Source organism: Scyliorhinus canicula, chromosome 15 (assembly GCF_902713615.1).
Source record: "Scyliorhinus canicula chromosome 15, sScyCan1.1, whole genome shotgun sequence".
Classification (NCBI taxonomy): domain Eukaryota; kingdom Metazoa; phylum Chordata; class Chondrichthyes; order Carcharhiniformes; family Scyliorhinidae; genus Scyliorhinus; species Scyliorhinus canicula.
This window is the reverse complement of record NC_052160.1, coordinates 65,340,481-65,484,659: the sequence shown is the minus strand read 5'-3', so window position 1 is coordinate 65,484,659 and position 144,179 is coordinate 65,340,481. Positions and strand designations below refer to the sequence as shown.

Below are 144,179 nucleotides of genomic sequence, written 5' to 3'. Positions count from 1 at the left end.
CAGTTTTCCTTGCTCACGAGCCTCTTTTTATATGATTTTTATCTCAGTTAAAACAATTGTTTTGGCAATAGAATATCCGACTCCTTCTAACCATATTCATAAATATCCTGAAAACAAAAATAGGAGGTTATTGGCATCTCCAGAAAATGTATTAGCTTTGTTTGCACATTGATCCAAAAAGAAAATCTACTCTTCACGGGAGTACGTTTGTGGCAACGCAACAAGCCTTTTGTCCATTTGCCGGCCGAGTATTTTCACCATTTATCTCCATGTTTTATTATCACTTTGGGGCCGGTTTAGCTCAGTGGGCTAGCCAGCTGGTTTGTGATGCAGAACAAGACCAGCAGTGCAGGTTTATAGTCTTGTACCAGCTGAGGTTATTCATGAAGACCTCACCTCCTCAACCTTACCCCTCACCTGAAGTGTGGTGACCCTCAGGTTAAACCACCACTAATCAACTATCCCCCTCAAAGGGGAAAGCAGCCTATGGTCATCTGGAACTAACGTAACCTTTGTATATTCTATTCTCTTCATTTGTCCACAATTCATTTGCAGCCACACAGATTGATTTCAGATTAATCACAAAATAGATTTGGAGGAACGCTCTTCCTCCTATTGCACCTCATCCTTCCAGAAGTCAAAACCTGTCTCCCATTGCAGCACTTAGTTGATTTTTAAATGAGTCCACATGGGCGCGATTCACCATTAAAATGTCTTGTCATTTTGGGCGACTTTGCTGGGGTGATTCGCGCCGGCATTTTTTTGTGAGATCCAGACAAGTATTCATCCACACTTCGACATTTGTTTTGAGCTTGGGGAGTTTCACACGCTGGTAAATCCCACACGTGGAGGGCAGGATTCTCCATCCAGTGACGCTGGAATTGCGAATCTCGATCAGGCAGGGAATTGCGCGTCAGCCGAAAATCAAGGTTTCCGGCACCTTGATAGCGGCGTAAATGTGTTCAATGCCGGATGCTGGCATGGGCATGCAAATTGTACTATAGCAGCCAATAGCATATCATTAACCGGCCAGACCCAGTATTCTCCGGCCTCTCGCAATGCCCTGCCTCTGTCAGGCAGATGTGACGATAGCGTGGTTTACTTGTGGTGTTTAAAATCAGGAAACAGGTGCCATAGCCAATGAGAGAGTGAGATGAGACAAGTTTCCAAAGGTGCAGCTGTGAGCTGCCATTTGTCCCATTAGCTGGATGGGGGGGGGGGGGGGGGGGGGGGGGGAGACTGCCAGGGCCATGTGGAATAGCAGGGGACAACCAGGAGATGGTCCATGAGGCTGTGGTTTCCTGGCATGGACTGCCATTGCCACGGCCTGCAAGGTAGCCACCTGGTTGCGTACTCCACAGACTGCCCAGTGCAGAGTGCCACTGGCCGTATGGATACCCCCCCAGGCCACCCCCTGGGAACGACAGACCCCAGCTGGTCCAACAATGGGATGGGCATGACCCAGCGCAGCGCCTGGCCCACCAGGTGTTGGCACACCCCAATGAACCCATCCGAGGCATTGCCCCACTCCAGGGGCAGCAAGGGAGTTATGGAGCGCGCCTCGCCTGGCGGACGTATGTGGGCGATGGCACCCTCCCATCGGCTAACTGACCCTTGTAAGGCAGACATCCTGCCAGTGACACCCTCAGTTACCCCACCCCACAGGACCACCGGCTGTCACCAAGCCCTGTCTGCCTACTGCGCCCCTGCTCCCATCCACCCTGCCCCCAGACAAGTAGACACAACCTGTGCACCGCACAAAGGACCCACAGCACATGGATGGCAGTTACAGTCGCAACAGGTGTCCACACCCCTGCCTGCATCCATGGCACTGCGCATGGTGGCAATCGGTGGCACACTGCGCCCACCCCCCCACAACCTGGAGCCACCCAGCTGGCGGGGCATCACACGGCCTACCCAAGGAGGACATCACAGTGGACCCCACAGGAGGGTGCAGGACAGGGACTGCAGGGTGTACTGCCAGCCACCTGTACCCCTGCAGCAGGGACTGGTGGTGGGGTTAGACACACCCCGGTGCCAGGCACCGGAGGGGTCAGTGTTGCAGAGTGGAGGGCAAAGTGTCAGGGGGAACGGCCAGGGGTGGGAGTGGCAATGGAGGGGGGGGGGGCATGCGGAGGCAGGGCTGCAGTGCAAGTCAGGACCACCGTGCAGCCCATTGGACCTCTTTGGGCACAGGAATACTCACCATGCTAACATGCCTGCCCTTTACCCTCTGAAGAAGATGGATTTCAATATCGAACCCGCCCACATACTTCCTCCTCTGCCAGAAGCCCCACATCTAACCTCCACAGCGGCCTTCCTCAACAGCACTCGATGGGCACCCTCCAGCTCCAAGGGTCCCTGCACAGTTCAGGTGGATGTATTGTGCCGTCTGAGCATACAGGGCCTCCGTAACGGCGTGAATGCACCTGTGCACAAGGCCTGGGAGATCTCAGACCAGGTTCCCACTCGGTGCCTGGAAGGACCCGTTGGAAAGAAGCTCAGGACGACTGTCACCTTGACAGCCACCGGGAGTGGGTCTCCTCCTTCATACCCCCATGGTTCCATATGAGCCATGATGATGGTATCGGCGGATGGGGAGGCGGAAATAGTAGCATTGATGGATGCGGAATTCCTTGCCCAGTGAAGCAGTTGAGGCTCCTTCATTACATGTTTTTAAGGTAAAGATAGATAGCTTTTGACAGGATGGAGTGGAGCTACCTGTAGGAAGTGCTGAGGAGGTTCGGGTTTGGTGAGGGATTCATTAGCTGGGTGAGGCTGCTGTGTAGTTCCCCGGTAGCGAGTGTGGTGACGAATGGGAGGAGGTCGGGGGACTTTCGGCTGTCCTGGGGGATGAGGCAGGGGTGCCCCTTGTCACCCCTGCTCTTCGCGTTAGCGATTGAGCCCTTGGCCATGGCGCTGAGGGATTCGAAGAACTGGAGGGGGATTGTGCGGGGGGAGAGGGGGGGGGGGTGAGGAGCACTGGTTGTCGCTGTTGTACGCTGCTGATTTACTGTTGTACATCGAGGATCCGGCGGTGGGGGGGGGGGAGGGGGGGGGGGGGGGGGGGGGGGGGGATGCCAAAGGTGTTGAGGATACTTGGGGATTTTTTCGGGCTATAAGCTCAACGTGGGGAAGAGTGAACTGTTTGTGCTGCACCTGGGGGACCAAGAGAGGGAGATAGGAGAGCTCCCGTTGAAGAGGGCGGAGAGGAGCTTTAGATATCTTGAGGTCCAGATAGCTAGGAGCTGGGGGGCCCTGCATAGGCTAAACTTTTTGAGGCTGGTGGAACAGATGGAGGAGGAGTTTAGGAGGTGGGATGCACTGCCACTCTCTTTGGCAGGCAGGGTCTAGTCGGTTAAGATGACGGTGCTCCCGAGGCTTTTGTTTCTCTTCCAGTGCCTCCCCATATTGATTCCGAAGGCTTTTTTTAGGAGGGTTAATAAGAGTATTCTGGGGTTCGTGTGGGCACGGAAGACCCCGAGAGTGAGGAGGGTATTCCTGGAGCGAGGCAGGCGGTTTGGCGTTGCCCAACCTATGTGGGTATTACTGGGCTGCGAATGTGGCAATGATTCATAGGTGGGTGATGGAGGGGAAGGTACCGCATGGAAGAGGTTGGAGGTGGCGTCCTGTGTGGGTACGGGTTTGGAGGCATTGGTGACGGCCCGCTCCCACTCCCCCTGGCAAGGTACTCTACGAATCCAGTAGTGGTGGCTTCCCTCAAAGTTTGGGGGCAGTGGAGGTGGCATAGGGGGGATGTGAAGGCCTCAGTGTGGGCCCCGATACGGGGCAATCACCGGTTTGCACCAGGGAGAATAGATGGTGGGTTTTGAGTTGGCATAGGGCAGGCATCAGGCGGATGGGGGACCTTTTCCTCGATGGGAAGTTTGCGACTTTAGAGGAGTTGGAGGGGAAGTGGGGTCTCCCCCCTGGGAATACTTTCAGGTATATGCAGATTAGGGCATTTGTTAAGCGGCAGGTGGCGGAGTTCCCGCTACTGCCGCCTAGGGGTGTGCAGGATAGGGTGCTCTCGGCGACGTGGGTCGGTGAGGGTAGGATCTCGGCAATTTATCAGGTGATGCAGGAGGAGGAGGAGGCCTCGGTGGAAGAGCTGAAGCGAGGTGGGAGGAGGAGCTAGGGGAGGAGATCGACGAGGGGATGTGGGCGGACGCCCTGTGGAGGGCGAACCCGTCCTCTTCTTACCCACGGCTCAGCTTAATTCAGCTGAAGGTGCTGCATAGGGCGCAAATGACTGGGGCCAGGATGAGCCGGTTCTTTGGGGGAGAGGACAGGTGTGGGAGGTGTTCGGGAGGCCCGGCGAACCACACGCACATGTTCTGGGCGTGTCCGGCTTTGGAAGTGGGTGGCGGGGACCTTGTCCAAGGTGGTCGGTTCCAGGGTGGAGCCGGGCTGGGGGCTCACGATAGTTGGGGTAGCATCGGAGCTGGGAGTGCAGGAGGTGAGAGAGGCCGGTAACCTGGCATTTGCGTCTCTAGTAGCCCGGCGTAGGATTCTTTTGCAGTGGAGGGACGCGAACCCCCTGAGCCTGGAGGCCTGGATCAATGACATGGCCGGGTTCATCAGGCTGGAGAAGGTCAAGTTTGCCCTGAGGGGTTCGGTAAAAGGATTCTTCCGGCGGTGGCAGCCTTTTCTCGATTTTCTGGCTAGAGGGTTAGAGGGTGGTCAATCTCAGCAGCAACCTGGTGGGGGGGTGGGTTAGGGGTCTGTTAAGGGGGTTTGTTTTTGCGACTGTTTGTTTGCTACTTTCTTCTTTTTTGACTTGTTATTAATTTATTTCTTTGTATTGGGGGGGTCATTCTTTCTGTTTATTTCTATACCTTGTTTATTTTATTGTTGGGAGAAAATTTGTTGTTGAAAAATTTGAATAAAAATTATTTAAAAAAAAAATTCAACTTAGAGATCCTGATCAATCGTATGTACTCAACAAGATCAAACAGCTACGCAACAAACAAAGGAAATATTATGATCAGCATGTGATTCAACTAAAACCACTAATGAAGAATGATCCCTGGAAAGAAGAACTTGTCATATGAGGAACGTTTGAGGAATCTAGGTCTGTACTCGTTGGAGTTTAGAAGGATGAGGGGGAATCTTATTGAAGCTTACAGGATAATGCGAGGCCTGGATAGAGTGGACGTGGAGAGGATGTTTCCACTTGTAGGAAAAACTAGAACCAGAGGACATCATCTCAGACTAAAGGGACGATCCTTTAAAACAGAGATGAGGAGGAATTTCTTCAGCCAGAGGGTGGTGAATCTGTGGAACTCTTTGCCGCAGAAGGGTGTGGAGGCCAATTCACGGAGTGTCTTTAAGACAGAGATAGATAGGTTCTTGATTAATAAGGAGATCAGGAGTTATGGGGATGAGAAAACATCAGCCATGATTGAATGGCGGAGCAGACTCGATGGACCAAGTGGCCTAATTCTGCTCCTATGTCTTATGGTCTTATGACCTCTGACTGTTCACCCTCCACCTTCAGAATGCCCTGAAGCCTTTCTGTGACATCTTTGAGCCTCATATTCATTTTTAAGAAACCTGCTTTAGCTCATAATTCCTTTCATGTAGAAAAAGGACCTCTTGAATTTGCCCTTACCGTCTTCCCCAGCTGGGGTATGGAAAAGGATTATTTTGCTTTTATTATTTCTATCATGCTAAGTAACTTCTTACTTCCAAGGATTCCACAAGATGTTTATTTTCTAGGTTGGACCCCAAATTTATCAAGTTAGTTCACAATTAATCCAAGTTATTGCAAGTATTCCACATTGGTTAAGATAATCAATAATAATCTTTAGTGTCACAAGTAGGCTTACATTAACACTGCAATGAAGTTACTGTGAAAACCCCCTAGTCACCACATTCCGGCGCCTGTTCGGGTACACGGAGGGAGAATTCAGAATGTCCAATTCATCTAACAGTATGTCTTTCGGGACTTGTGGGTGGAAAGTGGAGCACCCGGAGGAAACCCACGCAGACACAGGGAGAAAGTTCAGACTCCGCACAGACAGTGACCCAAGCCGGGAATCGAACCTGGGACCCTCGAGCTGTGAATGCTAAAGCAATGCAATTAGTGCTGAAAAAAAAAAACCCAATCAACTGCTGTACCAGTAATCTGCCACAAGGAGGCAATGGTGTACTTTCTAAAATTATTGAAGAGGCACTCATTACTTGTATTATCAAGTCAGAATTGTTTGCTCCAATGCTGTAATGTGACGGAAAATACTTTTGCAGTTAAATTTGGACACAAGAACGGGTGAGGGACTGCAACGTACGATTAACCTGTGCTGCTCGGGGCGGCAGGTTGGCACAGTGGTTAGCACTGCAGCCTCACACCGCTGAGGACCCGGGTTCAATCCCAGCCCCGGGTCACTGACGGTGTGGAATTTGCACATTCCCCCAGTGTCTGAGTTGGTCTCAACCCCACAACCCAAAGATGTACAGGGTAGACGGATTGGCCACACTAAATTGTCCCTTAATTGGAAAAAAAAGAACTGGATACTCTAAATTTCTAAAACAAAACCTGGGCTGCTCCCTCCGATGCAGGCACCACATCAAATTTGTGTTGCCTGCTGTATGGAGCTCGCTGTCGCCTGTGCCTGGCTGGATATAAACTCAGCTGCACCTCGTAAATGAGATGTCCATTGTGGCTGCTGGAGGTGGTGAGAATATTTTCGAAGGATGTATTTATTTGTGCCAGCACTAGGGGGAGCACCTGCACCAATGCAGGTACAATTATGCAGGAGTTCCAGTGTTGCATTTGCTGCATGCTCCACCCTACAGGTATGCCGGAAAGTGAAGACCAGGATAACAAAACATGACAGAGGTAGAGGGCAAAATACCAGTAGGAAAGTAGTGGCAGTGCCAGCGTCAATAAATGGTTCCATAGGTGCTATCTACAGATGCCATCCAACAAATATTTGAACTGCTGCAACATCTCATAATGACACTGTGCCCAAACTACCTTGTCCAAAAGATTCTTGCTCAGTGGACCATGGGGGTGGCACCCATGCAGACACGGGGAGAATGTGCAAACTCCACGCAGATAATGACCTGGGGCTCGAACCTGGGTCCCCAGCACCGTAAGCAGCAGTGCTAACCACTGCGCCACCGCGCCACCCCAAAGCCTTTCCACATTAAGTGAAAGCTCCACGGGTCACGGCCTAAAACTTTTGAAAGTCCAGCAGCTCTATTGAGGTGGGGTTACTGGGGTACGGGGATAAGTTGGGAATGTGGGCTTAAATGGGGTACTCTTTCCAAGGGCTGGTGCAGACTTGATGGGCCGAATGGGCTCCTTGTGCACTGTAAATTCTATGATTCTATGAACAGCAGCACCACCAGGGAGGCAGTGGCTGCTGCTGCTACATCACCCACCTGAGGCCAAGTATTGTCAAAGGATCCCTGGCCACAGGTGAGTGAAGGCGGGGAGGGGGTGTCAATGGAATGGGGGAAGCAGGAGAGTCAGCAGCAAGCTCAGAGTGTGTGTCTCTCAGCAGGTTCGCCCCACACCTTGGATTTCAGGTCCCTCAATCAGGCACTGAATGCCTCTGACTGAGGTCCCACCTCCCCCGGGAGCCTGCACGTGTTTGCTTATCGCGCTCCCCGCATGACGAGCCCCCTGCTCACCACTAGGTTCACATCAGCAGTGCATGGGAAAAGGCACTGGCCTCAACAATCATGAGACATAGGAGCAGAAGAAGGCCATTTGGCCCATCGATTCTGCCCCGCCATTGAATGAGATCATGACTGATCTGATGTGATAATCTTCAACTCCGCTTTCCTACCTTTTCCCCATAACCCTAGATTCCATTACTGATTAAAAATGTCTATTGCAGCCTTGAACATGCTTAATGGCCCAGGCTCTATAGCCCTTTGTGGTAAAGACATCCACAGATTCATTACTTTAATAAGGGCATGTAGAGTCCACACTGAGGAGGGAGGGGCGAGTGCTGGGGAGAGGGGCGGGGTGAGTGCTGGAGAGGGGGCGCGGGTGCTGGGGAGAGGGGGGGAGTGCTGGGGTGGAGGGGGCGAGTGCTGGGGAGAGGGCGAGTGCTGGGGAGAGGGGGGGAGTGCTGGGGTGGAGGGGGCGAGTGCTGGGGAGACGGGGAGTGCTGGGGTGGAGGGGGCGAGTGCTGGGGAGACGGGGAGTGCTGGGGTGGAGAGGGCGGGTGCTGGGGTGGAGGGGGGGAGTGCTGGGGAGAGGGGCGGGGTGAGTGCTGGGGAGGGGGGTGAGTGCTGGGGAGGAGAGGGTGGGTGCTGGGGAGGAGAGGGCGGGTGCTGGGGAGGGGGGTGCTGGGGTGGAGAGGGCGGGTGCTGGGGAGGCGGGGAGTGCTGGGGTGGAGATGGCGGGTGCTTGATGGGGGGGCGAGTGCTGGGGAGGGGGACGGGTGCTGGGGAGGATAGGGTGGGTGCTGGGGAGGGGGGTGCTGGGGTGGAGAGGGCGGGTGCTGGGGAGAGGGGGCGAGTGCTGGGGAGAGGGGGGAGTGCTGGGGTGGAGGGGGCGAGTGCTGGGGAGACGGGGCGAGTGCTGGGGAGGGGGGGCGAGTGCTGGGGAGGGGGCGGGTGCTGGGGAGAGGGGGGGAGTGCTGGGGGGGAGGGGGCGAGTGCTGGGGAGGGGGGTGAGTGCTGGGGAGGCGGGGAGTGCTGGGGAGGGGGGGGCGCATGCTGGGGAGGGGGGTGCTGGGGTGGAGAGGGCGGGTGCTGGGGAGAGGGGGCGAGTGCTGGGGAGAGGGGGGAGTGCTGGGGTGGAGGGGGCGAGTGCTGGGGAGACGGGGCGAGTGCTGGGGAGGGGGCGGGTGCTGGGGTGGAGGGGGCGAGTGCTGGGGAGACGGGGCGAGTGCTGGGAGGGGGTCGAGTGCTGGGGAGGGGGGGCGAGTGTTGGGGAGGGGGCGGGTGCTGGGGAGAGGGGGGGAGTGCTGGGGGGGAGGGGGCGAATGCTGGGGGGGGGGCGAGTGCTGGGGAGGCGGGGAGTGCTGGGGTGGAGAGGGCGGGTGCTGGGGACGGGGGTTCGAGTGCTGGGGAGGGGGGGGCGAATGCTGGGGAGGAGAGGGCGCGTGCTGGGGAGAGGGGCGGGGTGAGTGCTGGGGAGGGGGGCGGGGTGAGTGCTGGGGAGGGGGGCGGTGTGAGTGCTGGGGAGGGGGGCGGTGTGAGTGCTGGGGAGGGGGGGTGAGTGCTGGGGAGGAGAGGGTGGGTGCTGGGGAGGGGGGCAAGTGCTGGGGAGGGGTGCGAGTGCTGGGGAGGGGGCGGGTGCTGGGGAGAGGGGGCGAGTGCTGGAGAGAGAGGGGGCGATTGCAGGAGAGGGGGGCGCGAGTGCTGGGGAGGAGAGGGCGGGTGCTTGGGGGGGGCGAGTGCTGGGGAGGGGGACGGGTGCTGGGGAGGAGAGGGCGGGTGCTGGGGAGGTGCTGGGGTGGAGAGGGCGGGTGCTGGGGAGGGGGGAGTACTGGGGAGGGGGACGGGTGCTGGGGAGGAGAGGGCGGGTGCTGGGAGGGTGCTGGGGTGGAGAGGGCGGGTGCTGGGGAGGGGGGGTGCTGGGGTGGAGACGGCGGGTGCTTGGGAGGGGGGGGCGAGTGCTGGGGAGGGGGACGGGTGCTGGGGAGGATAGGGCGGGTGCTGGGGGAGGGGGGTGCTGGGGTGGAGAGGACGGGTTCTGAGGAGGCGGAGAGTGCTGGGGTGGAGATGGCGGGTGCTTGGGAGGGGAGGGCGAGTGCTGGGGAGGGGGGGGCAAGTGCTGGGGAGGGGGAGTGCTGGGGAGGGGGGCGAGTGCTAGGGAGGGGGGCGAGTGCTGGGGACGGGGGGTCGAGTGCTGGGGACGTGGGGTCGAGTGCTGGGGAGGAGAGGGCGCGTGTTGGGGGGGGGGCGGGTGAGTGCTGGGGAAGGGGTGTCGAGTGCTGGGGAGGAGAGGGCGCATGCTGGGGAGAGGGGCGGGGTGAGTGTTGGGGAGGGGGGGGTGAGTGGTGGGGAGGAGAGGGCGGGTGCTGGGGAGGGGGTGGAGTGCTGGGGAGGAGAGGGCGCGTGTTGGGGGGGGGCGGGTGAGTGCTGGGGAAGGGGTGTCGAGTGCTGGGGAGGCTAGGGCGTCTGCTGGGGAGGGGGGGAGTGCTGGGGTGGAGAGGGCGGGTGCTGGGGAGGGGGGAGTGCTGGGGTGGAGGGGGCGAGTGCTGGGGAGGGGGGGCGAGTGCTGGGGAGGGGGGCGAGTGCTGGGTAGGAGAGGGCGAGTGCTGGGGAGGAGAGGGCGCGTGCTGGGGAGGAGAGTGCGGGTGCCGGGGAGGAGAGGGCGGGTGCTGGGGAGGGGGTGGAGTGCTGGGGAGGAGAGGGCGCGTGTTGGGGAGGGGGGGGCCGGGTGAGTGCTGGGGAAGGGGTGTCGAGTGCTGGGGAGGCTAGGGCGTGTGCTGGGGAGGGGGGAGTGCTGGGGTGGAGGGCGGGTGCTGGGGAGGCGGGGAGTGCTGGGGTGGAGGGGGCGAGTGCTGGGGAGGGGGGAGTGCTGGGGTGGAGGGGGCGAGTGCTGGGGAGGGGGGGCGAGTGCTGGGGAGGGGGGCGAGTGCTGGGTAGGAGAGGGCGAGTGCTGGGGAGGAGAGGGCGTGTGCTGGGGAGGAGAGTGCGGGTGCCGGGGAGGAGAGGGCGGGTGCTGGGGAGGGGTGGGGGGGTGGGGGGGGGGGAGTGCTGGGGAGGAGAGGGCGGGTGCCGGGGAGGAGAGGGCGCGTGCTGGGTGGGGAGGGCGGGGTGAGTGCTAGGGAGGGGGGACGAGTGCTGGGGAGGAGAGGGCGGGTGCTGGGGAGGCGGGGAGTGCTGGGGTGGAGGGGGCGAGTGCTGGGGAGGGGGGAGTGCTGGGGTGGAGGGGGCGCGTGCTGGGGAGGGGGGAGTGCTGGGGTGGAGGGGGCGAGTGCTGGGGAGGGGGGACGAGTGCTGGGGAGGAGAGGGCACGTGCTGGGGAGGGGGTTGGGAGTTTGGGGAGGGTGTCCGCCTGGCCAGATGACAGCTTCCAACAGTCGCGACCATGCAGCCCATGGCACCTGGCTGAGGGTGGGGGGGGGGGTATTGGGCAATGATGAGATGTCGTCTTTCCCCCCCACCCCCTGCAGGCCGTTATTTCTGGTCCTCACCCAGCGATGTTGGCTGCCGTGGTGGGCGCCGCAATTCTACATATTGCCCTGGTGGAGCTGGAGCAGGAGCGTACCAGGGAGGCGGCGGAGGCTGCTGCAGAGGAGCGTGCTGCAGGGAGGCAGGTGGCAGCCGCCCAGCCTGGAGAGCCGCCCGCACGACAAGACGAGGAGGAGGAGGAGCATGGGGAGGAGGGGGAGGAGGTGGTGGTGGTGCCATGGCGATGGAGACGCCCGATGAGGCCCCGTGTGTACCGGCCCCGCTCGTCGTACCAGGACCTCATGGACCGGGCATGTAGGAGGAGATTCGGATGAGCCAGGAAACTGTCACCCATATCTGCCACCTGATGGCACCGCATGACACTGGGGAAGGACACCCTCTCCCCGTGACCGTCAAGGTTACGGTGGCCCTGATGCCACGGGGTCACTCCAGGCGCTGAGTGGGTACCTGTCCGGCATCTCGCAGGCATCGGTGCACTGGTGCATCCGTGCAGTGACAGATGCCCTATATCCCATTGTAGACCGCTACATCCTGTTCCCTGTGGACCGGGCCAGCCAGGGTTCCCGGGCAGTGGGCTTCGCTGTGGCAGCCAGGATGCCCATGGTCCAGCGGCCAATCGATGGGATGCACGTCACCGTGCGGCCACCTGCTGATAACAGGGCCGTGTTCACCAATAGGAAGGGGACCTATTCCATGAACATTCAGGTGGTCTGCGACCACCGCATGATGATCCTGTACGTCTGGGCCCGGTACCCGGGCAGTGTACATGACTCCTTCGTATTGGCTCAATCTTTCATCCCCACCATGTTCGAGAGGACGTCCCCCCGGCTGAGGGGCTGGTTGCTGGGCGACAGGGGTTACCTGTTGTGGTCATGGCTGATGACGCCTATACGGAGGCCACAGACTGACGCCATGAACCGCTACAACGATGCCCATGAAACGGCCAGGGGTGTGATATAGAGGCGCTTTGGGCTGCTGAAGATGCGCTTCAGGTACCTGGACCACTCTGGTGGGGCCCTCCAGTACCCGTCAGATAGGGTCGGCCACATCATTGTGGTCTGCTGCGTCCTGCACAACATAGCCCAGCAGAGGGACGATGTGCTGCAGGCAGAGGAGGGGGACGGGGAGGAACAGCAGGACGAGGCGCAGACCTCCCCAGATGAGGAGGCTGAAGGCAATGGTCAGGACAGACAGGCTGGACATGGACAGGAGGCTGCCCACCATTACCGGCTGGGCCAGCGGGCACAGGACAGGCTGATAGCCACCCGGTTCACTAACGAGGGGGGTGTGGGAATCACCGAATATGGGCACAGATTGCACACTATGGCACCAGCTTACCACCCATACCCCAACTTCTGCAACTCTTGGTGATGGCGCACCTTTGCGCTGATGTCTGGCAGAAGCAAACTAAGTCGGGCACGAAGCCAACGACCCACGATCATCTCAGCTTGGGCCCCTCAGTTTCTGCGTGCATCATGCAGGACAACAAAAACGTGCCAGCCTTGTGATATTATACAAATGTAAAGCATGTGAAGAGTTAATGTTATGCTCAACCTAGCCACTCGAGGGAGCTAAGGAACAGTACTATAAATTGCACTGGCTCTTAAACTAAGGGAAGGAGATTAGACTGGAGCTGAAGAAGATAAGATTCATAGTGTATTCAGAGTTAGTTAAGATATAATAGTTATAGTTAGTAGATAGAGATAGTGTTAGTGAGTGTAGTTTCATTCTTACTTGTTTTCTATTCAGAATAAATGTCAAACTCAAATTTAGTAGTGTTAATAAAATTAGTTTAGTTCTTCAAAAGAGCTTTGTGTATCTTTGTGATCACTACGCCTTCCATCCTGGAAACCCCTCACAAAGATCGCCACAAGCCTGGTGTCCAGTGAGCCCGAAGTCTGTTTCTTTAGACCCCGCTTTACCGTCTGCATGACCCTATCTGCCAAGCTATTTGCTGCCGGATAGTATGGGGCAGTGAGGACATGCTGAATCCCATTGGCCTTCATGAAAGCGGCAAATCTTGCACTCATGAAAGAGGCCACTTTATCTGGGTGTCATGGGTAAAGAAAAACTGCTCAGTCACTTGACGGTCACCCGGGAGGAGATCATCGGCATCTTCTGGACCTCCAGTCACTTGAATTGGACATCCACCAGGATGAAAAAAATCAAACCCAGGAATGGACCGGTGAAATCGGCGTGTACGCGAGTACAAAGGCACCTCAGCCACTCCCAAGGGTGCAGGGGTGCCACCGTGGTGCTCTTGACAGATGGAGCATTGCCGAGCCAACGTCTCTGAATCCGTGTCCAAACCCGGCAAACCAGACATAACTTCCCTCAGCACGTTTTCCTGGCCCTTCGCCGGAAAAACATTCCTCGTGCCCCTCAGGAGGATATCACCGTCTTCTACGGTCAGCTCCATGAGTTATGAGGAGAAATTCTACAACCCGCCTCGTAGCCATTGATGCTGACCACTGTATAGCACCAGATACCGTACCTTGGCAAGGATGGGTTGATCTGCATCCAGTCATGATGCAAGGAGTCCATATAATTCAGGACAGCGACCACCATATCCACCGTAGGGGAGTTTGGGGACGCGGTCTGCAGAGGAAGGTGGTTCAACGCATCGGCGTATGCAATCTGGCTCTCTGGGAAGTGCTCAAAAGAGTACTCGTAAGCAGCTAATATCGAGGCCCAGCGGTGAATTCTTGCAGAAGCAATTGGTGGGATCACCTTGTCTTCACGGAAGAGGCCCAGCAATCTGCTTGTGATCCATGATGATCAAGAAATGGCGGCCATAGACATATTGGTGAAATCTTCTCCCCCTCCCCCCCATCCCTCCAAATATGACTACCGGACGTTCCTTTTCTATTTGAGCATATTTATGCTCAGCCGCAGCCAGCGCCCGGGAGGGACAGACGATTAGACGTTAACGGCCATCGCTCATCCGATGAGACAGGACTGTCCCAATCCCATATGGCAATGGGGTGAATAATGGCTTTGAAGGATTGAAATGCGTCAACACCCCCGGAGAGGATGCCTCTTCCAGACCCAAGGCTGGTACTTCTTGAGGAGGAAATAAAGGGAGACCAGGACGGTCACCAATTGCGGAATGAATCTGCCATAATAATTGACCAATCCAAGAAAAAGGGGAAGCTCTGTAGCATCTCGTAGGACAGGGGCCAGTTGGATGGCTTGCACTTACTCGCCGATCAGGTTCAGGCTGTCCTGGTCTACCCGATACCCCAATTAGACAACTTATGTATAATAAGGGACAAAGAAAGGGCTGAGCAATTGAATACACACTTTGGTTCTGCCTTCACAAAAGAGGACACAAATCAGATCCCAGAAATGGTGGGGAATGAAAGGTTTAGTGAGAGGGATGAACTGAGGGAGATCAATATTGTGGTGATATGCATCACTGTATATACACAAGGGATTAATGTAAATACGTTACGACTAAGTAACCACTAGAGGGAGCACCAGAGATGTCATGACATGCAGACATACAGCCCATGGGTCATTACAACAGGACACAACCAATGGGTAATCAGGACACCCAGCGGTGGCATTACCACAAGGTGGCACTTCACAACCCATATAAAAGCACAGGGCACACAGGCTCTGCCTCTTTCCACAGACAGACATCTAGAGAGTACATCAGGGTTGATCAGCAGCATCACACCCAGCACGTGGCTTAGAGCAGACTGGTAAAGATAGACTGAGTTACTACAGTTAGACTACGAGAAGAGTCGAACTCATTAAAGAACTGTGTTAATAGTTCAATAAACACGTTGAACTCATTTCATAGTCTGGAGCTTCCTTTGTCAAAGCATTCATCAAGGAAGCAGCTTATGCTACACGAAGCAGCATAACATAACAAATATTAGTAGAGAAATGGTAATGGAAAAATTGATGGGATTGAAGGTGGATAAAACTCCAGGGCCTGAGAATCTGCATCCCAGAGTGCTTAAGGAAGTGGCTCGGGAAATAATGGATGCATTGGTGGTCATCTTCTGGGATTCTATAGATCTGGAACAGTCCCTGCAGATTGGAGGGTAGCTAATGCCACTCCAATATTCAAAAAGGGAGGTAGAGAGAAAACAGGGAATTATAGACCAGTAAGCCTAACATCGGTAGTGGGGAAAATTCTTGAATCCATTATCAAGGCCTTTTAAGCGGAACATTTAGAAAGCAGTGGCAGGATCAGTCAGAGTCATGCTTGACAAATCTGTTGGAATTCTTTGAAGATGTAACTAGTACAATTGACAACGGGGAGCCAGTCGATGTAGTATATTTGGACTTTCAGAAGGCATTTGACAAAGTCCCGCATAAGAGATTATTGTGCAAGATTAAAACGCATGGGATTGGGGGAAATGTATTGAGGTGGATAGAAAACTGATTGACAGAGAGGAAACAAAGAGTAGGAATTAATGGGTCCTTTTCAAATTGGCAGTCAATAACCAGTGGGGTACCACAGGGATCGGTGCTGAGACCCCAGCTATTCACGATATATATTAATGATTTGGATGAGGGAACAAAATGTTACATCTCAAAGTTTGCAGATGATACCAAGTTGGGTGGGAGGGTAAACTGTGACAAGGATGCAGGGATCCTACAGCATGATCTGGACAGGTTGGGCGAGTGGGCAAACCAATGGCAGATGCAGGTTAATTTGGATAAGTGTGGAATCAAAAACAGGAAGGCAGATTACTACCTGAACAGTTGTAAATAGGAAGAGGGGAGTGTTCAGCGGGACCTGGGAGTCCTTGTGTGCCAGTCGCTGAAGGTAAGCATGCAGGTGCAGCAGGCGATAAAGAAGGCTAATGGTATGTTGGCCTTCATTGCAAGAGATTTAGAGTACAGGAGCAGGGATGTGTTGTTGCAATTGTACAGGACCTTGGTAAGGCCACACCTAGGATATTGTGTGGAGTGTTGGTCTCCTTTTCTGAGGAAGGATGTTCTTGCTCTCGAGGAAGTGCAGCAAAGGTTTACCAGACTGATTCCAGGGATGGCGGGACTGTCATATGAGAAGAGATTGACTAGGTTAGGATTGTTCTCACTGGAGTTCAGAAGAATGAGGGGAGATCTCATAGAGACTTATAAAATTCTAACAGGATTAGACAGGGTAGATGCAGGGAAGATGTTCCTGATGGTGGGTGGGTCAAGAACCAGGGGTCACAGTCTTAGGATTCAGGGTAAACCATTTCAGACAGGAGAGATGAGGAGAAATTTCTTCACCCAAAGAGTGGTGAGCCTGTGGAATTCATTTTTTTTTTTTTTTTTTATAAATTTAGATTAGCCAATTATTTTTTCTAATTAAGGGGCAATTTAGCGTGGCCAATCCACCTACTCTGCACATTTTTGGGTTGTGGGGGCGAAACCCACGCAGACACGGGGAGAATGTGCAAACTCCACACGGACAGTGACCCAGAGCCGGGATCGAACCTGGGACCTCAGCGCCGTGAGGCGGTTGTGCTAACCACTAGGCCACCGTGCTGCCCAGCCTGTGGAATTCATTACCATAGGAAGTAGTTTAAAAAAAATAAATTTAAAGTACCCAATCATTTTTTCTCATTAAGGGGCGATTTAGTGTGGCCAATCCACCTACCATGCACATCTTTGAATTGTGGGGATGAAACCCACGCAGATACAGGGAAAATGTACAAACTCCACACGGACAGTGGCCCAGGGCCGAGATCGAACCTGGGACCTCAGCAATGCCGTGAGGCAGCAGTGCTAACAATTGCACCACCGTGGTACCCCTACCATAGGAAGTAGTTGATGCTAAAACATTGAATATATTCAAGAGGTGGCCAGATATAGCTCTTGGGCGAATGGGATCAAAGGTTATGGGGAGAAAGCAGGATTAGGCTATTGAGTTGGATGATCAACTATGATCGTGACAAATGGCGGAGCAGGTTCGAAGGGCCAAAATGCCTCCTCCTGCTCCGATCTTCTATGTATCTATGTAACTCCTTTTGCTTGAACCACACACTTCGAGCGTCGCAGGAGGACCCCGGACTCAGAAAAACGCTATAACACCATTTTGAGGTTCCATAAATGCTCCTGGTCCATGATCCCCGTGAACAGCGCATCGTCGAAGTAGACAGCAATGCGCGGCAATCCGCGCAGGACTTTCTCCATTGTGCGCTGAAAGACTGTGCACGCCGCGGATACTCCAAATAGTAGTCGAGTATACTCATAGGAACCCTTGTGTGTATTGATCATAACTTGCTTCCACAAGGACTCATTGAGCTCTAGCTGTAGATAAGCTTTGCTCATGTCTAATTTCGTAAATGTGCAGCCACCGATCAATGTTTCGTACAGATCCTTGATGCCGGATACAGGATAACAATTTAACCTCAAAGTCATGTTCACCGTCAATTTATATGGCCCGTAGAGGCAGACCATATTATCCAGCTTCATTACGGGGTCCAACAGCACCACCCAATTGGCGAAGCGCACAGGTCTGATGATGCCCAAACTCTCCAAGCGACGAAGTTCGGTCTCGAATTTCTCCACTGTGGCGTAGGGAACGAGGCCGACACAAAATACCGGGGCTGGGATTCTGGGTCCACCTGAATCTTGGCTACGGTCCCTTTCATTATACCGAAGCCTGGCTGGAAAACCTTGGGGAAGTTGCTCAGAACCTCACACAGACCGCCAGATCCCACTTGGAGGATATTCTGTAAAACCAACTGCAGCCGGTATAACCAATGATGGCCCAACAGGCTGGGGCCACATCCTTCCAGGACAATGAGGGGGAAGCAGACCCATTGCCGCCCATAAATTACTGGGGTAAGCAGTGTCCCCGCAATATTCCGTACTCTCCAGTCTAAGTGGGCAAATGAGCCGCTGTGTCAGTCAAAGTTAAAATGTGTTCTGCGCCACCACAGAAATGGCAGCTCCTGTATCCAATTCCATTTGGAGCATATAGCCATTTACTTGTAGCGGAACCCAAATAGGGGCTACAGAAGGTGCTCCCAAACAGTCTAACTGCTTCTCAGCCTCATCTTCTGTCTTCTCTGGATCATCCAGGTGTAAGGCCCAGCCCTGGGGTTTGTTATACAATAATAAATTTGACTAGTCTAGAACTAGATGTTCTTTGGTGCCCTGATTCAATCATTGTCCATGCACTGGAACATAACAGCCAAGTCTCCAGGGTGTGCGACGCCCCCCCTGCACACACTGATGCCGCCTTCTCCAGCGTTTAGCCACCTGGGCTTGCACCAGCACCACGAGGGCAGCCTCCTCGGGACAGACATAATCAGCCATATTTATACATCTGTCAGGAATTGGAGGAGAGGGACTGGCAATCAATTCGGGCTCCCACCCGGGGACCCTCACACCCCCCCCCCCCAAGCTTCCCCCACCTTTATGTGCCCAGCCTTCTCTCAGAGTGCCATCAAGCGAGCTAGTTGTGCTGGAGAACCTTGCTCTGCACACTCACCCCCAGCCACATCAAGAGCCCCGAGACCCCAGACCACTGCTGGGACATTAGGGAGACTTTGCTGTGGTACCCTCCCCTGATCCACACACTCTCCCTTTGGTTGCGAGAATATCCCCAGTGCTGAAGCCCAGCTATTGAGTGTTTGATTGCTGGCTGCTGGCTGCTTCCTCAATGGTGCTGATGCTTCTAAAGTTCAGCCAAACTGTTCAGGCTTCAAGGTTTGATTGAAATGCAATTCAATAAACATCATCGAAGACATGGCATCTACGACACCCATGAGAAGCCACTTGAGAATATTTTGTTTATTAAATGGTCAACGGTGACAAAGATTTGAAAATCAACTATGTAACATTCCACATATCAGAATGTAGCCCTCTAAAATGGACACCAGTCTACAAAATGGAGAACTGCTAAGACTGCAGGGAAAAACAGCCATAGTAAGGACAAACAGCTTGCAGAAGCTTTCAACAGTGAGACACTCGTAAAAACCGGTTTCAAGGCAGGTGCAGAGACTCAGCCAAAGGTGCAAATAGGAAAGCGATCTGCATACTAATGAGATGATACCGGCCCAGTCCCAGATACAATAGAAACATTTTAAGTATCGATTGATACTTTCTATAGCTACCCAGCCAGAATGGCGCCAGAGAACCCAATCAATGACCCCTAGGAACCGCCCCCCGCCATCGAGGAACGACTCCAGGATAGGGGAATTCGAATGATATTGATTGGGAAAGACCCAATCGATACCTAGCAGGTGAAAGAGCCCGCCCCAAGGGGCACGGACCTCTAGGACCTATAAAAAGAAGGTCAAGCACATGATTCGGTCTGTTGTTTCCAGACTCCGGCCTAGGCTGTTGCATCCTGACTCCGACCCCAGCCTCCAGATCCTGTCTTTCATCACCGGCCGTTGAGCATCAGCCATCTTTCAGTAAGTGCCAAACAACGATCGCTACGTGACCCAGGCATTGCTTATACTCTTACCGACTATTAATGAACAGAAGGTGCAGTCCAGAAAGGAACAAAGGCCTTGTCCCCGGACCTTGCTGGTTCCTACTTAGATAAGTATTTAGTCGTTTAATAGTAGAAATAAGTATTAGTCTTTTAGCGTGTGCATGAGTATTTATTATATCTGTTATAATAAACACTAATTGTTTAGACTTACTGATCGGTGTTAAGACTTATTGCTTTGAACTTGACCTTGATAACTTGTGACGGTGTCTCTTACGGCACCTGGCGACTCCTGAGCATAGATACAGATACAGAGCCAAACCAGTGTTAAGCACATGTCCTTTAAATGGAGGCATGTTAATCACACTAACAGTAGAACGAGCAACAAGAATAACCATTGAACAACAAGGAAATGTCACCGTTCCATATTGTTACCAAGACAAAGCTGTATCAGCTCATTTTCACACTAAAAACAAACACAGGGGATCATCCCACGCAGGTTCCTCAACAGAAACGGAGGATAAGCCTGAGAATGTGTTAGCAAGTACAGAACTTTGTCAGAGAAATGATCTGTCCATCAGTGCCATTCTCTGCCCAGGAACTGCAACTTTGCAGGCCCTCCCACACAGCCCAATCTCACCGGAACCAAATCCTGCCAACTACATATCCCATTGGCGCTCAAGGTGCAGTTGAACTTCCTTGACTTCCAGTGTGTTTAACCCACAGTGATGTGCCAGTTACATGCAGCACTCACCACACTAGCAACAAAAGCATCAGCAATCTGCAAAATAATTTCTTCAATGGCATTATCAGGTGGCCCATTTTGATCAATGTTGCGCACCAGGTCCCACAGCATCTCCTTGCTTCAAACCACATTTCCTTCTAGATATATACCCCTCTGAGCATGGTGTTCCAGGACCCAAGTATTTTAGAACAAATTGCCCTTCTTTCCGGCGACAGAAAAGAAAGGAAACAGCAACAGCAGCCTCCAGGCATTTGCAGCCACCAGCAGGAGCAAGTACGATTTGCAGCTGTGAAATGCTCTCACAAGTAACAAGGCCAATTCCTTATTAGCATTAGCCTTCAGTTGTAGAGATAGAGGCTGCTCACAGTCAAAGGGAGTCAAAGTGACCTTCAGCATAGAACCAGGAGCAGGTCTCTGTCCTGGACATTTTTGATAGAACAGACAGGCAGCAGCTGCAGTTGCCCCTGATATGGGTCTGCACAATATTTAAAGATGGCTTTAAGGCTTCACGGATGAAAGCCCCCTCATACCCCCCCCCGCCAGTCCAGGGGTGACCCCTGATCGAGAATGGTTCAGCTCCCCCTGATCAAGTCCAACCCCCTGAGGGAACCCCCTTCCCCAAACACTGGGGCATCAGTTCCAGTGTCCTTGAACTGCATGCTAGAAAATTGAAATGGCTACTCACCTCTTCAGTTCTCTTCAGCAACCAGTATGGGGCTTCACCTTTTAAAAAAGGAGTACTAAATGACACTCATGTGATTTCTCACTGGGGAGCCGGTTAATTCCCTGGATGCCATTACATTCCACTTCATTCTCACTAATGAAATGGAAATTAATTCAAATTAGGGTTAATGATATGTTCGCCATATTTGGGCGAGATCCAGAACTTGCCATTAGGAGCGGACCAGTTAGATAGCAAACGAATTCACGCCTGGTGTGAACATCAATTTTGACCTTTGCCGCTATTTAACTGGCACGCTCAGGTCCATGCTGGGTGCAATGCAGTGGTTAAATCGCCCCCTGAATTTCACTTAACATTTGAGGAAGGTATGTTAACAGACAGACAGATATTTAATTTCCAAAGTTTCCAGTGGGTGGTGGCGTGGAGGAGCAAGGAATGCTGGCGACCACAAATTCTGGATCTCAGTTTCTCACTTCACACAGCAGGGCTCCTCTTTTACTCTTGGAGGGGGCATTATGAACTCTGCATATTGCTGAATCTTGGAGTGATTCAGAACTGATCTATAAAAGATTAATGTTGTCAAACCACTTCACAGATCATGGTCAAATATGGGAAAATGACCAGAGGCAAAAATTAATGGAATTGAATTTTTTTTTAAAAAAGTACAACCTTCTCAGCTATCTCACAGGTTCAAATTTGATGTTGTAAAATGCTATTTTAAATACTGATCCTGTTCTTTCTGAAAGCTTTATTAATCCAGTGACTGAACATTACAAGACCTGGCCTGCTATGATATTTATTTTTATTTTTTCATCCAGTCACTGCTATTTCTCAGAATTTGTAGTATTTATGAAATACATGTGATCAGTATGTGTTTGAAATCATATCTCATAGTGATACCAAGGTGTCAAATGCCAATCAAATTTGTTCAGCGACCAGTCATGGCATTGTAATCATGACAATTCTTCAGCAATGGCAAGCGAATCAATTGTCCTGTGACTTGTATCTGATGAGCGCATCTTCCCAAAGCACAACCCATCGGAATATAGGGTGGAGATCTGTTACAACAGGCTTCCATCTTCTTTATATTGCAGTCTGACTTCAGAACTTCCCCATTGTGGTGGGCTTGTGACTGTGACTGGAACAGGTGCCAAATAGAAACAGGCTTGTAAATGAGGTGAGGGGACATCCCTGACAATCAGTTGAATAGCAGCAATTTACAAGGAGCACATCAAGCAGCATTGGTTAGATCCTGCACCCAAGCCCCCTGTGATTGAATGATCTAAGGGCATGGGAAGGTAAGGCATGGTTGGCCTAACATAACTTACCGCCTGTCCAGCTACCTTTGGGTCATCAGTAATAGCAAGGTCCTGATTCTGGCAGCCAGTCCTTGGAGTTGCTCTTGTGTTTTTATCTCCATTCCCAGCCACGATATTCTGCCCAGAACAAGGGGTTCTAGAGAAATTCAATTGGACCCGGCCAATGGTTCAGATCCACTAAGTTCAAGTATACTGAGGCCGAGACACACACGATGCTGTGTGGGTATGCATAGAATTTCTCTAGTGCAGAAGGAGGTCATTCAGCCCATCAAATCTGCAGCAGTCCTTTGAAAGAGCACCCACCGAGGCCCACTTCCTCGCCTTATCCTGGTAACCCCAACTAACCTTCACACCTTTGGACACTAAGGGGTAATTATAACGTGGCCTCTCCACCTAACCTCTATATCTTTGGACATATGGACATAGAAGCGACATAGAATGCCTACAGTGCAGAAGTCGTATATGTGTAGACTAGGTGGATTGGCCATTCTAAACTGTCCCTAAATGTCCAAAGGTTGGGTGAGCTTACAGGGATAAGGTGGGGGTTTGGGTCTAAGTAGGGTGGTCTTTTGAAAGAGTTGGTGCAGATCCGATGGGCTGAATGGCCTCCTTCTGCACTGTAGAGATTCTATGATAAGGAGACCATTCAGCCCAGAACCTGTCAAGCTCCATTTTAGGGGGAACAGAGGAAAATCACCCCCATGTGATTTACCCCATTTGTATAAATTGATGCCTCAGATTATTAAGCCGATGTCTGCCAGATATGATTAACTGAACAAAACTGGGGAAGAGCAGGGGGGATGGGGCTAATTGGTCAGCACAACCAAACAACTAGTACAGGCAAGATGGACTGAATGGCTCTTTCTGTCCTGTACAATTCTATGATGCATTATCAGTGTTGTACCAATTCAAAGAGCTGATATAGGAAAAGCCTCCCAAAACAATTTAATAACACAAATTTCTAATTGCTTTAATGAAGTAGCTGAAATTATTTCAACCATTAAAGATATGAATACATAGAAAGTAATCCTCCTCTCCAGCTATTCTCTGGGAATGTTTCTTTTCATTTTCCAGGCATTTCAAATCTCACCCGGACCATTTGAGAACTGGAATACAGTTTAAAATGAATCTGAATTAAAAGCTGTTATCAGTAGAAGTGACCACAAAGCTGTTCAATTGTGATAAAAGCCTGACTGGTTCAACAATATCCTCTTGGGCAGGAACCCCGCCATCCTCATCTGGTCTGTATGTGACTCCAGGCTCACATTAATGTGGTTGACTGTTAGCTGCTCTCTGAAGTGGCTGAGCAAGCCACTTAGTTGGGCATCAAATTGGTTCAAACATAGCCACCAAGGGCCTTCTCAGGACAGCTGAGGATAGGTAAAGCATGCAAGCCAATCTTGTCAAGCGGCACCTACATCCTGATACTGAACAAAAATATTAATAAAGCAATTTGTCACCTTTATCTATTACATATCTCTTCAATGATTCTTAATATTTTTACTCTATCATGTGATGCACTGTCTAATTTTGGCTGCTCTTAGTTGTGTTTTTCAAGAAATAATAGAAAAAAAGCAGAAACATTATGATCCCATTCGTGCTGACTGGAAAAACAGCCCCCCCCCCCCTTTACTTTTCCCCTCCAACAGGTTTGGGGTGGGGTGGGGCAGGGAACTGGTGGAGGGGTGGGATGGGGCAGGGAACTGGTGGAGGGGTGGGGTGGGGCAGGGAACTGGTGGAGGGGAGGGAGGGCTGTTGGCATTTCGCTTGCAGGGAGACACCGCGCAGTGGCGCGCTTTTGAACCCGCGTGCACAGGCGCCAGGAGCGTGGTCGCGGTCCTCGCTGCGCGTCCCCGAGACTTGGTGGCGAGCCGGACGCCGAGACAGGCAGAGAGAGAGAGAGAGGGAGGAAGGCTCAAGATGGAAGGAGGTGCGTACGGAGCTGGCAAGGCTGGATCTGCTCTGGATCCCATCTCTTTCCTCAAACAACCCCAGACCATCCTTCGCATCCTCAGCTGGGTAAGGCAAATGCAAATAGTATTTATTTTTTTTTAAAATAGACAAGGAGAAACTGTAAATGCAATGTGTGATCTTTTCTGTTATAAATCGTGGAATGGGAAATCAGAGGCATCAGCTACCTGGTGGAGATGGGAACCCAGGTATTTGTGAGATATCTATTCATCAGTAAAACGTATTTCCTCTTCTGTGTATCTCTGTCGTTCTGGCAGCAAATAATGTGAAATGTCGAGGTGATCTAATTATTATTAAAACATGCAGGGGTTGAAAGCCAGGTATTGCTGTAATATTCATTCATTGTTCAATGTGGAGGTAGATACAATGTACAAAGACGTCGATTTTTTTTCTTGCAATTGCTATTTGCCTGTGACCGGGTTTTCTGTACCGTTCATTGTCCAAACACATTTACAAATATCAAGAGAACAGTTTTTAGTTACTGGAAATTCAGACGACCACCGCGCTTGCTGGTTGCCCTTTTTTTGGGAAAATAAATATGTTTGCTACATTGTGCAGATGTATTCTCACTCCACCTGTACGAAGGTGGGTGAAATCCAGTTTCACTTCCGTAGGTTTCTGTGGTCGGGAACAAAACTAGAAGACACTTCATTTTTATTTAGGATTTAAAAAAAAATGCCAGCTGCTTTGGCCACGGGTGCTGTCGCTTTGCGTTTCGACAAATGTGTGATACAATTAAAATCTTGTCTAAAGTCAGAACTGCATATGTTGCCATTCCATGTCCTTTTGGAGCAATGTGTGTGTATTTTGTGTGCGTTTCCCTACCCCTTTTGGTATTCCCCCAAATTATCATTGCTAACCTCTGCAAATGCCAGGGAAACATGATGGGAAATTCCTTTTTATTAGTTAGTACATGAAGTTATCAACCCCCTGTTTCAAACAGATGGCCTTCCAGCAGACTAGTTACAAGGTTGCTTTCTCGCCGTTCACACAGCACCTTAAACCATGTAACTGATCAGAGATTAAGCAGCAGTCTTCGTTCTCCCTCCTGATGTCTGTTCTTTCATAATATATCGTTTGACTGCTTGTACAGATTATATTAATTCAAAGGAACTTTTGAGCTATAAATCTGACATGACATTTGATGACGTTTCCAGCCCCAATGATGTCAACAGAGAGGCTATGATTGAGATTGATTGAAAGATGCCAGGATTTGGCATAGATGGTGTGAATTGCCACAGATTTATTTCCAATATTTTGTCATGCTTTACATATTTTAATTACATCCAGTGTTCTAATTTCTGTCCCCAGTAGCTGTTTTTTTTTCATAAATGGACACTTTCTAGAAAGAGAGAGGCTAAGGTACTTGTGATATTTTATTTGTTACAAATTCTGATATTGTATCAGCTTTTCAGGCGTGGGTGTATCATTCAGTACATTCTTGAATAAGTTTTCATGCATCATTTACTAAACGTGTATTACTGGATGACACAAAATTATAATTTCTGACTAAAATACTAATTGGATGCCAGTTGGGCTAAAGTGTGTGTGTACGCTGTACCTTGAGCAGAATTGTTTGTTGCCCAGACAATGATACACTTACACCCTGTGGCTTACACAATCAGTAAGTTTACACTCAGCACAGTAATTTCGACAGAGGTGTATTAGGATCCTGGATGAGAACAGGACTATTTTCAATTTGTAAAACTGTCATGAAATGTTACTGCACCACAGGAATGATAACACTGACCAGTAGGCACCTTTTATGTTAAAACACACTGTAATTTAATCACAGAATTAACCACAATAGTAATAAAGAAATAGCTTTACAGTTAGCAGTTCCAACAGTTCCTATGTAAAAGAAGAAACTTTGGGCTGGATTCCCGGTCGCCAATGCTGAAATCGTGTTCGATGACTGGCTGGAGAATTCAAGTTTCCAACGAAATTGGGGGCGGCGCCCCTTTCACGTTGCTCCACCCCCTTCAAAGGACGTTGCTCCGCCCCGACCGGCCGAGTTCCCAACAGCGTCGGTCGTGTGTGGTCTTATTCATCGGGAACTCAGTATGGCGGCTGCAGAATCAGTCCAGCACCGCTACTGTCGGGGGAGGGCCGATCCGTGGGCAGGGGGGACTTTATTAGGGGCTGGGGGCTCTGTGGGGGGGGGGGGGGGGGTCCGGGGCACGCAAGCCGGCCGAAGGGGGGGACTATTTTGCAGTCCCGGTCCGCAAGCGGCCATCGCTGGGCGCATGCATGGCCATGGACCCGGCAACTCTCCGGGCCATATCGGCAGCTAGAGCCGGGTGCTTTACGCTGCCGTCCTGCTAGCCCCCAGCAAAACAGGAAATTGGCCGTTTTGCGCCAGTTTTTCTGGCGTAAAACACAACCGTTTCCACACCTGTGTGGGGTCATAGCCCCAGAATCGGAGAATCCAACCCCTGAAATTACTTCCTAAGCCTGCCACTATATTCCCATTAAGCAAACCAATATATTTCAAATACCACTCATGAATGAATTTAACAACCAGGGATTTACTTGTTTTTCTCTGTGCGGTATCTTTGGGGCGAGAACCTTTCAGGATCAAACAGAAACATCTCTGTTCAATGTTCTAGGGCCAAATTACTTTTCAGACAGACCTGGCTCCTCCCATTGACTACATAACCTGTATCCAAAACTTAAAGCATTATTTTGTCTCTTCTTACAGGATGACCCTTGACTTGTTTAGTCAGGATCAAACACAATACCCCCCATAAATGATCAACACCCCAGGAATCCTTCAAACCGTCACAATATTCCATTAGCTAGCTATCTGTAAACAAGTAAATTGTTCTAATGATCTAATAGCAGAACACTTGTGCAAATTAATGATTACCTCACTTTTACAGCATCTTAATCATCACTCTAACAGTCATACTGTCTGTATGCATCTTAACCCAGGTTTCAATAGCATTACTGCAAAGAAATTATAAAATATAAAATGTGACAATTTCTTACATTCATCACAGGTGTGATACCCTTAGCTTTATATTGCAATCAATTAAAAAACAAGGGGCAGTGCGGTGGCGCAGTGGTTAGCACCGCTGTTTACGGTGCTGAGAACCCAGGTTTGATCCCGGCCCCAAGTCACTGTCTGTGTGGAGTTTGCACATTCTCCCTGTGTCTGTGTGGGTCTCACCCCCACAACCCAAAAATGTGTAGGTAGGTGGATTGGCCATGCTAAATTGCCCCTTAATTGGAAAAATAAAGAATTGGGTACTCTAAATTTATTTTTTAAAAAGAAAAAAAAATATTTAAAAAACAAAACTAAAACCTAATTTTCATTAATTGGTTGAAGCTAAGCAAGAGGTTGTACTTGATCTAACCAGTAAGTATAGGTTTTCAATATGTGAAGTGAATAGAGTGTAAGGGAATGGGATGAGGTGTGGGTTAAAAAAAAACATTCTATTAAGATTACTGCTTCCAAACTCTGCACCCCTAATCAATTAATTATATCCAACTGAGCAAACAGAAGATTGGACTGATCGAGATTTTGTTCATGTCACCTTAATGTGTACCTGCTGCGATTAGTCATGGATTTTTCCAATTGCGTGGAGAACACCCAGCACAAGGTGTCATACTGTTGGCAACATTCTCTGCACTACATCCACAGCAATAGGCAAAAACAACGTGTCACGAGAATTACTCAGAATTATTACCAACAGTCTCTGTGCATTAATTAAAATTCTACACATAAGGATTGATTCTGTTGTGAATACAGCACTATGGAGAGGCACAATTTGTAACAATTGATGGACTTGGCTGACGCTGTCAATAAACCCCATCTTAAAGCCTGTTTAAGAGGAAAAATAGAGAACAGTGTACTCAATCTGGAATTCCATTTGGACTCGCATCTTTTTAATAGTGCCACCTGAATAATGATCTTTGCTTTTGAACAGCATCCAGGATTAGGAGGGAGGCTGCTCTCTATTCTGCTCTGAGTTAATTTTGCTGCCAGGATTTGTGGGGTGATGTCAGCTGAGTGCATTTGCTGACTTGGATCCTCTAGCAGCCTTTCACTATAACGTTCATTACCCAGGTAACGGAGATCTGTGGGAAATACAAGAGCTTAAATATTTTACATTGAAAATATTCTCCTGCCCTCACTCCATTGTACATTGGTTTACCTCACATTCATGGACATAAAATTATAGTTGCAGATTGTAAGGGGGCGTCATGTGTTAGTAAAATAAAATCCCAAAAAATCTGAATCAAAATACAAATTGCTGACTCGTGTTACGCATGAAGCAACAGGAACATTTAATAAATAATGTTTTTATTTTGCCAAAAGCTCACTGTCACAAACGCTGGGCCTATTCACCTGGAGAATTAATTAAAGTTCAAAACATGGCCTGAAAGAATCCCAATAGAGCATCACTGTTAGTCTGAGCATAGGAACTTAGGAGTGGGAGTCGGCCATTCGGTTTTAGTTTCCTGTCTTCCCCCATTATAATATCCCGCACGGGACCAATGGGGTGGGAATGCTTAGCTTCCCCATTCTCCTTGCTGAGCACGAGCTCCCCTGCTCTGGGTGGGGTATCTCATGAATCACTGTATAAAAGGTCAGCCAATAAGGCACTGACCAGAGCTGAACCCGGGAGGGATCTACCGGGTAGTGTATATATCGTTCTTGTAAATAAACCTTGTTTCTTATTTTCCTCTGTGGACTACCTGTGTCCTTATTAAACCCATAACTCTTGGCTCCCTTGTCTATCATAAATCAGTTTAACTCTGTCTTGACTAAATTCAAAGATCCAACCTCCACTGTTTCTGGGGAAGTGAGTTCCACAGACAAACAACCCTCTGAGAGAAGAGAATTCTCCTAATCTCCGTCTTAAAAGGGAGACCTCTTAATTTTAATTGGCGTCCCCTAATTATAGACTACCCCCCACAAGTGGAAACAGCCCCCTGGTATCCAATCTATCAAGACCTCTCAGAATCTTAAAAGGCCAAAGAACAATATAGCACAGGATAAGGCCCTTCGGCCCTCCAAGCCTGTACCGGTCATGATACCAACTTTTTCCAAAAACCCTCAGCACTTCCTTGTGCCTTATTCCTCTATACCCATCCTATCCATGTGTTTGTCAAGATGCGTTTTGAAATGCTGTTAATGTATCTGCTTCCACAACCTCCCCTGGCAACGCATTCCAGGCACTCACCAGACTTTGTGTAAAAACCTGCCCCACACATCTCCTCTAAACTTTTCCCCATGGATCTTAAACCTATGCCCCCTGGTGACTGACACCTCCACCCTGGGAAAGCGTCCCTGCACAACCATTCTATCCATGCTTAATCTTGTAGACCTCTATCAGGTCACCTCTCAACCTTCGTCTTTCTAATGAAAACAGTCTGAGTCTATTCAGCCTCTCCATATAGCTAACAACCTCCAGACCAGGCAACATCCTGGTAAACTTCCTCTGCACCCTCTCCAAAGCCTCCACATCCTTCTGGTAGTGTGGCGACCTCAACTCCAATTGGTATAGGCCCAACCTATTCAACCTTCCTTCATAAGATAAATCCTTTAAGAATGACTCAAAATGAATCTTCTCTGAACTGCTTCTAGTGCAATTATATCCTTTTTCAAATAAGGAGACCAGAACTGTACACTGCATTCCAAATGCCCTCGATAGCTGTGGTAAAACTTCCGTTGCAACTTATATGGTTTATTTCCCCAGTAATAAACACCAACATTTAATTTGCCCTCCTCATCACTTGCTGCATTTGCATATAAATGTTTTGAGATTCATGTACCAAAATACTCAGATACCTCTGTACATTGAGTTCTGCAATCTCTCTCTTGGACCAAAGCAATAGGAGTAGGCCATTCAGCCTCTCGAGCCTGTTCTGCTATTCAAAGAGATCATGGATGATATGTGGCCCAGCACTATATACCTGCTTTAGCCCACATACCTCAATACATTTGCTTAACAAAAATGTATCTATCTCAGAATAAAAATTAACAGCTGATCTAGCATCAATTGCCATTTGTGGAAGAAAGTTCCAACCCTCTACCACCCTTTGTGTATAGAAATACTTCCGAACATCAAAGTAAATGAGCCTAGGTAGATGGCTGGTGCAGATTCGATGGGCCAAATGGCCCCATTCTGCTCTGTATGGATTCTATGGAACATAATTCTATCTCTCCCGAATGGTCTTGCTCTATTATTTAGACTATGCTGCCTAGTTCTAGAATCTCCAAGCAATGAAAACAGTTTAGCTTTATTTACCCTGACTTTCCCTGTCAATATCTTGAATACCTCGACCAGACCTCCCTTAAACTTCTACATTTGAGAGAAAACAGGCCTAATTTGTATAATCTCGCCTCGTAATTTAACCCCTGAAGCCCAGGTATCATTCTTGTAAACCTACAAGGAGGCAAAAGAGAATGATTAGAAAACACTCCCTCCAAGGCCAAAATCTACGTAAAGTGTGATGCCCAGATCTGCTCACAGTACTCCAAGTGGGGTCTAACCAGGGATTTGTAAAGCTGCAGCATAACATCTGCATCCTAATATTTAAATAGTAGACTGATGTTCTATTCCCGCCAAAGTGGACAAGTTCTCATTTTCCCATATTATACTTCATCTGACAAATCTTTGTCCACTCACTTAGCCTTTCTATCCGTTTGCAGACTCTTGCCCCTTGACAACTTACTTTCCTACTTCTTCTAGTATCATCGGCAAATTTAGCAACCACACATTGAGTCCCTTCTCCCGAGTCATTGTCAGAGATTATACATAGTTGAAGTCTCAGCCCCTGTAGCGCTCCACTAATAACAGCTTGCCAACCCGAACGATATCTATACTGTCTTCTTCCTGTTAGACACCAATCCTTCATCCATGTTAATATGTTACTCCCTACACCATTAGCTCTTATGTAAGAACCTTTAATGTGGCAATTTATCAAAAGTCTTTTTGAAATCCAAGTACACCACATATACCTGGTTCCCTTTAACCACCTTGCTTGTTTATTCCTGAAAGAACTCTAATACATTAGTTAAACATAATTACCCTTCTCCAAAACCATGTTAACTCTCTCTAATCCCAGGATGATTTTCTAATTATCCTCTAAAGCCTCCTTAATATTGTATTCTAGCAATATTTCTATGACATACGTTAGGCTAACTGGCCTATAGTTTCCCTCCTTTCTTGAATAAAGGTGTTATACTTGCTATGTTTACTTGGACCCTTCCAAAGTCTTAAGGAATTTTAGAAGATTATAACCAATTCCTCTACTACATTTTTTAAGACCCCAGGATTCAGGCCATTGTTTCCTTGGGACTTGTCAATCTTTAGGTCTAATAGTTTTCCTTTTCCCTTTTCCTGCTGGTGATGATTGTTTTAAGTTCCTGCCTCTCTTTTACCTTTCAGTTTTCAAGTATGTTTTGAAAGTTTTCTACAGTGAAGATAGACACAAAATACCTGTTCCACTATTTCCTTGTTTTCCATTATTAATTCCCCAGACTCTCTGTCTCTCTCTCTCTCTTTCTCTCTCTCTCTCTCTCTCGAGGACAAACACTCACTTTAGTTACTTATAGAAACTCTTATATGTTTATATTTCTAGCCAGCTTTTTTTCATACTCTTAATTTTTTTCCTCTTAATGTTTTTAGTCATTCTTTGCTTGTTTATAATATCTCATCTGCCACTAATCTTTGCAGAATTGTAGATTTTCTTTCAATTCAATACGATTCTTAACTTCCCTATTTAGCCATTGGTGATGCATGCTTCTCAAGAAGTCTTTCTTTCTCTCTGGGATAAATCTTTTGCAAAGAGTTATTAAATGACTCCTTAAAATTATGCCACTGCATCTCTACTGTCTTACCCTTTACACTTTAATCACTTTAGTCATTCATACCCATGTAATTACCTTTATTTAAGTTCAAAACACTAGTTTTAGACCCACACTTCTCACCCTCAAACTGAATGTGAAATTCTATCATGTTATGATTGCCGTTGCCAAGAGAATCCCTTGATTACTCCTGATGGTCCAATATCTTGCGCTTGACATGTCTCATTTGTTTCCATTCCATCCTTTCCTACTATTTCTCTTTCAGTGTTTTTTCCAGCAATTTAGAAAAATGTTTTTCAATGATGAACATTCTTTAAACATTTTATAATCTAGCTAAGTTATATTAGTTTTATTATATTAGACTATATTATAGTCGGGGCTGTTGAGCACAGGGCTAAATCGCTGGCTTTGAAAGCAGACCAAGCAGGCCAGCAGCACGGTTTGATTCCCGTAACAGCCTCCCCGAATAGGCGCCGGAATGTGGCGACTAGGGGCTTTTCACAGTAACTTCATTTGAAGCCTACTCGTGACAATAAGCGATTTTCATTTCATTTCATTATTAGTTTAATTTCTTAGCATGCTGTAATTTTGATTCCTGGAACAGCTTAAACTTTTTAACTACTTTATTTAATTTTGCTAATAACTTGAGCAAACGATAATTGATAGTTTATGGTTTTACTCCTGTTTGTTTTATTTTTGCTCTCTCATTATTTGGCCCTGAGCCACGACTGAGCATTCACCGACTGAGATCAAACAAAGCAGCCTGTTCTCAGCTTCTGTTAACCAAATTATAAAAAGAGGAACTAGAAAGTCATGGATAATATGAATTCTGAACTTCCCCTGTTCTGTCTGATGAGCTATGTGGGAAATGAACAGAAGTTAGCATTCTGGTGCCCTTGGCACATCTTATTTTCACAGAGATATTTTAAAATTATTTATTAATTCTTTCATGGGATGTGGGCTTGTGTTGCCCTTGAGCTAAGTGGCTTGCTAGACCATTTCAGAGGGCAGTTTAAAGTCAATCACATCGCTGTCAATTATTGACACAGTTCTCAAATGCGTTCGACTCTCTGCTAATCTAACTGTAGTAACTCAGTCTACCTGACCAGCTTGCTCTAAGCCACGTGTTGGGGTGTGATGCTGCTCATCAACCCTGTCTAACTCTCTAGATGCCTGTCTGTGGAAAGAGGCAGGGTGTGAGTGCCTCATCCCTTTTATAGTGTTTATGTCATGCCCCCTTGTGGTGATGCCACCTCTGAGTGTCCTGATTGCCCATTGGTTGTGTCCTATTCTGAGTGTTCATTGGTTGCATGTTTGCATATCATGACATCTCCCTCTTTTTTTTATTTTTGAGATGTATATACATGTGAATGTGCCTGCCTAACGTGACTGACTGAGGAATACAGGACAGAACAAACAAAACAAATGCTCATAAGTCCAGTCTCCGAGGCTTGTGTCTGATCCTCGTGGACCGCCGGAGAGGTGGTGGAGGGGATGACGGTGTCTTGACAGGCGAGTGGGAGGCATGACTGGTGGCCTCTTGGTTCGAGGTGTCTGGAGGTGTCAATTCGACATGTGGAAATGGAGGGGAATGTGGTTGTGGGCAAGCAACTTTTCGCAGTGCCCTTAGATTCCTTTGCACAATGGAGCCATCAGCCATATGTATGACATAGGATCTGGGCGGGGCCTGTTGAACAATAACATGTTCAGTGGACAAAGGAGTCGCCCGGTAAGCAAGTAGTGCAAGGTGTATGTCGGAAGCGGAGTCCGAGGCCTTGCAGATGAGTTGCTTAACGATGTGCACCCCTTTTTCGACTTTGCCATTGGACTGCGGATAGTGCGGTCTGGAGGTGACATGCCTGAAAGTGTAGCTCTTGGCTGAAACGTGGACCATTCTCGACTGTGGAAGCACGGGCCATTGTCGCTCATGATGGTGTTCGGGATGCCATGATGTGAGAATGTTTCTTTACGCGCTTTGATGACGGTCCGAGGTGAGGTCTGGCAGCTTCAGCACCTCAGGATAGTTTGAAAAGTAATAAGTGATTAAGATATAGTCACGACCATTCGCATAGAATAGGTCTTGGACCACGGAGAGATCTCTAGGTCATGTGGTTGGAGCGTCTCCTTGCTCTGCGCTGGTTGGAACCTCTGACAGGTTTGGCAGTTCAGGACCATGTCCGTGATGTCCTGGTTGATGCCGGGCCAGTAGACAGCTTGCTGGGCCCTGCGTCTGCACGTTTCTACGCCCAGGTGTCCCTCATGAATCTGCCGCAGCACCATGCTCTGGAGACGTAGCGGGATGTCTATCCTGTCCAGCTTGAGCAGGATGCCGTCGATCAGCGTCAAATCATCCTTGACATCGTAGAATTGAGGGCATTGCCCTTTCTGCCAGCCATTGCAGAGGTTGTGGATGACTCGCTGCAACAGGGGGTCTTTGGCTGTCTCTTCTCGGTTGAGAACGATCTTCTCATCTGTTGCCGGGAGAGTGCTTGCACACAGTTGTACCTGCAATTCAGTGTGTTGGATGATCTCCAGTGGCTCACTGGGTGAGTTGACGGAGCGGGACAATGCATCGGCGATGATGAGCTCCTTGCCAGGCGTGTACACCAGATTGAAATCATACCTCCGGAGTTTGAGCAGAATTCTCTGCAGACGAGGCGTCATGTCGTTCAGGTCCTTTTGGATGATGCGGACCAGAGGCCTATGATCCGTCTTAACAGTAAATGTTGGCAAGCCATAGACATAATCATGAAATTTGAGGATGCCGGTGAGAAGATCTGAACACTCCTTCTCAATCTGCTGATATCTGGTCTCAGTGGGTGTCATTGCCCGTGACGCGTATGCTACTGGTACCCAGGATGCTGTGTCATCTCTTTGAAGCAATACCGCCTCAATGCCATCCTGACTTGTATCTGTGGATATCTTGGTCTCTCGGTCTGGGTCAAAGAATGCAAGGAAGGATTTAGTGTTGAGCTTGGCTTTCAGCTCCAGCCACTCTGTTCGGTGCTCTGTCTTCCACTCAAAGGCGGTTAATTTTTTCACCAGGTTACGTAGGGCCGTGGTGTGTGTGGCCAAATTTGGGATGAACTTGCCAAGGAAATTGACCATTCCCAGGAAGCGCAGTACTGCCTTCTTGCCCTTGGGGACTTTCATTGCCTCGATGGCTTTAATTTTGTTTGTGTCCGGGCGCACACCGTGTGGCGAAATCTGATCGCCCAGGAACTTCAGCGTGGATGTCCCAAAGTAGCACTAGGACCTGTTTAGCTTGAGGCGATGTTCATGTATGTGTCGGAATACTTTCTTGAGTCGTGAAACATGTTCCTCTGGAGTTGTGGACCAGATTATGATATCGTCAACGTAGACACGAACCCCTTCTATTCCCTCCATCATCTGTTCCATGATGCGATGGAAAATCTCTGATGCCGAGAAGCTGTCAAATGGCATTCGGTTGTAGCAGAACCTGCCAAAAGGCGTGTTGAAGATGCAGAGCCTTCTGCTGGATTCTTCAAGTTGGATTTGCCAAAATCTTTGGGATGTGTCCAAATTTTGTGAAGAAGCCCGTGTGTGCCATCTCACTCATGATTTCTTCCCTCTTCGGGATGGGGTAATGTTCCCGCATAATGTTTTTGTTCAGATCCTTGAGGTCAATGCAGATGCGTCGGTCCCCCGAAGGCTTCTTTACGCACATCATCGAGCTGACCTAGTCAGTTGGTTCAGTGACCTTGGAGATTATGCCTTTTTGTTGTAGACTCGTGAGCTCTGCCTTCAGGCGCTCTCTCAGTGGAGCAGGGACACATCGTGGTGCGTGGACCACTGGCTTGGCATCAGGCCGCAGTGGAATCTTGTACTCGTACGACAGCATGCCCATCCCGCTAAATACATCTGGGTACTGGGTTAGGCTGTCATCGATGCTGGCCTGAAGATCCGAATGGGACACGACGTGGTGTAGACCCTTTGAATGAGGTTCAGTTGCTTGCAGGCCTGCGCACCTAGCAAGGACTCCCTGTCTGGTTTAACAATCTTAAAGCTTGTTTGTGTGTTGGCTGGACACCTGCAGATAGCAGGACCCCAGTGCCTTGATTGCATTTCCATTGTAGTCCAGGAGTTTGCAGCCAGCTGGAAGGATTGTGGGGGGGCTTCTTGATACTCTTGAAGTCCACCTGTGAAATCAGGTTTTCGGAGGCACCTGTGTCCAGTTTGAACTGGATGGGGCAGCGGTTGACCTTCATCACTGCATGCCATTCATCCTCGGAATCGACTGCCAGGATTGATCGGACTTGCGATGTGTCCGGTCTGGCGTATTCGCACTTCGTAATAATGCCCACTCGGTAAGTGTTGTCCAGGAATTTATCATCTGGATCCGTCGCACTGCCTGGATCAGAGTCATGCATTCGGTGTTGCACACTTCTGATGCGCATCTGCAGTTTGTAACCCAATAACAGATGATGATGAACTCACAAGTGAACATGATAGGGAGGCAGCACGGTGGCCCAGTAGTTAGCACTGCTGTCTCACAACGCCGAGGACCCGGGCTCGATCCCGACCCAGGTCACTGCCCGTGTGGAGATTGCACATTCTCCCCATGTCTGCGTGGTCTCATGCCCACAACCCAAAGATGGCAACCTAAAGGGCAGCACGGTTGCATAGTGGTTAGCACAATTGCTTCACAGCTCCAGGGTCCCAGGTTGGATCCAGCTTGGGTCACTGTCTGTGCAGAGTCTGCACGTTCTCCCTGTGTGTGTGTGGGTTTCCTCCGGATGTTCCTCCCACAGTCCAAAGACGTGCAGGTTAGGTGGATTGGACATGATAAATTGCCCTTAGTGTCCAAAATTGCCCTTAGTGTTGGGTGGAGTTACTGGGTTAAGGGGATAGGGTGGAAGTGTGGGATTGGGTAGGGTGCTCTTTCCAAGAGCCGGTACGGACTCGATGGGCCGAATGGCCTCCTTCTGCACTGTAAAAATCTATGAAAACCTATGTGCAGGTTAGGTGAATTGGCCACTTTAATTTACGCCTAAAGTGGAAAAAAAAAGAATCGGGTCCTCTAAATGTTTTCTTTTAAAGTGGACATGATAGATTCTATGACACTATTCGAAGAAGAACAATGACGTTTTTCAAGCGCATCAAATTCAGAAAATTCTGGAGAATCTCAGCAGGTCTGACAGCACCTGTGGAGAGAGAATAGAGCTGATCGGCACAATTTAAGGTGTGGTTAGCTGAGAATGACTTACTAAACAAGGTTTCTGGGCCTCCGTGAGAAATGCCCCGTGGAAGTTGCACTCAGTCCCATTTCCTGCACTAACAAGCTCCGCTCGCAATGCAGGAAAAGAGATTGGGGTGCCATCTTTAAATGGCACCCCTATCTCTAGACCCTCCACCGCGGTCTCCGGACCCCCCAGAGCCCCAACGCGCCATTAGGGGGTCACCGAGCCTCCCTGCACCCCACCTCATAAGGGCAGTCACACCTGGGCCCTATCCTTGTCATTGGCAAGATGCCACCTGGGCTCCTTGGCACTTCCAGGAGGGCAGTGCCATCTGGGCACCCTGGCATTGCCAGGTTGGAACTCAGGTGGCACTGCGAGGGTTCCCAGGTGGCAGGACCAGTGAAAGAGGCTGGCGATGCTACAGTGCTACGGCGACATTGGGGGTACCAGGTAACACCCTGTCCCGAGCCCAACCACCTAGATCGCCTGGCAGCCCCCCAAGTGCCTGTCCGCCTGGTCCATATTTGTGGAAACCAGTGTTAAACGGCGCCCGGCCAGGGTCCCAAGGTGAGGCCGTCCGATCCCAGACACTGGGTAAATCCAGCGTTGACATATTCAAGTGAGACTAACTGCTCACTTGAATGTGCAGCCCGGATCCCGACCTTAATGCGTGAGATCCAGATCGCGACACCTCACAAGATCTCGTTAGATCTCACGAGTCGTGATGGGGCCGGTAGATCTCGCGAGAGGCCTCTCGTAGGATTTACCAGCCTCGTTGCATCCCAAGTCGGGCGCGACAGGGCCGATAGATCGCACCCAGCATTTTGAGTCTGGATGACTCTTTGCTAGAGCTTCCTCCTAGCTCTGATGAAGAGTCATCCTGACTCTAAACGTTACTCCACAGATGATGTCAAGCCTGCTGAGATTTTCCGTCAGTTTCTGATTTTGATTCAGATTCCAGCATCCACAGTAATTCGTTTTTTTTCTTAAAGTTCCTCCAGCGCCCTGGCTAATGTTTATCCTTCCACAAAATCACTAAAATTGTAATTTCAGTGTACAGTATTAAAATTGTCTGCCACCTACATTGCAACAGTCATTATATTTCAAAATTATATAATTGACTGTAATGTGTTTTGGACTGTTCTGAGGTTGTGAAAGATGATCTAAAAATGAAAGTTCTTTCTTGACTAAATTTCTCTTTGCTATTAACATGTCCATAGTAATTTTAAACATTAAGAATTATCCTAAAACCTGCTTGCCCAACAGACATGAAATTTGTTTTTCCCAATTCTCACTTCTCAATTGTTTCTGAAAAATAAATAGTAACGTTCTAAATTTGGGATTTGAAATGAAATGAAAATGATAATCGCTTATTGTCACGAGTAGGCTTCAATGAAGTTACTGTGAAAAGCCCCTAGTCGCCATATTCCGGCACCTGTCCGGGGAGGCTGGTATGGGAATTGAACCGTGCTGCTGGCCTGCTTGGTCTGCTTTCAAAGCCAGCGATTTAGCCGAGTGAGCTAAACCAGTGTAGTCATGATTGTAGCAAAGGTTTTTCCTGTCACAGCAACTTAAATATCTGAATGAAGTAGCTTTGGTATGAGAAGGGCCGTAATTTTTAGGGTTTGGAGTTTGGGATCGGGGTTTTGACCTGTGAAATGTGAAACTGGAGCACAGGGCCTGAAGCCAAGGAGAAGAATCTGCAGCCAGCGAGTAGCATGAAGTGACACTTGGAGCCAGCTAACACCAGGGACTGGGGCCTAGCACTTGGGATGGAATGATGTTTGAAAGCCATGAAGTCTGGGACCATGAAAAGGAAAGCAGAAGAGTGCTTGAGAAATAAACCTCGAGCCATTTAAAAGGCAGCATTGGGAGGGGTATGAATTTGGGGCATAATTATGCGACTGGGGAAACAGCAATTGGAGTGAGCTGGGAATCACCAAACTGAAGGTATGTCTAAGAGTAGAGAATGTTCAGGCATGGCAGGAGGCACTTGTCCGATCGCACATAAGATTCTGCTTTCACTCCAGTTATCTTACCTGTTGTCTGTTTGCACTTGCTACTGTCTGGGTAGGATTATGTCTGCTTTTGGAATCTAATTGGTCCCTGCTAGCCGCATGTTTTAAGATACAGTGGCAGTGTGTTCCAGATCACTGAGGGAGTCCAAGTTGGCAACATGCACTTTTATATGTATGGTGTAGTCTGGAGCTGGCTAGTGAGATGGTAGAGGCTCCAATTCCTTTCCAGTACATGGCTGACCAGGAATCTCGCCCATTGTTGCTCCTTCCCATTGGTATATGGCGGAAGCATTTATAAGTTGATACTCAACCTGTTATGAACGCACCTTCCTCAACCATCAAATCCGGGAATGGGGTCTGAACCTGCAGCCTCTGGCTCAGAGATGCTACCCTCGTCACCACAAAACCTCCTTATATGCTATAAAGTATAAACCACTAATTCGATTACATGATAAAATCTTTCTTGTGCTGTCAGATCTATATAGGCTCTGACATGGCTGGTGCGCGTCAATCAGCAAAGTTAGAAAAATCCTCCTGTATTACTCAACTTTTTTTTTTGTAAGTGGATAGATTATTTCCTTTTGTTAAGCTTATTCCTAACACTTTTCTCTCATCAGCTGCAGGTCAAAAGGAAGTCTCTTCAAATGCCACTCGAAGGTACTCAAATATTGAGTGAAAGAGTCTTTTAATTGAAACCTTTGAGCAGAATTCTCAGAGTTTGGTTGTTCATTCAATATTAGTTCAATTACCTTAAGAACCACTTGCAATACCATCTTGAAGTTATTGAGGGAAAAGTGGAATGGAGAGCCAGAAGACCTTTGCAAATATTAGGCAAAGGCACATCTGTTCCTGGTATTGCTTCTCTTCGTCATTGAATTATCTAATGTCTTTGCATGCTTCCAGCAACTTTGCTTAATGTTAAAGGGGAGGGGGAATGGAGATGAGGGAGATAGTTGACATTCAATAAACTTTGGAGCTATGGGGGGGGGGGGGGGGGGGGGGGGGGGGGGCGGGTCATGTGATGTGAGCACAAGAGCGGCTCTTGGTTTATATGGTTTTTACTACGTTCCGATATTTGGTTTGTCGGTGTTTTGGCACCATTGAGTCGAGACAAAATGCTTAAATCCTCGTTGATCCATGGTGGTTGGAAGGAGTTGGGGTGGGGCCTTGTCTTCAGTGGTCTGCTACTTTTGGGAGGTCTCCTGCCTTGACGGTGCAGTGTATACTGACGGATGATAGCCGTTTATGATGATATTAATTTCTCGGCTCTGCGGTGCGCCTCATCAGAGTCCAATGTCGATGGAGCACATTTAAGCCTGTCTTCGAGGCTGGGAGTGGGTTAGGCCTCCTGACCCCTGGTCCTGTGTTGTCCTGTTCCTAATGTCAGCTGAGAGGGTTGGGGATGGCCGAGGCAGCCGGATCACACCCCTGCAGGAGCTGAGGTTGTTGGCTGATTGTATTCGGGTGAGACGGCATGTAGGGTTCATGCCATGTAGATTTCTTGTCATGTTGGTTTCGTGCCATGTAGGGTTCGTGCCATGTAGGTTTTGTGCCATGTATTTTTCGTGCCATATAGATTTCGTGCTTCAGTTGTAGAAATCCTTTGGCGAGATTGCTTACAGTTTTTGATTCTGCTTTACCCTTTATTCTACTTTCTTCGTGCACTGGTTGAGAAGTCTTTGTCCTGACAATGGCCTCGCATCTGAGTTCTTATCCTGTACTTTGATCCCTGATAATTATGTATTGTCTGTTGATGTTGTCAGTATATTTGCTTGCAGGGAAGTGAATAATTTGGGTGCGATCTCTTGCACTGTTGGTTAACCTGATTTAATATGTTTATGCTGAATGTGCACAGTCTCTTTATCCTCATGTATCCTTGGTGGGAGGATGAGCAGAGCGGGATGAGGGTTAAAAGGAGGGGTTGGTAGGATTAGTTCTGTCTTTGCTATGTTTGAGGAAGGTCCCCCTCCCAGTGTGTGTTAGTCTCTATTTTTGTTTAGCGCCTTCCCTTTTTCAGGTCCAAGTGGACGGTGTGTTATCCTGTTGAGGACTGGGGCTATTGTGGCTCCCCTTTTAGGGGTGAGTCAGTCATTTATCCTGATGTTTGAATGCTGGGTGTGATGCTAGTCCTTGGAGCTTACTGAGTTTTTATTTAGTGACTGTGTCGGGTTAGGCCAGGCTCGGATCCGGAATCAGTGACCAAGATCCTACTGCTCCTTGGATGGGTGTATCTTTTATTTAACTATGAGTCCTTGGATTGAGATTTGAGGCTTGGCGGTGCCCGGTTCTCCCCTCATCATCCTTTAGTTGCCTGTTCTGGCCCAGGCCTGGGGAAGAGTGTAATTTGTGCTGTGAACGTTAGTCGATTTCCACTTTAGCTCTGGGTTTCTCAGGATATTGTTTTCTTCTTTCTGTCATTTTATTTTGCAGCTTTGGGGACGATGTAGGTCGGTGATGTCGCCTGTATCCTGTTATGGTGCAGATAGGTCTTATATTGTGAAGGAAATGTGTTCGGGATTTCGTCCCTGTTTATCCGGTCTTATTTGTTCCCATTCTTGTATTGACTATTGTGCGCTGTACCTGTTGTATATTGTTATCCATGGCTATCCTTTTTGTTTTGTTTTGTTTGATGCAATTTCTGCAAAAATAGAAACCTCCAATAAAAAGACTTTAAAAAAAAATGTTTTACAGTTCTTCAGTTTTGTTGATCCGGGCAAGACCCTTCAATTTGTGGCTGGGGTGACCCCAAATTGTTACACCCAGGATGAGGTGTTAATGACTGGCTCCCTGTCTTTATTCAACCCCTCCCCCCGCCCCGACCCCTGTTAAAAAGGATTCCTTTCCTGTGGATAGCTTTTCCAGACCCAATATGTTTAAAAAGCTGACAATTTAACCAGACTTTCTTGAGTTAAAGAAAGAGTGAGTTTATCAGCTACCAACATGGTAAGGAGAAAAATGTTAACAAGCATGTACATTCAGAGAGATTAGAAGTGAGAATTGAGTCCAATAGTAAGTAATGAAAAATTAAAGGGTATCCCTTTACTTGTGAGGAGTAGATGATGAAACGTGCTGTCATTAAGATTTGATTGCAGTAGATTTCACTATGGTAGATGAATAGTTGGTTCTTCCATTCCAGTGTTTCGTGGTTTGGCAGAGAAATTTCCCAGTTCTCTTTTTAGCTGTGATCCTTTTACTGGCGGAGCTGACTTCCACAGTCAGAGAAAGAGATTTGAAATATACCTGCAAGAAGGGCTATTTTTCAGGGGCACTACTGACTGCTTCTGTTACTGTGTCTCACACCTTCAGTGTGTCAACCTTTAAGCTACTTATTCTCACAGAGCACACATAGACAGACATTGGAGTAACTTTCTTTGCTGGCTTTAAACCCATTCTTTGAATATTCCAACTAGAAGGTGAATCCACAGTTCTGTCTGGACATTACTCACAGGACCTCTTGAGATGTGATGGCCATTATGTCTCTTTGTCTTTACCGGAGAGGGTAATCAGTCTCTGGATGCTTTTCAAATTGTCTGGAAACAAGGAGAATATTCCATTCTTTCTGAGAGCATCATCCTGCAGCCATTCTTGTCAGTGGCTGACTGTACATTTACAGCCATCTTTGGGGTTTGTGTCCATTTAAAGAAAACAACTCATGCCTCACTGCATTATAGTCCAACATTTCCGTGTGTAATTCTGTTTGTTCTTTTCCCCATCATTGTGACATTAATCATGGGGCCGGGAAGTCTAGAAACCATTGTCTTTTAAATCTCTTCCATTGAAATGGTGAAGGGGAATCGATTTGCATCTCGGAAACCCATTTACATTATCAAGTAACTTCCCAGACATATTGGGCAGGATTCTCCGTCGGCCGACGCCAAAACCGGTAAAGGTGATTGGGCGGAGAATCGATCACGAGGCCAGAATCGTGGCCGGCACCCACCAGAATGCCACGCTCCGGTGCTTTGACAGCGGCATCAATGCATTCTACTACTATCAGGACTGGTGGTGTAGTGGGGGGAGGCCAGGAGGTGGGTTGTGGGGTCAGGGTGAACATGCATGGACCACCATTGCTGCAGCCTGCAAGGCAGTCATACGCTTGCGCATGCCGCTGACTGCCCACTGTGAAGTTAGTACCACGCGTCGTATGGGTGTCTCCTATGCCATCTTCCTAGGTGTCCTCTGGCCCCAGCTGACCCATCAACATGGCGGATGTGCTCCAGCACAACCAATGCTATCTTGTTGGATGGGATGAGTGGATGATCACGGTAGCATGGTGGTTAGCATAAATGCTTCACAGCTCCAGGGTCCCAGGTTCGATTCCTGGCTGGGTCACTATCTGTGTGGAGTCTGCACGTCCTCCCCGTGTGTGCGTGGGTTTCCTCCCACAGTCCAAAGATGTGCGGGTTAGGTGGATTAGCCATGCTAAATTGCCCGTAGTGTCCTAAAAAGTAAGGTTAAGGGGGGTTGTTGGGTTAGGGGTATAGGGTGGATACGTGGGTTTGAGTAGGGTGATCGTTACTCGGCACAACATCGAGGGCCGAAGGGCCTGTTCTGTGCTGTACTGTTCTATCTATAGAGTGTGTGTGGGGAATGGAGTGCTAATATGCGGCTGCAGCTTGTCAGCCTCTCAAGTGCAACTCCCGACTCCAGCGTATCCGACACCGTTTCTCATTGGAATCACTCGTGCTCCACATGGCGCCGATGCTAGCCCAGTGACGGTTGTTGAATTTCTCCGGGAGCGGCGCCAATTTTGCTGACGTAGAAGTCCCCCAATTCTGTGCCAGTTTCAGCACTTGGTCTCTGTAACGGAGAATCCCGCCCATTATCTCTGTCCAGAAATCATCGAAGGAATCTTCTAACTTTGTGGAATCCATTTTGAAGGTACAGTGTCCAGTTTGTCATGTGGCTTTCTATTTAAAAGTACAATGTTCATTTCAAAAATAAATTTCCAATTAAGGGGCAATTTAGTGTGGCCAATCCACCTATCCTGCACAGCTTTGGGTTCTGGGGGTGAGCAGACACTGGGAGAATGTGCAAACTCACACGGACAGTGATCCGGAGCTGGGATCGAACCCAGGTCCTCAGTGCGATGAGGCAACAGGGCTAACCACTGTGCCACCGTGCAGCCCTACAATGTTCATGTCCCAAGTAGATTTGCAGACATGACACGACCGTCAAAATATTCACTCCTTTAATTAGTTTTTTTTACAAGTTATGTAACAACCTTTGTGTCAGAACGTCGCAATTTCAAGCTGTGCTGCAAAACTTTGGCACCTGATCAATTCAGTGCATAATTGAGGGAACACAGCACTATCAGAGGTGACTTCTTTTCGATAGGATTTTAAAGAAAGAACGCATCTGTCCCCTCAGCTGTGTGTTAAAGAAAATCCCATGGCATTATTGAAAGAAGAGTAGAGGAATTCTCCTGCAGTCCAACATTTATCTCTCAACCAAATATTTCTAAGACGGATAAATTGGCCATATAGGTCATAGCTGTTTAAAGCACCTCACTGCTCAAATTGGCTGTTGTGTGAACTTACATTGCCAGCAATGTAAAAATACCTCATTGGTCTTGTCCTGAGACTGTGAAAGGTGTTATATAAAGAAATGTTTTTCTTTTTGTGTAAGTTGCTAAATCATTAGTATCGCAATATCAGATTTGTTAATATGAAATTCACAGAGCTCAACCAACAAAGCAAGTCCAGCAGGTACTATTGGTTAATACTCCATTATAGCACCAAAACAGAAAAGTACGTTCTCCCCAGTTGGGTTCACAGATCGTATGCAATTTCCCCAATTATGTCTTGTTTCAATACATTTAGGATCTTGATGGATGATTGTGCTGACGTTTCTTCCTGTCCGATCCAATAGTTGTTTACTGGGCGGCACGACGGCACAGTGTCATGATCCTCCATCCGGACCCGCTGTCACTGCCAACCCAGGGCCCCCAGCTTGTAGCGCCGCAGGTATGTACAACGGAGAGTTGTGCAAACGGGCAGTTTGGTGGTGAGGGGGTGTGGGTCTGGGATGTGGTGTCTGCCCCTGGGCAGTGCCACCTCCCTCCTTGCCACTCCCTCCCTCCTAGTCGATGAACCTGGAGGTGATCAGAGCCTCCCGCGCGCTTTAGCCCTGATGATGATGTCGCGCAGCCTCCATTGCTTCCCCGGGCCCCATGTCCTGCTCATCGGCACCTCCCCCGCATCCTCTGTTCTATGGTATTGTGTTTTACATTGAAAAAAATGAGTTTGCTGCTTCCTATCCTCTGTACCCTAAGAAAGTGACTGTCCAATGTGATATTCACAAAGCTGTATGTTGGATTGTTTGTCAATGTTATCGTTCAGAAGCTAATTGTGGTAGAACATCAAAATTTCCCTTCACATTGTTTAGTGCTTCAATCACACAGACCACACGGAATGAATGGATCGGCTCGAATTAGCACTCTGATTGAAACTACTTCTCAGAGGTTTGCTCTGCTTTTACAGCACTTCAGAAGAGTTTACTCAAATTTGGTTCATAAAAGTGAAAATAAAGTACAGTATTTATTAATGGTGAACCACAATTGGCTTTTATCTTGGATTAAGTATGCTTGACAATGGTGTCATGGTAATGTCACTGGTCAAGTGGCAGAGATCTAGGCGAATGCTCTGGGAACATGAGTTCGAATTTCAGTTTGGCAGCTTCTGGAATTTGGAATTCAATTAGTTAATCTGGAATATAATTATGGTGTGCATGACAACGATTGCTGCAATAACTCATCTCGTTCACTCATGCCATTTAGGGACATCTGCCATCCTTACCTGGTCTGACCTACATGTGATTCATGACTCTTACCTGCCTAGTTAAGTTGAGATGATTGCACAAGGCAGGAGCAATAAGGGACGGTCAACAGAGGCTGTCCTTGTCAGCCGTGTCCAGATCTCATGAAAGAATTTTAAACAATACAGACTAAATTGTGGAATAAACTCATGCACTTAGGCTCTGAATTTACATGGGCCTTCTGGTGAACTCCTTTTGTAGGTTGCTGGAGGGTATGGCAGAGGCCCAGGGATTAGGTCAGCCTGAATATGCTCGTTCCCAGCCTCCACCAGTTTCTATAAGACGTGGCATTGCTCATTTCTTGGATTGAGAAAGAAAATTTTAGCCACTCTTAGTGGCCTTTTATTACAACTACGCAACACAAAATGAGGTATAGTCAGTGCAAATTGTTATACAACTTATTATAAGGGGCTTATTGGAAATGGGAAAACAAGGAACCAGATTTTTCAGTCTCCAGATCATCCGTGACCAAATGTATGGTCCACAATGTTCAGAAGTTGTCAAGCTTTGCCCGGGTAGTTTAGACTTCTGTTGTGCAATTTCCCCGCTCCTCTGAACCTTTTGTGAACATCTCTGACCCTGAGCCAGAGTTGGAGACTGTGGATTATTCTGTGGGACTTACCTGGATAGTTACCCAGGAAATATTAGACTGATTAAAACCTAGTCTAACTCTTGGGTAACAACAGAGTTAATCTCCTAATCACTCACACTGAATTCCCCTTCCCCCGCCGACCACTCCTTCCCAACCTAACCTACCCCAACTATCCCCCCCCCCCCCTTACCCTTCCATGATTACCACTGAACCAGACTATCCCCCTGACCTCGCTACCTCTCCTCCCGGCCACCACCACCCTGCACCACCTGACTACATCGCCTGATTGAGCTACCCATCATCCCACTTGCCTACCCACCAACTTACCTACCCACCCATCTGTCCACTCACCCACCTGCTGATTCACCACCCTACCCACTCACCCACCTGCTCACTCAACCACCTGTCCACTTACCCACTTACTTACCTCACCTGCCTACCAACTGGGCCAACTGCCAGCCAACCCACCTGCCACCTCACCCAACTGCCCTTCTACTTACCTACCTCACCCACCTATCCACACTACTGCCTGCCCCATTCTCTCATTGATCCACTCACTCATTCACCACATCCACATTGGATTTTTAAACTTACCCTATGGCTGCAAGTGCATATCGTGTCTCCTCTCTTGCTCTAATGCGCTGCAATAGAGATCTCCGATGGATGCTACATTCCACATTACTAGAGAAGCTGGGCCCAGAAGACACGGCTACAAATGACTACTTGTTATGTAAAGCAGCATTGAGGCGGGGCAACATTTGAGTGAAGCAGCAATCTGGCTATTATATTGTTAGGAAATGGAGATAGTTTAAGTCATTCAGATTTGTTTTTGTGGGGATTAGAAATAAGGTATAGTTTTAAGTTTTAGCTTAATTTGTGTTTCTGCATTTGTGTGCTAAGAGAGGGTTAATAACTTCGGTTTGGTTCAGTTTTACTTTCACTTTAAACATTTCCTGCATTATAGTAAGGTTTTAGGACTGTTTTTTTTTTAATAAACAATTTTATTGAGGTAGTTTTTGGCTTTATAAACAGTTACAGACATCATCAGAAAGGAAGCAAAAAAGGCAAAAATGTGCAAGCATCCACGTACTTTCAATACTTCCATCATACCGTATTGCACAAGCCCGCTCCCCTCCCACCCGTACTACCCGCCATATTTTCCCTCCTACTCTCCTCTACCCCCCCCCCCTCCCCCCACCCCCCTGCTGACGCTCACTCTCCCGCAAAGAAGTCAATAAATGGTTGCCACCTCCGGGTGAACCCCTGCACAGATCCCCTCAGGGCGAACTTAATTTTTTCCATCCCCAGGAAACTTGACATGTCCGCAAGCCACCACTCAGTCTTCGGGGGCTTTGAGTCCCTCCACGCCAATAATATTCGTCGCCGGGCTATCAGGGAAGCAAAGGCCAGCACATCGGCCGCTTTCTCCCCCTGGACGCCCGGGTCTTCCGAAACCCCAAAAATTGCCACCCCTGGACTCATCACCACCCTTGTTTTTAGCACCTGGGACATGACCCCCGCAAATCCCTCCCAGTACCCCCTCAGCTCAGGGCATGCCCAAAACATGTGCACATGGTTCGCTGGTCCTCCCGCGCACCTAGCGCATTTGTCCTCTATCCCGAAAAATTTGCTCATCCGAGCCACCGTCATATGGGCCCGGTGAACGACCTTAAATTGGATCAGCCCGAGCCTTGCACATGTCGCGGTCGAGTTTACCCTACTCAGGGCCTCTGCCCACAGCCCATCCTCCATTTCCCCGCCTAGCTCCTCCTCCCATTTAAGTTTCAGTTCCTCTGTCTGGGACCCTTCCTCCCTCATGAGCACCTTATAAATACCTGAGACTCTACCCTCCCCTTCGTCCCTCCCAGAGACTATTCTGTCTAGGATCCCCATTGGCGGGAGGCGCGGGAAAGATGGGACCTGTCTACGAACAAAGTCCCGCAGCTGTAGGTATCTAAAATCATTTCCCCCTACCAACCCAAATTTCTCCTCCAAGCTCCTCAAACTCGCGAAGCTCCCTTCCAGGAACATATCACCCACCCTTCCCGCCCCTGCTCGCCGCCATACTCGGAACCCCCCATCCATACTGCCGGGGGCAAACCGATGGTTGTCGCAGATTGGCGCCCAGACAGACGCCCCCATCTCCCCCACATGCCTCCTCCACTGGCCCCATATCCGCAGGGTCGCCACCACTACCGGGCTGGTGGTGTACTTGGCCGGCGGCAGCGGTAGAGGAGCCGTGACCAGGGCTTCCAAACTGGAGCCCCTGCACGAAGCCGCCTCCACTCGCTCCCAAATAGACCCCGTACCCACCATCCACTTCCTTATCATAGCGATGTTGGCCGCCCAGTAATAATTGACCAGACTCGGCAACGCCAGCCCTCCCTCGCTGCGGTTCCTCTCCAACATCGCCTTCTTCACCCGCGGAGACTTTCCCGCCCAGACAAAGCTCATGATCAGCCCGTTAACTCTTTTGAAGAAGGACTGTGGGATAAAGATCGGGAGGCACTGAAAAATAAACAAAAATCGAGGGAGGATTGTCATCTTTACAGTCTGCACCCTCCCTGCCAGCGACAGCGGGAGTGCATCCCATCTCCGAAACTCTCCCTTCATTTGCTCCACCACCCTGGCCAAATTTAACTTGTGCAGCCTGCCCCAGTCTCGCGCCACCTGGATTCCCAAATACCGGAAATTTTCCTCAACTAACCTAAACGGTAGCCCTCTCAATCTGTTCTCCTGGCCCCTTGCCTGTACCACAAACATTTCACTCTTGACCGTATTTAATTTGTATCCTGAGAACTGGCCGAACTCCCTCAGCATTCCCAGTATAGTTCCCATCCCGGCCACTGGGTCCGACACGTACAGGAGCAGGTCGTCTGCATAAAGAGAAACCCTATGTTCCACCCCGCCCCTCACCATCCCCTTCCAACCCTCTGCGGCTCTCAGCGCAATCGCCAGCGGCTCTATGGCCAGCGCAAACAGCAGCGGGGAGAGCGGGCAGCCCTGCCTGGTCCCTCGGTACAACCTAAAGTACTCCGACACTTCTCTGTTGGTCCTGACGCTGGCCCTCGGGGCCTGATATAATAATTTGATCCAATCCACCAATCCCTCCCCGAACCCAAACCGTCCGAGCACCTCCCATAGATATTCCCACTCCACCCGGTCAAAGGCCTTCTCGGCGTCCATAGCCACCACTACCTCCACCTCTCTACCCGCCGGGGGCATCATTATCACATTGAGCAATCTCCTCAGATTGGCCGCCAGCTGCCTACCTTTCACGAACCCCGTTTGATCCTCCCCAATCACCTCCGGTACACAGTCCTCCATTCTACCCGCCAGTACCTTTGCCAGGAGCTTGGCATCTACATTAATCAGGGAGATTGGCCTGTAGGACCCGCACACCTCCGGGTCTTTACCCCGCTTTAATATCAGAGATATGGTGGCTTGTGACATCGTCGGCGGCAGGGTCCCTCTGTCCCTTGCCTCATTGAAAACCCTCGCCAAGACCGGGCCCACCAGCTCAGAGAACTTCCTATAAAACTCTACTGGGTATCCATCCGGCCCCGGGGACTTCCCCGACTGCATGGCCTTTAGGCCCCCCAATACCTCCTCTACTCTAATCGGGGCCCCCAGCTCTTCCACTCGCCCCCCCCCAACTGTTGGGAATGTTAACCCATCCAGAAACCTTTTCATCCCCTCCGGTTCTTTTGGCGGCTCCGAAGTATACAGCTTACGATAGAAGTCCCGGAATACCCTATTCAATTCTGCCGGATCCTCCACTTTGTGCCCCCCCTCGTCCCTCACTCTACCTATTTCCCTGGCCGCCTCCCTCCTCCTAAGTTGCTGTGCTAACAGTCTGCTAGCCTTTTCCCCATACTCGTACACCACTCCCCTCGCCTTCCTAAGCTGTTCCACGGCCCTGCTCGTGGATAGTGCCCCCAGTTCCGCCTGTAGCCTCTGCCTTTCCCTGAGTAAAACCTCCCCCGGGGACTCCGCGTGCTCTTCATCTATCCGGCCCATTTCCCTGACCAATCTATCCATCTCTGCCCGGTCTGCCTTGGCTCTATGGGCCCCAATTGAAATCAGCTCCCCCCGCACTACTGCCTTTAGCGCCTCCCACACGGTCGCCGCTGAGACCTCCCCAGTGTGATTCACCTGCAGGTAATTTTTTATACATTTCCGAAGCCTCTCGCAGATCCCCTCCTCCGACAGCAGTCCCACATCTAGCCTCCATTGCGGCGTTGATAGCTCGCTCCCCCGAACTGCAGGTCCACCCAATGCGGGGCATGGTCTGAAATGGTAATTGCTGAGTATTCCGTGTTCTTTACCTCCCCCCTACAGTCCCTGCTTAACACAAAGAAATCTATCCTGGAATATACTTTGTGGACGTGCGAGTAGAACGAGTAGCCCCTTCCTGTTGGCTGTCCCTCCCTCCAGGGGTCCACTGCCCCCATTTGCTCCATAAACCCTTTCAGCTCCCTTGCCATTGCTGAGAGCCTACCCGTTCTGGGACACGACCGATCCAAAGTCGGGTCAAGGACCATGTTAAAGTCCCCTCCCATTATTAGCCTGCGAGAATCCAAGTCCGGGATCTTCCCCAGCACTCTTTTAATGAAGTCCACGTCATCCCAGTTCGGGGCATATATATTCACCAGCACCACTCTTCTCCCCTCCAGCCTGCCCCGTACCATCAGGTATCTGCCCCCCCTGTCTGCGGATATGCCCTCTGCCTCAAATTGCACACGCTTGTTGATCATGATTGCCACCCCTCTGGACTTCGAGTCCAAGTCCGAGTGGAAGACCTGGCTAATCCAGCCCTTCCTTAGCCTGGTCTGGTCTGACACTTTCAGATGTGTCTCCTGCAACATAATTACGTCCGCCCTCAGGGCCCGCAAGTGCGCGAACACCCGCGCCCTCTTAACCGGCCCATTCAGTCCCTTGACGTTCCAGGTGATCAGCCTGGTCGGGGGGCACACCCCACCCCCCCCACCCCGCCGGTCAGCCATAGCCTTTCTCGGGCCGGCCCCTGACCCGTGCGTCGCGCCCTTCCTGGCCCGCCCTATAGCTGCCTCCACCCTCGACCTCCTTTCCAGTGCCTATTTCAAGTCCCTCTCCCGTCAGCAGAACAACCCCCCCCTCCCCTAACCCCATCCCCCGATACCCCCACCCCTGCCATCTACTGGCTATAGCTTTCCCCCCCATCTGACTTCCTTGACTAGCCAATCTGCTAGCCCGGTGACTCAACACTCCGGCGCCTTCCTGTCCCATTCCCCTTGTTTCCCCGCCCTCCTCCCCACCCACTGGGGCAAGCCGGCTCCAGTGTCTTCCGCGAGCTGCACAAAAAGCCCAAACAGGAAAAAAAAAGGGAAAAAAACATAGAAAAAAGAGAAAAAGCACATAAATGTCCATGAACAAAGGAAAGAGTCTCAAATGTTCCGTTTGGCCCCATTGGCCCAGCAAACCGTTGAGCAGCAGTCCAGGCACATTCGGCGTTCCTCCCCACAGAAATCCTCGGGCCCTAACTCGTGTCCTTAGGGCCTCCTTTCGGGGCCATCCCCAGGTCCCTCACAAAATCCATCGCTTCTTCGGGCTCGGAAAAGTAGTGGTGTTGACCCTGGTGCGTGACCCATAGCCGAGCTGGGAATAGCAGACCAAACTTCACGTGCTTCTTGAACAGCACCTCCTTGACATTCTTAAAGGCTGCTCGCCGCCGAGCCACCTCCTGGCTTAGGTCCTGATAGATGCGGAGCACACTGTTATTCCACGTGCTGCTCCTGGCGCTCTTTGCCCACTGCAGCACCCGCTCCTTGTCCACGAACCTGTGGAACCTAATCACCATCGGGCGGGGGGGTCCGCCCAGCCGCCCCTGCCTTGCCTGCACCCTGTGTGCCCCCTCCAGCTCCAGCGGTCGCGGAAAGGCTTCGGCCCCCATCAGCTGCTTCAGCAGGTCTGCTACAAACGCTGCAGCATCAGCTCCCTCCGCCCCCTCCGGGAGGCCGACCATCCTCAGATTGTTCCTGCGGACTCTATTCTCCAGCTCCTCTACTCTGTCCAGCAGTCTTCTCTGCCGCTCTTTCAGGCCGTCCACTTCTAGCGCTGCAACCGTTTGCGCATCCGCCTGCTCCTCCACCGCCTCTCCCAGCTCCTTAACTTTAACATCCTGGGCGTCCAGCCTCTGGTTCAGCTGATCCACCGCTTTCTGGATTGGGTCCAAGCTGTCCCGCTTCAGCGCTTCAAAACTGGACTTCATTACCTGGAGCATGTTATCCAGCGCCAGCTGGATTGCTGAGTCCGGGTTCCGTGTGTCCGCCATCTTAGGTCCCAGGTAATTTTCTTCCGGTCCTTGTCTCTGTCCCTTTTTCTCCTTCTTCTTCTGCTTTCTGGAATCCCGCTGTTCCATATGCCGCAGCCCGCTCCTCAGCGCCTCCGCTGCCGCTTTCCTTCGCCCAGCTCCTTCAATTTTACCTCTTGGGCATCTGAAGTGGGTCCAAGCTGTCCCTCCTCAGCAACTCCAAACTTTTTCTTTTTCCCTTTGTCCTGGAGGAAGGAAGGTCCGTGGGTCCGCCATCTTAACCTGCAGGTCAGCTTCCTCCTTCTCTCTCTCTCTCCTTCTTCCTCACCTGCTGGCCTCCACACTTACATCCTCTGCAGCCCGCTCTCCTCCTCTGTTCCAGGCAGCCTTTCTGCCGCCTCCGTAGTCCCGCTATCGCGGGGAAACAGCTGTTCCAGCCGGCCGGAGTGAGAGCCCACCGAATGTGCGGCTCACTCGGCCATCGCCGCCACCGGAAGTCCCAGGTTTTAGGACTGTTAAAGCAACATAGGGTATAAATAAAACTAAGCTGTTGCTTAGCAATTGGAGGCCCACAGCAGGAGCAGTTAGAGTTAGTTTGGAACTAGGTAATCCAGAGGCAAGGAGTATTCCACAGGCACTGAAAGTACAAGCAGAACAATACAGAGGAGCAGAAAGCATTTCCCAGAAGCTGAAGAACGAAAGTCTCATGAACCAGGGAATGGGACAGAAGAGAGTTCCAGGAAGTTAAAGCAACAAAGAGAAGAAATATGGAAAAAAGGTTCTGTTCCGTGAAGTCAAGAGCAGAGAGAGAGGCTTCCAATTAAAGATAGGGCTGCAAAGTGCAGACCTGGAGACATTGGCTAGTGAGAAGTTAGATATCCAAAGTAATCAAAGGGTTGGTCACACCTTAATATAGCCTGTGAAGCAGTGGTATTCTGTTGGCATCGCTGGGTACTTGAGAGATTGCATGGAAGCTTGAATGCACGTGGCAATCCAAGGCAGAGGAATACTGAAAGGAGAGTTTGAAATCCTGGAAGTGGATCCTTGATGACGACATCTGAATGAAAGCATTGTTTGGGGAAAGATTCTAAGGTGTGTTCTTCGAGAGCCGAGTTTGGAAACCCTTGTGTGAAAGTCAGTGAGGCCAGTTGGCCCGCAGCGTGACAAGCATCGGGAGGGCGGGGGGGATTTGAGAAATCCACAGTGGTTGTCTCGGGATGTAGTTCCATATTGTGGGTGTCTAACCACATTTCGCCTATTGGTTTATATTAGAGTCTAAGGTTAAATTTGTATCTTATGTTATCCCTGCAAATCTGCATATATCTGTAAAGGTATTGTTGGAGAGAAGGAGTCAAGTATTATAGTTAATCTTTTCTTGTTCAATAAATGATTTATTATTTTGTTAAAAGTTCAATGGCAGTCCTGTGACTCTGTTCATCACATATTGGAACAAAAAAATAAAAGTTAGGGGGCGCGATTCCCTGTCCCGCCGCACCCATTTTCCGGTGTGGCGTGCGCCCGCGAGCAGCGGGCCAATGGGGTTTCCTATTGTGAACACCCCTACGCCGTTGGGAAATCTGTGGCCGTGAGTGCGCTGCCGGCGAAACAGAGGATCCCACTGATGGAAAATCCAGCCCAGGATCTATCAAACCACGCTGTACTCCGGGATTTGACTTGTCCAGTAATAACATGAGCTGGGATTGAACCAAGATAAAAAAAATTAAAAACAATCCAAATAATTGTTCAGATGGAACTTGTAGAACTAGTATGCTGTACTGTATGTCCTGTAATGCTGCTTAGCATTAATCTCATGAGTCAGCTAAATTCATGGCAATGCAATATACTTGGCGATGAAGCCTGCAGCTTTCAGATGGGAGGGTCAATGCATTAACATTGACTGCTGGGAACTTCCACCTCTTTAGTTCACTGAGAACCAACAGATTATTTTGCAGATAACTTCATACAGAAATCCTTATCATTTCACATTCAGCCAATTTCAGTACAAAGAACATTATACCAAATTTGTGAAAAAAATACAATATCTTTACCCTTTCTGTATTCATTCTGCAGATTGAATAGGTTCTGTCATTTTGCAACACCTATAAAAATTGTACAGGATATAGGGCACAGAAACAGTCCATTCGCCCCAACCAGTCTATGCCAGTGTTATTCTCTGCTTGAGCCTCCTTCCATCTTTGTTCATCTAAATCTGTCATTGTAACGCTCTGTTGCCTTCTCCCTCACATGCTTGTCTAGCTCCCTTTTATGAATATGGTCCCAGGACACCTTTGCAGGGGGTTGCTACCTTTTGTGAGAGATATTTGGCATTGTTAAAAGTGGACATAAATTTGCATAAAAATTGCATAAACTCATTAGAACTGTCAACAGGAGCAGTCAACAGGAGCAGTCAAGAGGGGCATCAAGTGGGGCAGTCAAAAGGAACTGTTAAAAGCAACTGCCAAGCCATAAAGACATTTAAAACCCCTACCCTTTAAATCTTTGAAGAAACTGTGTGGAGTGTGAAACATCATTGTTCACACTTTCACTCTATCTGTTGGCATAAGCCTGAGGGCTATCTTGTCTGGATTAGTTCTGCATGACTAATTTTGCAACCTTCCATTATCACAGGGGATGCCTGTCATTTTACAGTTTGATTGGTATGGAGGGAAGATCATATGAGGAAAGGCTGAAGGACTTGAGGCTGTTTTCATTAGAGAGAAGAAGGTTAAGAAGTGACTTAATTGAGGCATACACGATGATCAGAGGATTAGATAGGGTGGACATTGAGAGCCTTTTTCCTCGGATGGTGATGTCCAGCACGAGGGGAAATAGCTTTAAATTGAGGGGAGATAGATATAGGACAGATGTCAGAGGTAGGTTCTTTACTCCGAGAGTAGTAAGGGCGTGGAATGCCCTGCCTGCAACAGTAGTGGACTCGCCAACACTAAACGCATTCAAATGGTCATTGGATAGGCATATGGACGATAAGGGAATAGTGTAGAGGGGTTTCACAGGACGGTGCAACATTGAGAACATTGAGGGCCGAAGGGCCTGTACTGCGCTGTAATGTTCTATGTTCTATGATTGACAAAGTACAACTGGTTATTGACTCTGAAGTGAGACTATGAATTCCCATGTTTATTTTTATTGGGGAATAAGTACTTGAATTAATGTTTGTTTTTACAACAGATTATGTAATTGAAGGGATGTAAATGCAGTGAATGGGTTGTTGTGAATGAGTTTTTAAAAAATAAATCTGAAGCAGGCACTTAAGAACTTTATCTCATCTCAACAGGGGATCAGAAGTCTGCCCTTGGTGGACACTGGGTGAGTTAGCATGGCAGATGTAAGGGCAGTGGTGTGGCACTAAGTTGGCATCGGGGCTATAAGGGACCATGGGGTGGGTAGGGGGCATAGGTTGGCATGGAGCGTAGAAGGAGCCATGAGGGGGTAGAGGGACATGGATTGACAGATATGTTATGAGGGGCTGTGGGGTGTGTTGGGGAGATATGGGTTAGTGTGGATAGGGCATGGGCAGTATGTGTACGCAGGTTTCTGCCCTGAATTATCAGCCTCTGAGTTGGTGTGTTACCTGTGGAGAGGGCAGTAAATGTGTTATACTTCCATGTGTACTTTGGGATGTGTTTTTGTCTGACCATGCTCATTTAAAATAAGCTTAGCTCAGTGAGGTAAATGACTGATGTTAATCACATCACGTGCACTGAACCACTGCAGGTATTTCCCCAAAACCGTGCATCTTGAAGTTAGTTTGGAAACATGTATCATTACCTTGTGTATGTCAACAAGATAAAATTACACTTCATTTGAGGACATCCCTGTCATTCCTACGTTTCACATTTGCAAATTAAATGTAGAGAATTTTGAAGTGTTCTCCTGGAATAAATATTTTGCCTCGCTGGCATCCGTGCCCTGATCACGTGTTAGCTTGGAGCTGTCTCTTGTGCCAAAAGAAAGCATTAAAGAGAGAATAATTTGGTGTTTGGCCAACTCGAGCTGTTTTTAACTGGTGCCAATAGCCTTTGTAGGTATTAGTATTTCCAATTGCTTTGTAACGGTAGCATTTTACAGTAAGGTTCCTGCTTTGTTTTACTGTCATTCTTATCAGAGGTGAAAAATGCGCACTTAAATGTTCAGTATAGTCCTGCTTATTGGTGCAGGCAACAGTAAATTCTGAACCGACCCTCTGAAAGAGCACGCTACCCCACCCTATCCCCATAACCCCATCCAACCTGCATATCTTTGGTCACTAAGGGGCAATTTAGCATGGCCAATCCATCTAACCTGCACATCTTTGGACTGTGGGAGGAAACCGGAGCACCCGGAGGAAACTCGCGCGACACGGAGAGAATGTGCAAACTCCACATAGACAGCCGCCGTGCCACCCATTACTAATGATGTGGAGATGCCAGCGTTGGACTGGGGTGAGCACAGTAAGAAGTCTTACAACACCAGGTTAAAGTCCAACAGGTTTGTTTCAAACACGAGCTTTCGGAGCGCAGCTCCTTCCTCACCTGAGGAAGGAGCTGCGCTCCGAAAGCTCGTGTTTGAAACAAACCTGTTGGACTTTAACCTGGTGTTGTAAGACTTCTTACTGTACCCGTTACTAAAGAAGCTGACCGACAGCCAGGTGTCTACCGAACCATTTTGATTTGTACATACTACTGAACGCAGAGCTATAGACAAGCAAATTACTGCAAATATTGTTCATCTGAAATAAAAAGAGAAAATGCTGGAAATACGCATCAGGTCTGACAGCATCTGTGGAGAGAGAAACAGCATTGACCTTTCAGAGTTGACCTCTTATCGAAACGGGAAGACAGGAAAAAAAACAGCTGCAGGATTCTCCACCGGCAGAATCTGCCGCCCCACCGACAGCGCACCCATGCCTGACGTGTTTCCCGATGGCGTGGGATGGCCCACAATGGGGAAACTCCATTGGCCAGCTGCGGGAACGGGGTTCCCGCTGTCAGTGGCAGTGCGCCATGCCGGAAAATGGGACTGGTGGGACGGAGAATTCCGCCCCATAGTTTTAAGCAAGTTCAGAGACGGGGCGGGGGAGGAACGAATAAAAGGGAAGATCTGTAATAGGGTGGAAGGCAAGAGAGACGAAATGGTTAACACTGTTGCTTCACAGCGCCAGGGACCCGGGTTCAATTCCCGGCTGGCTCACTGTCTGTGCGGAGTCTGTACGTTCTCCCTGTGTCTGCATGGGTTTCCTCCGGGTGCTCCGGTTTCCTCCCATAAGTCCCGAAAGACGTACTGTTAGGTGAATTGGACATTCTGAATTCTCCAGCTCACGATTACCTGTCCAGTGATAGTAGTAGCAGATTGGAGTGCTTAAGTTTTGTGATATGTGCTGTTAGAGTGAGGCACCTGAACCTTTCCCCATGATCTCCACTATCTACCTGTTGGCGGAAAATGAAAAATGCCAAATATTTCTTGCCAGCGAAGGAAGGAAAATGGAGGGAGAAACAGACTCAAATGTCTGTTAAACACCTCAACCTTCAGAGTGCTGATAAAGAGCAGGGCAAGAGAAGTTGGGTGTGGTTGATGCAAAATGTGAAAAGATTTTTTTTTCATTGAGCTCCCAAGAGGAGAAATGTTTCTGAGCAATGTTAGAATTTAGTATTTTTTAACTCTCCTTTATTCTAGATTTCTGGCTCTCATATCACATTGCTTTTATGGAGAAATTCCTACTCCCTATGCCTCCAGGCCTTTAACCAGCTTTCCTATTGAGGTAAAATGTCTTGTAGTGCTTCCAGGATAACAAATAGAAAACCCTAATTAATCCACAGAATCTGTTTCTTGCTTTTTGTTCTAGTACAAAATTATCAAGCAGACTTTAAAACTGAATCCAGCAAATAATTACCAGACTCTGGTTAAGGTGACCGTGTCTGGGAAATGGTCTTCAGGTTCAGCAAAGGGGAAAAATGGCTGCTTCTTTCGGAGACTATGGGGGCGGGATTCTCTCCCGTTCTGACGCCATTCTGCCATTCTCCCACCCGGCGTGAATGGCCTCATCGTGAACGGCGCCACGCCGCCCAGAGAATCGGCTGAGGGGGCAAGTCCCGCGGTTCTCCGGTGTCCTGTGGATTCTGCGGCCTGGATGGGCCGAAGTCCTGATGGCGTGACCTGGGGTCATGCCGGTGCCGTTCACACCTGCAAATAAAGATTATCGGCCAGTCGTGCTGGCTGACGGTGCGGGAGAGGAGGTGAGCGACTGGCGTATTGCGCTTGTGACACTCTTGGGACGGACACGGACGGGGCTGTGGGCGAGGGGGATCCTCCATGTTCGTGGGGGGAGGGGGGTTGAGCCTCCACGTTGGGGAGGCAGGGCCTCCATGTCTGGGGGGGGGGAAATTGGGGGTTGGGGAGGGGTCTTCCATGCTCAGGACGGGGGGGGGGGCCGGGACTCTATGTTGGGGGAGTGTGGCTTCCATGTTCGGGGGGGGCGGGGGGAGGGGGGGGGTTGGGTAGGGATCCTCCATGTTCGGGAGGGGGGTTGGGGGGGCGGGCCTCTCTATTGGGGGATGCGGGGCCTCCATGTTCGGGGGGGGGGCGTGGGGACGACATGCCAGCTGCCATGCCAGTGCAGGGCATTGCCAGAGCCACTGCTGCCAGTACGGCGGCCAGGCTGATGGGTACTGGCCCCGGGCGCTGTCTGCCCGCACAGCCCCGGGCTTTGCCCGTGGGTGCGGGAACCCGCAGGGGCAGATCTCGCAGCAGCCTGCATCCATCGGCGAGAAGGGGCGGGTCCGCACCCATGGCAGCCCCCAGTGAGGGCATAGCCATCCAACGATGGCACTATCAGGAGGACCGGGCAGTACTGGGAGGAGCACAGAGGTGTGAGCAGGGTTTGGGTGCATGTATGTCTGTGGGACTATCAGTAAACTGGGGCAGACATGTAGCCCATGGCACCTGGCTGTAGAGGGGGCCATGCACCGTCCCTAAACATGTTGTATACCCCCCAACCCCTGCAGATCATAATGTTTGGGCACCAGCCAACAATGTTGGCCGCCGTGGCGGGAGGCGCTGCCCTGAATATGGCCCTGTGGCAGCGTGTGGCTGAGAGCGGCTGCGGCAGCGGTAGCTGCAGCGGAGGGTCTGGCTGCAGCGGGGGGACGGGCTGCAGCGGAGGGACGGGCTGCAGCGGGGGGACGGGCTGCAGCGGGGGGACGGGCTGCAGCGGAGGGACGGGCTGCAGCGGAGGGACGGGCTGCAGCGGAGGGACGGGCTGCAGCGGGGGGACGGGCTGCAGCGGGGGGACGGGCTGCAGCGGGGGGACGGGCTGCAGCGGGGGGACGGGCTGCAGCGGGGGGACGGGCTGCAGCGGGGGGACGGGCTGCAGCGGGGGGACGGGCTGCAGCGGGGGGACGGGCTGCAGCGGGGGGACGGGCTGCAGCGGGGGGACGGGCTGCAGCGGGGGGACGGGCTGCAGCGGAGGGAGGGGCTGCAGCGGGGGGAGGGGCTGCAGCAGAGGGAGGGGCTGCAGCAGAGGGACGGGTAGCGGCAGTAGTGGGACAGGCTGCAGCAGAGGGACGGGCTGCGGCGGCGGGAGGGGCTGCAGCAGAGGGTCTGGCTGCAGCGGAGGGATGGGGCTGCAGCGGAGGGACGTGGCTGCAGCGGAGGGACGGGCTGCAGCGGAGGGCGGGGCTGCAGCAGGCCAGGTGGCACCCGCTCAGGCTGCAGGGCCGCCCGCCCGACGGGCGCAGGAGGAGGCCGAGGCGGACGACGACCAGAACAATGAGGGGAGTGCACAGGATAGCGATACTGATGTGGATGAGGAGCACGGGGAGCAAGAGGAGGAGCAGGTGGTGGTGGTGGTGCCAAGACGCTGGAGGCGCCCGATGAGGCTACGTGTCTACCGGCGCCGCATGTCCTTCGCGGACCTGCCAGACAGGGCATGCAGGAAGGGACTCCGGATGAGTCGGGAAACGGTCGCACATATCTGCCACCTGATGGCACATCTGGCACTGCGTGGGACTGGGGGAGGACACCCTCTCCCGGTGGCCATCAAGGTTATGGTGGCCCTGAACTTGGTCATTCCAGTTGCCGAGTGGGGATCTGTTCAGCATCTCCCAGCCATTGGCGCACAGGTGCATCCGCGCAGTGACTCGCGCACTTAACGACATTGCGGACCACTACAAACAGCTCCCAGTGGACCGGGCCCACCAGAATGCCCAGCAGCGGGATTCACTGCTGTGGCTAGGATACCCATGGTACAGGGGGCGATTGATGGGGTGCACGTTGCCTTGCGGCCACCAGTGGAGAACTAGGTCATGTTCATGAACAGGAAGGGGTCCTACTCCGTGAACATTCAGGTGGTCTGTGACCACTGCATGAAGATCATGCACGTCTGCGCACAGTACCCGGGCAGTGTACACGATGCGTTTACCCTGGCACAATCATTCATCCCCGCCATGTTTGAGGAATGCCCCACCCCCGGCTGCGGGGCTGGTTGCTGGGTGACAAGGGTTACAGGTTGCGGTCATGGCTGATACGGAGGCAACAGATCGACGCGGAGACCTGATACAATGAGGCCCATGCAGCAACCAGGGGTATGATCGAGAGGTGCTTCGGCCTGTTGAAGATGCGCTTCAGGTGCCTGGACCGCTTTGGAGGGGCCCACCAGTACCATTCAGAGAGGGTCGGCCGCATCGTTGTCTGCTGCGTCCTCCACCATCTTGACCAGCAGAGGGGCAATGTGCTGGAGGAGGAGGAGGGGGCAGAGGGGGAGGCCTCTGGAGGGGACGCATCTCCAGATGAGGAGGATGGGGATGAGGGGGGCAATAGACGCGACATGGGGGCTGGATATGGGTTGGATATGGGCGGGAGGCTGCACGATGCCACCGGCTTGGCCAGTGAGCATGCGAGGCGTTAATAGCCGCACGTTTCACCAACTAGGGGGGTAGGGGCGCTCTGAGCAGTGGCACTGGCAACACCGTACCGCCCCAACTCACCACCCAGCACCCTCACCTCCCACCCCACCCGACTACCTTACCTGCCACACCACCACATGCACAGCACCCTCCAACTGCGGCACAACAGGCTGGTCTCACACAATTGCCTGTGGAAGCGGGTGTGTTCAATGCCATGATGAATGATGACAACATGCTCTGCGATGAGCTGTGAGCTCCAAATCGTTAGCCAATGTCTGACTCATGGCCACAGCTACACCCTCCACGTGGATGGTCCCTGCTTGCATTACGGACACTTCATCACGTGGACATGTTGAGTAGCTGGCGGCGGGGTGCTGATTGCGGCGTGGGGAATATTTATACCCACCTGGGCTCACCGTTCCACCGACCTTCAAACACAGTGCCAATCAGTACCCTCCCCGACCCCGCGGCCACCGGACATTGGTGAAACAATTAGTTTAATTGTAACGGTAACATACAAGTGCCCTAGCCCCTATAACTATACTGTGCCCTGCACCCATGCCAACTTACTAGGTGTCACACTTCTTGGCATAACGGGCCCTACCACTACGGCTAGGTGTTTCCCCAGACGGTACAGCAGGAGTGGAGGTGGACAGCTGAGACTCCTGCCCTGCGTCTTGGCTCCCTGTTGGCATGCATTTCCTGGGGCAGCCCAGCTTGGGTGGGCCAGGCTGCTCTGCGGGCATGCTGGATGGTATGCTGCCATCCTGTTTTGCCCACTGCCCACCAGATGCACCAGGGACAGAACGGGGGGGGGGGGGGGGGGGGGGGGGGAAATCCGAGGATGTTCTGGGACCTCCCTTGCAGGAGTCACCGGGACGGGCCCCAGAACCTCCTCCTTCCTCGGGCTGCCCGGTGGTCCCCGGGCCTCTTTATGGGACGGGGGTGCGAGCGGAGACAAGCCCCAAGGCACCACCGACACCTGGTGCTGCCAGGCCTGGAGGCTCGCTGTGGTATCTACCAGTGTCTGAATGTTAGCAGCGATGGAACTCAAGGAGTGGGCATCTCTGTCTGGGACTGTGCCACCTCCCTCTGGGCCTGTGCGACACCATCCAGCATCTGGGCAATGCCGCCGATGCTCTCAGCGATGGTCTGCTGAGACTGGGCCATCACCTGGGCAATGCTGCTGGTGCTCTCAGTGATGGTCTGCTGAGACTGAGCCATCACGTGGGCAATGCTGCTAGTGCTCTCAGTGATGGTCTGCTGAGACTGGGCCATCACCTGGGCAATGCCACCGATGCTCTCAGCGATGGCCTGCTGAGACTGGGCCATCACCTGGGCAATGCTGCTGGTGCTCTCAGCGATGGCCTGCTGAGACTGAGCCATCGCATGGGCAATGCTGCTGGTGCTCTCAGTGATGGTCTGCTGAGACTGAGCCATCGCATGGGCAATGCTGTTGGTGCTCTCAGCGATGGTCTGCTGAGACTGAGCCATCGCGTGGGCAATGCCGCTGATGCTCTCAGCGATGGTCTGCTCAGACTCGGCAAGACTGCGGAGCGCCGCTGAGATGTCCAGCTGGCTCTGGCACATGGCTGACTGTGAGAGGTGCACCCCTGTCCTGGGCCACGGATGATGCATGCACATCAAGCCCCATTCCTTGCATACCCTGACCCATGGCCAAAACCGTTGCACCCATTGCCCCCACCCCGGATGCCACCCGTGCTATGTCGGCCTGGGTGGCAGCCATGACCGGCACCACTCTCTGCTCCTGGACGTAGATGGACTTCTCCACCTGCATCTGCAGTTGCTGGAAGCTGGCTGTCATCCTGTTGTCTAGTCCCTGGGTTTCTAACTGCATCGGATGTATGGGTGGGACTGGAAAGTCCAGGAACCCGGGACCTGTCTGGGCGGCATCTGGTTGCTGGGGCTGGGCTGCCCTCCGACCCCTCGGCTGCTCCTGCCTCCACCTGCTGTACCGGTACGGCTGCGCACCAGTCTGTATCTCAGAAGCCTCATCACCAAATTGCCCAACCGAGGTGCAAGTCTCTGCGATGGTGGGGGGTGTGGGTGAGTGCAGTGACGCCAAGTCTGGGTCGTCATCAGATCTAAAGTCTGGGGGCTCCTGCCTCGAGCCCGGGGCCGGTGTTCTTTCTGTTTCTCCCATCTGAGGGGCACTGTCTGGTCTGTCCATCCTCTGTGTGTCGCTGTCCTAACTGTTGTCCATTGTCTCCATTTCGGGGCTGTCGCTGTCCTGGGTCTCAGTCCTCTGTGCGTCCAATTGCGTCCCAGTGATGGAGGAAGGCCTTCCTCGCTGTCTGCCCTCCCCACTGTGGCGTGCGTCCCTGGGGGCATCTGGACCTGGCACTTGTTGGGGCGTGACCAGCGGCAGACGGTTTGCGACGATCGGTGGCGGGTCGTGCAACACACTATGCAGCATGTATCGTTAAACACGCGGACTGGGGTGAGGGGGTATAGTGGGGGGGTGACGGGGTGTCGCCAGGCAGGGCAATGGGGTATGGGGTGGGGGGGTGTGCTGGGGGGGGGGGGGGATGGGGTGAGGGTGTGTGCTGGGGGGAATGGGGTGAGGGTGTGTACTGGGGGGGATTGGGGTGAGGGTGTGTACTGGGGGGGATTGGGGTGAGGGTGTGTACTGGGGGGGAAATGGGGTGAGGGTGTGTACTGGGGGGAATGGGGTGAGGGTGTGTACTTGGGGGGAATGGGGTGAGGGTGTGTACTGGAGGGAATGGGGTGAGGATGTGTACTGGGGGGAATGGGGTGAGGGTGTGTACTGGTGGGAAATGGGGTGAGGGTGTGTACTGGGGGGAATGGGGTGAGGGTGTGTACTTGGGGGGAATGGGGTGAGGGTGTGTACTGGAGGGAATGGGGTGAGGATGTGTACTGGGGGGAATGGGGTGAGGGTGTGTACTGGGGGGAATGGGGTGAGGGTGTGTACTGGGGGGGAATGGGGTGAGGGTGTGTATTGGGGGGGAATGGGGTGACGGTGTGTACTGGGGGAATGGGGTGAGGGTGTGTACTGGGTGGGAATGGGGTGAGGGTGTGTACTGGAGGGAATGGGGTGAGGGTGTGTACTGGGGGGAATGGGGTGAGGATGTGTACTGGGGGGAATGGGGTGAGGGTGTGTACTGGGGGGAATGGGGTGAGGGTGTGTACTGGGGGAATGGGGTGAGGGTGTGTACTGGGGGGGAATGGGGTGAGGGTGTGTACTTGGGGCGTGGGGAATGGGGTGAGGGTGTGTACTGGGGGGAAATGGGGTGAGGGTGTGTACTGGGGGGGGAATGGGGTGAGGGTGTGTAATGGGGGGAATGGGGTGAGGGTGTGTACTTGGGGGGGCGGGGTGTACTGGGGGGATTGGGGTGAGGGTGTGTACTGGGGGGGAATGGGGTGAGGGTGTGTACTCGGGGGGGGGGGGAATGGGGTGAGGGTGTGTACTGGGGGGGAATGGGGTGAGGGTGTGTACTGGGGGGGATTGGGGTGAGGGTGTGTACTTGGGGGAAATGGGGTGAGGGTGTGTACTGGGGGGAATGGGGTGAGGGTGTGTACTTGGGGGGAATGGGGTGAGGGTGTGTACTGGGGGGGAATGGGGTGAGGGTGTGTACTGGGGGGGAATGGGGTGAGGGTGTGTACTGGGGGGGAATGGGGTGAGGGTGTGTACTGGGGGGATTGGGGTGAGGGTGTGTGCAGGGGGGAATGGGATGAGGGTGTGTACTCGGGGGGGGGGATGGGGTGAGGGTGTGTACTGGGGGGAATGGGGTGAAGGTGTGTACTGGGGGGGAATGGGGTGAGGATGTGTACTTGGGGGGGGAGATTGGGGGCAGGGTGTACTGTTCCTGAACCTCGGGGCGGCACGGCGGGGAGCGTCCATCTTGCCAGTCTCGGAACTTTGCTACGTTTGCACACATTTTATGCACCGCGTCATCGGGGCTTCGCGCGAATGGGGCCGGTATAGCGCCATACCCCCCATGCTTCTCGCCGCGCCCGTGCTGGCACCTTTTGCGGGCCAGAATTAGTCGTCGGGTTGGGCCGTTGACACCGTCGTAAAACTCGACGGTGTTTATGACGGCGCAGACACTCTGCCGCAGGATGAGAGAACCCTGCCCTGGGTGTCCTGCTGTGCCGGGAAATGAGCTCTGCGCTGCACGTGAACAGAGTATGCTGCTTCCGGTCTGCTACAGGTGACCAAATCTGCTTTGCACTCTCGCTGGGCATGAACCAGAACATCATATTAATTGAGTATGCTGTGTACATTTAAAGCCGAATTCTCCTGGCTCGTGGTATTCTCCCCAACACCGGGACAGCGTGTGGCTGGCGGGAACATCTACTGGCCTCCACCTTCGGAGACCAGGGGCGAAATTCTCCGACACCACGCAGGCCTAGCCCCCAAAGGTGCGGAGAATTAAAAAACAGCGTGACGTGTTTGCTTTAATAAAGGCGAGGTGCGTCAGACGAGTAAACAAAAGAAGGCATTTATTTATAAGAAAAACTATCTACGTTAGGCCAGGATAAACCTCACCAGGTCCTCCTTCTGCACCAATCGGTTCCTATCTGGCCGACCTTTTATACAACATGGTTATCAGCCCCGTAGTTAGTGAGGGAGGTCATTCTCCTCGAGCCACACGGGGAAAACAATCGATTCTGCCCCATGTACCTCGTGCAGGCTATTACACTTGCCAAATATGTAACTTCTGGCCCAGTTGATAACCAAATTGGGAGGATTAAAACTGGAAAGTCTGTTCAGCAACCAAACCTAAGTGGCTAGAATTGACAAAGAATTCTCAGTAACACCTACGTTTCTGCAGAGAATGTTGACACTAATTTGTTGAGGGCATAAGAGCTGATGTTGCAGATTCCATCGCAATTCTAAAGGGGGATGAGAATTAATTCAGTACTAGTGAAGAAACACCAGGATAAATTAAATGAGGCAAAGCAAAACTGATGAAGAGCAGTTGACACAGAGGTGTAAATTTAGCTCTCATTATTTTCTTTGTGACGGAATCAGATGATAGGAACCAAACTGTAATGTTGATTTTCAAAACAAGTATAAATTAAATTGACTCGCAGAGTCCATCTCTAATATTTACATTTCAGTATTGAATTATGAAGAGATACATTTGGCATAATATTGACTAGGTCAACACATGAATGCCATTTAAGGTAGTCGAATAAAATTCTCCCACGATGTTTCTATTTTCCTTTGGACAAAAACACGAAAATATGGCTTTTTCTATTTTGAGAAATGTAGTAACAAGCGTTAGAGATTATTTGTAGATTGGACTGAGGTCATGATGCAATGCTGGGTCATTCGCATATGAGCACATGACAAAACATAACTGTTCGTAAATCTTGTGCAAACATTCTGTCACAAGATTTTGTGCTGCTAGTCTTGTTGTGGTTAAAGTAATGTACCTCCAATGAAACATCTAACAATGGTGAGAAAACACCCTTGCCCCCTTATTTGCAGGTGTGATGGTTCTGAGCACAATTCCAGAAAAGGGCAGAGTCTGCTGGCTTGCAGACCCACGTGGTGTCTCAAATTGAATATTGTTCTAGCTAGCTCCATTATGACTATGGTTGCTAATGTCATTGGCACTAGCACTAAAATCGATAACCAATGTACCGTGTGGCTGGCTCTCTATTAATAATAATTGCTTATTGTCACAAGTAGGCTTCAATGAAGTTACTGTGAAAAGCTCCTAGTCGCCACATTCCAGCGCCTGTTTGGGGAGGTTGGTACGGGAATTGAACCCGCGCCGCTGCCTTGTTCTGCATTACAAGCCAGCTATTTAGCCCACTGTGCTAAACCAGCCCTTTTGCAGAACTACAGGCACACACTTGCACCATTATTGAGAGAAATGTTCTGTTGAATGTTTTTTCGATGTATCCAAAGTCGAAACGTTTAAAGATTGGAGGTTTATACTAATCACTGTGCATTTTCACACTGCAATGCTGTATTTTCACATTGACAGTTCAGCTTGGAAGAAAATCCCAGAAAAAAACAGGAATCTTTCATTTATCTTGCGCTGGCAAGAAAATTTGCCAACAGTTGGAGGAGTGCCTGTGTGAAACTAAGGCTGCAGAAACCTCCTGCATGTCTTTCTGTAGTTGAAATCCACCCTCATAAAATCCCATTGTCCTGTGTTTTAAGATTCTGCAATGGTTTCACCTCTGTCATTCTCATTATGCTGCTTGAATTCATTCCACTCTGCATGTCGCTTATATGAGCTGGTGTCTTCCCCTTCAAGGGAAATGATACTGTTTTGATTAGCTTACACTCGAGCATATTCCTGATTGGACTTAATTACAATTTTCAAGCTCAGAGTTCCGTTGCTATATGTTATTAGTTTATATTGTGCTTTCGTCACAATTGATACGGCATCCCTATTTTTCTAATGTTACTATGGAAACAAAGATTTTTCCTCTGGAGATACTCCAGGAACTTCTACTAAATCTTGTACAGCAATATTTTTTCAATTGATTAGTGCAGTAACAGGTATTGGATTAAACACTATCCTAGCACTCTAATTCAATATATGATAACAAATATTTTTAAAGTATAAATATTGTTTTGATGCCTTCCCACCGTGCATTATTAATAACCATTTGTTATGATCCTTACGTGAACTTTAATTGCGATGTGCAAGATACATTTTCAACAAGTCAAATTTAAATAAATAATGAAAAATATTGGGTTTAACATGTTGTATTTATGAATACAGTAGCACATGCACTACACTGAGTCTTCCAGGTAGGCCCCAACATGTACAGCATCTTGTTACCAATTCAGTTGAATACAAATTTAAGGTTTCTTTGTCCACAGAAGGTTTTGCAAAACTTCCAATATTCCCAAAATTAATACATATTTATTTAAATTTGGTGCATGATAATCTTCCCATGTTTTCCTACCATTAAGGAATATAAAATGGACGCATGGTTGTTTTGATGCTTTTCATTGAGGATTGCCTATTCTTAATGCTGGGTCTGACTAGGATTTTCTCGACTTGCTATTTCTGCAGCACCACTTGCACATTTGTCTTGCTATTATTTTTTCTCAATACAGAGAGCTTCCTTCGCAGACCTGCAGCCACAATGCAGTTGTTGCCCTCAGCTGTCAGCTGCAGCTCCACCCAAATTAATGAGCACAAACATTTTATTGAGCCTTACTAATGCCTGTCACGCATTTAGGGGATAAAACAGAGCTCGGAGAGACAGATGAAAGGCCCTTGCACCTCAGGTTTGTCGCACATTCTCGGGGTGAGCTCTGGCACTTGTTTTCCACACCTGGCACACCTATTGGGCTCTAACTGATGCAGCCAATCTACATTTCATGAGGGGGGCTATGCTGGTGTAATACCATAGAATGTCTACAGTACAGAACGAGGCTATTTGGCCCATCAAGTCTGTACCAACCATCTGAAAGAGCACTGTGCCAAGAGTCCACTCACCCGTCCTATCCCCATAACCCCATCTATTGGACACTAAGGGGCAATTTTAGCGTGGCCAATCTGCCTAACCTGTGTATCGTTGGACTGTAGGAGGAAACCCAAGCAGACACGGGAAGAATGTGCAAACCCCACACAGATAGTCACCCAAGGCTGGAATTCAATCCGGGCCCCTGGCGCTGTGAGGCAGCAGTTCTAACCACTGTGCCACCCCGCCACCATCTACTGAAGCCTGACATGCACATACAAATAATGCATGTAAAAGTACAATATACCTGCCTCACCAACATTGTCTAAGTGCCATGCTGATTGGTCTTCCAAGCTTTCTGATCACATGGTGGACATTGAAGTTCTGGTGAAGCCAGTCTACAATGTTGTCTCGCTGCTTCCTTCACTGTCGGCCTATTGCTCTTCTTCCGTTAATGTTTCCAGGTTGGTGATTAGAAACTCCAACCCTTATGGATAACATGTCAAAAGAACACCATTTGTCTTCTTTTGATATTAGTTAAGAATTCTCTTGTTCTTCTGGTCAGTACTCAGTCAGTACTCCTTCGTTAGTTCTCTTCACCTGGCACATTTCAAGGCTGTCGATTTTCTTTCCCAATGTTCTGAGATCCACATCGTCATTCATTACTGACCAGACAGAACATTTTAGTCCACAGATTCCCGTTTCAAAACTCAAGCTGACATCTCTTGGAATGTTGCTTAATTTTGTAAAATCACTTTTGGCTAGAACAATCCTTTTTGGGATTTCAGTACTGACCTTAACATTGGATGTTACTGTGCTTCCTAGGCAGTTGACATGATTGGCATCTTCTAAAAAGAACATGTAATAACTAAAATGCATAATGCCAGCACAATTGATAGATGGGCAGATTGAGTAGATGGTCTTAATGCACCAATCCATCTTTTGCTGCCCTTCTGCTGCCTCCTGACTCTGATTCCCCCTGGTGGGATATTACTGCCCTTCCCGCCCGGCAGGATATTATGGTCCTGCCAAGGTAAACGGTAATTCAAATGGCCCACCGCACTTGCCAGGGGGGGAGACATACCTGTGGCATGGTCGAAAACCCTGGTACATGCATGCTGAGGATCGATTTTTGGACAATGATGGGACAACTGCATCATTGTGGGAATGCTGTACGTAGAGAACAGCGTGCGAGGTCAATATATGCTGCTGCTGGGCAAATATACCACTGTGTGACTCACTGAGTTTCAAGAGTTTGGAAGAAGAAGCTGTAGGAGATTCTTATACATTGATGTTCCTGAAGTTTAATTAAAATTACTCACATTCAAACCCTCGATTGGCAACACAATAAAAGCAGGGTGACATTGCCAGGGTGCCATGCTGGCAGTGCCAAGTTGCCTATGTTCCAGGGAGTGCCAGGTGCACCTTGCCCTTTCCCTGATCACTCAGGAGTCTCCAATGGCCTGGGAGACTACTACCCCTCCCCCCAGGTGCCATTACAACTGGTCACTCCCCTTGTTTTCTTCACTCGGGGTTGGCCACCCTGCTTTGAGTTGCCAGATTTTATAAAATCTGCATATTGCAGATTGCCATCTATAAATCTGACATTGTTCAAAGAAACTGCTGCCACATTCTGTGCCTCATGTTTGTGCCAATAAGCATGAATCACTACTTTAAAAATAGCAGTAGAGTCTATTATTGGGATCATGGTCACAATGGGCGCCATATGTTGGATTAAATATTGACATTAAAGACAATCTACTTTTCCCAAAGTCTTTAAGATACTGGATTCACGATGCAAAAATTACTTATCACCAAAGATAATCACCCAAACAAAAACGTGAATGATCAATGGTTAGTTTTCTGATGAAAGTTATAAACTACTCAACTACACCTCTGGAGAATATCTAGATAAGCACGTTTGAATGAAAGAAACTCAGAATCACAGAATCTTTACAGTGCAGAAAGAGGCCATTCAGCCCATATGAGTCTGCACTGGCTCTCTGGAAGAGTATTCACTTAGTCCCATTCCCCTGCCTTGTCTCCGTAACAAAGAACAAAGAAAATTACAGCAGAGGAACAGGCCCTTCGGCCCTCCCAGCCTGCGCCGATCTAGATCTTTTATCTAAACCTGTCACCTATTTTCCAAGGATCTATTTCCCTCTGTTCCCCGCCCGTTCATATATCTGTCTAGATACATCTTAAGTGATGCTATCGTGCCCTCCTCTACCATTGCATATTCCTTCTTTTCAGATAGCAGTCCAATTAACTTTCAAATACCTCAATCGAACCTGCCTCCACCACCCTCTCAGGATGTTTGTTCTAAACTTCAACCACCTCGTGGATGAAAAAACATTTCTTCACATCACTTTTACTCCCTTTGCTAATTAGTTTGAATCTGTGACCTCTTGATGCTGTCTTGAGTGGCAACAATTCATATTTATCCTGTTTATACATACCCCCCAAGATCTTGAATACCTCGATCAGATCTCCTCTCAGTCTTCTTTTCTCCAAAGAAAACAGTCCAAATCTCCCCAATCTATCCTCATAGCTACAGTTCTCAATCCCTGGAATAATTCTTGTGAATCTCCTCTGTCGTTTCTCCAATGCCTTCACATCCTTCCCCAAGTATGGCACCCAAGAACTGGACACAAGATGAGGCCTAACTAATGTCTTGTACAAATTCAACATAATCTCCTTACTCTTGTACTCATTGACTTAGAAACAAAGTTGTTTCTGATTTATATTATGGTGGGATTACGTCTCACTGCAGGATTGGTGCACTAAGTGGGAGACGGTGGCATTGTGGTAAGATCACTGGGCACGGCAGCATGGTAGCACAGTGGTTATAACCTTTGCTTCATAGCTCCAGGGTCCCAGGTTCGATTCCCGGCTTGGGTCACTGTCTGTGCGGAGTCTGCACGTTCACCCCGGTGCTCCAGTATCCTCCGACAGTCCATGTGGATTGACCACGCTAAATTGCCCTTAGTGTACAAAAATGTTAGGTGGGGCTGCTGGGATACGTGGATAGGATGGAGGTGTGGGCTAAGGTAGGGTGCTCTTTCCAAGGGCCGGTGCAGACTCGATGGGCCGAATGGTCTCCTTCTGCACTGTAAATTCTATGATTCTATAAGTAATCCAGAGCCCCAGGCTAATGCTCTGGCGACATAGGTTCAAATCCCATCATGGCAGCTGGTGGAATTTAAATTCAATTAATAAAACCTGGAATTGAAAGCTAGTCTCGGTAATGATGAACTATCATTAATGTTGTAAAAAACCATCTGGTTCACTAAGTCATTAGAGAAACAAAACTGTCGTCCTTAGTCTGGCCTACATGTGAATGCAACAATGTGATTAACTGGAACTGGCCTAGCAAGCTATTTAGTTCAAGGTTGATAGGGATGGCCAACAAATGCTAGCCTTGCTAATGATACCCACATCCCACGGGAGAAAAATAAAAAGCATAACATGGGGTGACAGTTTGCAGCAGTACAGAGGGTGTGTTGGATTATCAGAGGTGTGCTCTATGAGACGGAACATTAAATTGTGGGTCCATATCAAGTGGTTATCAAAGATTCCATGGTCTGGATTTTATATTTGTCCGCTGGCAGGTTTGAAAATGCGTGTGCTCGTAAAATCTAACCATGTGATACTATTCAAAGATGTGTTGCTAGTGTGTTGGTGGGAGGGTGGGTATCGGTGGAGGTGCTTGAGGGGATGTCTCATAGTCTCTTTGCCAACATTTATCACTTGACTAATCCGACTAAATATAAACAATGGATAATCGATCACATTGCTATTTGTGGAACCATACTATGAGCACATTGACTTCTACACTTGAAAGAGTTATTTGCCTGATGTATTTGGGGATTTCCTGGTAGTCTTTCTTTGCACTTGTTTTTATTTGTCCTTTTGAGGTGAGGATGACCATGTCATAAGGCAGCACGGTAGCACAGTGGGTAGCATTGTTGCTTCACAGTGCCAGAGTTCCAGGTTCGATTCCCAGCTTGGGTCACTGTCTGTGCGGAGTCTGCATGTTCTCCCCGTGTCTGCGTGGGTTTCCTCCGGGTGCTCCGGTTTCCTCCCACAGTCCAAAGATGTGCAGGTTAGGTGGATTGGTCATGCTAAATTGCCCTTAGTGTCCAAAAAGGATATGTGGGGTCTCTGGATTACGGGGATAGGTGGGGGACGTGGGCTTAAGTAGGGTGCTCTGTCTAAGAGCCAGTGCAGACTCGATGGGCCGAATGGCCAACTTCTACACTGTAAATTCTACGATTCTATGTCCATCATCTAGGGTGTTTGATAGGTTTCCGGTGAGTACCTAGGCGACTGTTAAGGTCATTCTGCACCTGGAAGATTCTGCTGCAAATAGTTCAGGATACCACAAACCATTAAGTTTTAGTCGAGCTGCTAGCTTGGGATTTCAATAGAATCCCTATAGTGCAGCAGGAGGCTGTTTGGCTCAGTGAGTCCGCACCAACCTTTTGAAAGAGCAGCCCACCCAAGTTCACTTCCCACACCTGCACATTTTTGGACACATAGGGGCAATTTAGCCTGGCCAATCCATCTAACCTGCACAGAAACCGGAGCACCTAGAGGAAACCCACACAGACGTGGAGAGAAAGTGCAAACTCCACACAGACCTTCACCCAAGGCCGGAACTGAACCCATTGTGAGGCAGCAGTGCTAATCACTGTGTCACCATGCCACCCTTAGCTCTCCTTCCATTTTCTCTCCGCCTCTGATAGGCTTTTGCTTTCGAAGGAGGCCGTTCCATTTTTTTTGATTGCTCCAAGCGTAGCGATCCTGGGCGAGCTTCACCAATAGTTCAAGGTCAATGTCAAAACCCCTAAGTGAAGCCATCAGGGAATTCACGTAGCACTTTGACCACCATGAAAGTGCACCTCAGACTCAAGGTTTCCAGCAAGATTCACTTTTGCAAGTGAGTGTCAGGCATTCTGACTACATGACCAGCCCAGCTCAGTTGTGACTGCCTCCATATTGTGTTGAATCTTGGCAATGCCAGCTCAGATGAACACCTCAGTGTCAGATATTTTTGCTCTGTCATCTGATCTTCAGAAATTTCTGAAGGCAGCTCAGAAAGAAGTAGTTGAGCTTCTTGGTTTGACACTGATACACAGTCCAAGTCTCGCATGTGTGGAGCAGGGTGGGCAGAACTATTATTCTATAGATTTTCAGTTTAGGAGGCAAACTTACTCCTGTTCATTCCCAGACTAATGTTCAACGTTTGCTGAAGGCTACATTGGCAACGCTTCCACATGTCATGTCGTCAATATTGTGGTGTAATGGCTGAATAGAACAGCGATGGTAAAGAGTGATGGAGGCCATGGTGCACTAGTGATATCAGCAGTCATGTGCTAGACTCCGGAGAGAGAGGATGGACCAGTCTGTACTACTGAGAGTACCTCCACTGTAACCTATCTTAGACAGAGTTCTAATAAACCAATTTGAAGCAAATACCAGAATAAGACTTCAGTCTCTTGAGATACGATAGGCCATGCATACCAGAAGCCACGGCACTGTATATGAAACATGGTATTAGCTGCGGTGAAACCAATCGTATGAAGATTTGGTGTCATTGACGGAACTGAATGGCACCAAAAAAAACTGGGAGAAGGAAGTATCTACAAACCTATTGAAGGAAGAGCCGAATTAAAAAGCAGTAGTGTTGTCCTTATCCGGTTAGCGGTCATTGCCCATTACCCAGCTGTTTGAAAGAGTCGAGGGCCTTCAGAGAGGCCAAGAATGGGTGTTACGGAAGAAATAGTTCCTCTGATATCAAGCAGCATCGGGCCTTCATGCTGAAGAGCTGAAGCACCAAGTTAGTTCATTCCTTTACATTGAAGGACCAGTTGATGATAATGTCTCTCTTGAGGCAGGTGGTAGAAGAGATATCCGCAGACTTTGAGACAGCTCTCAAAGACTTCAAAATGTATTTTCGCTCAAAACAAAACTTTGCGATAGAGCGAGCGTACTTTAATCAAAGGTCGCAAAGACCAGGGGAATGAGTCGAATTATTCCTTACCGACCTATATCACCTAGCTAACTCTTACTGATAGTGAGAATTGAATCTGTTAGTGACCACATCCTCGTCGGGGTCTGTGATGAACAGCTCTGGGACTTTGTCCAGACAACAGACAACGTTACTGTGGATCAAACGATTGAACACATGAGAAAGGCCGACCTCGTAGACATAAAGCACCAAGGCTCTAGATGACTCCGTTAACTGGGTAGGCCCAAGGGGGGTGGCTCCACACTCTAAAAGTCTTTGTTTTGTTTTAGAAGTCCGTCATGTTTATTGCGCAGTACAGCATTCAAATCTTTATCCCACTAAACCTATCAATGTGTTTACTTGTGTATCACTGATTACCATTGAAGATCTGTCCAGAGAGAAGAACATGCTAGATTCCGGGCGCGATTCTCCGCTGCCCACGACGGGTCGGAGAATAGCGGGAGGGCCTTCCCGACATTTTTCCCGACCTCCCGCTATTCTCCCCCCCCCACGGCCGCCCCACGACACGAATCGCTGCTCGCTGTTTTTTTTACGGCGAACAGCGATTCTCCCCTAGCCGATGGGCCGAGTTCCCAGGCCTTTACGGCCGTTTTCACGAACGCAAACACACCTGCTCTCACCGTTCGTGAAAACGGCCGCAAAGTGCCGTTCACGACAACCACGGCCGTGCCAAGGGTGGCATGGGCCCGCGATCGGTGCCATCGTGCGTGGGTTGGAGCCGTCCAATCCGCGCATGCGCGGCTGACGTCATCGTGCGCGTCAGCCGCCGTGACCCTTGGCGCGCGGGCTTAGCGACGGTCGCTAAGCCTGCGATGCCGTGCTTCGCGGGGCCGCGCTGCTAGCCCCGACCGGGGGGGAGAATCGGGTCCCGGGAGGGGGCGCGGAGGCTGCCGTGAAACACGGCCAGTTTCACGGCAGCCTTTACGACTCTCCGCATTTGCGGAGAATTGCGCCCAAGAGTCCATGGAGTATCACACTGACAGAGAGTTTGTTGTGCCTATAACCTTGGATGAAAATACATTAACGCCCACATTTCAGTCTTAACTGATAATCTTCTTCCCACTAAAGCTCTTCTGTAAGACAGAATTTATGGCAGAATTGTCAGAGCTTCTACAGCTTCAAGAATCTTGCACAGTAAATTTGTCTTCATATCATCATTGGCACTCATCCCATTGTAGAAAAAATCTTATCTTCTTATCCTCCAAAAGTCTTCCCATTGCCTATGGTGGAGCAATCTCACATAGATAGACGTGTAGCAATGTTATCACAGCTTACAGAAAGTCACCATCTTTTCTGCACTGGCATTGGGAAATCACTTCTTCATTCCCCGCAATGCTTAGAGAAATTTTCTCATTCTTCTTGTCCAGATTCATTAGTATCTCATATCTTCAATAACTTTTATGTCTTTGATGCAGCATTGAATGATATGGCTGTGAAAATCTTCATTGGAGTTAAAGCTCTTCATGTTCTCAGGTCTTACCCCAGTGTGTTTCCAGGGAGTAACAGATTCCTTTGAGAGTCCTAGTTTCTGCTGTCCTAATTCAAGAGAATCCATGTGTTGCTCTCCTTCTGGGATCTGTTTTTCTCTGAAAAAGATGGTCCTTGCAGTTCATCAGCCCTGAAGCCTACACTCCGATTAACAGCAATCCTGCAAAGCTGCTATCTCATTTTGCTGTTGATGATGTCTTCCAAGGAAAAGAGAAACGTCCACATGTCTCCCCAAAGTGTTGAGAACACTGTAGCAGACTGAATCACTCATAACAGTGACTTTCCCGAAGCAATGGGGAATAAGTAGGATTAGGAATTGGGGACAATCTGTAGCTGTAAAAGGGAGTTACAGAAATACAATACAAATATTTTAAGACTTAGAGTGGGATTTTCTGGCCTTGCTTTCAGCATGGATTTTCCCGTCCCACCGAAGGCAACCCACCCCCGCATTGGGTACCCCCAGTGGTGAGACCAGTGAGCCATAGAAAACGCCGCAGACTTCGGCGGGATTGGAAGATCCCACTGGCGGCCAATGGCAAGCCGCCTCCGCAATGGTAAAAAGCCAGCTTTAGTTAAGAATTTGGGGGAATACTTATGGGGGGAGGCATAGTGTAATAGGATCACCGAATGGCTATAACAATGAGTGATGTAGACCTTGATGTAATGGTGATATCAGCAATCATGTACTACGCTTTTGGGTGGAAGGATGGGACAATCTGTACTTATGAGAGCTATTCCTACTCCATAGCTTTATAAACAGTGTTAATAATTCAGTTGGAAGCAAATACCAGAGTACGACTTCTCTTTAAGATAGGGCATGCGTACCAGGAACCAGCAATCATACCACCAGAGAAACAAATATAGGCAGCTCGAGAGAATGTGCTGCTGAGATAAGTGAGTTTAACTACTGCTCATAGGCTGTGGTCATGGACTGAAGCCCTGGGACTCGAGATAAGGTTTTACACATACATGGTGTGTCAACGTCTGCTGTGAATGCTGCATGCTGAGAAGGCACAACTTTTGGCAGCTCTGGTTGGTATTGATTTTGTAGTTTGTCTTAACACTGATCTCAAGTGGGGTCTATGAAAAACTGTTCAACGTTCAGCAAAGGCATGTCATTTGTAAAGTCAACATATCCATTTTAAATTGAATGTTTTAGGCGGCTAACTTCAACTGGACTATGAAACAGCTCTCTTGCAGCAAATACAATTTTATAGCAGAGGTTATTGATCAGTTGAAGTGCCCTTTAACACACACGAGAGTTGTCAATCCTTTGCTTTTGGCTAGCTCTAAACCTTTAAACACCACTGACATTGTGACTCACAGCTATGACAGTTTCAAATGCCACTTGTTTTATTAACTTCTTTAGGTCTGTGAGTCATTTACATCTTCCTCTTTCAATCTCTATTGGTTTACAATATGTTTAGAGGAACTCGCTGTACTATGCTCTCAGTTCATTATAATAATAGTAATGTTTCTATCCCAAAATAAATGTGTTCTAACTGTAGAGGGCATCACTTAAACCACATTATCATTATTCCAGTAGTCAATATCTCAATGCCAACATACCATTTGCCTTCTTTACTGCCTGCTGTACCTGCACGCTTACTTTCAGCAACTGATGCAGAGGGACACCAAGGTCCTCTTTCAACTTACACCAGTTCAAATAATAATCTGCCTTCCTATTTTTGCTACCGACGTGGATAACTTCACATTTATCCACATTATATTGCATCTGCCAGCATATGCCCACTCACTCAGCTGTCCGAATCCCATTGAAGCATCTCTGCATCCTCCTCACAGCTCACCCTCTCACCCAACTTTGTACCATTTACAAATTTGGGGATAGTGGGCTGGATTCTCCCAAATTGGGGCTATGACCCCATGCTGGCGTTGAAATGCTGATATTTCACTCCGAAGATTCCTGAAGGAAGTTTAAGCCAATTCAATGCCCTACAGGGGTGCTAGCAGGGACTTGGAGTAATTCACGCAGCTTCAGCTACGGGCCCCTGCATTTCTGGTTTCGAGTCCGTGCATGCGCACGGCGACGGCCTCCAGCGAACGCACCGTGCACCATGGCGGACTCTGACTGCAGAGGCAGCAGCAGGATATAGGGTCCCCCGATCGGCCGCACACCTGAAGATCCGACCGGCCCGATCTGTCCCCCGGCCACCCATAAGGCCCCCCCCCCCCCCGGTGCCCGATCTCCCCCCCCTGAACCAGGGTGGCCACGGACTAAGTCCGCAGCCGCCACGCGAGGTTCCTGACCGGCGATAGGTGGTTAGAACCACGCCGTCGGGAACTCGGCCGGCTGGGAGCGGAGAATGGGCCCCTAGCCGCGCGGAGTACTCCGTGAAAACGCCGATTCTCAGGTCCCGGAGAATCGTCAGACACCCGGTGACAGGCCTGATTTTGCCGCAAAAAGTTAATTCTCCGCCGCTGCGCCAAACGTGATTTTGGCGCAGGGCTGTGGAGAATCCAGCCCAGTACATTTAGTTCCCTCGTCCAAATCATTAATATATAATGTGAACAGTTGGGGTCCTGCCCCATTAGTCACTGCTTGCAAATCGGAAAAAGACCCATTCATTCCAAGGTGCAAAACAAAGTTCTTTTTGAGCTTTGAAAGTCTTTGATGGCTGTAAAGATCCTACTTGAGTGAGTTATCCAAAGTGTCTTGCAAGCAGAATTTGGTGTAAGTGAGCAATAGGTTGACAATCTGGCTCAAATGGTTTTTATGGATGGTTGGTTTGGAAATTTGAACTGTTTGGAGTGGTTAGTGAGCAGAGGGGGCTGGTATGGGGTTGGAATTTTGGAATTAAAGAAACTCCAGGCAGGTTTTACGGCCCCACTACAGTTTGTGTGTGCGTACGTGTGTGGGCTGGACCAGGAGATTGGGCCGGGGGGAGGGGGGTGTGTGGTGGGTTCCCTGGGAGGGACCTTTGGAGTATACCTTTGGACTGCTGAGAAAAATGAGTAATCCCGTTCCCTCGGGTGCAGAAACCTCCAAGGGCCCATCCCTCCCATTTCCACCATTAGCCCAGCCAACGCCTTTGCCCCCCCTGATGGGACCAGCGAGCGCAGCTGTGACTTGTCCAACCTTAGCTCGTGCACCAAGTTCCAGTCCTCCCCCACCCCCCAACTATCAGTTTGTGTGTGTCCAAGTCGGGGATGGCCGCAAACACCTTCTTTGCGATTCCCACAATTCTCAGATTGTGCTGCCTCAAGTGGTTCTCCAAGTCCTCGGGCTTTGCTCGGAGTCCTCTGTTGACCTCCACCGCCTCCGCAGCTCGTCCCCCATTGAGGTGAACTGGTCGCTGTGCTGCGACACAGCCTCCTCCACTTCCTTCATCTTCCCGCCCTGCTCTCTCACCTCGGCCGATGTCTTTGCCACAGCTACCCTCACCGGGGCGATTTCCACCTCCAACAATGACTTCAATGCGACCGCCATCTCCTTCCTCAAATCCTCCATGTGTCTCGCAAACTGCTTTTCCAGTTCCACCGCCATCACCTCGGTCATCTTCTCCACCGTAAGTCGTGCAGCCCCACCATGCAGTCCGGCATCCGCCATCTGATGACAGTAGTGTTAATAACCCCACTGATGTTAAATGCAAGTGTATCCTAATCCCAGAACTTGGAACATGGGATGGCGCAGTGGCTAGCACTGCTGCCTCACAGCACCAGGGACCCGGGTAGGATTACGGTCTAGGGTGACTGTCTGTTTGGAGTTTGCATGTTCTCCCTGTGTCTGCATGGATTTCCTCCACATGCCTCGATTTCCTCCTGCAGTCCAAAACTGTGCTGTTTAGGTGGATTGGCCATGATCAACATGCAGGGGTGTGGGCCTCTTTCCAATGTGGGTAGAGTGCTCTTTCAGGGGGCTGGTGCAGACTTGATGGGCAGAATGCCCTCCAGCACTGTTTTTGATATAATATGAGAAAAGATATGCAAATCATGGAGGAGCAGTATAGTCTTGTAATCAATTAGTAAAGAACATTAATTAACTTAAAAGAAAACACAAGACAAGAAATACTATAATATACTACAACAGATCGCTTAACTACAATAATGGCTGTACGCACACCGTGGGCGGAATTCTCCGATAATGGGGCTATGTCCCCACTCCAGCGTAAAAACGCTGACAAATCACTCTGGACTTTCCTGACGAAAGTCCTGAGTGATTCTCCTATCTGCAGGGGGCTAGCGGGGCCCCGGAGTGCTTTTCGCAGCTCTGGCTGCAGATACGGGGCTCCGCACTTCCAGTCGGGAGTCCGCGCATACGCACGGTGGCGGCCTGCAGCGGCTGCCCCGTGGGACATGGTGGACTCAGCCTGTGGAGCGGTACCTGAACGTAGGCCTCCCCGAGATTACGTGCGTAGAACATAGAACAGTACAGCACAGAACAGGCCCTTCGGCCCTCGATGTTGTGCCGAGCAATGATCACCCTACTTAAACCCACGTAACCCGTATACCCGTAACCTAACAATCCCCCCATTAACCTTACACTACGGGCAATTTAGCATGGCCAATCCACCTAACCCGCACATCTTTGGACTGTGGGAGGAAACCGGAGCACCCGGAGGAAACCCACGCACACACGGGGAGGACGTGCAGACTCCACACAGACAGTGACCCAGCCGGGAATCGAACCTGGGACCCTGGAGCTGTGAAGCATTGATGCTAACCACCATGCTACCGTGAGGCCCGCAGGTCCATGACACACGATTGTCCCCCTGGCTGGTCATGAGGCTACCCTCTGTTGATTGATTCCCCCCCCCTGCCCAGGGCCTGCCGCGGACTGAGTTAGAACCACGCAGTCGGGAACTCGGCCAGTTTTCCTCGGAGAATCGCGGGCCGGGGTGGGGGAGCGGCCTCGGTCAATGGTCCCCTACCCATGCCGCGTAGTTTGTGCATGCGCGATTTGCGAGTGACAGGGACCGGAGAATCGCGGGAGCGGCATCAGACTGGATTTTGGCGTAAATACCCATTCACGGCCCGCGCCAATCACAATTTCGGAGGCTGAGAATCCAGCCCCGTATCTCATGAAGTTAATCCTTGTTCCAACTATCTCCACCTCACAAACTCTCAGAAATACTCTTTTTCCTAAACAACATAAAATATTACATAACTCTATGAGCTAAATCCAGCATATGTGATTTTCATTAATGACTTGGATGAGGGAGTTAAAGGGTGGGTCAGTAAATTTGCAGATGATACGAAGATTGGTGGAGTTGTGGATAGTGAGGAGGGATGTTGTCGGATGCAAAGAGACATAGATAGGATGCAGAGCTGGGCTGAGAAGTGGCAGATGGAGTTTAACCCTGACAAGTATGAGGTCAAATGTGAATGTGGAATACAGGGTTAACGGTAGGGTTCTTGGCAATGTAGAGGAGCAGAGAGATCTTGGGGTCTACGTTCATAGATCTTTGCAAGTTGCCACTCAAGTGGATAGAGCTGTGAAGAAGGCCTATGGTGTGCTGGCGTTCATTAGCAGAGGGATTGAATTTAAGAGCCATGAGGTGATGATGCAGCTGTACAAAACCTTGGTAAGGCCACATTTGGAATACTGTGTGCAGTTCTGGTCACCTCATTTTAGGAAGGATGTGGAAGCTTTGGAAAAGGTGCAAAGGAGATTTACCAGGATGTTGCCTGGAATGGAGAGTAGGTCTTACGAGGAAAGGTTGAGGGTGCTAGGCCTTTTCTCATTAGAACGGAGAAGGATGAGGGGCGACTTGCTTGAGGTTTATAAGATGATCAGGGGAATAGATAGAGTAGACAGTCAGAGACTTTTTCCCCGGGTGGAACAAACCATTACAAGGGGACATAAATTTATGGTAAATGGTGGAAGATATAGGGGGGATGTCAGAGGTAGGTTCTTTACCCAGAGAGTAGTGGGGGCATGGAATGCACTGCCTGTGGAAGTAGTTGAGTCAGAAACGTTAGGGACCTTCAAGTGGCTATTGGATAGGTACATGGATTATGGTAGAATAATGGAGTGTAAATTTTATTTGTTCTTAAGGGCAGCACGGTAGCATTGTGGATAGCACAATTGCTTCACAGCTCCAGGGTCCCAGGTTCGATTTTGGCTTGGGTCACTGTCTGTGTTGATTCTGCACATCCTCCCCGTGTGTGCGTGGGTTTCCTCCGGGTGCTCTGGTTTCCTCCCACAGTCCAAAGATGTGCAGGTTGGGTGGATTGGCCATGATAAATTGCCCTTAGTGTCCAAAATTCCATGATCTATGATTAACCTAGGACAAAAGTTCGGCACAACATCGTGGGCCGAAGGGCCTGTTCTGTGCTGTATTTCTCTATCTATCTATCTATCTATCTATCATATAGTTAGATAAAAGCAAATTACTACACATGCTGGAATCTGAAACAGAAACAGAAAATGATGGACAATCTCAGCAGGTCTGACAGCATCTGTAGAGGGAGAACAGAACTGATGTTTCAAGTCTGGATGACTCTTCATCAAAGCATATAGTTACCACCCACAGGTTATTTCCCATGTTTTGGAAGGCATTCTTTGATTCAGCGTAGTGGTTCTTCCTTTTTAGAGTTTGTTTTAAATTGCACCCTTTAGAATCAACTTGTTTTCAGGAAAACCTGCAGTCTTCAGCTGGGTGTGGCTATGGTGATAGTTTCTCTCCGGCTGTACTGAGTTATCCTCCTCTGATTGCGCTGTCCTTTTCCTTCGATGTTTGCTATCTTAATAACACTCTAACTTTAAGCATATAGGTGCAAATTATATTCTTCTCTCCGTTTTGAACTGACATCTATTTCTACACACCATTGTTTTCCCCAGTCACTAGGTAAACACTTGTTTTCCGACTGCTATACTAATTTGCATAGACAAACCATCCGCTTAGACAGATCCACTCCTCAGTTCCCCTTTTATCCAATCTCTTTACTTTATTTTATCCCAATTTATATTTTAACCTTGATTTTACTGAATTCTTAAATCTTCCTTTTCGCCAGTATTTTAATACTAGAATTGATGGTTTAAACTGATGACTCTCGATGTGTTGCCTTTCTTGCTGCTTTTTCCGTTGTACAACATTGGATTCAATCCGTATCATGCTATTAGCCTACTAGTAGATTTGTGACAGGAAGATCAGGCAGAAATTCTTGCCGAACACATCACACTACACAATAAATGACAGATGCGACCAGGACAGATTCCACAGATTTCTCAATAATCTACCCAGACATCAGTAAACACTGTGAGTCAACCGATCTCACCTGCAACTCTGTCTTTCGCACAAGGGATTCCCATCTTCACCTTCAAAGATCTCACTTTGGGATTCTCCCTAAATGTCGCTCCAACTCAGATGGGATCAACGATGTCCCACGTCGCAGGGTTTGAAACTGGTCTCCTAAAATTCTGTTCCTATGGATTTTGAAGTGTGCACTCAAACACCAACTCTTAAGTACAATTTCAGATCTGCGACCATGCCGAGAAGGACACTGCTGCTAAAAAGGAGTTCCTTCACCTCAATGGCCCACACAACAGGGTCACCAATCTTCAGCAGCCTTCTTGGATCTTCAGTGCTTCTTCTGAGTTTTCTTTGAATACCAAGGCTTTGCTTAGGCCCTCTTTACTTAAAATCTGCCTCCCACAGCCCTTTTCTATTTTTGGTAATTTTTCTCTGCTCCTCCCTTTTTACCTTAGCTGGTACCCATCTCTATTTGTGTCCCCGTCCCCTGTCTGAGACTCTCCCTTTTTTTTTACCTTTCCCTGTCCTCTGTCTGGGACTCTACCTTTGGGATCTCTCCCTGTCCCCTCTCCCTTTGGGACCACTTCCGGTCCCCTCTTCACTGTCCCCTGCCTGGGTTACCTCTTTTCAATGACGTCCCACTCCCAGTTACCTGACCTGGGTTTTCAGGCCATTTTACTTCCTGCGCAGGTGGCCTAGTCCCACAGCATGTACAAATTGCAGTGCCCTGCATTTGGAGCCCACTCCCGGTCTGCACACGTGCAAAAGCTCTGAGGTCCTTCAGGAGCTGTGGTTCCTGACCTCCGCTCCCCAATGAGACAAGTATTGTTTTCATGACAAACTGATCTGCATCCTATTTACATCTAAGTGCAAAATATTCTCCCAACATAAAGCAAGGGATGTTCAGCCCCTCGAAGGCCAGCAATCAAATATCATTGTTTTAAATGTGGTGGAAAAATATGTTTTTTTAAGCCCCTTGTTTCATGTACAAAGCTAGAATACAAAGCATGGTACCCAATGAGCAAATGGTTTCACAATCATTATTGAGATTATAGGTTGCACAGAAACCTCAGTTCTTTTAGTGCTAATTAGACTGGACACAAGTGATACACAGGAGTGATTTATAATTACAAGCTAAAGAACAGTAACATGCCGAAAGTTAACTGTATTTTGAAAGCTGCAAATGGCAATTAATGTTCTGAGAATTTGGGCCTGTTCTGTGCTGCACTGTTCTATGTTCTATGTAATTGCAGTTTTCAAAAGTATCACTATTTTCTGGGAAATTTGTTTAATTGCTTAATGTCTGTTTGTTTCTTTGTTGAAACCTCAGTGTTTTGAGAATCACACGACTCACTGTATGCTGGAGCCATAACTTCTCCATTTCAATATGAATATGAGTCATACTAGTTTCTGCAAGTGGGGACATTTAACTCAACCGTTTGACACTCACACTTGGGCGATTATTACCCCACTGACGTACATAGAACATAGAACAGTACAGCACAGAACAGGCCCTTCGGCCCTCAATGTTGTGCCGAGCCATGATCACCCTACTCAAACCCACGTATCCACCCTATACCCGTAACCCAACAACCCCCCCTTAACCTTACTTTTATTAGGACACTACGGGCAATTTAGCATGGCCAATCCACCTAACCTGCACATCTTTGGACTGTGGGAGGAAACCGGAGCACCCGGAGGAAACCCACGCAAACAGGGGGAGGACGTGCAGACTCCACACAGACAGTGACCCAGCCGGGAATCGAACCTGGGACCCTGGAGCTGTGAAGCATTTATGCTAACCACCATGCTACCCTGCTGCCCCTAATCAGTCCTTTTAGCATTACGTGGGGGAGAATAACGTGGGCTGTTGATTTATTTCTTCAGAATGAGCAAGCTGGCACATCAAGCTACTTGAGAACAAACATCCCCACTAATTACAGTAGAATGATAGAAGGTTTACTGCACAGAAAGAGGCCACTTGCCCCGCTGTGTCTGCCCGTCTGAGAAACGAGCCCCCCCCCCCACCCCGCCCACTCCCACTTTCCAGCATTTGGTCATTGGCCTTGCAGGTTGCAGCACTTGAGGTGCACATCCAAGCACCTATTAAATGGGTTGCCTCTACAACCTTTTTCAGGTAATGAGTTCCAGACCCTCACAACCCTCTGAATGAAATATATTTTCCTTGTCTCCCCTCTAATTTTTCTGCGAATCACCTTAAATCTATTCCGCTAATCGCTGACCTCTGCTAAAGTAAATAGGCCCGACCCATCCACTCTATCCAGGCCGCTCAGAAATTTGTAGCACATCTCAATCAAATGGCCCCTCAGCCTCCTTTGTTCCAAGGAGAACAACGCCAGACTGTCCAATCTGTCCTCACAGCTGTAGTTTTCCACTCCTGGCAACATTCTCATACTTTGTGTTAGAGTTGGGGAGCAAACCCCTAAAACTGTTGGCCATACGTTTCTCCATCTAGAACATAGAACATTACAGCGCAGTACAGGCCCTTCGGCCCACGATGTTGCACCGTCCTGTGAAACCCTTCTAAAGTCCCTCTACACTATTCCCTTATCGTCCATATGCCTATCCAATGACCATTTGAATGCGTTTAGTGTTGGCGAGTCCACTACTGTTGCAGGCAGGGCATTCCACGCCCTTACTACTCTCTGAGAAAAGAACCTACCTCTGACATCTGTCCTATATCTATCTCCCCTCAATTTAAAGCTATGTCCCCTCATGCTGGACATCACCATCTGAGAAAAAAGGCTCTCGATGTCCACCCTATCTAATCCTCTGATCATCTTGTATGCCTCAATTAAGTCCCCTCTTAACCTTCTTCTCTCTAACAAAAACAGCCTCAAGTCCTTCAGCCTTTCCTCATATGATCTTCCCTCCATACCAGGCAACATTCTTGTAAATCTCCTCTGTACCCTTTCCAATGCTTCCACATCCTTCCTATAATGTGGCGACCAGAACTGCACACAATACTCCAAATGCGGCCGCACCAGAGTTTTGTACAACTGCAGCATGACCTCATGGCTCCGAAACTCAATTCCTCTACCAATAAAAGCTAACACACCGTACGCCTTCTTAACAACCCTCTCAACCTGGGTGGCAACTTTCAGGGATCTATGGACATGGACAACGAGATCTCTCTGCTCGTCCACACTACCAAGAATCTTACCATTAGCCCAGTACTCTGCCTTCCTGTTATTCCTTCCAAAATGAATCACCTCACACTTTTCTGCATTAAACTCCATTTGCCACCTGTCAGCCCAGCTCTGCAGCTTATCTATGTCCCTCTGTAACTTGTAACATCCTTCTGCACTGTCCACAACTCCACCTACTTTAGTGTCATCTGCAAATTTACTCACCCATCCTTCTACGCTCTCCTCCAGGTCATTTATAAAAATGACAAACAGCAACGGCCCCAAAACAGATGCTTGTGGCACACCACTAGTAACTGGACACCAGTCAGAGCATTTCCCATCAACCACCACTCTTTGTCTTCTATCAGCTAGCCAATTTCTGATCCAAACTGCTAAATCACCCTGAATCCCATGCCTCTGTATTTTCTGCAATAGCCTACCGTGGGGAACCTTATCAAACGCTTTACTGAATTCCATATACACCACATCAACTGCTTTACCCTCATCCACCTGTTTGGTCACCTTCTCGAAGAACTCAATGAGGTTTGTGAGGCACAACCTACCCTTCACAAAACCATGTTGACCATCTCTAATCAAAGTATTCCTTTCCAGATGATTATACACCCTATCTCTTATAAACCTTTCCATGACTTTTCCCACAACAGAAGTAAGGCTCACTGGTCTATAGTTACCGGGGTTATCTCTACCCCCCTTCTTGTACAAGGGGACAACATTTGCTATCCTCCAGTCCTCTGGCACTATTCCTGTAGACAAAGATGACTTAAAGATCAAAGCCAAAGGCTCAGCAATCTCCTCCCTAGCTTCCCAGAGAATCCTAGGATAAATCCCATCCGGCCCGGGGGACTTATCTATTTTCACACTTTCCAGAATCGCTAACACCTCCTCCTTATGAACCTCAAGCCCTTCTAGTCTAGTAGCCTGTATCTCAGTATTCTCCTCGACAACTTTGTCTTTTTCCTCTGTGAATACTGACGAAAAATACTCATTTAGCACCTCTCCTATCTCCTCGGACTCTACGCACAACTGCCCACTACTGTCCTTGACTGGCCCTACTCTTACCTTAGTCATTCTTTTATTCCTGACATACCTATAGAAAGCTTTAGGGTTATCCTTGATCCTACCTGCCAAAGACTTCTCATGTCCTTGCTTGGCTCTTCTTAGCTCTCTCTTTAGAGCCTTCCTAGCTAACTTGTAACTCTCAAGCGACCCAACTGAACCATCACGTCTCATCTTCACATAAGCCTCCTTCTTCCTCTTGACAAGTGTTTCAACTGCTTTAGTAACCCATGGTTCCCTCACTCGACCACTTCCTCCCTAACAGGTACATACTTATCAAGGACACGCAGTAGCTGTTCCTTGAACATGCTCCACATTTCCATTGTGTCCATCCCCTGCAGTTTTCTTCTCCAGGCGATGCATCCTAAGTCTTGCCTCATCGCATCATAATTGCCTTTCCCCCAGCAATAACTCTTGCCCTGCGGTTTATACCTATCCCTTTCCATCGCTAAAGTAAACGTAATCGAATTGTGGTCACTATCACCAAAATGCTCACCTACCTCCAAATCTAACACCTGTCCTGGTTCATTACCCAGTACCAAATCCAATACGGCCTCGCCTCTTGTTTGCCTATCTACATACTGCATCAGGAAACCCTCCTGCACACATTGGACAAAAACGGATCCATCAAAAGTACTCGAACTATAGTGTTTCCAGTCAATATTTGGAAAGTTAAAGTCCCCAATAACAACTACCCTGTTATTTTCGCTCCTATCCAGAATCATCTTTGCAATCCTTTCCTCTACATCTCTGGAACTTTTCGGAGGTCTATAGAAAAGCCCTAACAGGGTGACCTCTCCTTTCCTGTTTCTTAACTCAGCCCATACTACCTCAGTATTCGAGTCCTCATCAAATGTCCTCTCAGCCACCGTAATACTGTCCTTGACTAACAATGCCACCCCTCCCCCTCTCTTACCACCTTCCCTGAACTTACTGAAATATCTAAACCCCGGCACCTGCAACAACCATTCCTCGCCCTGCTCTATCCATGTCTCCGAAATGGCCACAACATCGAAGTCCCAGGTACTAACCCATGCCGCACGCTCACCCACCTTATTCCGGATGCTCCTGGCATTGAAGTAGACGCACTTTAGACCACCTTCCTTCCTGCCGGTACACTCCTGCAACTTTGAAACCTTACTCATGACCTCACTACTCTCAGCTTCTTGTGTACTGGAGCTACAATTCAGGTTCCCAATCCCCTGCTGAACTAGTTTAAACCCTCCCGAAGAGCATTAGCAAACCTCCCCCTGAGGATATTAGTACCCCTCTGGTCCAGGTGTAGACCATCCCGTTTGTAGAGGTCCCACCTACCCAGAATGAGCCCCAATTGTCCAGGAATCTGAAACCCTCCCTCCTGCACCATTCCTGCAGCCACGTGTTCAACTGCTCTCTCTCCCTATTCCTTGACTCGCTAGCACATGGCACGGTTAACAACCCAGAGATAATAACTATTTGTTCTAGCTCTAAGTTTCCACCCTAGCTCCCTGAATTCCTGCCTTACATCCCTATCCCTTTTCCTACCTATGTCGTTGGTACCTATGTGGACCACGACTTGGGGCTGCTCCCCCTCCCCCTTAAGGATCCCGAAAACACGATCTGAGACATCGCGGACCCTGGCACCTGGGAGGCAACACATCAACCGCGAGTCTCTCTCGTTCCTACAGAATCTCCTATCTATCCCCCTAACTATGGAGTCTCCAATGACTAATGTGCTACTCCTTTCCCCCCTTCCCTTCTGAGCAACAGGGACAGACTCTTGCCTTTGAATCAGCTGGAGCGCAGTATTGGACATTCGTCAGTGCGTTTAGGACATTTGCCATTGTATTTTTGGCTAGGAAACGGGTCTGGACTATATTAATGGAACCAAAATGAAATGCCGGATATTAGAAGAGTCATCAGGACAGAAATCAACACCGCAAATATCCTCCCCCACTCATCAAACCCATGCATCAAGAGAGGGTGCTTTGAGTTTTGAAGTTAATTTATATAGGTGATTTATTTATTTTGAGTTGTTCTATAGTTTTAATCTAACAGAACCTAAACCAGATGTCTTTGTTCACTATCGACCAGATCAGACATTCTGCAGACCATTTGATGTGACAAATAGTGAGTAAAGACATCTGCTTTCCTATGGGCAGCTCATGAAGTGGGTTATAGGTAAACGAGACTATGCAGTTATAGGGGACACAGCCTGCCCTTATTTTAAATGTATTGTTTCATAAATTATTAGTACTGCTGGCTAATTTCCCCTGAGAAACTGTCTTATTGAACCACTGCATGTGGTCCAATAAGAGTCCATGTAGTTGTTGGTACATCCACAAAGCTTTGATCTGCAACCCATCCATCACCTTTTTTTTCAAAATAAATTTAGAGTACCCAATTCATTATTTCCAATTCAGGGGCAATTTAGCATTGCCAATCCACCTACCCTGCACATCTTTGGGTTGTGGGAGTGAAACCCACATAAACACGGGGAGAATGTTCAAACTCCACACGGACAGTGACCCAGAGCCGGGATCGAACCTGGGACCTCGGCGCTGTGAGGCAGCAATGCTAATCCACCACCTTTAACATACACTCCCTCCCCCACCAACGCACAGTGGCAGCAAGTGTGTATCATTTACAAGATGGCCTGCAGCAACTCATCATGCCTCCTTCAACCATCCACAAATGCTTTACACACTTTACCCGGAGTGATACCAATTTTAATGCTTCAAACGTTGTGTGAGGGGATTGGGGGTGGAGGGTGGGCGGGGAGGTGGTAGGGGGAGTTCAGGGTAGTAGAGATTGTTTAAACTGCAGGGGCTTTTTAAAAATGAATACCTCCTACCTCTTCACGTTTTTCTTTTGCAGCAGCAATCAGGCCTCTAAGATCTGTTTGTTACACCACCCTCACCAATAGAGTCTTGTAGCTGTTGGAATTCAGTCCAAACTCCAAGGTGTCCATGACCCACAGTTTGGGAAGCACTGACCTCGAAGGACAAGGGTGGCAGATGCTTGGGAACATCACCACCTGCAGGTTTCCCTGCAAGCCACTTGCCATCCTGACCTGGAACTATATCGTTGTTCTTTCACTGTCGCTGTGTCAAAATCCTGGGACTCCTTTCCTACCAGCACCACGGGTGCACCTACACCATGTGGACTGTAGCGGTTCAAGAATACAACTCACCATCACCTTCTTAAAGATAGTTAGGGATGGGCAATAAATACATGACTCTCACATCCCACCGATGAATTTCAAAAGAACATGGCTGGTGTATCAGTGTGTGGCTGCTTGACCTTTGTTACTGATATCGCCTGTACCCGACTGGATAGACCCATGGAAAGGAAGGGCAGTTGTGACCCTGTTAGACATTGACGGAGCATTTCCTGTGGTACAAATGGATTGCAGTTCTGTTTGTGGTGAATGAGATAACTGACAACTTTCTTTTTAAAGCAAAGATCATGTGCTGCTACAGGTGTTTATTGACCTTTATTATTATCACTTTATCTCTGTGGAATAATTGGTTCTGTTCAGAAGACCTGTTTGCCTGAATTCCTGTTACAGTCACATTTTTGATTGGAAACCGTAACCAGTTTCATTGTTACTGATGTTGGTTCCCTATAATTCTTGGCACTCACACATGTCCATTCCTTCCTCCACAGGTGTTCTCCATCGTTGTATTTGCTTCCATAGTGAATGAAGGCTACGTCAATAAAAGCAGCGACTATCTTTACTGCGTTTTCAACAAAAACAACAATGCCTGCAACTATGGCATTACCATTGGCATCATTGCGTTCTTTGGATGCATCCTATTTCTCACCCTGGATATTTACTTCCCACAGATCAGCAGTGTAAAGGACAGGAAACACGTTGTACTCGGAGATCTGGGATTTTCAGGTAGACATGCTTGGGAAAGATTTCTGTTCTTTTCTATTTTTAATGAAATCATAAACAGTTTCGTGCCTTATACAAGCAAATTGTCTTTAATTGAATACTTATACATCTCCTGTAGAGAGTGAACAACAGAAATCTTCCCCCAAAATGATTTAAATTTCAAATGTTTATGGCGTGCAGTCAAACAGTTAAGAATATTGGACTTGTTTAGAAAAACAGTGTAAAATCCTGCATGGGAGAAGAGCACTGGACTCAGAATTCCAAGATTGCGGGTTCAAATCTCACCATGCCAAGTTGTGAAACTGAACTGAATAAGTCTGGCTCTTTGTGTATAACTGCCAGATTCTCATTGAAATCCTACTGGTTCACAAATGTCCTTCAGAAAAGGAAATGTGTCACCCCCTTCCTGGTTTGGGCTCGAGGGGACTCCAAACCCACTCTGGATTAGTAACCCATTCTGCTGTGGCACACTTTCTCAAACAGACCCATCACTTAAGCTCTCCTGCCAGCCAGGGGGATATGTAGTGTTCAGTCTTACTAATATCAGCCAGTCGATCAATCTGGTTCCGTCCAGTGTTCATGAATTTTTTATTAAGAAGTTTGGAAACAGTCAGGGGAAGAATGATAAAACTTCTCAAGTGATCCATTGAACCATCTTTAGAGTCAAGTGTTTAATAATAAAAAATAAATTACGTTGCTTGTCACCTTCCTAAATGGACAGCAGCATAGGTATTATAATTGCCACCTGTTGTTTCCTGTACCACAAGAACTATGTCCTGTTGGACCATCATTCTCTTCCTCCTAAAAGGTGAAGAACATTCATTTCTTCTTCAAGATACATTTGATGATCTAGCCGGGCTATGCATAAAATGCAAACTAGTGAATGGAAATAAATCTCACTAAGTTTCATAGGCTCCTCATTAGGATTGGTGCTCAACCGCTTTTGGCTACTTGCTAATTAGCAGTTTTATTCAGCTCAAATTTTTCAAGTTGAATACTCATGATTGCTAAATGTGTTTGAAAAAGCAATTGATTTTAATATCAGAATAGAAGAAGGTTTTGTGTCATTTGATCTGTAAAACACATTGGCCCGAAGTATCTGCAGACATTTTGGAAGGGCTGGATACATGGAGTTCCTTCAATGGGAATTATGTCAACATAATGCCTCTGCACAAGGGCCATAAGGGAGAGGAACTTAGAACCAAAATTCATTGGTGGGATTTTCCATTGGCTTATGCTGAAATTGCAAAGCGCGATTGGGCGGAGAATAGGTTCTGATGCAGGCATCGATTTAACACCAAACCAATTCTCCATCACCTCGACAGCGATGTCAGTGCGTACCGGAACACACGTACAGGAAAAACCCTTTGCATAGTGTGGTAGTATGACTAGGGAGATTACGGTACCTTTACAACCATGCTGCCATTGGTGCAGAAGACTCGCTGCCCATTGGCTCAGGCAAGTCATGTGCCTCTCTGCCAATTGGCTGAGGCTAGTCATGTGACAACCCGCTGATTGGCTGAGAGGTTGGTAGCTCTGCCTACGAGGTGGGGTATAAGAACCCGTGCCGGCTGGCAGTCGACCTTTCTCTGTACGTCTACTGCCAGGCACACATCTAGTGTATTAAAGCCTGTTGTTTGGAACTACTTCACGACTCGAGTCCAATTGATGGTGCATCACATATCATTAGTGGGGCTGACCCAGAATTCTCTGGGGCCTGTGCGATTCTCCTCCTCTGATGGGCCGAGTTTCAGATGGCGTGGTTCACTTGTTCTTTTAAAAATTATGAAACCGGCGTCATGGCCGCTGAGAGAGAGGAGTTAGGAATCAGGAAGGAGTGCCTGTGGGCTGCTGGGCCAGGCACTGGCCAGGCTGGCTGAAGTGGGGGGGGAGCCCTGCCAGGGCCGGGAGAGGGGGGAGGTGATGGGGGAACTGGACGCATGGCTGGAGTGATCCCCCACGGGACTGGGGCTGTGCCCAGGCACGGTCTGCCATTGCCGCGGCCTGCAAGGCATCTTGATGCGCACCCCACTGACCACCCACCTTGGCCCCTGGTTCTGCAGAGTGACACCGGCTGTATGGGCTGCACCACCCCCCCCTCTACCAGGCTGCCACCTGCTGGCGGCCCACCCAGGTCAACGCCCACTGTAGCCCCTATGGCAGCCATGGTGCATACCCTTGGCGAGGGCAGTGCCGGCGGTAACATGTCGGCTATTTAATCCCCTGCAGACAATTGATATTGGAATTCAACCAGCAATGGTGGCCTTCCTGCTAGTGACTGCAGCCCTGGGGGATGCCCTGTGGCTGTTTGATCTGGAGCTGATCGAGGAGGAGGAAGCTGCAGCAGCGGAGCATGTCCCAGAGGAAAAGATGGCAGCCGCCCAGGATGGAGAGCGAGCCGCCCAACACGCCGAGGAGGAAGAGGTGCCAAGGAGGCACCCCATTAGGCCTCGTGTGTACCATCAGCGCCTGTTAAGACTGGCTGAACAGAGAGTCAGTGCGACATATCTGCCAGGTGATGGCACACCTGGCACCGCAGGGGTATGGGAGAGGGCACTCGCTCCCGGTGGCTGTCAAGGTGACGGTTTCCCTGATGATGATGCTGAGAGGGTCACCCACATCGTGGCGGGCTGCTCCATCCTCCATAACACTACGCAGCAGAGAGGTGATGTGCTGGAGGAGGAGATGGAACACCAGTCTTCATCCAATGAGGAATTTGCAGAGGAGGGCAATGATGGGCAGGGCATCGGGCTCAGGCAGGCACGCGAGGCCGCAGGAAGTGTGCCCCAGGGCCAACGCATACAGGATGCTGTGATTGCCTTTAGGCTCACCAACTGGGGAGGAACTGGCCAGGGGCACAGACACAGCATCCCAACCCCTCACTCACCCCACAGCAACTCCCACCTGCAACCCCTCTGTGATACCTACCTGCTGCACTACGGGATGTGGGCCCTGGGTTGGCAGTGACAGTGGCTCTGGTCCATGGCATGGAGGATGATGACAACCCGCTCTGCGATGAGCTCTGGTGCTCAGCATCTTCTGACTCCTGCCCACGGTAGCACTTCCCACCGTCCACCTGGGTGAACCCCGTGTGAGAACTGGCCAGTCCATCACAAGGTCCTATCAAATCCCTGGGTTGACGGTGGTGGGGGTTGGTTGGTTTGGAAGCCCGGGACACTCACAACATCTGGGCCACCCACAACGTGTGTCCCCCCCCCCCCGCCCCGTGGCCAGACGAGACCAGTTCAGCCTCCATACACATCTGAGTGAGCACCGAGACACGTTGTAACAGTGGTAACAGATGTTTAAAGTGGATGAATATTTACAAATTTGTATCCCAGCCCCTATAACTAAACTGTGCCCTGCACCCGTGTCAAATTAACTGGTGTCTAACTTTCTGGTCTTACGGGCCCTTTGGCTACATCTAAGTGGTTCTCCAGACCAGTGTTCTTCAAAGTCGGGGGCGCTACCCGCGGGTGGGTCACGGGCGGGTGTCGGGAGGGTTGTGGAGCCATTGTCCGTGGCGCTCCCGATCATGTAAATCCCCGCGCAGCAGCGGCTTTTCATAACACCGGCTGCAAGCGGCCGGGAACATATAAAAGAAAATTCGGCAGCATTGCGCATGCACGATGATCGGTGCGTATGCACAAATCGGGCACTCATGAGCAGTGCGACCGCTATTTTTTTAAATGGTCGCAGCTTTTTGTTTTACAAGTTCTGTAGTGGTTTTTATTCATTTATTTTATTCATTTAATTTTTCTTTTACAAGTTTTGGGGGGTTTATTTATTTTTTTCATTTATTTTATTCATTTTATTTTATTTACAAGTTCGGGGGGGGGGGGGGTTTATTCATTTTTTTCATTTATTTTACTCATTTTATTTTTTTTTTACAAGTTCGGGGGGGGATTTATTTGATAAAACTTTACAGGAAAAAAATTCAGAACTTTGGACAGATGGAGACTCCATACTTTCCGACACCTTCATCCAACAGGTTCCATTGGAGGAGCGTGTACGAGGACCAAAGGGGCCCAAAACCATTTCCTCAATGTTTGTCAGCAGCAAACAAGTTAAGAGAAAATGGTGGGTCGCGCAGGTCGGCCGGCATGGGTCGCGAAGGTCGACCGACGTGGGTCGGGATGGTCGACCGGGTTGGGTTCCGAAGGTTGGCCGGTTAGTAAAAATGGGACCCCGGAAAAAGAGTTTAAAGAACACTGCCCCAGACGGTACAGCAGGAATGGAGGCAGCCTGTTGTGATTCCTGCCCTGTGACCTGGGTTCCTGTTGGCGGGCGACGTCTGGGGCGACTGTGCCTGCATGGGCCCAGCTGCTGTTCAGGTGTCCCAAGAGACATGGTGCTGCCCTGTTCCGCCCGTTGCCCCCCCAGATGCATCAGGGACAGGAAGGGAGGAGTCTGAAGTACTGCGGTGTTCTGACACCTCCCTTGTGGGCATTACCAGCAAGGGCCCCATCACCTCCTCCCTCGTTGTGCCCGATGGTCCGTGGGTACACCATGGGACGGGGGTGCGAGCAGAGCTATCCCCTGAGGCTCTCCCGCCACCTGGCGCTGCCAGTCCTGGAGGCCCGCTCTGGTCTCGGCCAGGGTCCACATGTTCGCGGCCATGGAGCACAGGGAGTGGACTATCTCTGGCTGGGACTGCGCCACAATACTCATTGCCTTGCACCATCTCCCTCTGGGACTGGGCCACCTCCCTCTGTGTCTACGCCACATCGGCCAGCGCCTGGGAACTGCTGGTGACGTTCCCAGCCATGGCCCGCTGTGACTGGGCCACGTTCAGGAGTGACACTGTGATTTCCAGGTGGCTCTGGCACATGGTTGCCAGTGAGAGGGCAACACTGTCCTGGGCCTCGGCCAGCACCAACACAGAATGCCTGAGGACTTGGGCACACTGATCTGTCGCCCAATGCCTGCACCACAGACGCCATCCATGTGGTGTCGGTCTGGGTGGCATGCATTGTCGGCACCACCTCCTGCTCCTGCATGCGGTTGGACTCCTCCAACTGCACCCGCAGGTGCTGGGTGCTCGCCGACAACCCCTCACGTAGTCCCTGGCTCTGTGACTGCATCTCCATGATGGGACTGTCCGTTCCAGAAGCCCAAAACCCATCTGGACGACAGCTGGTTCCTGGGGTCGGCCCCTCCTCCGCCTGTCCGCCCCCACTTGGGTACTTCTACCTCCACCTGCTGTACCAGAGCAGCTGTGTGGTGAGCACCAGAAAGTGTCCCAGGAGCCTCTTCACAAAAGTGCCCAACCGAGGTGAGTGTCTCTGGGATGGTGGAGAGTGTTGTAGACAACTGTGATGGGAAATCACTGTCATCCTCCGACCTGAACTCTGGGGTGTCCTGAGTCTTGGAGGGCTGGTGTCCGAGCTGCTCTCCTCGTCACTGCTCGGCTCACGGGTGGCTCCGGCTGTGGTACTGGCTGGGGGTGGGGTAAGCCAGATGGACCTACCCCATCCACAGCAGGTCACGCAAGGCACAAGACACATGGTTAGACCCCGGGCTGGGAGGGGAATGGGGTGAGTGTGTGGATGGGGGTTGGTGGGGTGTGGGTGGTATAGGGTGACAGTGGGTGCGGTGCTGAAGATGAGGGTGGTGTAGGTGGTGTTGGGGGGGAGTTGACACATGTGGCATGGGGAACTGCAACTAAGCAGGCTCTCACTTCCTCGTCCGCGGCTAAACTCCATCTCGGCGACCTCCCTTTCCTCCGAGCTGTCGACCACGCCCAGGGCCCTCTGCTCTGCCACAGTGAGGGGCCACAGGTGCAGTGCTCCCCTTCCTGTCTCCTTATGCTCCTGGCACAGTAAGAAGTCTTACAACACCAGGTTAATGTCCAACAGGTTTGTTTCAAACACTAGCTTTCGGAGCACTGCTCCTTCCTCAGGTGAATGAAGAGGTATGTTCCAGAAACAGGGGCGGGATTCTCCGACCCCCCGCCGGGTCGGAGAATCGCCGGGGGCCGGCGTCAATCCTGCCCCCGCCGTGTCCCGAATTCTCCGGCACCGGAGATTCGGCAGGGGCGGTAATTGCTCTTCGCCGGTTGGCATGCCCCCCCCCCCCCCCCCCCCCCCCCACCCCCCGGTGATTCTCTGGCCCGTAATGGGCCGAAGTCCCGTCGCTGTCATGCTTCTCCCGCCGGCGTGGATCAAACCACCTACCTTACCGGCGGGAGCAGGCGGCGCTGCCGGCTCCAGGGTCCGCGACGATCTGGCCCGCGTTCGGGGCCCACCGATCGGCGGGCGGGCCTGTGCCGTGGGGGTACTCTTTTCCTTCCGCCTTCGCCACAGTCTTCACCATGGCGGAGGAAGTGACCCCCTCCCCTGCGCATGCGCGGGGATGACGTCAGCAGCCGCTGACGCTCTGGCGCATGCGCGGACTTCCGTCAGCCGCCGAAGTCCCTTTGGCCCCGGCTGGCGTGGCGCCAAAGGCCTTCTATGCCAGCCGGCAGAGCGCCAACCACTCCGGCGCGGGGCTAGCCCCTCAATGTTAGGGCTTGGCCCGTAAAGATGCGGAGACTTCCGCACCTTTGAGGCGGCCCGACGCCGGAGTTGTTCACGCCACTCCATCACGCCGGACCCCCCCCCCCCCCACACCGGGTAGGGGAGAATCCTGGCCCATATATATAGACAAATTCAAAGATGCCAGACAATGCTTAGAATGCGAGCATTTGCAGGTAATTGAATCTTTACAGATCCAGATATAGGGGTAACCCCAGGTTAAAGAGGTGTGAATTGTCTCAAACCAGGACAGTTGGTAGGATTTCGCAAGCCCAGGCCAGATGGTGGGGGATGAATGTAATGCGACATGAATCCCAGGTCCCGGCTGAGGCCGTACTCATGTGTGCGGAACTTGGCTATAAGCTTCTGCTCAGCGATTCTGCGTTGTCGCGCGTCCTGAAGGCCGCCTTGGAGAACGCTTACCCGGAGATCAGAGGCTGAATGCCCTTGACTGCTGAAGTGTTCCCTGAATGGAAGGGAACATTCCTGCCTGGTGATTGTCGCGCGATGTCCATTCATTCGTTGTTGCAGCGTCTGCATGGTCTCGCCTATGTACCACGCTTCGGGACATCCTTTCCTGCAGCGTAAGAGGTAGACTACATTGGTCGAGTCGCACGAGTATGTGCCGCGTACCTGGTGGGTGGTGTTCTCATGTGTAATGGTGGCATCCATGCCGATAATCTGGCACATCTTGCAGAGATTGCCATGGCAGGGTTGTGTGGTGTCGTGGTCGCTGTTCTGAAGGCTGGGTAGTTTGCTGCAAACAATGGTTTGTTTGAGGTTGCGCGGTTGTTTGAAGGCAAGTAGTGGGGGTGTGTGGATGACCTTGGCAAGATGTTCATCTTCATCGATGACGTGCTGGAGGCTGCGAAGAAGATGTCGTAGTTTCTCCGCTCTGGGAAAGTACTGGACAACGAAGGGTACTCTGCTGGTTGTGTCGGTACGCCCCTGGCGGTTGTGCATGGCCTTCTCGGAACAGACGACAGTGTTAGACAGTCCAATGCAGGCAGCCCAGCCTGTGGGTGGCTGGTGGCCTCAGTGGCCAGGGTACTGGCCATGGCGGGTGGTATAGGTGCTGGCATGTGGTGCTGGGTGGGCGTTCACCCGCCCTCCAGTTGGTGGGGGGGGACGAGGGTTGGTACCAGGGGCGCAGTGCTGTCTACTCACCCTGGCCGCCCTGAGTAGGTCGTGCAGTTTTTTACAGCACTGCTGGCTGATCCAGGTGACATTGCCCACCACGCTGACTGTTTCTGCCACCTGCACCAGGCACGATGAACGGCGGCAGCTGGCAGACTCCTTCCTGGGCCGGGGTGCAGGGTCATCCACCTCCTTCACGCTGCCCAAGAGGGTGTCGAGCTCTGCATCTGCACACCTTGTTGCCACTCCCCTTACTGCCACCTTGTTGGCTGGGATGGGTGTGTGGGGGGAGTCAAGTGTGTATATGCAGCTGCAGCTTGTCAACCTCCTGAGTGTCAATCACGGAACCGGCGAATCCGGCACCATTTCTCATTGGAATCGATTGTGTTCCACGTAGCGCCGGTGCTAGCCCCTTAACGGTAGCAGAATCGGTCCAGGTATGCCGCCGGTTTTGCTGTCGTGAAAGTCCACAAATTCTGCGTCAACACTTAGGACGGGATTCACTGTTCACCGGCGCCGATTTCGTATTTGCCATAAATGCTGAAATCTGGGGCGGTGCCTGATTGATGCAGGTTTGGTCTCCTCCGCCCCCTCCAAAATGGTGTTAACGCATCGTGTGCCGCACGCTGTTGGAATGCCATTAGAGCGTCAACATCTCAACATTCATGGCCTAAATCCCAAAGATGGAATATAAAATATAACCATTTGGGGGGGGCGGGGGCGCGGGGGGGGGGGGGGGGGGGGGGGGGGGGGGGGGGGCGGAGGCGGGGGGGGGGGGGGGGGGTGCGTCGGGTTGGTGGAGGAACACACCACAAAGAGTGAATGAAATCCCCAGAACCTGATGATTTTGATTCAGGCGGTCTTTACTTTCTATACTTATAGCGAAGGGCACAATGCATGAGACAATTTGTAAAATTTCAGCTGAAGAATTTGTTCCTCTGTTTATTCTGGCATCAACTATTGCCATCTGGGTTTGATTATACTATTCGTGTTACTATATCTTGCCGTTCAGTTGATGCCTTTGAATCAGTTTTACCACTCAGTATGTGGGCCTACGCGTGCCACAGTGGATTGTTTGATTTGTATCACCAGAAGCTCCAATTTGTTGTCACCATGGGTCAAGTTATGTAAGATGCAGACAGTTTGATGTGAACGGAAGTCCTCTTCAGTAGTAAGAGGTCATGACAGAAAGGATGCTGATAGAGGGAGATTTTTGCAGATTGTTGAGAATATAGTTCTTTGTATATTAGCATACATTTCAAAAGCAAAGAATATACTTTCATGATAACTACTGGACTGAAAAGATGCCAGGGACAGAACGCAGTACTTTTATTTTAAGTCGACTGATTCACCATCCTATCCTTCTCTTTTAAAAATAAACTTCCAACCATCAAGTAATGAATATTAGTTTTCAAAGTAAAGGTTTTTATGACTTTTGCTCTGATAGCGCAACCAAGGAAAGTAACAGATTACTCGAAATTGTACTTCAATTAAACTAAAGAAAAATGAAATTATGCTCCTTAATTGTGTTAGTGAAATACTGCTGTGGATCTCAGTGAGTTAGAACAGCCTCACAGTTTATTGTCATATACTGGCTTTGCGCCACAGTGAGTAAAATACTTTGACGTCAAGCAGAATAATGATTAAATACCAAAGCCTACACAGTCATTTTTCCAATAAGACATATCTATATTTACTGCTGAAAGGTTATTGGACACGTTGACGATCTCCAGGTTCGAATACACGATTTGAGCTATGAAAATATATTTTTAATGTTTATTGGAGAGCTATTCCTTACATAGATTGGGCACACAGAAAAGACAGACTCCCGCATATACCACATTCAAACATGCACAGATGAACATTCAAGTCTCAGGCCGCGGCACTGTGGTATTGTCATTGGACTAGCAATCCAGAGATCCTGGGTAATGCTCTGGGGACATGGGTTCGAATCCCACCAGGGCAATTGGTGGAATTTGAATTCAAGAAAAAATCTGGAATTAAAAGTCGAATGATGACCATGAAAATTGCTGATTGTCATAAAATTCATCTGGTTCACTAATGTCATTTCAGGAAGGAAATTTGTCATCCTTACCTGGTCTATCTTACATGTAACTCCAGGCCGATAGCAGTGTGGTGTGGTTGAGGAATGAGTAATAAATGCTGGCCCGGCCAGTGACACCTACCCATGAATGAATAAAGAAACCCCCCCCCCCCCCCCCCCCCCCCCCCGCCCCCACCACCAATTTCCTGCTGTAAGTCTCCGTTGCTGGGCTCCCCTGCTAACTGTTGTCCTCTCATGTTTGTTCTGGCACGTTCCAGTGTTGTTTACTCAATCCTCCATTTGGTGGGATGGTTTCTGGTTTCCATGACCTTCTGTGGCTTCTATGGCCATTCACACAGTTTCCCAAGAGGTTCGACCAGAGTTGCAGCAGAGGACTGGTAGACACGCCGTAGGATTTCAGGGTCAATTTCTGTATTTCTGCATCTTATTGTAGCTGGGATTGCTGTTCCCAGCAGCAATATTGTAATTTTCCACCTGATTGGCTTGATACATCAGCAGTGTAATATTACACCATTTTCAGGTGCTGCCTGTGCTGGTGAGTGACTTGGAGGGAAACCTCCAGGTGGCGGGGTACCGAGGTATCTGCTGCTCTTGGTCTTCTAGATGGTAGTAGTCGTGGGTTTGGAAGGTGCTGCCTAAGGAACCTTGGTGAGTTACTGCAGTGCATCTTGTAGATGGTACACACGCTGCCACTGTCCGTCGGTGGTGGAGCGTTTGAATGTTTTTTGTGAAAGGAGCAAAGTGGGCTGCTTTGTCCCGGGATGGTGTTGAGCGTCTTGAGTTGTTGGAGCTGCACTCATCCCGACAAGTGGAGAGTATTCCATCACACTCCTGATTTGTGCCTTGTAGATGGTGGGCAGGCTTTGGGAGGGTCAGAAGGTGAGTTACTCATCATAGGATTCCTAGCCTTTGACTTGCCCTGGTAGCTACAGTATTAATATGGCTAGTCCAGTTCAGTTTCTGATCAATGGTAACCCCCAGGATGTTGATTGTGAGGGATTCAGCGGTGGTAATGCCATTGAATGTCAAGAAGCAATGGTTAGATCCTCTCTTGTAGGAGATGATCATTGCCTGACACTTGCGTGGCGCAAATATAACTTCCCACTTCTCAGCCCAAACCTGGGTATTGTCCAGGTCTTGCTGCATTTGGACATGGACTGCTTCATTGTCTGAGGAGTTGCGAATGGTGCTAAATATTATGCAATCATCCGCAAACATCCCCATTTCTGACCTTATGATGGGAGGGAAGTCATTGATGAAGCAGCTGAAGATGGTTGGGCCTAGGACACTACCCTGAGGAACTCCTACAGCGATGGCCTTGAGCTAAGATGATTGTCCTCCAACCACCACAACCATCTTCATTTGTGCCAGATATGACTCCGGCCAGCGGAGAGTTTCCCCCTGATTCACTTTGACTCCAATTTAGCTAGGGCTCTTTAATGCCATACTTGGTCAAATGCTGCCTTGATGTCAAGGGCAGTCACTCTCACCTCACCTCTGGCATTCAGCTCTTTTGTCCATGTTTGAACCAAGGCTGCAATGATGTCAGGAGCTGACCTCATTGATAGCACTGACTCCTTCCATCACTTTGCTGATGATGGAGAGAAGAGTGATAGGGTGGTAATTGGCTGGATTGGAATTGTCCTGTTTCTTCTGTACAGGAGATACCTGGGCAATTTTCCATATTGCCAGGTAGATGCCAGTGTTGTAGCTGTACTGGAACAGCTTGGCTAGGGTGCGGCCAGTCCTGGAGCACAATTGCTGGGATATTGACAGCTCCCATAGCCTTTGTAGTATCTTCAGCCATTTCTTGATATCACGTAGAGTGAATCGCATTGGCTGAAGACTGACACCAGTGATGCTGGGGACCTCCAGAGGAGACCGAGATGGATCATTTGTAAAGCCTGTAGGGCATCATTAAATGCCCTCATTGACGTTAGATACTGGAAACACCTGGCATTTCCTGCTCACTACCACACTTAGGAACTTTTCTGTTAGATCATGCTTGCAAAGTGGATAATACGTGAACATAAAACCTTAGTTAAAAGATTATCCTAGGCGAATTAACTGTTTTAATCCCTTTGTAGATTTATAAAACAAAGTAAAGTAAATTGACATTTGATTGTCTTTTGACATTCACTCTAACCCCATGGTTATGGAATCTAATTAAGTTTGGAAAATGATTCATCTTTTATTCATACAAGATCTACAGAACTGACAACGTAACTTTCTAAAGATAGAGCTGTGAAGTTGAATAGTCTGGGACTTGCCACATTCTTGATTGATGTGCTATTGGGTTAGGCACGGAGTAGACGCCACACACTTGCCCTAGGGAGAAAGAAATTTGGTTGAGGGCAACTCTTCCACTTTTCTTATATACAATAAAAATCTTTATTATTGTCACAAGTAGGCTTACATTAACACTGCAATGAAGTTACTGTGAAAATTCCCTAGTCGCCACATTCCAGCGCCTGTTCGGGTACACACAGGGAGAATTCAGAAAGTGCAATTCACCTAACAAGCATGGCTTTTGGGACTTGTAGGAGGAAACCGGAGCACCCGGAGGAAACCCATGCAGACGTGGGGAGAACGTGCAGACTCTGCACAGACAGTGACCCAAGCTGGGAATCAAACTTGGGATCCTGGTGCTGTGGAGCAACAGTGCCAACCACTGTGCTACCGTGTTTGCTGTCCCTGTTATGGTTCAGTTAGGGACCATTAACATTCAAAGAGAAATCTGAAGACTTTTTGGGGGGAAATATTTTTATTCGATTTACAACATTTTATACATGAAACAACTCAAAACAAAAAGAAAAACAGAAGACCCCCCAACCTTTAGCAGCTGACAGTAACCAACTCTTCGAAGTGAAGAACAGCAGACTCCATCTGTTATGGAACTGCTCAATTGCACCTGTCAAGGTGAACTTCACCGTCTCAAGATACAGGAACTCCATCAGGCCCCCCAGCCACACTGAGGCACAGCGCAGAGAAGCTGACCTCCACCCCAACAGGACCCGACTGCGAGCAATCAGCAAGGCGAAGGCTAAAACATCCGTCCCCGTCTGCAGCTCCGGCTGGTCTGACAACCCAAATATGGCCCCCGGGGGACTAGGCTCCAAGTCCAAGTGCACGATATGGTGTTGGAAAAAGACCTCCAAAATTTCTCCTACTTTGGGCAGGACAAGAAGATATGTATATGATTGGCCGGACATTTCCCACACCGTTAACAATCGGGGCCTCACGGTAGCATGGTGGTTAGCATCAATGCTTCACAGCTCCAGGGTCCCAGGTTCAATTCCCGGCTGGGTCACTGTCTGTGTGGAGTCTGCACGTCCTCCCCGTGTGTGCGTGGGTTTCCTCCGAGTGCTCCGGTTTCCTCCCACAGTCCAAAGATGTGCGGGTTAGGTGGATTGGCCATGCTAAATTGCCCGTAGTGTAAGGTTAATGGGGGGATTGTTGGGTTATGGGTATACGGGTTACGTGGATTTACTTAGGGTGATCATTGTTCGGCACAACATCGAGGGCCGAAGGGCCTGTTCTGTGCTGTACTGTTCTATGTTCTATGTTCTAAGTATCCTCCACCCCCTCAAACAACCTGCTCATCCTTGGCCTCGTCAGGCCCGCCCTGTGCACCAGCTTTAACTGTATTAACCCCAGTCTCGCATACAAGATTGAAGCATTCACCCTCCGCAACACCTCGCATCAGAACCCCTCCTCTAGTGCCACCCGCAGCTCCTCCTTACACTTGGACCTAACCCCATCCAATAATGCCGCAACCCTCCCATAATTCGCCCCTCCAACACCATCACCAACACCTCGTCCAGCAAAGAGGAAGGCGGTGTCAACAGAAAATGTTGGGAAAACCTTCCTTGCAATACCTAAAGGCCTCCCCCTGTGGAATCCCAAATTTCTCTGTCAACTCCACCAAGCTCGCAAACTGCCCTTCCATGAATAAGTCCTTCATTTCCAACACGCCCTGCTCTTCCCATCCCCAAAACCTCGGGCAGGATTCTCCCCTACCTGGTGGGGCGGGCGGTCCCGGCACCTCCGTACCTTCAGGGGCTAGGCCGGCACCGGCAGAGTTGGCGCATGCACGGGAGCGCCAGCGTGTGCTGGGGTCTCCGCACCGGCCATGGCGAGAGGTCCACAGCAGCCAGTGCGGAGGGAAAGAGTGCACCCATGGCACAGGCCCGCCCACGGATTGGTGGGCCCCGATCGCAGGCCAGGCCACCATGGGGGCAGATCCCCCGCACCCCTCGAGGACCTTGGAGGCCGCCCACAGAGCCAGGTCCCGCCGGTAAGTATCAGGTCTAATTTACACCGGCGAGACCGGCCTGAAACGACCGGCCGCTCGGCCCATTGCGGGCCGGAGAATCACCGGGGGGACTGTTGCCAACGGCCGCCGACCAACGCGGCGCGATTCCTGCCTCCGCCAAATCCCCGGTGCCGGAAAATTCGGCAGCCGGCGGGGGCGGGATTCACGCCGCCCTCCGGCGATTCTCCAGCCCGCGTGGGGTCGGAGAATCCCACCCCTAGTATTCAATCTCGCCGACTCAAACTCAAAGGGCAGCACGGTAACATAATCGGTAGCACGGTTGCTTCACTGCTCCAGGGTTCCTGGTTCGATTCCCACATTGGGTCACTATCTGTGCAGAGTCTGCACGGTCTCCCCGTGTCTGCGTGGGCTTCCTCCGGGTGCTCCGGTTTCCTCCCACAAGTCCCGGAAGACGTGCTATTAGGTCATTTGGACATGCTGAATTCTCCCTCTGTGTACCCAAACAGGCGCCGGAATGTGGAGACTAGGGGATTTCCACAGTAGCTTCATTGCAGTGTTAATGTAAGCCTACTTGTGACAATAAAGATTATTATGATTACATGGTTCCCTCAGATTGGCATCAGCCTCGACCCGCCCCTAACTTAAAATGTTGTCGGAATTGCCTCCATATCTTCACCACGACTGGACTCCCTGAATATTTCCCTGTGGCAAACAGAAGCGGCGCCGTTGCCAGCACCTGCAACACCAACCGCCTACAAGAACCTGCCTCCATCCTCACCCACATTGCCTCCGGCTCCCTACTCCCAGCCCCACATCTTCCCGTCGCTCGCTGCCCAATAATAATACATCAAATTCAGCAGAACCAAACCCTGACGGATGCCCTCTCTGAAGCACCAATTCCGAGCCCTCACTACCTTGGCTGCCCAGACAAACAACAAAATCACCTGTTCCACCCCCATAAAAAAACACTTTCAACAATAGACCGGTAAACACAAGAATAAAAATTAAAACTGCCGCAAAACATTCATCTTTACCGCCAGCACCCGCCTGCCAATGATCGGGGGAGGCACCTGCACTTCAGCAAATTGAATTTATGGAGTCGGGTCCAATCCCGAGCCACCTGCACCCAGAGATACCTGAAGTGAGCAGTCGCCACACGAAGCAGCTATCCCACAAACCCAGCTGCCATCCCTGACGAGGAGACTAAAAAACACTCGCTCTTTTCCAAATTTAATTTGTATCCCGAAAAAGCCCCAAATCGCTTAAACAGCACCATTGTATCCCTCACTGTGGGAACCTGGTTGGAAATATACAACAAAAGATCATCAGCATACAGGGGCACCCTATGCTCCACCCCCACTCCCCCTCCCCCCTTACTAACCCCCCACCCATCTTAACCGAGCTCCTCAGCACTATGACCAAAGGCTCTATCACCAGCGCAAACAAAAGGGGGGACATGGGACACCCCACCACATTTTCCTATGCAGCTGAAAATATTCCCAGTTCACCTCATTCGTACGAACACTTGCCTTTGGTTCCTTATACAACAATTTAACCCACGCCACAAATTTAGGCCTAATCCCAAACTCTTCCACACCGCAAACGTATAACTCTACTCTACTCGATCAAACGTGTTCTCCATATCCAGCACCACCACCACCTCCGGCTGCCCCCTTCTGATGGGGAGAGCACCGTGTTTAACAAGTGCCACACATTCGAGGACATCCGCCTAGCCTAGACAAACCCCGTCTGATCCTCCCCAACCACCCGTGGAAGGCACTCCTCCAACCTAAGTGCCAAAACCTTGGCAAGAACCTTGGCATTCATGTGGGTCTCACCCCCACAACCCAAAGAGGTGCAGGGTAGGTGAATTGGTCACACTAAATTGCCCCTTAACTGGAAAAAGAAAGAATTGGATACTCTAAATTTATATTTAATAAAACAATCTTGGCATCCACATTTAACAGGGATAGTGGCCGATATGACCCACACTCCACTGGGTCCTTATGCTTTTTTAACAGCAGTGAAATGGATGCCTGTTCCATCGTCTCCGGAAGCGCCCGTCTAGGTACTGTGTCCTCAGACATCTCCCCCAACAGCAGCGCCAGCCTATCCAAAAACTTCTTAGCAAATTCCACCTGGTACCCTTCCAGCCCCGGCACTTTACCCGTTGCATCTTCCATACCACCATCCGAATCTCCTCAATCCCCACTGGCTTCTCCAACCCTGCCCTATCCTCCTCTTTCACTGTGGGACACTCGAGCTCCTCCAAAGACTCCCTCCCATTCGACTCATCTCACCCGGGGCTCCGATCTATACTACCTCTTATAAAGCTCCTCAATTGCCCTATTCACCTGTCTGGCGCAACCGCCAACCCCCTCACCCCATCCCGGACCTGAACAATGTCCCGGGAGGCCACCTGCCAGAGGAGCTGTCCCACCAACAAGTGACTGGCCTTCTCCCGGTAATCGTACACCTCACTCTTCGACCGCCTCACCTGGTACTGCTTTCCCTATAGACAAAAATCGAACTGCGTCGACATTTCCTTTCTACTGGCTAAAGGTTCCAGAGAGGGATCCTCCACATACTTCCCATTCACTTCCAAAATTTTGTCTCCTAACAGCTGCCACTCCTCTCTTGTCTCCCTATCCATCTGCGCGTTAAACAAGATGATCTCACTCCATACCACTGCCCTCAGCTCCTCCCATACCATCGACAGCGAGACCTCCCCATTTTTATTGAACCCCACATAATCGTCAATCACCGTTGCCATTGTCACACAAATACCCGGATCTGCAAGCATCCCACACCGACCATCCACACTGGCCTTTGTGCAGGCCCCTTGTCCAAGACCACATCCACCAAGTACAGTGCATGATCTGATGATCTTCCTCACTCCTGGCAACAACGACCTCCCCATTATAAAGAAATAAATCAAATATATATTATGTGCTGGTGAGAAAAAGGAATACTCTCTACTCTCTGGATGAAGAACTGCCACAGATCCACTCCCCCCCCCCCCCCCCCAATCTCCTTCATAAACACTGCCAACATCCTCGTCCTCCACCCTCTCCATTCCCCCCCCCCCCAACACACACACACACGAAGGGTCAACGAAAGCAGCTTAGATCAATCTATCTTTGGATGCAACATTGTGTTTAAATTCCCCCCTAAAATTAACTGATGCGTGTCAAGGCTCAAGATGACCACCAACATCCTCCCATAAGTCTCCCACATCATCCCACATCAGGACATTTATGCAAACCAACAACACCAACCTCCCCTCCAAAGCACCGTTACTATAACGTATCTGCCCCCCTGATCTGCCACCACCTTCTTCATATGAAATCTAACTCTCCTACCCACCAATACTGCTACCTCCCGGACCTTACTATTAAAGCTCGAGTGATCACCTGACACTCCCAACCCTTCCGAAGAAATACCTGGTCCCTTCACCTTTGGATGGGTCTCCTGCAAAAGCACCACATCAGCTCTCACGCTCTTTCAATGTGAAAAGACTTTCGCCTGCTTCTTGAGTTTTCCAGGACTGTCTTGTAATTCGCTGTTCTGTCTAACATCACTGGCGAGGCCTTCCAGGATGCATCTTTTCCCAGATTATTTCTCTTACTGAAGTCTTTTTGCCTGCAACAGCTTGGTGATCTCTGAGTGGAGCTGTCCAGCGATTGTTCGGGCGGCATGTTACAAGTTGCCAGTATCACAGTGGGTCACCTGCGGGACCTCTCTCCCGCCCTCCATAGGTTCAGCCACCTCTCCTTTCCTCTCACAGGGTCCCGCTGCTCTGCCCCGCTCATCACTCTTACAGGCTTGCCAGCAGCCCCCACTCTCACACTTTTGACACCCGCCCTGCTCTTCCAGGTTCATGAGCAACAGACAGACCATCTCTGCCAAAGTGGCCCTTAATTTTTTCCCCCAGGAGTTGGTCACCTTGGTGGGAGGGATAAGAACAACAGGAGAGGAGAAGACCAAAATGGCTTGTGGGAGCACTCCAGGTACTAGGAAGAACTACTACTCCTCCTGGCTCCACATTAAAGAACTTTTGTTTTCAAATGGACCTTGAGTTAAGCAATGGCAACAGTGTTAGTATAGATTGGGCTCAGATTGTCCAATTTATATCCCAGGATCTTCTGAATTCTCACTTCCCTTTAAGTAAACTGTACTTTAATGCACTTCCTTAATTTAGACTCAGACACTGGTCACAAGACCACAAGACGGGGAGTAGAAGTAGCTATTCGGCTCATCGTGTCTGCTCCATGATAATCATGAAAAATGAAAATGAAAATCGCTTATTATCACAAGTAGGCTTCAAGTTACTATTAAAGTTCAAGTCACAAGTTACTATAAAAAGCCCCTAGTCGCCACATTCCGGCGCATGTTCGGGGAGGCTGATACGGGAATTGAACCGTGCTGCTGGCCTGCCTTGGTCTGCTTTCAAAGCCAGTGATTTAGCCCCGTGCTGACTGACCTGACCTAACCCTCAACTCCACTTTCAATAAATAAATAGTCTTTATTGTCACAAGTAGGCTTACATTAATACTGCAATGAAGTTACTGTGAAAAGCCCCGAGTGGCCACATTCTGGCGCCTGTTTGGGTACGTGGAGGGAGAGTTCAGAATGGTATGGGAATTGAACCCACGCTGCTGGCCTTGTTCTGCATCACAAACCAGCTGTCTAGCCTACTGAGCTAAACCAACCCCCTACCACCTTATCCCCATAACCCTTGATTCCATTACTGATTAAAAACGGTCTGTCTCAGCCTTGGAAGTCAGTAAAATGGACAGTCTTTATCAAATAATTAGGCTTCACAATGACTCCCATTTTGCTGTAATGAGAAATCCAAAAGGAGAATTGCAATGAATACAGTTTTTCTCTCAAATTTAAGAGTGAAAGTGAGTGGACTGAGAGGACTAATGCATTCATGGCCCTCAGGAAGAATATAAGAACATAAGCAGGAGTAGGTAATTTTGCTCCTTGAAGCTGCTGCGCTAAGCAATAAACTGATGGCTGACCTGATCTGATGATGACCTCAACACCACTCCCCTGCCTTCCCTTTAAAACATTTGAATCCCTTCCAGATTCAAAATCTGTTGAATGTGGCCCCTGTCTGCCATGAATAGGGTGTCAATAAAGAAAGAAAAATAGATTTCTTTCACCAAAATGTGCAGGTCTTTCTTTGACAGTATTTTGTCAGCCTCTCTGCTTCTCCCCCTTCACCATGGAGACTGATTATCTCATTTTCATTGGGAGCAGGATCATCGTTTGTACACAGGGTGAGGAAGATATTCCCTCCATATTGTGTCTGCGGGCTACTCTTAACCCAACAGCATGTACGAGGCTGTCAAGATGTCAGCAAAGGAATATTTGTTATTCAATAACTGGGAAAATAATCTAGGCAGATTTTAGACCCCGTTCCTTTCTTGAAAAACAGCTCTGGCAAAATACCTCTTCAAAAATAAATAAAAACTAGTCGATACAGGGGACTTGTACTGGACATCAATTGCCACAGGCTTTGTATGAGATCAAATTAGAGTTTACAAGCTATTGAATTTCATTGTAAGGAAATACCTTTCAGACATGGCATAGTACATTGTGTGGAACTAGAATGCTGGCATTCACTGAGAGGAATCTCGACTGATTAAACTTTACTTTCTGCTGGAAATATATGAAAATAATACTCAAGATAAATCCAAGTATTCCTCCTGATTCAAATGTCACCACAGAATGCTAATGAGAGACAGGAAGGAGCTGCTGAAAATTGAGGATAAGAAAAGTGAGGTGGCAGGCAAAGGCTGGATACCACAGGGATGGATAGCAGGAGAAGCCAGGGAGGTACCGGAAGAACTTTAGGGAACATTGGGAGATTGGTGATAGACTTCGAGTGAATTAAGTGAAGATTTGGTTGGAAGCAGAGTCAGAAGATTCCCGCCCTACTCCAGCGATCAAACCACATTGGAGGCAGGTCTGGAGTAGGGAGGCCTGGAAAAATGGCTTTGGAGAATGGCAAACTGGTTTGCCGGCACATCCCCGGTGGTGTTGGGGGTAGGCAGGGTGAAGACTACGCAGCTGCAAGTAACAGGAAGTATATTAAATCTATGAAAGGGCATATTAAGCTCAGCATTCTGAGCCCTACTGGAATTTTCCAATCATCTGTTGCACCATTACCAGTCATCTTTCTTCCTTTTAGACTGTTTCAGCAGCTGCTGTAGCCTAAATGCACCTGCCCTTTAACAGTGGAGTCTGACTGAAAGAAGTGCACTATAGCTGCACACTATTTAAACAATAAAATATTAAAGCATGCTGCTGTGCAGAGAGACCTGGGTGTGCTAGTGCATGAGTCACAGAAAGTTGGTTTACAAGTGCAACAGGTGATTAAGAAGGCAAATGGAATTTTGTCCTTCATTGCTAGAGGGATGGAGTTTAAGACCAGGGAGGTTATGCTGCAATTGTATAAGGTGTTAGGGAGGCCACACCTGGAGTATTGTGTTCAGTTTTGGTCTCCTTACTTGAGAAAGGACGTACTGGCACTGGAGGGTGTGCAGAGGAGATTCACGAGGTTAATCCCAGAGCTGAAGGTGTTGGATTACGAGAGGAGGTTGAGTAGACTGGGACTGTACTTGTTGGAATTTATAAGGATGAGGGGGGATCTTATAGAAAGATTTAAAATTATGAAGGGAATAGATAGGATAGATGCGGGCAGGTTGTTTCCACTGGTGGGTGAAAGCAGAACTAGGGGGCACAGCCTCAAAATAAGGGGAAGTAGATTTAGGACTCAGTTTAGGAAGAACTTCTTCACCCAAAGGGTTGTGAATCTATGGAATTCCTTGCCCAGTGAAGCAGTTGAGGCTCCTTCATTAAATGTTTTTAAGGTAAAGATAGATAGTTTTTTGAAGAAAAAAGGGATTAAGGGTTATGGTGTTCGGGCCGGAAAGTGGAGCTGAGTCCATAAAAGATCAGCCATGATCTCATTGAATGGCGGAACAGGCTCGAGGGGCCAGACGGCCTACTCCTGCTCCTAGTTCTTATGGTCTTATGTTCTTATTATGTGATGAATGTAGAAAATTGTTATATATAATATTTTATATTTCATTGCAGCGATATTATTTTTTTAAAACTTGATTTAAATTCATACGGGCAGTATGCCTGCTAAAGCTGTGATTGAGGAGTGGTAAAGGTGAGGTAATCATTCATTTTAATTAATTACTTGTTTACAGAGAGATGGCAAATGAAATATTGTTTATAGATAGGAGGTTCCCTGGGTGTCGATAATTTGAGGGAGCAGTGTTTAGTCCTAGCTAAACAGATCATGTGACACCTTAGTGGGATACAGGTGATCAAATTAATAGGAGGAGCCAGGTCTGTTAGTAGTTTCAGCAGTTTGCCATAGGAATTTGATCAGACAAGACAGAAAGATTTTCAGGTTGCTCCTGAAAGTGTGTCTCTCCAAAAATTTGCACAAGAAGCAATCCTGATTTGCTAACTTTATTTAGGAGTAGATATTGAACTGTACTGGGTTGTTTAGTTAGAAAATATATAATGGCAAGTGTAGATAAACTGTTTAACTGTTAATTGTAAAGTTATTTCTTTGATGTTCGTTAGCCCAAGCTTTTTACAATACTTTAATTGCAGCCCTGGCTCCCAGAATATACTTGCCTTTCAAAATGGGATTCATTTTAAAACGTGACCATAACAGTCAAATCACTCTAACCCAGGCTTTTACCCCTTACTTTACCAAATACCCATAATACAATACATCTGAAATTCCTACATTCATTACACCCTCAAGATATTCATACCCACCCACCCTCCTCCACCTCCCTGCAGGCACCCCCTGCTGTGCTCTCCCAGTCCCCTATCCCACAGTGCCCTATTGAAGGGACTATGTCTGGGACTGGGAGTTTTATTTTATCCCTGACAAGTGGGATACTTAGAGGTTAGTGCACCAGGTTGATGCAGACATGCCAATTTACCGAACCACACAAATAGGACCCACTTGAGGTCCCGACCGGGTCAAAGATTTATTTTCTCCCTAGCATTGCCTTCTTACAAGTGGGCAGATGGATACATTTCCTTGTACTTTTGGGGTTGGTGAGGGGTGCGGTGGTGGTGGGGGGGGGGGGGGGGGGGGGGGGGGGAGGGGGGGGGGGAGTTGGTGCTAATAGTGCCTCCAATAAAATTTTGATTTTGGAGGTTGTGTTACTTATCTAAGTGAGTGCTGTGTGCCTACATTTCATTGGTAAACACTCAAAGCAGAAGTATCTATGCAAACTGATCAGAGCCTACCATTGAGCTTTCCACCCTTCCCCTTTCCAGGGAACTGCTTGAGCTATGGGAGTCTCACCACGTGTGACCTCAGGGAATCGCATATATTTGCATTGAGACCAGATGGTTATCTGAAGGTGTGTGAGCCAGAGTAAAGTTAGCAGTGTTCGACACTGCTGGGCGCTCAGCTGCTACTGTTTTTCCCCCGACTGCGATGCCTTCCATTCAGTGTGCAGGTTTGGACCAGCTGCTGGGATATCTTACAGACCAGCTCCCAGGCAAGCCTGTAACTGAGGTTGTCAGCAGAGTGTTGAGCATCAAGGGCAGATTCAAACAGTGGGTTTCTACAAGGCTGAACAACAAATGAGTAAGACTAGCTCCTCACAGGTAGCAGACTAGAATAGTACTTTGATAGAGGATTACATCACTAGAAATATTTCCTCTTAACCTCCATGGTGGGGTGCCTACTATTCCAGTAACATGTGTAGCTTATGCTCCTAGAATACTATATGATGTAAATATTGTGGTTAAGCTTTTCAAAATGCTTGTGATTGTTGCATCCATTTGCAGTATTTGGTGCCTTCAAGTTGACAGTGCAGGAAATTACAAATTTATGAGACACAGAGAGAAATACAGTGTCAAGCAAAATCTTGTTTCAAATCTTTTGTGGCAGCTTTTTTAATACACATTCATTCTCGGGGTGTGGGTGTGAATGACAAAACTGTCGTTGACTGTTTGCTGCCCAACCCAAACTTCCCTGAGAAGATGGTGGTGAGCCTTTAGAGAATACTGGAATTGATTTGATACAAATAAATGGCTTACAACGTCACTTCCGAGAGAGGTTAAGAGTCAACTGTGTTGGTGTACAATTGGAGCCGCATACAGGACAGATCAAGTAAGGATGGCAAGTTTCCTCCACTAAAGGCTAATAGTGAACCAGTTGGGTTTTTACAACAATCTAATTGTTTCATGGTCACTTTGCTGATGTGAGCTTTTCTATTCTAGATTTTAAAATAAAACAAATTTGAATTCTCAAACTTCAATGGTAGGATTTGAACTCGTGTGTTATTGAATTATTATTAGTGAGAAGCCATTATATTACTGTGCCCCATAGCATGTGGTGGTTTTTACTGAAATAATGCAGAACAAATGAGGAAAGAATTATTTGATTACCAACTGCAACTCCATTGGAAACACAGGCTCAGTTTCCCAGTCAAAATGATGACAGTAACTCATTCACCTTTCTTGTCATTGTTCAAGAGATGTGAACATCATTGAAAAGGCCACCATTTATTGCCCACCCCGAGTTTCCCTTGAGAATATGGTGGTGAGTCACCTTCTCAAGTCACTGCAGTCCATGTGGTGTAGATACCCACAGTGTTGTTAGGAAGGGAGTTTCAGGATTTTAACCTAGTATTAGCCAAGGAACGATGATATAGTTCCAGGTCGGCATGGTGTCCGACTTTGCAGGGAACCTCCAGGTGGTGGTGTTCCCATGCTTCTGCTGCCCATGTCTTTCTAATAATAATATTTATTATTGTAGGCTTACATTAACACTTCAATGAAGTTACTGTGAAAATCCCCTAGTTGCCACACTCCTGTGCCTGTTCAGGCGCACGAAGGGAAAATTCAGAATGTCCAATTCATTCACCTAACAAGCATGTCTTTCAGGACTTGTGGGAGGAAACCGGAGCACCCGGAGGAAAACCACGCAGACCACGGGGAGAACGTGCAGACTCCACACAGACAGTGACCCAAGCCGGGAATCAAACCTGGAACCCTGGCTCTGTGAAGCAACAGTGCTAACCACTGTGCTGCCGTGCTGCCCTAGATGGTGGAGGTCATTGATTTGGAAGGTGCTGCCTAAGGAGACTCTGTAAGGTGCTGCTGTGCATTTTGTAGATGAGACACACAGCTGCTACTGTGCACCAGTGATGGAGGGAGTGAATGTTTACGTTCTGGGTGGGGTGCCAATCAAGCGGACTGCTTCATCCCAGACGGTGTTGAGCTTTTAGAGTGATGTTGGAGCTGCAGTCATCCATGCACGTGGAGAGTATTCCAAAAAACTGCAGATCTGTGCCTTCAGATGGTGGACAGACTTTTGAAAATCAAGATGTGAGTTATTCACAGCAGACCTGCTCTTGTGGTCACTTATTTATGTAACAATCTAGTTAGGTTTCTGGTTCGTGATGAATCCAGGATGTTGATTTTGAGGTAATAGTGATAGTAATGCCATTGAATGTCAAAGGAGCTGATCAGATTCTTTCTTGGAGAAGGTCATTGCCTGGCACTTATGTGGCTCAAATGTGGCTTACAACTTATCAATCCATAGAAACATAGAACAGCACAGAACAGGCCCTTCGGCCCTCCGGCTTGGGTCACTGTCTGTGCGGAGTCTGCACGTTCTCCCTGTGTCTGCGTGGGTTTCCTTCGGGCCCTCCGGTTTCCTCCCACATGTCCCGAAAGACATGCTGTTAGGTGAATTGGACATTCTGAATTCTCCCTCTGTGTCCAAACAGGCGCTGGAGTGTGGCAGCTCGGGGATTTTCACAGTAACTTCATTGCAGTGTTAATGTAAGCCTACTTGTGACACTAATAAAGATTATTATTATTAATAAAGATTATTATTATAGTTGGGCTAAGGACACTACCCTGAGGAGCTCCTGCAGCGGTGTCTTGGTGTTTGAACAAATCATCGGTCAAATGCTGCCTTCATCTTAAGGGCAGTCACTTGCTTCTCACTACTTGGGTGCAGATGTTTTGTCCATATTTAGACCAAGGCTGCAATGAGGACTGGAGCTGAGGGTTCCTGGTGAAACCCAAACTTAGCATTGGCAAGCAGGTTATTGCTGCATGATAGCAGTGTTTCATCATTTTCCTGATGTTCGCGTGTAGACTGATGGGAGCAGTATTCACCATATTGGACTTGTTCTGCTTTTTTGGACAAAACTTACCTGGGCAATTTTCTACATCGTCAAGTAGATGACCGTGTTGTAGATGTACTGGAACATCCAGTATATTGGCTAGAAATTCAGCTAGTTCTGAAGCACAGTACTGTGTTCAGAACTACCACCAGGATGTTGTCAGGGCCCATAGTCTTTGTGATATACAGTGCCTTCAGCCATTTCTTGATACCTCAATCAGATTGGCTGAATACTGGCATCAGTGATACTGGGGACCTCAGGAGGAGGCCAAGGTTGATTGCCCATTTGGCACTTCTGCCGCCTTGTTTGTCTTGTGCTTTGACATGCTTGGCTCCACATTATTGAGGATGGTGATATTTGTGTTGTCTCCTGCTCTCGATATTTACTGTCCACCACCAGTCACAACTGGATGCGGCAGGGCTGTAGAGCTTAGATCTGATCAGTTGGCTATGGAATCACTTAGCCCTGTCTATAGCAGGATGCCTCTGCTGTTCAGCATAATAATAATAGTTGGCACACTCCGGCGCCTGTTCGGGTACACTGAGGGAGAATTCAGAATATCCAATTCACCTAACAAGCATGTCTTTCAGTGCTTGTGGGAGGAAACCGGAGCACCCGGAGGAAACCCACGCAGACACAGGGAAAACATGCAGACTCCGCACAGACAGTGACCCAAGCTAGGAATCGAACCTGGGACCCTGGCGCTGTGAAGCAACAATGCTAACCACTGTGCTACGGTGCTGCCCATGCATGTGGCACTGTATTGTTGCTTCATCTGGTTGACATCTCACTTCTAAATCGTCCTAATTCTGCTCTTGGCTTGATCTCCTACACAGCTGGTTTAGCACTGTGGGCTAAACAGCTGGCTTGTAATGCAGAACAAGACAGCAGCGTGGGTTCAATTCCTGTACCGGCCTCCCCGAACAGGTGTTGGAATGTGGCGAATAGGGGCTTTGCACAGTAACTTCATTGAAGCCGACTTGTGACAAGAAGTGATTATTATCTCATTGAACCAGGCTCAATCCCCTGGCTTGATGTTAATGGTAGAGTGAGGGGTGTGCTGAACAATGAGGTTACAGAATGTCATTGAATATTGTTCTGCTGCTACTGATGGATCACAGTGCTTCAGGCATGCCCAATCTTCAGCTGTTAGATCTGTTCTGAATCCATACCATTCATAGAATCCCTACAGTGCAGAAGGAGGCCATTCAGCCCATTGAGTCTGCACTGACCGTCTGATAGAGCACCCTACCTCGGCCCACTCCCCCGTAAACATGGAATCCCATCTAACTTTTGAAAGCTAAGGGACAATTTATCATGGCCAATCATCCTTACCTGCACATCTTTGGACTGTGGGAGGAAAATGGAGCATCCAGAAGAAACCCACACAGACACGCGAAGGAAGTGCAACGCCACACAGTCACCCAAGGCCGGAATTGAACCCAGGCCCCTGGCACTGTGAGGCAACAGTGCTAACCACTGTGCCACCGTGCCACTCCACACAACACAATGGAGGATGCCCTCAGCGTGAAGACAGGACTTTGTCTTTAAAAGCACTATGTGGTGGTTGCTCCTACCAACAGTCATGCACTGATGTATCTGTGAAAGACAGATTGCTGAGAGTGAAGCAGGGTAAGATCCTTCCCTGCTGGTTATTTCATCATCTGCTACAGGCCCAGTCTTACAGCGATATCCTTCAGAACTCAGCTAGCTCAGTCAGAATTAGTGTTACTGAGCTGCTGTTGGTAATGGACATTGAAGTCCCCCACCCAAGGTACCTTTTGTATCCTGATGTGCATCTGTTATTTGAGTTGTCCAGTTCAATACTGGGTTGCCCATCGGTTTCATTGTTCCTGGACTTTTCGGAAGCAATTAGATAGAACTGAGCAGCTTGCTGGGCCATTTCAGAGGGCAATTAACTATCAACTATCTTGCTGAGGGCCTGGAGTCATATGCAGGCCAGACCAGATAGGGGTGGCAGATTTCCTTCCCTCAATACCATTAGTGAACCACATGGGTTTTGATGACAATCCAATAGTTTTAATGATCATCGTCACTGAGACTAGCATTTTATTCTATTGTTATTACTATTTTAATGAGTTAACAACAGCAATTTGATCAGAAAATCTTGAGCATATTCTTTCTAAACACATTTGCAACTTTGCTGCAAACATCATTGAACCATAGACTCTCTAGAGTGCAGAATGAAGCCCGTTGAGTCAGCACCGATCCTCTTAAAGAGCACTCTACCTAGACTCACTCCCCTGACCTATCCCCGTAACCCCACCTAACCTTTGGACACTAAGGGGCAATTTACCATGGCCAATCCTCTTAACCTGCACATCTTTGGACTGTGGGAGGAAACTGGAGCACCCGGAGGGAAGCCATGCAGACGCAGAAAAAACAAGCAAACTCTACACAGACAGTCGCCCAAGGCTGGAATTGAACCCGGGTCCCTGGCGCTGAGGCAGCAACGCTAATCACTCTGATCCCAAAATACTTGTCTTCAGCCAATGTTTTGTCTTTCTGGCTCATCAAACCCACACTACTGCCCAATTTCAGGGGCACCAGGACCAGGGCCATCGAAAAATGATCAGAAACGGGAGCTCTGGTTCAAAAAGCTAAAGAAACAGATTGTTCCATACCAACCCATATTCAATGCATTTATCTGTCAAAATCTTGCTCCAACAGCAATAACCATTCTGTTAGTGTAGGCGGTTAGTATTTGGTAATACCTAGTTCAACATGTGCTTGTGGTTATTATTTTGAACACAGCTGTTGTTACAATAACTTGCTGTTTATTCAAAAACATGTATCTTTGAGTGGGCATATAATTGCAATTTGTCTTTGTCCTTGTTCTGACAGCACACTTGTGCAGTATTTAGTCAGTCAAGGTTGACAAAAAGAATAACCTCATGAATGTACTGCTGCTATCAATATTGGCAAGTGATTCCAGAATGTTAAGTTTGCAGTGGCAGTCATTAAGGGGGAGGAAACTTGCATTTGTTCCATTTTGACAAATGGTTAAGGTATCACAAAGTCCCTTGGATGAGACTTTTGAAATTCTCTGCACAGAATCTTAAGCTGACATTAATTCTACGAGGGAGTGGGGTTGAGGAGAGTGCAGGAGATGTCAGAGAAAGATACATGCTCATTAAGGGAAAGGTTCTGTGGATCACGAATCGAATAATCAAATCCAAAAGCACTGTACTGTACATAACACTTCACAGCCGTAAATAATTGCATTTTCGAAACATAAGAGAATAGGACATTGAATCGCTCACTGAGAAAATCTGCTATAAAAAAGAAAGCAGCAGCTCTTCTAATTAAAAAAATAAAGGATAGGTTGTGACATACTTTACCTTGTATCAGGCATGGTTGCGACAATACAAAATTTAAAAAAAGAAATGAAGACTTACATTTTGTTAGCACCTTTCATGACTTGAGGACATCCCAAAGCACTGTACAGCCAAGTAATTGTAATTACTGTCGAAATGTGGGAAATATGACATCCAATTTGTGCACAGCAAGGCCTGACAAACAGTCATGTGATAATGAGCAGATAATCTATTTCTTTTAATTGGGGGATATATATTAACTAGGCCAAGACACCTTCGCTTATTCAGGATAATGCCATGGGATCTCTCTTAAGAGAGCAGACATGGCCTTGGGTTTAACATCTCATCTGAAGCACTCCCTCCGTGTTGCAGTGGAGGGACAACATAGGTTTTTATGCTCGGGTCGCTGGACAGGGACCTGAAACCGTAATCCTCTCTGAGTGGTAAAAGTGCTACGACCACCCTGATGCTAAATTGCACATACTATGTGAGTGCACAACATTTCTGTGGCTACACACGACGTGAATGACCCAACAACCTGACACACACAAAGGGTGGCACGGTGGCACTGCTGCCTCATAGCGCCAGGGACCCGGGCTCGTTTCCAACCTCGGGTGACTGTGTGGAGTTTGCACATTTTCTCCATGTCTGCGTGGGTTTCCTCCGGGTGCTCCGGTTTCCTCCCACTGTCCAAAGATGTGCAGGTTAGGTGGATTGGCCATACTAAGTTGCCCCTTAGTGTCGAAAGGTTAGGTGAGGTTGCAGAGTAGCGGGGGAGTGGGCCTAGGTAGAGTGCTCTTTCAGAGTGTCAGTGCAGACTCGATGGGCCAGATGGCCTCCTTCTGCATTTTAGAGATTCTCAGTCATGTCAACACTAAAAGCGTAAAGCATTCTTGCAAGTTACTGAACTGCTCATTAACCTTTTGTTCTTTTAAAATCTGTTCCAGGACTGTGGACATTCTTGTGGTTTGTAGGCTTCTGCTTTTTGGTAAATCAGTGGCAGATGACTTCAATAGGTGACCTTCCTCTCAACCAAGGTGCTGATGCTGCCCGTGCTGCCATTGCCTTCTCCTTCTTTTCCATTTTGTCCTGGGTAAGTTCTGCTAAGTATTCCCAGCATCAGGTATTCCTGCATCCGGAGTTAAAAATGAGATTCATCCACCATGAAATGGTTTTAATATCACTTTATGTTCTGCAATTGTTTATTTTTATTCTTTCAGGAGCTAGCCCATGAATTGGCTTGCCCAAAATTTATTGCCCATCCCTAATTACCTTTGAGTAGGTGGTGGTGAATCGCTGCCTTGAGCCACACCCACAGTGCTGTTAGGGAGGGAGCTCCAGGATTTTGACTCAGTGGCAGTAAAAGAATGGATAATATATTTCCAAGTCAGGATGGTATGTGACTTGGAGGGGAACTTGCAGGTGATGGTGTTCCCATGCATCTAAGTATTGGAGATCGCAGGTTTGGAAGGTGCTGCCAAAGGAGCCTTGGTGAGTTGCTTCAGTGCACCATGTAGATGGGACACACTGCTGCTCCTGTGTGTCGATGATGGAGTGATTGAATGTTGAAAGTGATGCATGGGGTGCTAATCAAGCAGGGCTGCTTTGTCCTGGATGGTGTTGAGCTTCTTGAGTGTTGTTGGAGTTGCACTCATCCAGGCAATTGGAGTATATTCCATCACACCCCTGCCTTGTGCCTTGTAGATGGTGGACAGGCTTTGAGGAGCCAGGAAGTGACCCAGCCTCTGACCTGCTCTTGGAGCCATAACTATCTTTCGAAACTTGGCAAAGGTTGTCAATGCAGTTGCCAGATTTTGGTTTTAAGGTGCTCACGAGAAAGTGATCAAGAGTACCATAGTACAATACACTATGTACAGTAATGTGTTTCAGGCTTTCCAATCTTTCAAAGCGTAAAGTGCTGTGACAGCTTTAACCAGTTATTCCACATAATCATTTCCATTTAATTCTTCTAAAAATAAATTTAGAGTACCCAATTATTTTTTCCAATTAAGGCCCAATTTAGCATGGCCAATTCACCTACTCTGCACATCTTTGGGTTATGGGGGTGAGACCCATGCAGACACGGGGAGAATATTCAAACGCCACACAGAAAGTGACCCAGGGCTGGGGTTGAACCCAGGTCCTCAGCGCCATGAGGCAGCATTGCTAACCACTGCGCCACCGTGCTGCCTCATCATCTCCATTTAAAAGAGCGGGATCCTCTGGTCCTCAAGCTGCGTGTTTTTCAGTGGCGCGCTCTTCACTGTTGGTGGCTTTCTCTCCTCCCGCTGCTTGTAAACGGGATTTCCCATTGAAGACACCCCCTGCAGCCGGGAAACCTGCAGGAGGAGGGGGTATGCTCACAGTGGGAACAGAGAATCTCAACGGCCGGAGAATCTCAGCCCATATGTCTCCAGTCAGTTAAAAAGTAGCAATGTTGCCCAAAACTCATCAAAGCTTTTTCATTTAATGAACCTTTTAATATAATTTTCAATTTTTAAAACTCAGAAGAAATGATCTTTGTGCAATTGTTTCCCTTTTTCAAATCTATCCTTCCCTCTTCTCACCTTTACATAAGTTTTTGGCCACATTTTTGTTCAGTTAAGCATTCATTTTTCTTTCTTTCCCAATTTTTCTGCTCCTTCTCCTGATGGCATTGTCTCAGCGCACATATTCCCGGGGCATTGTTAGTCCTCCAACAAACTGGGTAGTTATCAGCAGTGAAAGCACAGGCTGTTTCCTACTGTAGGAAGCCAGATCCATTTGCAATGCTCCTTATTGTGGCCAAGACTGGAATCTGACAACTTGCCGCAGGCTGGGAAACAAAACTGGGGCTTTCCTGATGCACATAGCTAAGTAACACATTGGACAGTGCATGCATTGACTGTTGGAGTGGAGGAGATTGCTGCCCAATTCTTAATTCTGTACCAATTGGCCCAGCCTAGAGTCACACGATTGTATAAAAAGATTCAGATGAATCCTTAACTCTAAAACTGGAATATTCCAGCCATTTTTCTTTGAAGAAGAGTTAATTTATGCAAGTTGCAATGGTGAGCCATTCTGAGAACTGAAAAATGGAACATAAAATCACAACTCAAATCGGGCAGTCTTATGTAATGTTTGTACGTGTTTTTAAAGAATTTCTATTATTTGGAATTGCTGTCTAGTCCTCCATCATGTTTTTCTTTCAGGGTTACTTGACTCTCTTTGTCTTCAAACAGTTTAAAAATGAGGTGTGGCAGCACGGTAGCATGGTCGTTAGCATAAATGCTTCACAGCTCCAGGGTCCCAGGTTCGATTCCCGGCTGGGTCACTGTCTGTGCGGAGTCTGCACGTCCTCCCCGTGTGTGCGTGGGTTTCTTTCGGGTGCTCCGGTTTCTTCCCACAGTCCAAAGATGTGCGGGTTAGGTGGATTGGCCATGCTAAATTGCCCGTAGTGTCCTAAAAAGTAAGGTAAAGGGGGGGGACGTTGGGTTACGGGTATAGGGTGGATATGTGGGTTTGAGTAGGGTGATCATTGCTTGGCACAACATCGAGGGCCGAAGGGCCTGTTCTGTGCTGTACTGTTCTAAGCTTCTAAGGTGTTTGTGGCAGATGTTCAAAGACTTGTGCCTCAGCCTTCATCATCTCCACATGTATAGACCAGTCTTTGTGACTGGTAACAAAGTGACTGACTCACTTCACCCTGTCAGCATACAGTTCTAACGTCATTAACGAGAGATTATAATCATTAAATTATTAATAACTTCTTATTTCATTCAGCGCTCTAATGAGACCAGGTAATTAGCTGCTCGGTGCCTGATATCATGCCTAACCCAGACACTCAAAATTAATTGTCTCAATGGCCTGTTTTTATCACATTTTACAAAATGTCAACTTAATTTCCTGTGAGCAGAGACGCAAAGTTAACCACATCTGTCTTTCACTGGAATTTGGAACTCATTATAGCTTGTGAGAAAATTGCAGGAGAAAAGGACCTTGTTTTTTCAAAAGGGTCATAGTTTTGTGTTAATAACTCCCACCCACCACAAATGAAAATCATGGATGTAACTAAATTGCATATAATAAAGATTCCGGTTTTATAAATTGTCCATTCTAGGTGAGCAAATCACCATCGCGATTACCTTATGCTGAAATCTGAAATACTCAGTCATCATTTCTAATTTTTGCACCTCGCCAAAGTGAAAGTTTTGTATAACCTCTTGGTTTCAAATTTTCACCACTTTGTTTTAAATAGATTAAGACTGAAACTGGAACAGTTTCGCTTCGGTTTGGTCCACTGCAGATATTTTAAATTCATTCACACGATGTGGGTGCCATTGGCAAGGCCAATATACTTTCCCCTCTTGTGGGGGAGACGAGAGCCAGGGGTCTCCTTTTCCAGACAAGGTTGAGGAAACATTTTCTCTTTCAGTTGGTCATTAGTCTGAAATTCTCTTCCACAGAAAGCACGAGAGGCTGGGTCGTTGAATTTGTTCAAGGCTGAGTTAAGATATTTGTTTGATTGACAAGGGTGCCAAGGGTTATGGGGAGCAGACAGGAAAATGGAGCTGAGACCACATCCAGATCAGCCACAATCTTATTGAATGCCGGAACAGACTGAAGGGGGCCAAAGGGCCTACTTCTCCTAAGCCCCACGTTCCTATGCCCATCCCTAATTGCACTTCAGAAGGTGGCAGTGAACTGTTGTCTTGAACTGCTGCAGTCCACGTGATGTGGGTACACCCACAGTGCTGTTTGGGTGGGAGTTCCAGGATTTTGATCCAGTGACAGTGAGTGAATGGCAACATATTTCCAAATCAGAATCTTGGATGGGAACGAGGAGGTGGTGGTGTTCCTCTGCAATCGCTGCCCTTGCCCATCTGGGTGATGGAGTTTGGGAGATGCTGCCAAATATGGGTTAACAACTGACTCCAGTGTATCCTGTCAGTGGTGCACACTTCCATAGTTCCCCAGCAATGAAGGGAGTGAATGGGTAAAGTGGTGGAAGGCATGCCAATCAAGCGGGCTGTTTTGTCCCCTGGATGGTGTCGAGCGTCTTGAGTTTTTTTGGAGCTGCACTCACCCAGGCAAATGGACAGTATTCCATTACACTCCTGACTTGTGTCTTGTAGATGCTGGATATGTTTTGGTGAGCTAGAAGGTGGGTTACTGGCCACAGGACAAGAGAGGTTCTAACCATCTCCCTTGACATTTAATGGCATTCCCATTGCTTAATCCTCCACTATCAATATATTGGGGGTTACCATTGAAATCCCCACTATCAATATCCCGGAGGGTCAGAACCTTTTTATTGGAGTTGGTCATTGCCTGGCACTTACGTGGTACGAATGTTATTTGCCATTTGTCAGCCAAATTCTCCTAAGCCCCACGTTCCTATGCCCATCCCTAATTGCACTTCAGAAGGTGGCAGTGAACTGTTGTCTTGAACTGCTGCAGTCCACGTGATGTGGGTAAACCCACAGTGCATATTGTCCAGTCTTGCTGCAAATGGACACGAACTGCTTCAGTTTCTGAGGAGTCGTGAATGATACTGAACACTACGGCCGGGATTCTCCGACCCCCGGCCGGGTCGGAGAATTGCCAGGGGACGGCGTGAATCCAGCCCCCGCAGGCTGCCGAATTCTCCGGCACCGGGGATTTGGCGGGAGTGGTAATTGCGCCACATTGGTCGGCGGCTGCTGGCAGTGCCCCCCCGGCGATTCTCTGGGCTGAATGGACGCCCGTTTTCAGCTGGTTCCGCCTGCGTAAATTACAACAGGTACTTACCGGCGGGAGGGAGGGGGGGGGGCGGGGAATCTGGCCCGGGAGGTGCCCCCACAGTGGCCTGGCCCGCGATTGGGGCCCACCGATCTGCGGGCAGGCCTGTGCCGTGGGGGCACTCTTTTCCTCCGCGTCGGCTGCCCTCAGCCTCCACCATGGCCATGGCCGACGTGGAGATAAATCCCCCTGCGCATGCGCTGGGATGACGCCAGCACACGCTGGCACTCCAGCGAATGCACCAACTCACGCCGGCCAGCGGAGGCTCTGATGCACGGTCAATTGCACAGAGACCTGAGTTGGATACAACTGAGGCTTTATTGCTCCAAGATGTGTGGCCTCCCACAGCATCTCGCGAAAATGGCTGCAGCATGGGGGACACACATATTTATACTCCGCCTACTGGACGGAGCCAGCAGGCAGGGACTACAAACGTACCTGTAGTACAGGTCCTACCATACACCACCTAATAGAGGTGCAACAGTGGTTTGCCACATTCACCCCCTGTTAAAATTGAGTCCGGTGGGGGTGGTGGAGAACTATACACAACAAATGGTTTTCTTTTTACATTTACATTTACAATATTTGATAGAGAGAAAAAAATTGTCCTTTGAAGTCCAGTGGACCAGTTAGAGGTTTAACCAGTCTTGATGTACCGCTGGGAAGGACGTAGTGGTGGCGGTGATGCTGGTCTGATGTCCGGTGACTCCGGGAGCGTGCCGAAATCCTCTTCAACCTCGGGCGTGGGCAGGGGGAGGACGGATGGTCCCGGGGGGGGTTGCTGCTGGGAGCGCTGTGGGAGGGGGGAGGTGGGAGGTGGCGCCGGACAGGAGGGGTGTGTGTGGAACCTGCTGGTGCCAGGTCCCTGAGGGAGACAGTATCCTGGCAGCCGTCGGGGTACGCCACGTAGGCATACTGGGGGTTTGCATGGAGCAATTGCACCTTTTCCACCAACGGGTCCGCCTTGTGGAGTCAGACATGCCTACGGAGCAGGACGGGTCCTGGAGCTGCGAGCCAATTCGGGAGCGACACCCTGGATGTGGACTTCCTGGGGAAGGAAAAAAGATGTTCATGGGGTGTGTTAGTGGCACTGCACAGTAGTGACCGAATGGAGTGCAGTGCATCAGGGAGGACCTCCTCCCAGCGGGAGGCCAGGAGATTCTTGGACCGTAGGGCAAGTTGGACGGCCCTCCATACCGTCCCGTTCTCCCTCTCTACCTGTCCGTTTCCCCGGGGTTATAGCTTGTCGTTCTGCTGGAGGCGATACCCCTGCTGAGCAGGAACTGACACAGCTCATCGCTCATGAAGGAGGAACTCCTGTCACTGGATGTAGGGGAAACCGAAGAGAACGAAGATTGTGTTGAGGGCATCGTCATCAAAGACGGTGGCAGACGTCATATCGGGGCATGGGATGGCGAAGGGGAATCTGGAGTACTCATCGACTACACTGAGAAAATACGTGTTACAGTCGGTGGAGGGGAGGGGCCCTTTGAAATCCACGCTGAGGCGCTCAAATGGGCGGGAGGCCTTCACCAAGCGCGCACGGTTCGGTCGGTAGAAGTGCGGCTTGCACTCCGCACAGACCTGGCAGTCCCTGGTGATTGTCCGTACTTCCTCGACGGAGTAGGGCAGATTGCGGGCCTTTATGAAATGGTACAAACGTGTGACTCCCGGGTGACAAAGGCTGTCGTGCAGGGTCCGGAGTCGGTCCACTTGTGCGCTGGCACATGTACCTCGGGATAGGGCATCGAGGGTCTCGTTGAGCTTACCGGGGCGATTCAAAATCTCGTAATTGTAGGTGGAGAGCTCAATCCTCCACCTCAAGATCTTATCATTCTTGATCTTGCCCCGCTGTGTATTATTGAACAAGAAGGCTACAGACCGTTGGTCAGTGAGGAGAGAGAATCTCCTGCTAGCCAGGTAATGCCTCCAATGCCACACAGCTTCAACGATGGCTTGGGCCTCTTTTCAATGGATGAGTGCCGAATTTCTGAGGCATGACGGGTGCGGGAAAAGAATGCCACGGGCCTGCCTGCCAGATATTGGGTGGCGGCTAGGGCGACGTCTGATGCGTCGCTCTCTAATTGAAAGGGCAGTGTCTCGTCTACTACGTGCATCCCGGCCTTGGCGATATCGGCTCTGATACGGGCAAAGGCCTGTTGTGACTCGGCCGCCAGGGGAAAATGCGTTGACTGTATGAGTGGACGGGCCTTGTCTGCATAGTTTGCGACCCACTGAGTGTAGTACGAAAAGAACCCCAGGCAGTGTTTGAGGGCCTTGGGGCAGTGGGGGAGGGGGAGCTCCATGAGGGGGCGCATGCGGTCGGGGTCGGGCCCCAGAACTCCGTTCTGGACCACATAGCCAAGGATGGCTAAGCGGGTCGTGCTAAACACGCACTTCTCTTTGTTGTAGGTGAGGTTTAGGAGAGCGGCGGTGGGGAGAAATTTGGCACGGTTGGCGTCGTGATCCTGCTGGTCGTGGCCGCAGATGGTGACATTGTCTAGGTACGGAAAGGTGGCCCGCAAACCGTACTGGTCGACCATTCGGTCCATCTCCCTTTGGAAGACTGAGACCCCGTTGGTGACGCCGAAGGAACCCTGAGGAAGTGATAGAGGCGGCTGTCTGCCTCGAAGGCAGTGTATGGATGGTCCGATTTACGAATGGGGAGCTGGTGGTAGGCGGATTTGAGGTCTATCGTTGAGAAGACCCGGTACTGTGCAATCTGATTGACCATATCAGATATGCGCGGGTTGGGGTACGCGTCGAGCTGCGTGTACCTACTGATGGTTTGGCTGTAGTCCATGACCATTGTGTTTCTCCCCAGTTTTAACTACTACCACTTGGGCTCTCCAGGGGCTGATGCTGGCCTCGATGATGCCTTCCCGAAGCAGCCGCTGGACCTCGGACCTGATCAAGGTCCTGTCCTGGGTGCTGTACCGTCTGCTCCTGGGAGTGACGGGTTTGCAATCCGGGGTTAGATTTGCAAAGAGGGAAGGCGGATCGACATTTAGGGTCACGGGACCGCACACAGAGAGGGGTGGTAGGGGCCCGCCGAATTTCAGGGTTAGGCTCTCGAGGTTGCACTGAAAGTCCAGGCTGAGTAGTAGGGCAGCGCAGAAGTTGGGGAGGACGTAGAGGCGGAAGCCACAGAATTCTACACCCTGGACCGTGAATGTGACTGTACAGTACCCCCGGATCTCCACGGAATGGGATCTGGAGGCCAGGGAGAATTTTTGATTGGCGGGGTGTACCGCGAGGGAGCAGCGCCTTACCGTATCCGGGAAGATGAAGCTTTCGGTGCTCCCGGAGTCCAGCAGGCAAGGGGTCACGTGTCCGTTGATTTTAACGCTGGTCGATGCAGTGGCCAGGTTGTGCTGACGAGACTGGTCGATGGTCACTGAAGTGAGTCGTGGTCGGTCGTCGCTGGTGTTGGATGATGGAGAGCCCGGGGAAACAGGTCCTGGAACGCTGGCGGTGCCCATGTGCTGTGGGGGAGACAAGATGGCGGCGCCAGAGGATCTTGAGGAGGACAAAATGGCAGCACCAATGGGCCGCACGTGGCGGGGGCTGAACAAGATGGAGGTGCTCATGGGCCGCACGTGTTGCTCGGAGGGGAAGATGGCGGCGCCCGCTGGCCGCATTTGGTCTGAGGGGGAGAAGATGGCGGCGCCCATTCCATAAACGAGGGGTGTGGGGGGGATAGTGGCGACTGCACGGGTCTGGCACACCGCGGCGAAGTGCCCCTTCTTACCGCAAGCCTTACAAAGGGCAGCGCGAGCCGGGAAGTGTTGGCGGGGGTGTTTCTGCTGGATGCAAAAGTAACATCGGGGTTCGCTGGCTGGTGTGTGGCGCAGGCTTATTGGCTGGGTAAGGCCCCCACTGGGGCGGCCATCTGTGGGGTCCACAATGCGTAGGAGGGGTGGGCCGCACGGCTGGGGGTGTAGGCCTGAACGTTGCGTGAGGCGACCATTATAGAGAGCACAAGTTTCTTTGTCTCTGCTAGGTCGAGCGTGCCCCTTCTAACAGTCGCTGGCGTATGAGGTCCGACCCAATCCCCATAACAAACGCATCCCGCATGAGGAGGTTTGAATGTTCAGTGGCCGTAATGGCCTGACAGTCACAGAGTCAGACGAGTGGGATTAGGGCCCGCCAGAAGTCTTCTATGGACTCACCAGAGAGTTGAGAGCGAGTGGCGAGTACGTGCCTGGCGAAGAGCGTGTTCATCTTCTGAGCGTAATTCTCTTTGAGAAGCGTCATGGCTTCGGTGTAGTTTGGCGCGTCCTGGATTAGTGGAAAGACGCTGGAGCTCAACCTTGAGTACAGGATCTGTATCTTCTGAGCCTCCGAGACAGGGCTGGACGTCGAGTTGATGTACTCTTTGAAACAAGCTAGCCAGTGTTGAAAGTCCTTTTTGGCGTCGCTTGAATGCGGATCCAGCTGCAGGCGATCCAGTTTGATACAGAGGTCCATCTTTTGAAAATCTTAGAGCAATAAATTGATGCACGATCAATTGCACAAAGACTTGAGTTGGATACAACTGAGGCTTTATTGCTCTAAGATATGTGGCCTCCCACAGAAGCTGGCGAAATGGCTGCAGCATGGGGGGGGGACACATATTTATACTCCACCTACTGGACAGAGCCAGCAGGCAGGGACTACCAACATACCTGTAGTACAGGTCCTACCATACACCACCTAATAGAGGTGCAACAGTGGTTTACCACAGGCCCTTCGGCGCTGGTTGGTGTGGCGCCAAGCCCCTTCCGCGCTGGCTGGCACGGCGCGAATCACTCCAACGCCGGAGTGGTTCATGCCACTCCTTCGCGCCGGAGTTGCCCGCCCTGCCGATTCCTGCCCTACATTCATCAGTGAGCATCCCCACTTTTGATTTTACTACGGAAGGAAGGTCATTGACGAAGCAGCTGAAGATGATTGGAACTCCTGCACTGATATCCCGAGATAATTGGCCTCAAAAACCACATGATTCTCCTCGCTGCTAGGTATGAGTCCAACGTTCAAGTTTTTTCCCTTGATTTCCATTGACTTCAATTTTTCTACGGCTCCTTGCTACCGCACTTAGTCAAATGCTGCCTTAATGTCGAGGGAAGTCACTATCACCTCACCTCAAATTCAGTTATTTTGTCCATGTTTGGACCAAGGCTGTATTCTGATCTGGAGCCCAGCAGTATTAAAAGATCAGTGGGAAAGTTCTTGGTGAGTATATGTGGCTTCAGAGAACTGTCAATGATACCAGTAGCTGTACTGACTAGGAGCATAGCTAGTTCTGGAGCACACCTCCAGCATTATAGCCAGGCTGGTGTTGGGTCCCATAGCTTTTGCTGTATCCAAACTCAACCATTTTTTTTTTAATAAATGTGTTTATTGGGTTTTTGAACAAAGTATATTTACCGTTATGTACACAGAATAAGAAATATATATATATAAAAGAAAAAATAAAATAGTATAACTGGTAAGGTATTGTGCACCAGCTCAACAGCAGCAACTCTGTCCAACTGGCAAAATTATTTACAACACATAAGTAGGCGACTGTTTGTGGGGGTGGGGGGGTGGGGGGGGGGGGGGGGGAGAGAGAGAGAGAGGGGGGGGGGGGGGGGGTGGAGGAGACTGGGGGGGGGTAAATATGCATTTGGGTGCCGGGGAAACAATTACAGTGGGCAATACTCAAATGGGTTTGGTGTTGGTGTTGTCACTTGCTTCTCCCGGACGGATCTCGCTGCCGTTGTCGTCTCGCGCTCACCTCTGCTTCAGCCGTTCCTCCCGTCCTTTCCCTGTATTCTCCTTGTTCTCTGTTCCTGGAGATGACAAGTTTGTTATCTTATCCCGTGCCGTCCTTCCGGCTCTCATTTTCCTGCCTCCCCTCCACCTCCCTGGTTCACCTCCCTTGTTCCCTGTTCCTTCCCTCTCCCTCCTCCCCCCCTCCCTCCTGTGGTTCGCCTTTCTTTCCTCTTAGGTTTAGCTGTCCCCCCACCTCCCGGTCTATCCCTCCCTCTCATGCTTTGGCTACTTTCTCCTGATTCTTGGCTACCTGGCTATTCTTCTGCTTGTTCATTGGCCCCAAACAGGTACCGGAACAATTGCATGAATGGCTCCCACATTCTGTGGAAGCCGTCGTCTGACCCTCGGATGGCGAATTTGATCTTCTCCATTTGGAGAGATTCCGAGAGGTCGGACAGCCAGTCTGCAGCTTTGGGTGGTGCTGCTGACCGCCAGCCAAACACGATTCTACGGTGGGTGATCAGGGAGGCAAAGGCAAGGGCGTCCCCCCTCCTCCCCAGGAATAGATGTGGCTGGTCTGAAACCCCGAAGACCGCCACTTTCGGGCATGGCTCCACCCTCATCCCCACCACTTTGGACATTGCCTCGAAGAAAGCTGTCCAGTACCCCGCAAGTCTGAGGCAAGACCAGAACATGTGGGCATGGTTGGCCGGGCCTCCTTGGCACCATTCACATCTATCCTCCACCTCCGGGAAGAACCTACTCGTACGCGTTCTTGTTAGGTGGGCTCTATGTACCACTTTTAGCTGCGTCAGGCTGAGCCTTGCGCACGTGGAGGTGGAGTTGACCCTATGCAGTGCTTCACTCCAGAGTCCCCACCCTATTTCAATCCCCAGGTCCTCCTCCCATTTCTTTCTTGTTGCGTCCAGTACGGTGCCGGCCCTTTCTACCAGTCGGTCATACATGTCGCTGCAGTTTCCTTTATTTGGTATGCTTGCGTCCAGTGACTCTTCCAGTAATGCCTGTTGTGACAGTTGTGGGTACGTCCTTGTCTCCTTTCGTAGGAAGTTTTTGAGTTGTAGATACCTTAGCTCTTCCCCCTGGCTAGCTGGAATTTCTCCGTCAGTTCGTCCAGTGTTGTAATCCTGCCGTCCATGTATAGGTCCCTGACTGTCAGTGTCGCTCCGTCCTGCCCCCACCTTTTTGCTCCCATCTGTTCCATAAAGTGACCGAGTTCCCTTGCCATCCTTGAGGTTTTCCCTGTTTTGTGGTTTGATCTGTCTGTCTTTGGATCCTGTACACAGTTGAAGACCCCCCCATGACTAGTCGATGCGTCGCTATGTCAGGGATTTCTGCCATGGTCTTCTTGATGAAGCTCGTGTCATCCCAGTTGGCCGCGTACACGTTAACTAGTACTACCGGTGCCCCATCCAGGGCCCCGCTGACCATGACGTACCGTCCCCCAGGGTCCTTAACCGTCTTTGTCGCCCTAAACATCGTCCTCTTGCTGATCAGCAATTGCCACCCCCCCGGCCCTTGTCCCAGAGCAGGAATGGTAGGTCTGTCCCACCCAGCCCTTTCTTACCCACAGTCGGCCCTGCTCTCTCAGGTGTAACTCTTGGAGGAAGATTATGTTGGCCTTCATATTTCTTAGGTGGGTGAGGACTCTGGATCTTTTCACTGGACCGTTGAGTCCCCCTACGTTCCAGGTGACTAGCCTGGTGGGGGGCTTCTGTCCCCTCGTTCCTGTGGGATTAACCATACTTATCTGGTGGATGCGCCCCTGCCCTCCGGGGTTTCCCTTGTTAGGGGGCCGTCCAGGATGGCCGCTGTCGCTGCTCTCTCCATGCGGTCGGGTCCCTGTGCTCCGGGGTTTCCCTTTGTTCCGGGGGCACCCGCCATGGCCGTCCACTGTGCGTCTGCCACGCGGGTAGTCCCCTGCACTCTGGGGCCTCCCTTCGCCCAGAGACCCTACTGGGTGGGTGCTTGCAGCGGTTCCTTGTTTGAGCCTTGGTTGTGGCACTTTGTAGCCCTATTACTTTTCTAGCCTTGTTTGTCCCTCCTTCCCTGTGTCCCCCCTCCCCGGTCAATCCCTCCTTGTGTACCCCCCCCCCCCCCCACCCCCAGTCTCTCCCTTTTCCCCCCTCTCCCGTATACCCCTCCTTTGTCCCTCTTTCCCCTGTTCCTATCCCCGTTTGCTCTCCCGCCTCTATTGAGTGGTCCCCCCACCCACTACCTGGCGCCTTGCCCCCTGTTAGGGGCGCACTGTGACCCTGCTTTTGTTGCATGTCCCCGGCGCTAGCTTTCCTGCTAGTGCGGTGGCCCCCGTCTCGGGAGTTACTGTCTCGCTTCTCCCCTTCCCGGCCTCTGCTGTTTTCTGCCCGTTCTTCCCCCATCTTACCCTGCACTCCTCTTGCTTGCTCTCCCTTCTCCGCTACTCTCGTTCCCTCGTGCTGGGGTCTGTTCTCCCCCCTGAAGCGGTCCCTCGGCAGTAGTTTGCTTTTTGCTTAGGGTGCGCTCGCCGCGGGGGGGGGGGGGGGCCTGGCATTGCCTCACGCCCCCCGTTCCCCCCCCGTCGGGGCCCATGTTCACCAGCCCGTGTTCCTCGACAAACTTGTTTGCTTCAGCGGGACCTGTGAAGAAGTACTCTCTTTCTTGGTATGTGACCCAGAGTTTCGCTGGGTACAGCATACCAAAACGCACTTCGTTCTTGTGAAGAGCTGCTTTCGCAATATCGAATTCGGCCCATCTCCTGGCTAGGTCTGCCCCAATGTCCTCGTAGATTCTAATGGAGTATCCTTCCCATTTGCAGGCTGTATTTTCCCTGGCCCAGCGCAGGATTGTCTCCCTATCCCGGTACCGGTGCAGTTTAGCTATGACTGCTCTCGGGTGATCCCCTGCCTTGGGCTTCGGGCGCAGCAACCGGTGTGCTCTGTCCATTTCTGGTGGGTTGGCAGAAGCTTTCCTCCCCACTAAGTTGCCCAGCATCTCAGCCACGTATGCTGTGGGGTTTCTACACTCGATTCCCTCTGGTAGGCCCACTATCCTGACATTTTGCCTTCTCGAGCGGTTTTCCTGATCATCCACTCTGCCCTTCAGGCTCCCCTGTGTTGCGCCCAGTCTCGCGACCTCCTTCTCCAGGGCCGTGATCCTGTAGCTCATGTCGGTCGCGGCTTTATCCAGCTCCTTAATGGTCGCCTCTTGAGCTTCCAGTTTCTCCCCTTGGGCTTCCAGTCTCTCTTCTGCTCTGCCCAGGGCGATCTGCACCTCTGCCAGGGCCTTGGCCATTGCTGCCTGTACTGCGGCCTCTATGTCTGCTCTGGCCTCTGCCTTGTTTTCCTGCTGATGTTCCCTCAGCGCCTCGGCAAAGGCTGCCTTCCAGTTCCAGTTCCCCCCTGGCTCAGGGGGAAAATGCTCCTTTCTGCCCAGTTCTTTTTGTTGCGGTGAACCTTCCGTTCCGCCGCTTCGTGCACTGATTAGCTCGTCTGAACGGGCTCGCATGTTGCCCCGTTTTCTTTTGGTGCCCCTTCACCCTCTGCTTTGGCTCCCTTCTGGCACTCCCCCCCCCCCTCCCTTCCCCTCCCCCTTTTAATTTCCCCTTTATTTTCCCCCTTTTCCTTTCCTCCTCCCTTCTGTCCTTTCCCACGTTTTTAAATAAAATTCTTTTCAAGAGAGTTTTTTTTAAAAAGTGGAATAAAAGTGAAAAAATGTCTTTCTCTCTCTTTAAAAGATTTCTTTTCAGAGTTTTGTTTTTGCAAAAGGGGAAGTTCCTTTTTCTTTTCCCTCAGTCACCCAGGGTCGAGAGAGAGAGAGAGAGGTTTCTGGCCGGGAGTCCCTCTTTGTTCCTGCCTTGTGGTGGTCGTCGCCGGGGGATGGGGGGGGGGGGGATCCTTGCTGCTGGCTCGGTCCCCGCTTTGGTCCAGGCCGCCGCTTGTCCTGGCCTGCGCTCTGCTGCCGTGCTTTGTGGGGGGGGGGGGGGGGGGGGATCGCTCCACTCCCGAGCGCCCAGTTCTCCCACTCTAATGAGCTTTGGAGTCCGGGTTTATCTCCGTCCCCACTCTCTTGTTGCGGGAGTGGAGGGGGGGGGGGGGGGGGGGGGGGGGTGCCCAAACGGGTGAATATTCGCGTGCTTGGCTGAAAGTTCTCGGCGAGGAGCGGGACGCAACTTTGTTCCCCTCCAGGAGCTACTCCACCCCAGACCGCTCTCTTCCCCCGCCGGAAGCCGTTTCGCCTCAGCCATTTCTTGATATCATGTGCAGCAAATCACATTGGCTAAAGACCGGCATCTGTGATGGTGGAGACCTCGGGAGAGACCGAGATGAATTATCCTCTTGACATTTCTGCGGAAGATGATTGTAAAAGTCTCTGCATCGTCTTTTGCACTGACGTGCTGGGCTTCACCGTTGTTGAACATAAGGATGTTCATGGAGCTCTCTTGATGTTTAATTGTCTGCCACCATTCACGACCTGATGTGGCAGGACTGTGCAACTTTGATCTTATTCATTGGTTGACTGATCACCTAGCTGTGCCTATGGCATGCTGCTTCCTCTGTTTCTAGCTTCACTGCACACCTCAATTTTGGGTATGTCTGGTATGTTCTTTTAAAACAATGATTGAACCATGGTTGGTTCCCCTGGTGTAACGGCAACGAGTAATATGCCGCGCCATGAGGTTGCTGATTGTACTTAAATACAATTCTGCTCCTGCCGATGACTCACAGCACTTCAATGCCAGGTTTGAGCTGTTGGATTGGTTCTGAATCTATCCCATTTAGCACAATGGACATGCCACACAACGTGATGTTCAGTATGAAGATGGAACTTCATCCCAACAAGGGGTGTGAGATGGTCACACTCACCATTTCTGACATGCACAGATGTGCCTTTGACTAGTCGATTGGCTAGGATGAAAGCAAGTAAGTTTTCCCCCATATTGATTTCCTCACAACCTGTATCAAACCCAGTCTGCAAGCAATGTTCTTCAGGACTCAGCCACCTTAATCAGTGATGGTGATGGACTTCGAAGTCCCCCCATCCAGAGTAAATTCTCTGCTCTTGCCATTGCGATGCTCCTTTGAGTTCAATGTAGAGGTGCAAACATAAGAAATAGAAAGGGAAGTTTTGCCTTTAAGCACGCTCCACGATTTAACAAGATCAGGATTGACCTTCTACCCATATTCGACCTGTTGCAATAAAACCTCATGAATCATGACTTGAATGTTGTGGACTCCAAGGCTCACTACCTCCTTACTGTATACCACTGTGCTAACACCTCTGCTATACCTGCCCTGGGACAAGGCGTAGCCAAGGGTGATCCTGGAGGAGTCTGGGATGTTGGCTGAAAGGTATAGGGCGCGATTCTCCGCTGTCCACGACGGGTCAGAGAATAGCAGGAGGGTGCCCCGACATTTTTCACGCCCTCCCGCTATTTCCCCCTCCCCCCCCCCCCCCCCCCCCCCCCCCCACCCCCCCACGGCCGCCCCACGACACGAATCGCTGCGATTCTCCCCAGGCCGATGGGCCGAGTTCCCAGGCCTTTATGGTCGTTTTTACGGCAGCAAACACACCTGCTTGCTGCCGTCGTAAAATCGGCCGCAACATGCCCGTTCTGGGCATCCAGGGCCCCGGTTGGCACGGCAGTACCATGGCCATGCCAAGGGGGGCATGGTCCCGCGACTTTTCACTTTTTCTCCCTCCGCCGCCCCGCAGGATCAGTCCGCGGGGCGGCCGAGGGAGATGACAGCCCCGCGCATGCGCAGGTTGGAGCCGTCCAATCCGCGCATGCGCGGCTGACGTCATCGTGCGCGTCAGCCGGCGTGACGTTGGCGCGCGGACTTAGCGACGGTCGCTGAGGCCGCGATGCCGTGGTTCACGGGGCCCTGCTGCTAGCCCCGCCCGGGGGGGGGGGAGAATCAGGTCCCGGGAGGGGGCGAGGAGGCTGCCGTGAAACACGGCCAGTTTCACGGCGGCCTTTACGACTCGCCGCATTTGCGGAGAATCGCGCCCATAATATCGCAGTGATATTGTGTGAGAGGTACTCCTCATTGCATGTGATGACAGGTTAATTCATAAGAGAATTATTACATGGATGCAAAACATGATTGAACACCTAAAACAGACAAAAAAACCGTGAAGGAATTGCTGAACATTATAATCTCAAGAAAATCAGTGTCTGTTGAATAATGCTTTACTGCAACGCGCAATGAGACTTGACTAACGGAATAATCTCCTTCACATTAACTATGTATGCTATATTATGCCCTGTTTATTTCTGGTTATAGTTAACAAGCATAACGTAATCCTTATTTTAATTAATTTCATTACAGGCTGGACTAACCCTGAAGGCATGGCAGAGATATCGCTTGGGAGCTGACTCTTCCCTCTTCTCGCAAGATCATTTGGACACTGGCCATCCTCCGTACAGTACTGGAATTGAGAACACAGAAACCTTCCAGAGCCCACCATTTGCTGAAAACCTGGATACAGCCTCGACGGGATATCAAATGCCTCCATATTAAAGGCAGAAGGTCCCTCTTCACGTTCAGAGAAATACAGTATTCCTTATGTTGGCCTAGATAGTTTTCTAATCCAGCCTATCAAGAATCAGATCTGCTCCTTGCCTCCGTATATCCTCCCAGCTCCTCTACATTGCTCAAGATATTAGATTGGAAGTCTGTCAAAAAGTATTACATCCAGATCAATTGTGTGAGCGTACAAAAAAAAAGTCAAACATTCTTCAGCACTTGCAGACGACTTTTAGAGATTAAGTACAGCGTTTCAATGGCTGCAGGATTTTGTAAAGATGCATTGGAGAATTGAAATTTAAACTGAAACCTATGTGGGCCAATGGAAAAGGGATACTGTAATGCAGATATTTTATCTGTGGTGCAGTGTTGTTCACTGGTTGGTTAGCTGCAAGAGTGCTAAGTGCTGTTGAAGATCATTAGGCGTTTCATGTGCTAAACTGATGTTAGATACCCTTTATTTAGACGATAGTGCAGTGTTACTCACTATATTAGTGGTATTGTCATTCTTGTATTAATATGTAGTGTGCGAGTTGGAAAGGCAGCCTTTTCCAGCAACAAAGCAACTATTTAGTGTTTTAGAAACTCTTTGATTTATTTGACGTACTTGTGAGCTCACAATTAACTGTTCCACATGATGTGCCAAGTTTTCTAGTTGTGTGTAACTGCATAAAGCTTTAACTTGTTGCTGTTCAGAGCGGAGTGGGGATGTGAATTTAGTCTGTATTCCTGCTTCAATTTAATTGCATCATTGCAAAACATGAATAGAACAACTTAGAAACAAGCCAGCTGAACTTTTGAATTGGTACCAAGAAAATATTTTAAAATCCTGTTTTATATATGTGATTGCAGATGTCTTATGCTATGAATGAGTAGGATATTACTCAAAAGTGGTATTTGGTTATAATCTTAGTAAAAGCTTGCCTAACACTCTCTATATAACCCAAGGTTTATTGTGTGTCTTTTGTATATTAACCTCATTCTTATCGTACAGAATTGGACATAAGTAAATTTAGAATGGACACCCAGAAGGGGGAAATTTACTGCATACATGGAGGAGGATCATTCAAGCCTCTCCAGCCTGGATACACCCAAATTGTCCTTTGAGCCAATGCATCAAAGTCTGCTTGAACTCTTCTGACTAAGAATATCAGAATGTAATTAAGTACGAGTCATCCATTTGCAATGTATGTATGTCCTGCCATCAGGTAAGTCTAGACTTACTAACTGAACCTTAACCTTTTCACCAGCATGAAACATTTGTATATGTTTAACAAAATGGTGCCAGGGCAGTAGGAAGTGCAATTCTGTATGTGTTACAATCCCTGTGGGGAAACCATGATCCAAAATATCCAAATTCGCCGAATGACCCCTCGAAGAAGAAATTAGCAACAAGGTTTCACTTTTTGTAGCTGTTACTTTAACATGAATCAGAACCAACGCAAATTGCGCCAGAATTCACAGGCAAATGATACTTCAAAGAAAGAAGTCAACTTCACTTAAAATAGTGGATACAACAATAAAATGGTTGATGCAACAAAGATATGAATGCAACCATGAGCATTATTTGCGTCGCCCCCACTCATTTCACCTCATCTGTGCAAATGTGCTACACAGTTTCACAAGGTTCTGTTCCTTAATCATGCAAGGAAGGTCAGCTGTCCTATCCAGTAACAGATTTGGGGCACGATTTAATGGCCTCGTCACTTCCGACTTGGAAACGCCTCTCATGAGATTTGCAACGCTCGGAACGCCTTGTGGGATTTAATGAGATCTCGTGAGACATCATGATCTAGATCTCACCCTCTCTGGGTGAGATCTATATTAGCATATTTAAGTGAGGCATTTGTCCAAGCCAGATTCTCATGGCATCCAGAGTCCACGGTGGGGTGGTTGAGTGGGGCGACATATAAAAATGGTGCCCCGATCTACGAATACTCTTCCTGTACTGGCGAGCTGAGCTTGTCAGTGCAGGAAATGAGATAAGTGCGGCATCAGCAGAATGTTCCTCGCAGAGACTCCCAATAAAAGCAAAGTCCTATTAAATAGCGGTGTCGTTCTCTATGCTGCAGGCGCCAAGAAACACCCGCTAAATGCGTCCTGTTAAGTCGCGCCCCTCAACTTTGAGTTTCAAGGGTATGATTGTCATTAGCAGGGCACGTTTATATGAACCTCTCTCCCTCAAGGTATGACAGTCTTGAAGGTGTACCTTTCCAGAGTTCCTTTGCCAATCAATAGCATCACAGTCATAGTTTGGTCACTTCTGGGATAGCACCTAGCTCGTTAGTGTCTCCAGGTACTCATATACAACTTTCCAGGTTTTAGACCTTTTAAGTCAGCTCGCACAGTATCTCCAAGAGTTCTTGTCTCCTTTTTTATGAAACAAAAACAAAGGTTTTGTTTTGTTAATGAATAGTTCCTTTTTTTTTTACATTACAAAGCCAGAATTAGTAAACATCCTTTGACTCCATTAACGTTTTATAAAGAAAGGAAAAGTATCATGCAACTGGTGGATAAAGCTGATTGTTTTTATAGAAATATTATTAAGATCGTAGTAGCTGTCGCTGTTAGCGCGTTAGCCCGAATGCACTCCCACCCGTTGGAAGGTACAAACCTATTCATCACCATCTCCAATGCATGTAATACAAATCCCGGAGGGGAATAAAACACAGGAAAGTATGTGCGTCAATCTCAGTAAACATTCCAGGAGATTTCGCCTTCACTCCATAAAGCGTACACGTGAACTTGAAGAACCATTGGTTACAGATAACAAAATATATTTAAATTATTTAAGCCATATCCTTTCCCATGAAGCACCTTATTTTGCAACGGGGTTGTAGAAGAGCATGAAAGCCCTTTTCCATTCTTGTGAAAGATTACAAACGTCTTACCCCTATGTCACCTGGAATAACCTTCATGACCATTTAAGCCAAACATTTGTTGTTCACTCTCTTAAAATTGATAACACACTTTGTTACCACTGTATTCCTGGATAAGCTATTCCAGATCTTTGTGCACAAGGTAAGTTATATTGAACTGTGTTTATACCCTATCATAATTCTGCATTCAGTTTTTCTAATCTCAGCTCTATCCAAGTCCCCACATGGCAAATTTGAGAGATTAGGGGGGGTCGGAGAATCGCCGGGGGCGGCGAGAATCCCGCCCTGCCACTCCGACGGCGGCTGCTGAATTCTCCGGCGCCGGTTTTTTTGCGGGGATACCATCGCGCCGGTTCCCCCCCCGGCGATTCTCCGGGCCCCGATGTGCCGAGCGGCTGCCCGATTTAAGCCGGTCCCGCCGGTGTAAAATACACAAGGTCCATACCGGTGGGACCTGGCTCTGAGGGCAGCCTGCGGAGTCCTCGGGGTGGAGGGGGGGGGCGGCGGGCGGAGGGTTCCGGCCCGGGGTGGTGGGGGGTTCCCCACAGTGGCCTGGCTCGCGATCGGGGCCCACCGATCTGTGGGCGGACCTGTGCCGTGGGGCACTCTTTCCCTCCACGTCGGCCTCTGTAAAACTCCGCCATGGCTAGCGTGGAGAAGAAACCCCCTGCGCATGCGCCAGAACACGCTGGCGTTCCCGCGCATGCGCCAACTCGCGCCGACCAGCGGAGGCCCTTCGCCGGCGGTTGGTGCGCGCCAGCCACTCCAGCGCCGGCCTACCCTCGGAAGTGCAGAGGATTCCGCAATTTCCGGGTGGCCCGACGCCGGAGTGGTTCACGCCACTCATGGAGTCGGTACGGCCTGCCCGCCGGTTGGGGGAGAATCCCGGCCAAAATGTTTCTCTGAGGGGAGGAAACACCTTTGGAAGAATTGGGCCGGAATTCTTTGGCTGTTGGGATTCTTTTTTTCATCGGCAGTGCACCCCCGCCCGCGGGTTTCCCGGTGGGTGGGGTGGCTTCAAAGCGAAATCCCATTGACAAGCGATGGGATTAAAGACCCTCGCCAGCAGTGAATGGCGTTCAACCGAGAAACACACGACTGAGGGAACAAGAAATCCTGCACTTGAGGTTTGAATCTGAAATTAGCATCAATTAATTCTAGTTTTATGGTAGCTGCTACCACTTCTAACTTTACTAAATCTTCTGTCTGTTAATATTCTTCCATATTAATGCTGTCCAACTGTAGAAAATGCAGTCATACCAATTACTGATAAACAGTGAGCATAAACTAATTGGTTCTGCTTGACAGGAAATGAGCTGTTTGTTTGCCTGTAATTACATCTCATTTTTGAAGTTTCAGAAACAGGGAGAACCAGACTCCAGGAATAGTAGTCGATAAGATTAGTCAAGCAGAATGTTAGCGGGTGTGAGGTAAGGGGAGCGTTTGCTGAGAAACCAGTATAGAAACCTGCTTCTACACAAGACCACATTTAGACTGCAGCTGGAATGTGCCAGTAACAATTTGCAAGGTTTTGTTTTAAACAAAGCAGCAAATTAACATCACAGTGAGATTTAAAATGAATAGTGGTTATTATCATGCCGCAGCACTTATTCCTTAATCTTATTACCTCACGTAAATCTGAGGGTTTTTTTAAGACTATTTTTTTCACCATATACAGGGTTAGCAGATTGAGTAGATACCTCTGTCGGTCAAACATGTACCTGGAGCAACATGACCTATGACTTAATGCCATACATTATGCAATTTGTTGTCCTGCTAATTCTTACTCCAAAATTCCCTGGAAAATAATTTGATGATGCCAGTGATTATAATGGCAATTCGGGAACCTCAGAAGCAACCCAATCAATGGGCTTACCTCATCTGCACTAATTAAGCAGATTAATATTGGCATGGCCTGAGTCATAGAGTCTTGAATTCTTTCACTGAATTGAACATGATTATTTACAGAGTAATGGAGGTGCCTCCGCTGCTGTACTCCGTTTTCAGGAAAATTCTTATTTATAGATATTTTTAATCTGGAAGAGGAGGCTAGTAACTGCCAAAAAAGTCTCCAGTTAAGCAAGCGGGGAACAATTGGACCTCCTTGTCCATTTCTTGGACGTGAAATGGAGGAAAAAATGTTTCAATTTTGGGCACTATGTCCCACATTTTAATGATGCTTGAAATACATTCATGCACCCAGTCTCATAATGGTTTGGATCTTGATCAGGCAATTATGCAGACTGCCATAAACAGCTTTAAGCCCCCTGCATGCTCATGAGGGGCTCTTTTAATGAATCCTCCCAAAAATGTTCAGAAACTGAGCAGCGCAGGTTTTCCAATTCCTTCTCAGCCTAACCAACTTCCTTAAAGAGAGTGCTGGAAGCCATTAATATTAAGGAAGTGGACCTCCGGTGGCGGTATGTAGAGGGGAAGTCGCACGTTGTGTGGCTCCTGTCTGAGGCTCATTTTTAAGAGTTTTAATGCCTGGTCCCAGGGGCAATTTTTTACTGATCGAGCATAGGAAGGCATAAGGAAGGCGGATAATGTCAAAAAGTCAGAAGAAAGCCGCCGTGAAGAAGGGAGGGAGTGAGGGTTCACCGTAGAGCGAAAGGA

General features: G+C 49.4%; 1 protein-coding gene across 1 annotated transcript; it reads left to right on the top strand.

Moving 5' to 3' along the window:
- The first annotated feature begins 24,091 nt into the window (after positions 1–24,091).
- syngr3a (synaptogyrin 3a) lies at positions 24,092–139,626 on the top strand. Its single transcript, XM_038820394.1, has 4 exons — positions 24,092–24,272; positions 91,901–92,135; positions 121,612–121,757; positions 138,487–139,626. Exons 1-4 carry the CDS (start codon positions 24,174–24,176, stop codon positions 138,676–138,678), a joined length of 672 nt encoding a protein of 223 aa, XP_038676322.1. The 5' UTR covers positions 24,092–24,173; the 3' UTR covers positions 138,679–139,626.
- The last annotated feature ends 4,553 nt before the right edge of the window (positions 139,627–144,179 follow it).

What these genes read in the sequence shown, in the direction of transcription:
- syngr3a (XM_038820394.1), top strand. Translation starts at nt 24,174, where the DNA reads ATGGAAGGAGGTGCGTACGGAGCTGGCAAGGCTGGATCTGCTCTGGAT. An exon ending in CGGAGATCTGGGATTTTCAG is followed by an intron (nt 92,136 to 121,611) that starts GTAGACATGCTT and finishes AATCTGTTCCAG; the next exon opens with GACTGTGGACATTCTTGTGG. An exon ending in TCTTTTCCATTTTGTCCTGG is followed by an intron (nt 121,758 to 138,486) that starts GTAAGTTCTGCT and finishes ATTTCATTACAG; the next exon opens with GCTGGACTAACCCTGAAGGC.